The sequence below is a fragment of the Simochromis diagramma genome, unplaced genomic scaffold (assembly GCF_900408965.1).
Source record: "Simochromis diagramma unplaced genomic scaffold, fSimDia1.1 OVJJ01000159.1, whole genome shotgun sequence".
NCBI lineage: Eukaryota > Metazoa > Chordata > Actinopteri > Cichliformes > Cichlidae > Simochromis > Simochromis diagramma.
Genome location: NW_024387197.1, coordinates 820,462 through 931,902, shown reverse-complemented (window position 1 = coordinate 931,902; position 111,441 = coordinate 820,462). Strand labels below are relative to the sequence as shown.

The 111,441-nt window shown below is 40.8% G+C and overlaps 1 protein-coding gene across 4 annotated transcripts; it reads left to right on the top strand.

Moving 5' to 3' along the window:
* The first annotated feature begins 42,435 nt into the window (after positions 1-42,435).
* nsmfb (NMDA receptor synaptonuclear signaling and neuronal migration factor b) lies at positions 42,436-110,554 on the top strand. 4 transcript variants are annotated; one of them, XM_040050065.1, is made up of 16 exons: positions 42,436-43,189; positions 64,618-64,679; positions 68,636-69,400; positions 69,563-69,635; positions 70,735-70,740; positions 74,248-74,316; positions 77,256-77,308; positions 78,537-78,626; positions 79,180-79,307; positions 79,403-79,486; positions 82,123-82,156; positions 82,437-82,507; positions 83,231-83,310; positions 84,934-85,036; positions 98,648-98,723; positions 104,490-110,554. In XM_040050065.1, the coding sequence occupies exons 1-16, from the start codon at positions 43,119-43,121 to the stop codon at positions 104,585-104,587; spliced, it is 1,863 nt and encodes a 620-aa protein (XP_039905999.1). In that variant the 5' UTR covers positions 42,436-43,118; the 3' UTR covers positions 104,588-110,554. The 4 variants fall into 4 exon arrangements, with proteins under 4 accessions (XP_039905999.1, XP_039906001.1, XP_039906000.1 ...); XM_040050067.1 differs by lacking the exon at positions 78,537-78,626; XM_040050066.1 differs by lacking the exon at positions 74,248-74,316 and having other exon boundaries at positions 42,437-43,189.
* The last annotated feature ends 887 nt before the right edge of the window (positions 110,555-111,441 follow it).

Here is a 111,441-nt window from a genome sequence, read left to right as displayed (position 1 = left end):
CCCAACCCACAGATCTCTGGTATTTTTAGGATGTTCTTGTTTGGTAGGGCCCAACTATTGGCCCCAAATTATCTTAAAGACCTCATGGGTACCATATCATCCCATTAGAGCACTTTGCTTTTAGACAGCTGGGTTACTTGTTGCTCCTAGAGTATTTAAGTATTTAGTATTTGCTCACAGGGGGTCATATGATTGCTGGGGTTTTCTCTGTTTTCTTTGTTGTAAGGTCTTTAACTTACAATATAAATCGCCTTGAGGCAACTGTTGTTGTAATTTGGCACTATGTAAATTAAGTTGAATTCCCAGAGCTTCTTTTCTCATTACATCCGTCATACTCCACTAACAAAAAACAAAACAATCAAACAAAACAAGAAAAACACTACAATACTCCAAAAACATATTTGCGTACCTCCAGATTTTCTTTCTCTCTCTCTCTTTCGCTCTTTTTTAATTTAATTTTTTACGTATCTGTCACCCTTAAATGTTTTTTTTGTCTTTCTTTTTATGTATTTTTGTGCTGGCTTTGAGCAACTGTCTGAGAGCAACTTTTTAGCCCTGAAAACACCTAAATACAGCTTACAGTTAAACTGCTAAAAGTGACATGGGAGTAGTTTCCTGCTACTTTCGGCTGCTCCCTTATCACAAGGGGTCACCAATGAGAGCAGTGCCACATGTCTGATTTGGAAGATCCCCTTCCTGATGCAATCCCAAAGGCAAGTTGGGATGACCTAAGAGCAAGGGTCACCTTCCAACGTGACATGAGGCCTAAACACACACACCCGCCCTCTCACATCATCTATAATTGACTGAGACAGGACTCTCTTCCAGACACTAAACCAAGGAACAATGTACATTTCAAATTCCTTTAATTTTAAATATGTTTATATTGTCTATCCTGTAAAATAGTCAGATGTCTATTCATATTAATGTACAGAATTCACCTGCTTGCTGCTACTACTGCACATTCACCCAATGTATATACTACATATATATATATATATAATGTTCTCCCCCCCCCCAATTTTTGCACATGTCGAGGAGCGTGTCAGGTTACATTTCACTGTGTGTTATACTTCCATAACTATGCATGTGACAAATAAAGAACCTTGAACGTTGAATCTTGAAGTTGTCTTGTCTTGTTGCTGGAGTCTTGAAGAGTACCATCGCAAAGTTAAAAAAAAAAAAGGCAAAACCACTCATCACCCTTTAAGGGTAAGTATATGGGACCTTTAAAATATGATGATCATTTAGAGTATTATGTAGGATTAGGAAGAAGTAGGTATCTCTGAATTATGAACCGGCACTGCATGAAATAAAGAAATGTATTTCTAGATAGCGGTAGTGCAACGGGCATCAATCTGGATTACTGTGTCTGTCTTTTGACTTACATGGCAGGTATTAATGTAATGCCTGTGGCCATGTGGAAGCTTTGATAATGAAGGTGATATTTATTTAAAAGCATCTCTGTGGCGGCAGAACCACACAGGATGCTTGCGTCTGCGCTGAAGATTTATCAGTCTGGCATGGCGAGAAATGCATGTTAACAACATCCTCCTGTGGTGTGATATTTGTCCTAATTGATGTCTCCAACAATTTCTCCTGAGATGTTTTTATGATCGCTGTCTTCTTTCAGCTTCAGGCATCCTTTGAGTGTGTTGTTGTGGAGTGGCATATTTAACCCTTTAAGACCTATAGAACCAAGTTCGCCAGAGCTTATATTATATTTTTACATGTTGTGGTGCCATTTTTGGGAGCATTTCAAGTTGCTATACATCAATACAATCATTATAGCCCAGATTTTAATAATATGTCTGCATTAAGTGCATAGTAATTACATAAATTGCAAAAAAGTGCAATAAACTACAAAAAAAAAAATTAAATTGTTTTTCGATGTTTTTTTTAACATATATTTCTAGTTAGAGAAATTTAAGAGGTTTATCCCTCAAAACTGTAAATACAAAAATGTTGCACAAAATAGTTTCCCAACACAGGAAATTTATTTTGAGTGTCTTCATAGTTTTATTTTTGAAATACACCAATTTTTATATACTGCAGGTAAAACAAAAATAAATATTATAATGCAAATTTGCAAAAAAAAAAAAACAGCATATGCATCAAAATAAACTATTTCCAGCAGTGCAATTTGAGTCCTAAGCATCCCAGAAATGACACAGAAAGTCATAAAGTCAAAGATAACTTTTAAAAACACCAGTATAGGCTCATAAGGCCCTGATAGTAAAAAAAACTACATTTCCGCAAAATGACGTCACTTCCAGTTTCGGGCAGGACATGGAGGACATGCAATAGTTCGTGCTGATGGACGTAGGACGTGTTACAAACAGCTGATCGGATCGGTGTTTCTGGAATATTATGTTTTTGTTGCTGCAAGTGCTTTTTATGCAGTTTTTGCAAAGCTATATGTGGAAGGAAACTGTGACCTAGGACAACCTGGTGGCATAAGATGTAAGTACAACTCCTCCTGGTTTCATATGCAAAAAAAATTATTGCGCTAGCTTAGGTGGTTGCAGTGCTACCCAGATTTAAAAATAGTTATGCAAAACAGAGCGTGCCCGCTCCCACCGGCTTTAAAGGGTTAATATCTAATAGGTTTGCTGCACTTATCACTTATATTTTTTAATTAGCTGGAACAAAGAAAGTTTGAGAGAAATTGTGTCAAATTAAGTGTTCTATCATGTACTGCACCACCATGTTCACTGGCCCACATAGCAAAATTGGTATGGCCCGGATCAGGCCCACACAATGTGCTTACACATGGCCCACATACCGCAAAGAATGACGGCCCTTTAGTGGCCCACACATGGGCCAGCACAAGGCCAGTTGTATACACACTGGTGGTCCTGTGCTGGCCCATGTGTGGATTACCTCTGGCAAACCTGATCTGGGCCACCAAAGGGCCGTCAATCTTTGCGGTATGTAGGCCATCTGTAGGTGGTGTGCAGCCACGGGCCAGTTGTAGACACACTGCTGGCCCTGTGCTGGCCCAGAACAGTTTTACCTCTGGCCCCAGATGTCAGCCTAATGTATACCTTAATCAAGCCATGCAATAACAACATGTGCCAGAACATGCAAAACAGTGCAACAGTAACAATGCCGTTAACTCTGTTCAGACAGTGAATGGACTGATTCTTATATAGCGCTTTCCTACTCTCCCAGATTACTCAAAGTGCTCTATACAACATGCCACCCAATTTCACTTAACTGAGTGCATTCATACACATTCATACTCTTGACATGCAGACTGGAGGAGGCAGGGATCGAACCACTAACCTTCCGATCAGTTTGTAACCTGCTTTACCACCTGAGCTACAGCCTCCCGCTGGCAAAGATGAATAAACCCTCACTAGGTTTTGGATAAAGTGTACACTCACAAACCTGTCAAACCTGCATTTGAAACATTGGCTACTATAGCAGTATAGTATTGCAACATGGCATTTGGGTCTTCTAACTAAAATAAGAAAATAGGAACATAAATAGTGCCATTATTGCCAGACCTGGCACACATCTGGTTGACATACACTCTGCCAAAACACCAGTCAGTCAGAAGTGCCAACTTGATGCCAGATCGGGGCCAGACCTGTTTTCTGTGGGCCTGGGCCACATAAACCAAACCACAATCGAGCCAAATATGGCATGCCATCACATAGACAGTGCCATCTATGCCAGACCTGGCCCATATCTGGATGACATACTGTACGTCTTATCATGCCAGAAGTCAGCTAGCAGTGCCGACTTGATACCAGATCCGGGCCAGACCTGTGGGGGTTGGTTTTATAATGTGCTAACAAGATGGACTGATGAGAGCACAGCATCTGTTTGTTAAACAAGCTGAGGGAACAAATGCAGGCCAGGGACTGTGTTCAATGATTACAGAGTTAAAGCACAGGATGAGCTGCATTTGCAGAAAGATTTGGACCAAAATCAAACCATCTTAGTTGCTTTGTCTTATTAGACATTATGAGACAGCTCTATAGCAATACTTGTCCTAAATACGTGTTGCAAATATAGACTGTATATAAAAGATGCACAAACACACTGTTAGTTCACCCACTGATTTCTAGACTGATCATTTTGAAACTTTAACATTAGCATATTGGCGGCCCATGTTGAATGAGGAGTAACTTTGGAGTAGAGAGTGGTCAGATAACACTAGCATGGTTATCTATTTAAGTTCTCAGTCATCCAGGCCGTGGTAGCCTTGCATGCTCAGTTAGCAATCTGTATCCATAAAATGTACAGGAACAGGTAACATAACTATGTCCCTTTGATACAATTATGAAAACTGCAAAATGTCCAATAATGCCCAACCTGTTTTTGTACCAACTGGGTTATTTTAACATGGGAGGTTATAGGGATGGTCTTAGTTTTAGAAACAACCTCAAATGTCCATGATAAGACCAAAATGAACCAAGCAAGACAAATTAGCATAATTAGCCACAATCAGGAAAAAAGTGCAGATAGGGAAACATAGACGTGATGGGAGTTTATGTGATTTATAACGCATGCTTCTTTGGTGTTCTTTTTGGAGAGAAGATGAACAAACTTAAATTATACGTTTTCAGTAAGTTTTCAAAATGTATGAAATGGTTGAAGGTTCAAGTTAACATGGCGCCATAGACCTTCGTGTGTTCAGTGGACCAGACAGACAAATGGTGCCACTCCCAGGTGAATAAAGTTTTTACATTATGGTACAAACAAGACATGACTGTGATTGGTTAAAAAGTTGGGGAAGAGCCTTGGCTCTCCCTCATTTGGCACTTGGTTTGACTCCTGGCTCATCTTACATTCCAGTCCAGTTGGGCATTTCCCTGTGAAGAGAAAAAGGGGAAAAAAACTCCTCCCTACTTAGTCAAAGGAGCTTGCAAAGAAAAGTGTCTGGACTTCTTTAAGTTGCTTGAAGACGTTTCACCTCTCACCCGAGAAGCTTCTTCAGTTCTAAGGTCAAATGGTGGGGAGTCCTAGATTTAAACCCAGTGGGAATATCCCCCCACAGAGGGACAAAAAGACCCCCTGATGATCAGCCAGGGTTTCGGGTGAGCTCATTGTGAAACCTGGCCCCACCTTATCATGTGAATTCCTGAGGTCAGATGGCCCAGGATGTGAGTGGGCGTTTCACAATGAGCTCACCCGAAACCCTGGCTGATTGGGACCCACACCCATTTTCACACCTTGGCTCAGGCGATTAGAGGATCATCAGGGGGTTCTAAGCCATTTATCAACAACAGCACAAATAAAAGGAAACTGCATGAATCCAGTCTTGATGACTGTTATGTGACCCCATTAAAAAAGCCCTTTGATCCAAAGGCTTTGTCCCCTGACCTCGGGTGTTTTGTGGACTACTGCAGCACTCCTCTGAGACATTAATCAACATCAAATTCTGAACTGACAGATAAGACATAAGATGTGAGCTCTCAGCTGCCCTCAAAGGATGCAAAGTATGGGTCTTCCACAGATCATAGAGGAAAAAAAGAGACCAAAGCACAAAACTTGATGTGTGAGAGGATGCTCTTAAACCCCTCACCAACATTTGACTACAATGGACATCTTGTCATCCACATTGTATCCCTTTAAGATTTTTGGAAGATGAAGACAGCTACAGTACAAAAATCAAAGTTGCCAAATATTTCAAGATGGACTATTTCCCATTGCTGGACTCACTGTGAAAGATCTGGACCCCACACAGCATTCAGGTGACCACAAAAATGTTCCTTTGTGGTTTGGCACCATGATCTTTTCCTGACACTCAGCTTGCAGCTGACTCCATACTTCACACTCTCTCGTCTCAGGTCCCCGGAATCAGGAAAAGGAAGAAGACGTCGTTAGCACCTGCCCAATCAGCCTTCCTGGCAGAGCACCTTGGCTCCACTGCAACACCGCTCCGCTGCAGCGGAGCCAGAGACCACACCCCTGCCACAGATTTAGACCTCACAAGTTAACTGATAACTTGCCTTTCTATTTTCCGTTCATCCCACAGACTCTCCGGAGCTGAGGGAGGAGGGCGATGCATTCTATCTATCCTGCTAGGAGATCAAACAGAACAGGATTACACTGACTGACTCCCAGAAAAAGAAGAAACTCCTAAAGGAAAAGCAAGAGAGCTCTGAAGAGCATTGTAGTACACAGCAGGTATCGTTAAATAAAAAGGAAAGCAACAGGATGATGTAATTGCCACTGATTAGTTGGCAAAATGTCATATGACATTAGCCTGAAATGTTGGAGTGTTTCAAATCTGCAACTCATTCAGCTTTTAATGACAGAAAAGTCATCTTATCAAAATTCCAAATACTACACACAATGTTTCTGTTAGCAGTTCTATTGTGAAAGAATTGTTCAGTTGTTTTTCTTAAATAATCAAAAGAACCAGATTTTAAAATTCATGATCATTACCACAGAGTAGAGATTACGATAAATACAAACACTGTGATGTGTGTGTTTCACTACTCCCTCTCTCTTTTTTTTCTCCTTGCCTTTCCCTGTATTTACAGGTGCCCGGAAACTCCTGCTGGGAAGGTCTCTGCTGAAGTAGCTCACTGTATATACCGTAATACAGATTTAAAGCTGGTTGTGTCAACAAACAGGTACAATAGGAAAATATTTATGCATTTGTAGAGCAGTTTTAAAGTACAAAAAGTGCGTTTTCTATTGTGAAAGAATCAGCTGCTTTTGATAGAAAACCAGTGCAGTGCATAAAACTCTTACTTGACTTCATCACTGCCTAAATGACATGACAATAAACGTATTTTAAAATTACTTTTCTCTGTTTGTTCAATCAAGTATACTTTTTATGTATGGTTTTTACTTACCTTCACTTCAGCATTGTTACTTACACAGGATACTTTCACTTGTATCTACTTGTAAAATATTATATTGGTTCTATTGTAAGATATATACACATTTCTGCAAATACAAAATTGAAATAGTCTTCTATATGAATTTGCCCCAAAAAACCACAAGGTGGGAGCATCAGAAAACGGCTCAGCCACTTGAGGTAGATGAACATGTGTTACAATGTTTCTTTCATACTTGAATATAGCCATAATTTGTAAATTATGTCATATACAATGCAGTGAATTTATCAGAGAATGTATCTCTTTATTCATTTATTTAAGCTGGATAAAATAAAGTGGGATCAGCAGGCTCCATTTCCACAGGAAGCTGAGATGTGTGCAGTAAAGAGGCGTGTTCTCTGCTGCGGTCAACTGGGGAGCAGCCTCGGAGCTGGGGGAGCTGGGGGAAACCAACAGACTGACTACACTGATTAAGAAGGTTGGCTCTGTGACTGGCTGTAGACTCAACACATTTAAAGCTGTGATGTGGAGGAGGTCACTGAGCAAACTGTTACCCTTCATGGATAATTGTGACTATCCCATGCTTCACTTACTTGACAGGCAGCAGAGCAGTTTATACGGACAGACAAAAAATCCTCTATACCTCTTGCTGTTCCCCTCTGGCATGTTCTCTGTATTTAAAATTTTCATTGCCATTAAAAAATATACCATATTTATCTATCATTCTATGAGGCAGTGAGAGAGATGACACAGAGAGCAATGAGATTTAAAAAACAAAAAACTGTATATATATATATATATATATATATATATATATATATATATATATATATATATATATATATATATATATATATATATATATATATATATATAAGTATATTTAAAAAATCCCTGAATATAGAATAATAATTATAGTAAATGAAATGATGACTTGTTATGTCTACCCTTTAGGTAATTTGAGATAAGGTGTCTAAAATAGTATAGCCAGTAGGCTTAATTAAAGTTACAGTTAGAGCTTCGCATTCAGAAATAAACAGTTTAATCCAAAACCTGATAACATATAAACCCTTGGTCCTGGGATTTTAAAGTTTTGACATTATCTTTTTGTCTCTCAGCTTGTTGGTTGGAGCTAAGCTGCTAGGTTTTCTAAGCTGCATCTATAAACCATAGAGGTGCAGGGTAAAGCCAAAAGTGACGCTCTAACTTCTTGAACAGTGTGTGGCCATATTATTTGTCAGATAATACCATAAAAAATGCTCTAACATGCACCAACAGCACAAATCCTGTCAAGAGGTCTAGCTCAGTGACTCTAATTAGTGAAGTAAAGCCAAGGAGACGACTATCAGCTATAGCTTTAATTGACAGGTGTGCTGACAAACCTGTTAATTAAAGCATCCACTACCCAAACTGCAAGGCTTACCACTATCAAAATAGAGGAAAAATATATAAAGAAAATTACCTGCACACAGTTGTTACTCTAGCCTCAGAGAACAAAACAAGTTTTAGTAAAACAGCAATAAAGAGTGCGGTTTCAGTGCATGCACAGTCACATGCAGTTTCACACATAAACTGCAAGCAGCTATCCAGCACATTCAGTGTTAATAATAATAATAATAATAATGGATTGCATTTGTATAGCACTTTTCGGGACCCTCAAAGTGCTGTACAATTCCACTATTCATTCACTCTCACATTCACACACTGGTGGAGGCAGCTACAGTTGCAGCCACAGCTGCCCTGGGGCAGACTGACAGAAGCGAGGCTGCCATATCGCACCATCGGCCCCTCTGGCCAACATCAGTAGGCGGTAGGTGAAGTGTCTTGCCCAAGGACACAACAACCGAGACTGTCCGAGCCGGGGCTCGAACCGGCAACCTTCTAGTTACAAGACAAACTGCCAACTCTTTGAGCCTAACACCCTTTTAACTACAGGATGACACAAGAAAGCCAGATATGTAGCACTGCAGCTATCCACCCAACACACGCCACCTCCCCTTGGGAAATGAATGATATTCTATCTGGGCTAGTGGCCTGCATCATTCTGTTGGCAAATGGTGGTTTCACCTCTATCATCACACTCTTCTTCCTCCTCCAGGTTTCTCTGGGCTTCTGGGCCATCATATGTCATCTACAACGTAAAACAAAGCAGGTCACTCAGGTAAGTAGGTCATCGCACAGCTGAAGTTGCGAATCCCTCCGGCTTCAGCACATGGCTATGTACTGCGCATGTTGCTACTCTGCCAACTGCTCCCCAAAGACATCAGACATGTGGAGACAAGGCACGTTTCTCTGCTGGAGACTCAATGTGCCAAGTGACCTGCTCGTTTTCCACCCGCGTCAGCTCCTGCCTTAATTGAATAACAGGAATTCTATTTTTTCCTCTCTGTTTGTCTACTTTCTTTACAGCATAGTTTGTACTTGGTGGCAACAACAAACACATTCATTTTAGCTCTTTAGCTATGAACTGCAACCAGCGACATTAATCTTTCATGTATGGAGGAGTAGCTCTCGAGAAAGCTGCGTTCTCCCTGTTCTGAACAGCCTGTTTTTAATGTTCAAAATCTGTTTGTTTGCTTTTTTTTCTGGTCTGGTGCACTGGTAAGGTGCACATTTACCAATTACCTGCATGTCAGTGTATTAGCAAATATCTGTAAACTGTAGTACTTACATAGCAGAGAAATTTGGGCACAAGAATAGTTTTCACCACAAACAACTGCATCCCTATGGTTATGCCAGGTTGCCAACTCTTTTAATTTTAATGCTTTTGGTGTCTGAAACATTTAGTCTCAGAGCCACAGCATCCATCCATTGAAGTAGAGGGAGCCTCAACCAGGCCTGTGGTTTGATTCCGAGCTCTTTGCACGTCGAAGATACTTGGCAAGATACTGACCCCCTGAGTTACCACAATGTGGACATCACAGTGTGTGTGCATGTGAATGCTTAATAAAAAGTACTCAAGGTTTTGAATGTGCGTGTGAAAGAGATTTGAGTACTCAGTTACAGTAGAAAAGGACTGTTTAGGTCCTGGTCCATATTCTCACAGTGCTCAAGAAGTTCAAACAGCTTTTTTCAAAGAGATGAGTTTAGCATCAGCAGTAAGGCCCAGTATAAGGTCAGTAAGGATTATTTTGCACTGCTTTATGCAAAGCTAAGAATAAAGATATGAAGATATGCAAATGTGCAGAATGGGTTACATTTTAAGAACAAGTCCCCCTTCCCTAAAGAAATATACTCATATATGGAGAGAGAGAGACAGACAATTTTTCCAACCTTTCCTTTTTGAGATTGCACACCAGTTGAGCCAGAATAATTATACACATGCACCTGCTGCAGGTCTTCTTTTCTCTATGGCCTGCAATTAAATCCTGCTGAACAAGACTAAACACTCTGTGGTGATGCCTCTATGGACTCACATGGTTCTTTTTCTTTATGGAGGTGTGTAGCCAGTGGTGAGAGTTATCAGCTCGATAAGATAGATAACCTTATTAGTCCCACGTGGGAATTTGTTTGTCACAGCGGAAGTGGACAGTGCAAAGTTTGAGGCAAACATTAGAATACATAAGAATAAAACAGTACACACTGGACAAAATACATATAAGGAATAAATAAATAAATATACAATAAGATAAAATAGAATACAATACAATACTATTACACTGAGTAAAAATACAACGATGACAGAAGGATTATTGCATTGTATTTGTATATGTATGGGTGTGTGCTGATCGTTAAAGTCTTTTATGAGTCTGACAGCAGTGGGGAGGAAAGACCTGCGAATCTCTCCGTCCCACACGTGGGTGCCGCAGTCTCCCACTGAAGGAGCTGCTCAGTGCTGTCACAGTCTGCTGCATGGGGTGGGAGATGTTGTCCAACAGGGATGACAGCTTAGCCGCCGTTCTCCTGTCACTCACCACCTCCACTGGGTCCAGAGGGCATCCTAGAACAGAGCTGGCCCTTCGGATCACCCTGTTCAGTCTCTTCCTGTCCCCAGCAGAGATGCTGCCGCCCCAGCAGACCACGCCATAAAAGATAGCAGAAGCCACAACAGAGTCATAGAAGGTCTTCAGGAGTGGGCCCTCCACTCCAAACGACCTGAGTCTCCGCAGCAGGTACAGCCTGCTCTGCCCTTTCCTGTAGAGGGCGTCTGAGTTATGAGTCCAGTCCAGTCTATTGTTCAGATGAACACCAAGGTACCTGTAGCTGTCCACAGCCTCTATGTCCATACCTTGGATGTTCAGTGGTTGCAGTGGAGAATGCTTGTGCCTGCGGAAGTCTACCACCAGTTCCTTGGTTTTACTGGCGTTGATCTGGAGGTAGTTCAGCTGGCACCAGTCCACAAAGTCTTGGGTCAGTCCTCTGTACTCCTTGTCGTCCCCATCAGTGATGAGGCCGACTATTGCAGAGTCATCAGAGAACTTCTGCAGGAAGCACTGGGTGGAATTGTGGGAGAAGTCTGCAGTGTAGATGGTGAAGAGGAACGGAGCCAGAACCGTTCCCTGTGGGGCCCCCGTACTGCAGACGACCCTGTCCGACACACAGCCCTGAGTCCTCACATACTGTGGTCGGTCGGTGAGGTAGTCCAGGATCCAGGTAGTGAGGTGATGGTCCACTCCAGAGTTCACCAGCTTGTCCTTTAGAACCGTGGGAAGAATGGGAAGAATGGGAAGGAGAAGATGGGAAGAATAACATGGTCTTAACCACATGAACTAAATAAGGTTCCTGAGCATACACTTTGTTAACATATACACTGACCAGGACAGAGAAATAAATTGCAATCCACTCAGTTTGACAGATTAAACTGATTAATAGACTAGTACTGACTTCAATTGACATAACACCTAAATGTTTACCTCTTCTATATCCCCTTTTGTAATAACATTAGCATGTTTGAGCACTAGCTCACAATAAGAGTTGTATAGCATGGAATAGGCTAATATTTTTTTCAATATTTAAAACAAGATGTTCATAGAGCATTTTAAAAGCATTGTTTTTTCTAAAGAAATACACCAACTGTATAGTAAAAGGTTGTTTCTTGTACTGGTTAAGAATGTACTAGCTTATTCTATATTTATCTATTTTAGGATGCTATTAATGCTGAATGATAAATTGAATTTTCATTGATTTTGTTTTTTTATGCTCAATGTAGACACTGCAGATGACTACCTAATGTTACCAGTAAAGAAAGACAGAAAAAAGAAAGAAACATTTACATGTTTTTGTATGACAATGCATTCAATCTCAGCATTTAACCATTTATCAAATTAGCCCTGGATTCATTAAATTAATTCCAATTTCATAACACATAATAACAATTTCTATAATTTTTGATACACCTAAAACTGATTGCTTTATTGAATTTGTTTACTTGATCATATTTTTGGTTTAAAGTTCAAATTTTTGATAGTATCATTAAAAATTTAAAACTTAACTAACAGGTTCAGTACTAACTTGTAATAATGTTTACCTTATTCACACACTAAGCTTTGCAAGATATCATTCTAATGTTTACTAATAGTCATTAAACATGAAGTACAGCTAAAGCTGATGGGAATGACAATTTGTTCATTACAATAATGAACTGTGAAGAAACTGTGTGCTGGCTTGGAAATTAAGGTATTTCTGTCACTTATGAACCTAACATATTCCTCGATGCAAAGGTTATATATTTATGGTTATCTTGATTAATGCTTTGTTTACATGCTAAAGAGCTGCACGCTAATGGCCTAAATCTATTTAGCTGAGGCTATTAAAAATGTAGTTTATAAAGTTGTAACCAATTACTGTAAAGTGGCACTGCAATTAATTTACAATTAATGATTGCAAAAGATTAGAAGTGAGAAAATGTTTATATGTTGATAATTTACTGCTAGGTTTTGTTATGGAAATCCACTTAAAACCAGATCCAGTACTGTCAATTTCATAATTGTGATAGAGAATTGTTACCCTACATGAAGCTAAAACTCTAACAATGACCTAAAAAAAGCAAAGATAATATACTGCGAATCAGCAGTGGAATATTAAGTTCTGTTCTTTGTACAGGTTCCAGCTGGACAGTCCTGTTGGGAATGGATGGTAATTTGGCAGGATTTGCATAGTAATAGGGAACTCAATCTCTAGACCCAGGGACAGTTTAGCCAACTTATCACTTGACTGACAGCTGGAGGGAAAACAAGTAAATAGCACAAACTTTCCTTTGCTCAGTTTTGTGTCCCATGCTCTTGTGTGATGACTTTTGTTGTGCAGCTCAATCAGAGGAAATAATAAGGCTTTTTTAAAATCTGACAATATTTGGAACAGTGCTCATGTTTCATATCCAGGGGAAATGATAAGAGAGATAAAGTTGTTTCCACACGAATAAGCCTTCTACTATGTATAATTAATGTGAACAGTAAGTAAGAATGGCTGGAAGATAGGCATTCTGTTTGAAGTTGACCCAAATGTTATCACTTAAACAATTTGGGATTGTATCCTCTGACAGCCAGAACTGAACTGGATTTATTATTTAAAAAACATTTTTTGAGTCAGCGTGTATTTTGGGGTTCACAAGAAACCCAAAACACATGAGTTTCATCAACCTTTGCTGATGAAAATATCATCAGCAAAGGTGAGAGACAGCATAAATTGGTTACTATGAATTAGACAATAATTGCAGGCCAGGGATGAGCTGAAGTTTGCATGGGTAGGCAGGACTTTAACTAGTGTATGCTACGTACAAACTATTTCAAAAAATGTCTACAAGAAGGATCTTAACACTTTGGAGTCTAAGTCATAACCATGATGAACCTTAACCCTAACTCTACCCCCAGGTAATTGCAATTTGTTCTTTTTTTCTAATATTTTTTGCCAATCAAGGAATAAAACAACAATCATTCTAACTGACACATGTTAAAAACAATTTACATTTTTTCCAAAAATCTGTTGAGTACATCACTGCTTTCTGTATGCTGCTGCTAAATGGCCATCTCCATATATCTGCAGACTTTCCCATTGGTTGGTATTTATCTATAAATCTCTCCTTGGGCTGGTTCCCTCTTATCTGTGTGTTTATATGCGTAAAAGCTACCACCAGTATAGCCTTCACTCTCATAATGTTGAATGATTGTCCTGAGAACAGAATTGTCAAAAAATAAAATTATTTAATACTCTGCACCTGTTTCCTGGAATGATCTACAGAAGGAAATGAAATTGTCTTCTTATAGTTCAATGGGATTTAGGTGTCGAGCCTCACCAGATGTCCCTATTGCCAGTCTTGGCAGCCGGGGGTCAGTCCGCCAGGGCCTCCGCTCCTGGCCGCCACCCGGCACACAGGAGAAGGGAGCCGGAGATCGACAGACGGATTGGGGCTGCAGCTGCGGTAATGCAGACGCTGCACCGGTCCGTCGTGGTGAAGAGGGAGCTGAGTGTAAAAGCGAAGCTCTCAATTTACCGGTCGATCTACGTCCCTACCCTCACCTATGGCCACGAGCTGTGGGTAGTGACCGAAAGAACGAGATCGCGGATACAAGCGGCAGAAATCAAATCAAAATCAAATCAAATCACTTTTATTGTCACATCACATGTGCAGGCACACTGGCACAGCACATGCGAGTGAAATTCTTGTGTGCGAGCCCCACAAGCAACAGAGATGTGCAAACACAACCACACAAACGAGCAAAATACAAGAATGGCCGACCTGAAACTAATAAATATATGTACAATATAATAGTGTATGCATTTCTGGATGTGTATACTAAATATTTTCCTACGTGTGTGTATGTGTGTGTGTGTGTGTGTGTGTGTGTGTGTGTGTGTGTGTGTGTGTATACACATTTTTACAAATTAAATAGTAAAAAAAAAATGAGCTTCCTCCGAAGGGTGGCTGGCCTCTCCCTTAGAGATAGGGTGAGAAGTTCGGCTATCCGGGAGGGGCTCAGAGTAGAGCAGCTGCTGCTCCACATCGAAAGGAGCCAGCTAAGGTGGTTCGGGCATCTGACAAGGATGCCCCCTGGGCGCCTCCTGGGTGAGGTGTTCCAGGCATGTCCCACCGGGAGGAGGCCCCGGGGCAGACCCAGGACACGCTGGAGAGATTATATCTCTCGGCTGGCCTGGGAACGTCTTGGTGTTCCCCCGGATAAGCTGGAGGAGGTGGCTGGGGAGAGGGAGGTCTGGGCCTCTTTGCTTAGGCTGCTGCCCCCGCGACCCAGCCTCAGATAAAGCGGATGAGGATGGATGGATGGATGGCCTCACCAGATGCAGAATGCATGGAATGGGTTTCTACCATAGAAGTTCAGTCCATGATGTTCTCCATAGACTGTTCTTGAGCCAATCTGAAGGCAACATGATGTTTGCAGGTCTGTACCGACTGACTGCAGACACTTGGCGACCACTGCACACAGTGCCCCTCAGCACCTACTGACCCCGCTGTGTTAGTTTACATCCCCTACCACTTCATGGCTGACTTGTCATCATCCCCAACCCCTTCCACTTTATTATTATACCACTAACAGATGCCCGTGGAACACAATATACAAACAGAATAAACAAAAGACTTGGCTATATCTGCATTGTATTCATAACTAGCCTAGTGTACTCTACTGGACTCAAGTAAACAGATAAGGTGCTAAACACTTGCAGGTAAAACAAAGAAGAAAGAAATACAGGCTCCACTGTCTTCTAAATCTCTATCCTAAGCCACAGATGACATCCTGTGTTTCAATGCCCAGCCTCACCTATTCCTGTGTCAGAGCTGACCTCCCCTGTTCTGGTGTCTAAGGTGGCTTCACCTGTGCCTGTCACTGTGTTGTTCTCCCCTTTTCCTGTTCTATTCACCTGCCTCCCTGTCACATTGCCAGCCTCACAGTTTCTGTCACAATGCTGGTCCTCTCGGCTCCTGTCAATCTGCCACTCCAAACAGTTGAAAATGTAGGCCAGTATACCAGTAACACCTGGGTTAACCAAAGAAATGTTTCTAGGACCAGAGGTTTTCTTTTGGAAATATGCCATCAATATGTTCGGCCTCTTTGGGTTCTCACAGACTAGTTCCAGTATGTTGTGCGACCCAAAAAACAAGTTAGTTTAAATTTTGTTTCCATGTACAAGTACACATCTGTATATGGTGCTTTTGTAAAATATATTAAAAAAAAAACAATATGAAGATATGAGGCAGGCATAGTCTCCATTTGTATATGCTTGATCTGTCTTTTTTTATTTCATTCTGCAGTGTAGCTTGTTTCCTTTGATAGTCTGAATCATATTGCACAAATATTTTCATTGATTAAAAGAAGTGCAATATGGTAAATTACCCCCCCCCCCCATATGCAAAAAAAACAAAAAACAGTCTTTACATGCACAGGTAGACCACTTGTTGTTGTTTCTGGGTTTGCTAATGCTAATGCTGTGAAGAAGAAAAAAATGAGAACATCTTTTTTAAATCACTGCTATAAATAGCAGCTGCAGAGAACTGTGTATGTCTATTTTGGTTCAGTGATGCTTGCATGCTTAGTAGAGACGTTTGGGGATGGGGGTGGTGGGCCCTCTTGGTGTGAGTCATCGAGTCGTCAGACATCTAAAAAAAGCACACTGATCACAATCCTCATGACTGACGTCACCAAAGAGACCCAGTTTTCACATCAGGTGTAGAAAGTTCTGAATTGTTACTGCAGCAACACCTCGACTCACAAGTTCAATACTATTGCTAAATTTTATAGAAAGGCCTCAGCGTGAAAAAGCTTGAGGCTGTGTGATTAATGACTGCAAACAGCTGTTTATTCATGTGTCTGTCATACACATACTCACTAAATCAGAACATAAAGATTTTAATGTATGCTGGTGTGCTCTGTTCTGTCCATCTATTGAACCATCAGTACAACTGTAGGGGTTTTACGCCTTGTGGTGACAGTTGTTGTGATTTGGTTCTATATAAATAAAAACTGAACCGAACTGAATTGAATTGAATTGAATCTCACTCTGGGCTTAATCCTTTGTCTCATTTATGTCGCTTAGATTGATACACTAAATTAGCTCAAGAAGTAAAGTCCAAGGGGCAACCTCTGCAGCTGAAAACTTAAGCCAGAATTGCCAAAAACTGCAGTTCCTCAAAAGGCTCTAAAACGCCAACTTTAAAACTATATTTACAGCCTGGTTCAACAAACAGGTTTGACTTCTACGGATAGTTTTGACCTTTATGACAATTCTGCATGTTTTCTATCATCCAGCTGAATTAGGGGTGTGTTCATATTGAGTGACAGGTGTCCCAACACAGAAAGCTAGAGCCTACTGGTGCCTGAGAAGCCTCATCCACTACTTTAGTCGTTAAACTGGACATCTTCGCTATGTGTGCTTTTGGAGCATTTTGGATTCTGTTATTATCTGTTAACAACAATGCGACAACACTCCCCAGATCCCAATCTGATCCAGGATCTTTGAGACTTTCCAGTGAAAACGCTCCAATGAAGGCACATTCACAAAAGCCTCAACCACAGAACCTAAAGTCCCTGTTCCAGACTCTGCAGGATGCCCCTTAAGGTCCCAGGTATATGCTCCAACTTGTCAGAGTTGTTTTGGTGGAAGAAGGGGGAGCTACACAATCTCAGGGGTGAGTGGTTGTTGCTGACTGTATTATCTGCTTCACCATCTGGTTGCTATAAACCTTCATGGACTTGCAGTCCAGCTGCTTTTAGGCAAAAAGCTTTTTACTTTCTGATCTTCTTGTGTACTTGAAAAGTGGCGGCAATAAATTGATCACAAAAGTAGTTAGAAGTATGTGACTCTTCACAAAGACAGAGAGAGTGAGAAACTTTAACTACTGCCAAAAAAGAATATGTTCAATATGCCCAATGATCTTGAAAGAACAAGTTCTAATAATTGATTTAATATTATATAACACATTATCCGCAGGTGGGTGTTAAATATTAATCAGTTTATTAATCAGACTATTTAAATCACAGATAATAGACAGCTAAGGTGAATAACTTTACATACAGGCTGGATCTGGAACTGAGAAATATGGAGAATGTAGGTTCAAGGATATGCCATCCAAAGCATAAATTGCAACTCTTAACCTCTACGCCATTCTTGGCATGCTCTCAGCATTGCTAGACTAGTGATATATAAATGCATTAATACAGAACTTCCAAGGTTAGAATTTCCCTTTTAAATCAATGAAGGGCAAATAGATCTCTTGGCAAATAACATTACCGTAAGACTAAAGGCCGGTAATGATAAGAAGCTGCTCTGCTAATTCGGTATCCAATATTGTCAGGTGCACTTTTTCAGCTGCATTTTAACACTGGTCAGCAATACCATTTATATTCATAACTCAGGTGTTTGGGAAGACTGTCCTTGAATATTAATTTGTAATTTAGTCACGTGTCACAAGAGTGTGTTCCTATACATATAACTTGGACTAATAACACCAAAAAAAGGTTTTCAGGAAAATTGCACAAATCTTTGAATTATTTTACCTCCATACTGCAAAAGCCTGATTTAAAACAGCATTTCTTCCACAATGATATGTTGACCTGCATGTGACCTACTACACAAAACATTTGAAAATGTGAAATGAGGTTAGAAAATACGACGTGGACACTGTGAACCTTTGCTGTTTCTTTGTCTGCAACCCTGTAATTTTACAAATCTGCTAAGTGCATTCCCTGCCTCATAAAACATTTATAAAGCAGATTTGTAATACACTTTAATCTGGCATCAGTGTTTTACACCATGCAGTCTTCTTATTAGCTAGCTTTGACATCAAATTTATGAATCTATGTTGGAATGTATTTATATCTTTATACCATGGTCTGTTTGTCTGTCTGTCTGTCTGTCTGTCTGTCTATCTATCTATCTCAATTCATTATTGTCCCACAAGGGGAAATTAGTTTAGCAGCAGGATAAAAATAAACAGAACAATTCTATAAAATAATAATGACAATAATAGTGATAGAAAGTCCAAGGACAGTTATTTGCCATTAAGGAGACAAGATGCAGTAGGGATAAAAGAGACCTGAAGTCTTTTAGTCTTCCTCACAGGTACTCTAAAACGGCGGCCTGAAGGCAACAACTCAAACTCACTGTGAAATGGATGGTTCAAACAATTAATAATAGAATGAGCCTTTCTAAGCACATTTCTATTGTAGATGGCCAAAAGTCCATCTTGCCAGCGCCCTGAAATTTTTGCTAGCAGTTTTTACCAGAAGTCCCAACCAATTGTTATTCTTCAACGTCAGGTTACCAAACCAGGCAGTGATACAAAAAGACATCACAGATTCGATGAAACTTCTATAAAACAAAGACAACATCTCAGATGAGACATTAAAAGATCTAATTTTCCTTAAAAAGAACAGTCTTTGTTGAACTTTTTTAGTAGTGGCATCAGCATGAGATTCAAAACACAGTTTATGGTCAAGTACCACACCTAGATATGTATAACTCTGAACTATCCCAATATTGGCAGTTCTAATGATAGTAGGTGATGAGCTATAAGAGGACTTCCTAAAATCAATAATCATGTCTTTAGTTTTTGTCACATTAAGTGAAAGGAAGGACTCATCACACCAATTGACAAAATCATCTACAACCTGTCCATGGCTATCTATCTATCTATCTATCTATCTATCTATCTATCTATCTATCTATCTATCTATCTATCTATCTATCTATCTATCTATCTATCTATCTATCTATCTATCTGTCTGTCTGTCTGTCTGTCTGTCTGTCTGTCTGTCCGTCTGTCTGTCTACCTGTCTATAAAACCATATCATTAGGACATCCTGTTCTTCTTTCTTGTTTTTATCAGACGAATGGGTGAAATTTATGAAAAATGTCTGCATAATCCAACCACAACGGTGGTTCTCAAAAAATTGCCAAATTACTCTGAAAAATGCTGCTCTATATGGATCACACATTTGTTCACATATCTTTGTTTGTCTTATTTTCTGAGCTATCCTAAATATTGGTGCCTTGACACAGATGGGAAATGGCTGGCTTATGCTGATGTCTGGCAACCAGTTTTACTCTCCAGGGCTCTGTGCTGTATGAATTAACCAATTTGCACCCAGTGACAGATGAGGGGTCTAATTTGACAAACTTTTTTCATGAACCAAAGTAATGGACTAAGGAAGAGAGAAAGCTGAAGAATCAGCTAATGATTAAAAATGAAGCTATTTCACTCAAAATCACAAACATGAACCTCAGGGAGATCAGTGAGGGAAATCTGGAGTAGTTAGAAAGTAGGCAGAATCCAAATGTATTTTTTAGAAATCCATGGCAATCCTTTCACATTTTGCTGAGATATTTGAGTCTGGGTCAAAAGTGATGGTTTGAAAGACTGATATACATTGCCATCCCATGACTCTTGGATTATTCAACCCTCATATTGTACAAGCATAGAACCGTATTTATATTTGCATATTGCATATAGTTATGGCTGAATCAGGTGACACTGAATCCTCCCTTAGTTATGATACAATAGGTGTAGGCTGCTGGGGGATTCCCATGATGCATTGAGTATTTCCTTTTCAGTCACCTTTCTCACTCAACATGTGTTACAATAGACCTCTCTTCACTGAATCATCCTTCTTATTACCTCTGTCGCTCTTCCACAGCATGTCTTTATCCTGTCTTCCTTCTCTCACCCCAACTGTTCGCAGCAGATGGCCCCGCCCCTCCCTGAGCCTGGTTCTGCTGGAGGTTTCTTCCTGTTAAAAGCGAATTTTTCTTTCCCACTGTCACCAAAGTGCTTGCACATAGGGGGTCATATGACTGTTGGGTTTTTCTCTGTAAGTATCATTGTAGGGTCGCCTTTACTATATAAAGTGTCTTAATGCTGTATGAATAAAATTGAACTGAACTGAATATAGACTAAGATGCTCATTACTGAATGGATTACATTTCATTACATTGGTTTAGTTGGACGTGCTTTTAGAATCTTTAGTACCAAAAACATTTTTGTTAAGGTCTAGGTGCAGATCGAGAGAAGTTTTCTTTGGGTGGCATGAGGATGGCATAGAAATTGGATACAGACATTCTCAAGGAATTGAGAAAAGATTATCTCATCCTTATCTAAAAAAAAAAACAAACAATAACATTGATATGAATTTGTATTTTGAGTAACAAACAAACAAATTAACCCAATCACATAAGCTTGATGGTGGTAAAATTTTGGTTAAATCTATCTTTACGCAATCCTGGGTATCTTTTAGGCTGCAAATGTTCATGATTTGTTTGTATTATTATAAGATTAATGATTAAAACTATATGCACCCCATATAGTGTAAAAATATAGGTTTTTACTATAAAATTCTTCACAGTCCTAAATTCTGTGTAAGTACCAGTGACAGTATAAGGTCTTCACTCCCTCTGGTTAACATCCACATAAATGCAGTAATTCTGAGCGCTGAATTTAGATCTAGATTTAGTGCTCTTCACCCATCTTTTTCAATGCCTTGGCAGTTACATTGTAATAATGAGGTCAAAGTGATTGAGCATTGCCTGAGAACAGCAAGAGACTCAAAACTTTATAAAACATCAGTTAAAAGTGGAGACTGACTGTTGCACAGCATGAACTGGCTGTTGTATCCTTGCCTATAGGCAAACCACAGGTTCTGTACATACATTATGTGACTGCCGCGCTCCTTCTCCAAGGAAGGACCAGTGCTGCTGAGCACTGATGGGACTTTTCCCACGGTCAACATTTTTCTTAAACATGTTGATGGGACTTTTTCTTCCTATCGGGTGTCTTATTCATGTAATCTGTGTCACTGAGTTGGCACTCATCTTATAAGGAACACTGAAGACTGGAAACAAACACAGGTAACAGAACTAGAACATGGTCTACTGGCTGAAAATGGCTACTAGCTCACAAGCAGTGTGCAACTTCTTCCTAAGGGAACTCACATAGCCTGTAATATGCTAAGTGTGGTCTGATCAGCAAGCCACTTCTCCTGCCACAACTACAGTGGTTTACATACAGTCAGCCTGAAAACCAGCTCAGCTGGACTAAAACCAAGTGAGTCCTATGTGGTTTCACGAATGGCAGACTACAACAATGACAGCCCACTCTTTGGATTCTACACAATATTTATGCAGCATGGATTTCGAAGCCTGGTAGAAACCTCCTAGCACCCCCTGACTCTCTCAGTGATCGGCACCATGTGCTTAATAGGAAGCTCTGATATGATATGTTCAATAGTGAAGACACAGGATGCATTACATGTTTATGTGTCCATGTGTGTGTATGTGTCTGAAGTAGGCAATGAAAATGGCATCAGAATGCTGAGCTGTTCTCTAGCTATAGCACAAACACAAATTATCACTTGGTATTGAAATAACACAAAATTACTTTTTATTTCTGTAGAACATTAGACCCGTTCAAGAATGTGTCTCGAAATGTCCACCAAATCACCAAGCTTATGAGCCTGGGCACACCTAACGATGCATGCCAGAAAAACTGAAGAAACATCAAGCGCAAGCTCAGCATGAACACTCACATCAGTGCTTCTGGAATGGTAAGAAACACTTTCCCTACAGCCAAATCATTACCAAGAATCAGGTCAACCTAGCAACAGGCAGCTGATCCCGCACTGTGCTAGAAAAAATTATAACTGTGTGAAGTGGCAAATGCAAGACACTCATTTTTATTCCCCACACCATCAAATATGAGCCACAGCATGACTGGCTAGAAAAAAAAGCACTACATCATGTAGTTCCACATAATGTTTCACACCAGTATCTCTCAAAATAGTCATCGGAACATGAGTCCACCTCATTGCCAGACTGTGAAAAGAAACCCTGAAACACTTCATCTGTTTCTGCTTTATGTGACAGCAGAGTGACACTGAATTGGCCCTACATCAATTCAATTCAATTCAATTCAATTCAATTCAATTCAATTCAATTCAATTTTATTTATATAGCGCCAAATCACAACAAAAGTTGCCTCAAGGCGCTTCATAGATACAGAGAAAAACCCAACAATCATATGACCACCTATGAGCAAGCACTTTGGCGACAGTGGGAAGGAAAAACTCCCTTTTAACAGGAAGAAACCGCCGGCAGAACCAGGCTCAGGGAGGGGCGGGGCCATCTGCTGCGAACGGCTGGGGTGAGAGAAGGAAGACAGGATAAAAGACATGCTGTGGAAGAGAGACAGAGGTTAATAACAGATATGATTCAATGCAGAGAGGTCTATTAACACATAGTGAGTGAGAAAGGTGACTGGAAAGGAAAAACTCAATGCATCATGGGAATCCCCAGGCAGCCTACGTCTATTGCAGCATAACTAAGGGAGGATTCAGTGTCACCTGGTCCAGCCCTAACTATATGCTTTAGCAAAAAGGAAAGTTTTAAGCCTAATCTTAAAAGTAGAGATAGTGTCTGTCTCCTGAATCCAAACTGGAAGCTGGTTCCACAGAAGAGGGGCCTGAAAACTGAAGGCTCTCCCTCCCATTCTACTTTTAAATACTCTAGGAACAACAAATAGGCCTGCAGAGCGAGAGCGAAGTGCTCTAATAGGGTGATATGGTACTACAAGGTCATTAAAATAAGATGGGGCCTGATTATTTAAGACCTTGTATGTGAGGAGCAGGATTTTGAATTCAATTCTGGATTTAACAGGAAGCCAATGAAGGGAAGCCAAAACAGGAGAAATATGCTCTCTCTTTCTAGTCCCTGTCAGGACTCTTGCTGCAGCATTTTGGATTATCTGAAGGCTTTTCAGCGAGTTTTTAGGACATCCTGATAATAATGAATTACAGTAGTCCAGCCTGGAAGCAATAAATGCATGAACTAGTTTTTCAGCGTCACTCTGAGACAGGATATTTCTAATTTTAGAGATGTTGCGCAAATGGAAGAACGCAGTCTTACATATTTGTTTAATATGTGCGTTGAAGGACATGTCCTGGTCAAAAATGACTCCAAGGTTCCTCACAGCGTTACTGGAGGCCAAGGTAATGCCATCCAGGGTAAGAATCTGGTTAGATACCATATTTCTAAGCTTTTCAGGGCCGAGTACAATAACCTCAGTGTTATCTGAATTAAGAAGCAGAAAGTGGCCATCCAGGTCTTTATGTCTTTAAGACATTCCTGCAGTTTAACTAATTGGTGTGTGTTATCTGGCTTCATGGACAGATAGAGCTGGTCGTCATCTGCATAGCAGTGAAAATGTATGCTATGTCTTCTAATGATACTGCCTAAGGGAAGCATGTATAATGTAAACAGAATTGGTCCTAGCACTGAACCCTGTGGAACTCCATAATTAACCTCAGTGTGTGAAGAGGACTCTCCATTTACATGCACAAATTGGAGTCTATTAGATAGATATGATACAAACCACTGCAGTGCAGTACCTGTAATACCTACAGCATGTTCTAATCGCTCTAATAGGATATTATGGTCAACAGTATCGGATGCTGCACTGAGGTCTAGCAGGACAAGCACAGAGATGAGTCTACTGTCAGAGGCCATAAGAAGATCATTTGTAACCTTCACTAAAGCTGTTTCTGTGCTATGATGAACTCTGAAACCTGACTGAAACTCTTCAAATAAACCATTCCTCTGCAGATGATCTGTTAGCTGTTAGCTGTTTGACAACTACTCTTTCAAGGATGTTTGATATGAAAGGAAGGTTGGAGATTGGCCTATAATTAGCTAAGACTGCTGGGTCTAGAGATGGCTTTTTGAGTAAAGGTTTAACTACAGCTACCTTGAAGGCGCCGATTATTAGAGATAGGTTGATCATATTTAAGATCGAAGAGTTAATTAATGGCAGGACTTCTTTGAGCAGTTTTGTAGGAATGGGGTCTAAAAGACACGTTGATGGTTTGGAGGAAGTAATTATTGAAGTTAACTCAGAAAGATCAATTGGAGAAAAAGAGTAACTTAACATCAATGGTACTAAGAGTAGCTGTAGATAATATTACATCTGTGGGATGATTATTGGTAACTTTTTCTCTAATGATAAAAATTTTATTTGTGAAGAAGTTCATGGAGTCATTACTAGTTAACGTTAAAGGGATGGTTGGCTCAAAAGAGCTCTGACTTTTTGTTAGCCTGGCTACAGTGCTGAAGAGAAACCTGGGGTTGTTCTTATTTTCTTCAATCAGTGATGAATAGTAAAATGTTCTGGCTTTGCGGAGGGCTTTCTTATAAAGCAGCAAACTATTTCTCCAGGCTAAATGATGATCCTCTAAATTTGTGACACGCCATTTCCTCTCCAGATTACGAGTCATCTGCTTTAGGGTACGTGTTTGAGAATTATACCACGGAGTCAGGTACTTCTGATTAGAGACCTTAGTTTTCACTGGAGCTACAGTATCCAGAGTCGTACGCAGTGAGGAGGTGAAATTATTAACAAGATAATCGACCTTTGTTGGGGTAGCATTCAGGTAGCTGCTCTGCTCTGTGTTGGTACAGGGCATTGAAGATGATAACAGTGGGTGGATTATATTCTTAAACTTAGTTACAGCGCTTTCAGAAAGACATCTACTTTGATAAAGTCTACTCTCCACCACTGTGTAATCAATTATTGTAAATGTAAATGTTATCAGGAAATGATCAGACAGGAGAGGGTTTTCAGGAAACACTGTTTTTTTTTTGTTTGTTTGTTTGTTTTTGTTTTTTTCTCTCTTGTTTGTGTCCCGTTTGGATCTTTAGCCATCAGAATTGTTGTCTTAAGGCCAAGAAAGATGCCAAGCGGATTTATTTTACCAAGTGGATCATCATGGCCTTGCCATATTGGTCCATTTGATTGACCTTTATTATAATTATGAATTTATTTTATTTTCAGTTGCTACAAACGGGACAGACATGACTGGGGGATAGGACAGGGAGAAAGAATGAAAGAAAGAGAGGGAGAGAAAGAAAACCAAAGGGGAGAAGAGACTGTGAGAAGGGGGGGGGAAGAAAGAAAAACAAAACAAAACAAAACAAAACAAAACACCTGGGTCACCTGTATGGAGAAAAAAAAACAGAAGAGAAAGCAAACAACAAAGAGCAACATAATAAAAAAAACGGCACCATCACAATAAACTAGCTAGCAGTAGATATCAGTAGATACTAAATAATAAACGATATTGTGCAGCACGCAAGATAGACAGCGCACAATGTGCTTTGAGGCAGCAGCCAAGAAAGCTGTAGTCCGCGTCTGTGAGTACCCGTGTGTACACCTGTGTGCATACCTGTGTGGATCAGCATGCTTGCATTCCAAAGGTTTCTCCATGTAACGATCTGCTAGGGAGTGTGGGGAGCCACAGCCCCGTCCTCCAGGGTATGAAGCAGGTATGGAGGAGATCAAAACTCCAGACATCCAGAGGCCCCCAGAACACAAGAGACCATGGAAGACCAACAGAGGGGCAGCCGCGCCACTGTCCCAGTAAGAGCTGAGGAGAGTCCCAGATGAGGGCTCACTCAGCAGCCGCGGAGCAGAAGCCAGGGGGAGTTGCAGTGACGCGCCCGTGAGCTCCGCCGGCAGCCAGCTGTGCCTGAGTGACCGAGCCCCAGGCCGAGAGGCCGGGGGCACCCCACCTCCGAAGTGGCCCGAGCGAGCCCCAGGCTCCAGGCCCCGATAAGCGGCCGCCAAGGAGTGAGCCGGTGTGTACCCGGACGCCCACCCCCAGACACAAAGAACCACCAACGAACCGACACCTGAGGGAGTCCGCCACTGGCAGGGGAAGTGGTGGTGGGTGGAGATAGGCCTCCAAACCTTGGAGGGCCTGAGATGTCCCCAGAGAGGTGGCGTCTGATACCCAACCTGACATATAGACACAGACATACAGGCACACACAGATACAAACATCCATTCCCACCCTCATGCTCTCATATGCACTTACTCCACACTCAACCAACGTGGAGACAGACATAAAGAGACGCTGTACACACGATCACACTCCCCAAGCGTACTCTACGAACCGGGTCTAGGTACCCTTGCCCCTGGAGGGGGGAACTGCACCCAGACCCAGGTGGTGTTACCCTTTTCCCTGCGGTGGGGAGAGGCAGACCGCCCCGACTCCGCAGCAGCAGGGAGGCCCCACACTCCAGACCGCAGTCGGACGGCCAACTCCTCCTAGCCCCCCCGCTCCAACAGGCCGCAGAGAACGGGGGTGAGAGAAGACTCCAAACCTCCCTCCACCCGCTCATTGTAGTGTTGATGCATGTGTGTTCTAAGGTGCAATTAAAACCCAGGAGGGCATGGAGCTACCTGCCAGAGAGCAGCAGGTAAGCGCATAGTCCCTCCTGCTAGCCCTCAATGTCTACGTGTATTCAAAATTGAGAGGTGGGCAACGACGCCAGGGGTGAGGTGTATACCCTGATGGTAATTTGGACTCCGTGTATCGTGCCCACCCCCAAGATCCTATATGTATGTGTAATGAGAGTGTGAGTAATGTGAATGTCTAAGTTGTGGGATAAAATTGAGGCAGAGGCAGCCAGAAGGGGACGGGGGGGGGGGGGGGGGGGGTAGCCTCCTCTGCACCCTGGTGACATACCCCTACTCCAAGGCCCAGCATGTGTGGGTGGTTGGGGTGGAGCGGGAAGAGGGAGGCAGCTGGAGATGGGGAGGGAAGGAAGGGAGGGGCAGGTGACCCCTCCCTGGGGCCAGCTCCCCCGCTGACCCCAGTAGGCACTCCCATACTCCGTGACCCGCCAGGGAAAGGGGGCCCAGGCCCATCCAGACCGGGGCCCGGCGCAGCAGCGCCCCCCGGCCCCACAGAGCCCGGGACAGTCCACCCAACCCCACCACAGAGAAAACTGCACCCACCCCACCATCCACTCATCTTCCAGACTACATGAGACAATAGACGCCCAGGCTGAGATCTTCCTCCACCTCTCCTGTATCTCCCCCTCCTGCAGAGAGTTCCTGAGGAGAGGAAAGCTCCTGCAAGGTGTGACAATCTCCCCCACCAGTTGAAGAGCCCCCCAGGTGGCTCGACGCACCGGCGGCACCCTGCGCCAGGGATGGGCCCCCATGCACCCACCCGCCCACAACCCCGGCAACACACAAACCAGGACCCAAGGCCCCGAGGCCCGGAAACACTGTTAAATGTTCAGTTTCTATGCCATATGTTAAAACAAGATCTAGAGTGTGATTAAAGTGGTGGGTGGGTTCTTTTACATTTTGAGAGAAACCAATTGAGTCTAATAACAGATTAAATGCCATGTTGAGGCTGTCATTTTAGCATCTACATGGATGTTAAAATCACCCACAATAATTATTTTATCTGAGCTCAGAACTAAATTAGATATAAAGTCTGAGAAATCAGACAGAAACTCTGTGTAAGGCCCAGGTGGACGATAGATGACTAAGACTAGTTTCTGAGTTTCACAGCTGGGGTGGACAAGGCTAAGCATCAGGCTTTCAAATGAATTAAAAGTCTGTCTTGGTCTTTCATTGATTAATAGGCTGGTGTGAAAAATTGCTGCCACACCGCCCCCTCGGCCTGTGCTTCGAGATTTCTGGTAGTTAGAATGACTCGGGGGTGTTGATTCATTTAAACTAACATAATCATCCTGCTGCAACCAGGTTTCTGTAAGGCAGAGTAAATCGATTTGTTGGTCAATTATTAAGTCATGTACTAAAAAAGACTTGGAGGAGAGAGACCTAATATTTAATAATCCACATTTCACTGTTTTACTCTTTGGTTCAGATGTGGATACTGTATTGTTCTTTCTTTGTGATTGTTTATGTTTAAGTTGTTTGTTGCTGGTTTTTAGTTTGTTTTTTGTCTTTTTGGAAGCTGACACAGTCTCTATGGAGATGGGTTTTTGGGGGGGTAGCAGGAGGAGAGAAGCTGCAGAGAGGCGTGTAAGACTGCAACTCTGCTTCCTGGTCCCAACTCTGGATAGTCATATTTTGGGGGGTTTAATAAATTTGTCCATATTTCTAGAAATGAGAGCTGCTCCATCCAAAGTGGGCTGCTCCATCCATCAGGCAGACATGGGACAGAGGAAGACTGGTAAAAAAAAAAAGATATATTTCGAGGTTAGGTGATTCTGGATGAGCTTTCAAGTGTAGTAGAGAAATGTGATGCTTTGGGTGTATTGGTGTCTCCGGTTGTCTTTGCAGCTCATTGCAAAGATGAATGCAAATATGTGTTTGCATGAAGAAAATGTGATTACATTACTTGTATACTTGTAAGTCTTGCCAGGGCAATGATGTGGACATTGTAAAACCTCTGCAGTTTACCTAAGGCATGAGAGGGGAGGGATAGAGAAGAGCTGGTTTGGTGGCATGACAGTGGCATTACAGTGCCGGTAACAGACAAGAAATGACAACAGGAAAAAGGGGAAGAGACTTTTGACATTTATACCTCACTGACATTTGGATCCACCACAGGGATATACAATTATCCAAACTACACTAAACATGATCAGAGCTCACTGGTTGAGTAGCATCATCCATCTCTGTTTCAGTCTGAGCATGTGCTGTGCTTTCACGTTCATGAATGGCTCCCCCACAATTGTTCTCATTCCTCCTGCCTATATTTCATCATTTCCTCCAGTCCTATAGCTTACAGTGGCTGAGAAATGGCAGCAAACTATTGGAGAAATGGGAGCATCGGGTAAGTCCACGTCTCCAGTCAATTACAGGATCTTGGTTTAATTGTTTAAAGAGATAGAGAAGTGAGAAGATGGGAAAAGAAGCGGTGGGAATATATTTAAATAGGTGCTCATAATCTTCAAGTAGTTGACTCATGGAGATTGAATTGACTGCATATCCTTGAGCATTTGTAAGCAGCTTGAATATAAAAGCATCTTTAATGTGCCCCACATTGCACTGGGAGAGATGCTCACAGATGGCCTCTATAAAGCTTTGGTAACCAAAAATACAGGAAGTCAGATTCAAAAAGTAAGCAAGACTAGGAAGTCTATGACCATATTCATTCAAGAATAATTTGGAGTATAAAGTCCAAAATGGTTCCAGTGATAATAGGAGTGCCAACCCCCAGACTTGAAGAGTAGCTTCTAAAACATAATATTAAGGTTAGGGTAAGGTTGAGGTTATCACCGATAATAGCTTAAACTTCACACACACTTAAAAAGCACGCCACCTCTGAGGGTTCTTCTGCTGTGTCAGGGCTTGCTGTATGCTCATTTAGTATGAATGACCACAGAGATAATATTACCAGGCCCAGGCTGACAGGGTGGTGACTGCAAAGCAGCAAACAGAGTAACATTGAGACAACAGTTACTCATTCTAACTTATTGTACAGGGTGGGCCATTTATATGGATACACCGTAATAAAATAGGAATGGTTGGTGATATTAAAGTCCTGTTTGTGGCACATTAGTATATGTGAGGGGGCAAACTCCTCAAGATGGGTGGTGACCATGGTGGCAATTTAGAAGTCGGCCATCTTGGATACAACTTTTATTTTTTCAATAGGAAGAGGGCCATGTGACACATCAAACTTATTGGTAATGTCACAAGAAAAACAATGGTGTGCTTGGTTTCAACGTAACTTTATTCTTTCATGAGTTATTTACAAGTTTCTGACCACTTGTAAAATGTGTTCAATGTGCTGCCCATTGTGTTGGATTGTCAGTGCAACCCTCTTCTCCCACTCTTCACACACTGACAGCAACACCGCAGGAGAAATGCCAGCACAGGCATCCAGTATCCGTAGTTTCAGGTGCTGCACATCTCATATCTTCACACCATAGACAATTGCCTTCAGATGACCCCAAAGATAAAAGTCTAATGGGGTCAGATCGGGAGACCTTGGGGGCCATTCAACTGGCCCACGACGACCAATCCACTTTCCAGGAAATTGTTCATCTAGCAATGCTCGGACCTGGCACCCATAATGTGGTGGTGGTGCACCATCTTGCTGGAAAAACTCAGGGAACGTGCCAGCTTCAGTGCATAAAGAGGGAAACACATCATCGTCAAAGGAGCTTGCAAAGAAAAGCGTCTGGACTTCTTTAAGTTACTTGAAGACGTTTCACCTCTCATCCGAGAAGCTTCTTCAGTTCTAAGGTCAAATGGTGGAGAGTCCCAGATATAAACCTAGTGGGAGTATCCCCCCACAGGGGGACAAAAGGACCCCCTGATGATCCTCTAATCGCCTGAGCCAAGATGTGAAACTGGGTGTGGGTCCCAATCAGCCAGAGTTTCGGGTGAGTTCATTGTGAAACCTGGCCCCACCTTATCATGCGAATTCCTGAGATCAGATGGCCCAGGATGTGAGTGGGCGTTAAGGCGTCTGGGAAGGGATCTCAAAACTGGATTATAGATGGCAGACAGTTGGTGTCGTAAACCACCATATGGGTATATGGTGGTTTACGATATATGGGGCGACTGCCTCTCTCTCTCCCTCTCCTGCTGCTACTTCAACCAGTCTGAGCGACCCAGGATCCCTGAGCAGTTATGGACTTGTTATTGTGATATGTATTTGTAAGTCTATGCTTCTGTTCCGGTTTTCCACTTGTTGTATGTGTAGGCGTGTGTAGGTATGTGTGTATATATATGTGTGTGTGGATGCCAAGCACCTGCAGGCCTGATGGGCGTGGTCCTGCTAGAGGATTGGCCATGCCTGAAGCCCCACACAAACCTGCTGCTGATCAGGCTCGTCGGGGGAGCTATTTAGGAGACTGATGGAGCTCCCACCGACACGGGATCATTGCGTGAGACTTCACGTCAGTCTTAGCTCAGTTAAAGTCTGTGAGTGTATGACTACTGGAATACAGTGGCACTGAGGTCTGAAAAAGAGGTCTGAAAAAGGAAAAAACAGTCATTTATATTTGGTGGCACAGCTCTATTCTAAGACCTCCCTGATCTTTCATATGTGACGCGAAGCACAAAGCAATGACAACAGATATGACACTAATTTAGTGAACGGGCACAACTTGAACTCAAAGTGTTTTAATACCATGTCTCAGTCACCCATTCACACACACACAAACATTGGGTGAATGTATTTCTAATAACTTAGGATTCAGTATGTGGCCCAAGGATACTTTGAAATGCAGACTGGAGCAGCCTTCCAATTAGCAGATTACCTGCTCTACCTCCTGAGCCACATCCACCCATGTGCCCGCTGCAAAGTGTTTGCAGATATGCAGCAAAAGTCGGTGGTTACAGCTGTTTTAATAGCATGCATTGCATGAAATAACCAACTGGATATGCAGAAGGGTCTGCCACTGGCTCATCCAATTTAATTGCTCTACAAGACTGTGCTATCAAATATTAGAATATATCCCCCTTAATCCTGTGAGATTGAAGTGAACACTGCTATGACCTTAACCCCTGTGCCATCACAATAGCCTGGTGATGCTATTGTTTAACATGGGCCTGATCAGAAAACCTTACAGCCTAATATTTGCATTTCACCATGTCCCCTACTTTGTATGAATAATGTGCACTTTGTACCTATACTTAATCATTCATTTTTAATTCTTAAATGTTTCCTATACAGCTGTTTGTTGATATGAATTGGAAATCAAAAATAATTGCTTTCTAATTATTTCTAATTAGTAGATTTCCTGGAGTGGATAACTGATGCAGGACAAACAGTCTAATTGCTTTTAAATGAAGCAGCAGATCATAAGTAATTTCCACACAGACAATATTGAGCTAAAAGTATAGATCTATTAAACACGATGATTCATTTCTTATTCACTGCGGCACTGACTCTCTGAATTCTCTCGGTGGACTGAATTTGTTTTAGTGTGATATTTTATGCAGATTTATCGCCCACATGTGGTACTCAGAGGTCATATGAAGACAGTGATCAAACCTGGCTTCAGGCTGTCGATTTCCCCGTCAACTTAGGCTCCCAGGTAAGATTGCAGTGTTTAATGTCCCAAGACCTCCATAAAACTTCTCCCAGTCATTTGTAGAATTTCAGATGAGGATCTGCCAGCTGAAACTGAGCAGACCTTCAGGGAGGTTCACCCTCAGGTAACAGAATGCTTCTGGTTATGTGTTTTTTCCCCTCCCCTGTGCCTGTCAGTCTGCTGCCCTTCCCTTATTACTAGACGTGCACGTCGGTGATACAGAAAACATCAGTGCAGCTGATCAGACATGTCGTGCTGCTTTTCAACCTGGAAAGTGTACTCCACAGTTAATCATAATTGCCTCTCCTTATCATCACACCAGACAAAAAACAGCATCTACTTGTGTTAAAAGGTTTTAAACAACTGCAGGTTTCCTGCTAGCTTTGAGTGCATTGATGGTTCCTACTGATCTAAAGGTGTGCTTCATGTAGTGCAGCTTCTGCAAACTCTAGTATTTCAGATTCACAGACAGAAACCTCCAGTAACCTTGTGTGACTGTTGCCTCGGTTTTGTAGATGGGTGTGTGAGGCAAACACCAGCATAAAAATCAGTGGTTGATTAAAAATTCATACAGTCGATTTGTTAAAGCGCTCTGCTCACCACTGCCATATCAGCTTCACGTACTGCAGGAGGACATGAAAGTGAGAAAAGCAAAGAAGAGAGAGGAAGGCGGGATAACGAGGGACGAGAAAAGGGTGCAGTAAAGGATGACGGGACCGAAGGTTCTGTTCCCTCACACGCACACATCCAAGGTGATATGACAGTGCTTTATGAAATTTGAGCTTGCTATTTCCTCTTTCTGATGCTCTCCATTGAGCTTATTAAGATGACAAAAAGCATGGATAATTCAGTGATGTATTTAGTCTTCAAGCCAAACCAAACAGCACTCCTAACACTGTGCATCCAGGCTACTTGAAGTCTGGTCACACTGCTCGTTTTGTATACTCATCAGTCAGTATTATCTGTCACTACACTTTGTAGGGCTGGGAGTTTGGGTGATCTGTCTGACAGATGACAGCACTTTACTCAAACAAATCATGCCATTTATATTCACAGCTGCTCTCAAGGTAATCCAAACCCTTGACTTGCAAACAAGACGTTTCCAGCACTGGACTACCTAAGTTTCCACTTTAAAACACTTTAAATTTGTAGAAATTTATAGATAGTGACTTTAGGCACCAAAGAAATAAGTGCTTGTGTGTGTGTGTGTGTGTGTGTGTGTGTGTGTGTGTGTGTGTGTGTGTGTGTGTGTGTGTGTGTGTGTGTGTGTGTGTGTGTGTGTGTGAGTGAGTAGAGAAATTTGTAGCGATCACACCAAGATACCACTGGATCTATGCATGTAAGCTTTGCTAACCAGTAAGTGTCAGGTTTTGTTGTGCTATTGTGTTATTTTGTTGTATTAGCGCATTAAGCATTTGTGCATATTTAACCCCTTAATAAAGGCCAAAAAAAGGCCAAAAAGTTATTCAAGGTTAAGATTGAATAAGGTTCAGCATAAACCATTGTGGAATCAGTGGTGTTGGCAAGGAGCAATGAACAGCGACATGAAGCTGAAAATGGAACTTCCTGCAAATTGTTACATAGACACTAACTTTAAAAACAGTGCATTTTTTAAAAAGATCCAAAAATAAAAGCCTGTGATTTTGGCAAACATTCTAAATAGCTGTTGTAACATTTCAGCTTGAGAAAAAGGTTCATTAAGCAAAAAAGCTGATACTGTTCATGTGGGCGTAACGTGTTCAGTGGGAGAAATGTTTCGTCACTCATCCAAGTGACTTCTTCAGTCTTAGCTGACTGCAGGTTTCCCCAATCTTATAAACAGTACATTTGCATAATAACTGAAACTAGCACCACTGACAATGAACTGATTCAGAGATGGTCTTTCCCTTTTCACATAAATGGCTTTCTTGACTCTCTGCTCAAACCAGCGTTCCACCCTGTCCAGGACGTCTACATCCTCATCATCAACAGAGTGTCCAGTGTAGGTGTAAAAAGACTGCTGGCCTGACAAGTTAGCTCTTCTGTGTTATGCCATCCATTTAACCAGATCAAGAAACTGACCTCACAGCCCATTATCTGTCAGTGCTGCTAGTTTCAGTAATTGTGCAAATGTGCCGTTGGGGAAACCTGCAGTCAGTCTGAAGAAGTCACTCGTATGAGTGATGAAACGTTTCTCCTACTGAAAACGCTACATCCAGATGAACAGAATCAACTTTTTTGGGATTTCCTTACCTGGATGATATAGCATGCATCAAGACCTATTAAGCTACTATTAAGCTTAAATGTGCAAAGAAGATGAGACCACTTTGATGTCTGCAGCTCTCGACACTCAATGCATGTAATAACTCATGGAGCAATAAACACTCCTGTCAAGGCAAAAATATGTTTCACGGTTTGTCAGCAGTATGCACACTTAGCCCTGCAATATTAATTAGCCAACTGTTTTTTGTGTTTTTTACTTTCAGGTATTACATCAATTACATAGCACTATGTTGTCCTACACATCTGTCACATCAGCTTTTACACACAGATTAAACTTTAATACAGAGGAATACTTTGTAGCAAAGCAAACTATTCTTTACATGAACTCTGATTCCAGCTGAGCTGTCCAGGTTACTCTCCCAAGACATCACATATGTTGCAGAACATATTGCTGTCCATTGTGTTGTCTCACACAGGTTGTGAGATTGTTGTTTTTGGAGCGAGGTGCATGTGGAATGTTTGCACTTGTCCTGTATAAATCATTTTCAGATTTCACGTAACAAGCTGTGCCTGTTTTGCTAATAAATGACTTGCACCTTCATCACATCTGCTGTTTGTGACCCACTAATTTGTGCTGCTCCTGACTGAGTGTGTTGGCCATTATTGGTCATTATCTGCGTTCACAAATTAGGTCACTCAAAGCTTTCCCAACCCATCCACAATTGTGGCCTCACATTATTTGACCTGCCACTTAGTTTCAGAATTGTATTTTAATCTGGACAGGAACGATGCAGACTCACATTCACTTCCTGATTAAGTAGCAAGCCAGTAGTATTGATTCTTTATAGCACTTTTCACTGACAGGAGTTAAAAGTGCCCTAAAGGAGGAAAAGAAATGAAGAAGACAGGAGATGCTCGAATACCTTAGATCACTTTATCCTTCTTGTGTGAGTAGGTTGCTTTATTTGCTTTGACCTGACTCACAAGTCTAGTTTTGTACTACTGCCAGAACTGCCTTATGCTCATGTGTAAGGGTCCCATTATAACCACCCCATAGGTGGCTTTGCACTTGACATCATCACACAGCCATATCTATCAATGCTCGCCATTGAGGCATCGGCTCCCACTTCAGTATTCCACTGAACGGTCGTCACACAGACAAAACCTCCACATCAGCGCAGGTATTGGAGGAGAAGAATTAAAACTAAAAGCAAAGAGGTTTTTAATTACACTTTGTTCAAGTCTGATGTATTCAAACTGTTGTAACATCTCCCCCTGTACAATCTTTGAATCTCTGAGCTTCTGGACTGATATATCATTATACTGACACAACATTTATACTGACACAACATCTGGCTGTGGTGGCAGCAGCACAATGCACCAGGTTACAAAAATCAAAAGGTGCATGACCAGCAGACACAGCAGCCTGCGACAGCATGTATATTGTCAATTTGATGTCCATTTTGTCGTACGGTGCAGTGGACACTGTATAACAGGGCCTTCATAGTTCTAGCTCATCATCCCTTCAAGACTTACTTTCTGCCACTCCTTCTGCTGCTGTATCGTCTGGTAACCCACCAAGTCTTTTTACAATTGTCAGTGTTGGCAGTGGCATGCTATGATTTTAACAAAAAAGGCAAGCAGAGACAATAACAAATAAATGATCAGTCAATAATTTCAGTGGTAGGTTTATTTGAACAGTGAGAGACATAACATTAACCAAAAAAATTCAGAAAATGCATTTCAAAAAAGTTATAAATTCATTTCCACTTCATGAATGAAATAAATATTTGATACCTTTGCAAAACGTACTTGGTCTTGCACATGTCTTGTAGTTGGCCACAAGTTTTGCACACATCTCAGGGGAGATTTTGTCCCACCTGTCTTTGCAGATCCTCTCCAATCCCTAATGTGTCATGGCTGATGTTCAAACCTTCAGCTCCCTCCACAGATTTTCTATGGGATTAAAGTCTGGAGACTGACTAGGCCACTCCAAGACCTTAACATGCTCCTTCTTGAGCCAATCATTTGTTGCCTTGGTCGTGTGTTTTGGATAATTGCCATGCTAGAGTGCACTATCTGAGGGAAGGAGGTTCTCACCCAAGATCTGACGGTACATGGCCCCATCCATCCTCTCTTTGATGCAGTGCAGTTGTCCTGTCCCCTTGGCAGAAAAACACCACCAAAGCATAATGTTTCCTTCCCCATGGTTGACGGTGGGGATGGTGTTCTTGGAGTTATAGGCAGCATCATTGAGATGTTCAGTGGCAAACTTCAAACAGGCCTGTGTATGCGCTTTCTTGAGGAGGGGACATCACAGGCACTGAAGGATTTCAGTCCTTCACGGCATAGTGTGTTACCAACTGTTTTCTTGGTAACTATGGTCCCAGCTGGTTTGAGGTCACTGACACGTTCCTCCCAAGTAGTTCTGGGCTGGTTCTACACCATTTTTGTTATTATTGAAACTCCACGAGGTGAGATCTTGGGTGGAGTTTGGCAGTTATTTTATGGTTTTTCCATTTGCAAATAATCGCACCTACTGTTGTCACCTTCTCACCCAGCTGCTTGGTAATGGTCTTACAACCCATTCCAGCCTTGCCTAGGTCCACAATCTTGTCCCTGTCATCCTTGGAAAGCTCTTTAGTCATGGCTATAGTGCAGAGTTTGGAATCTGGAATGATGGATGATGGACAGCTTTTATACAGGTAACGAATTGAGAAGGCTCCCAATGTCAGCTTGACACCTGTATAAAATACACCTGGGAGCCAGAAGTCTTGCTGGGGATCAAATACTTATTTCATTCATGAAAATGCGAATTAATTTATAACTCTTTTGAAATGCATTTTTCTGTATTTTTTGGTTGTTGTTCTGTCTCTCACTGTTCGGATAAACCTACCACTAAAATTATAGACTGATCATTTCTTTGTTAGTGGGGGAACTTATAAAGTCAGCTTCAGTTCAAATCATTTTTTCCCTGACTGTATGTTTAAGGTTGAGCTCATTTACTTGAATATAAAGTATTTACTAAATTCATTATATGTCCTGTGAGGACAACATATCTATTAAAATTAATTGTGTGCAATCTGATAGTGTTGAGAGCCTTTACACTTCCCTTTTTTTTAGGCCAGACATGGGTATAGCTGCTTTCCCCTCTCCATTAACATCAACATTTTCCTTGCTTATGTACTAAAGGAGTTTTTAACAACTTTTTCATCCATGTTTTCTGTATCACACATTTTAAATAGCGTGTTTCTAAGCGATTTGAAGAAAAAGAACGAACATGTGTAGGTTCAGTCCAGACGGTTCTCATATTTCCTCTTTTTCCGAGGTCGTCATTTAGGAACGTGGTGGGTAGCCGAAAACGTAATATGGTGACAATTTGTCACCTAGCGTAAAATGTTACGCTTTGGGAGTGAGAACGGGTTGCACATATTGGCCAAGGTGGTTAGCAAGAGGAAACGTATCTGTTACGATGCCTACGATGACTTCATTTAAATCAACTTCATTTAATCATGACTTCATGTTCATGACAGTGACTTTCATGAACATGAAAACATAGATTATTGTTTTCATCACTATTTTACAAACTTCTGCATAATCGAGGTGGTCCAAAAGACATTTTTCCAGAAGTCTTGTGTTGTGTTTAATGCAAGTTGTGCATATGATTAAAAAATTGACAATTTATGTTTGCATTTAATGTATGAAATATGATTCAATAAACATGTCTGTGGTTGTTACAATAAAAAATATAACTTTTTTTACTCTGACTTTATGTTTTTTGTCTGATTTTAGATCAATTGTCTTAATACAGTATGTCAAAATGAAAACACAACTGTAAATTCAGACACGTGAGGTTGTGCTGAAAAGAATGATACCAAACAAGGCACAGTAAATAGTTTTTAAAGGTGAAATGTAGAGGTCAAATCAAAAGTAGGTAAAAATGGCCAATTATACCCTGGACTCCAGAGGGTTAAAATAAATTTTAAAGTAACGCAATAGTTACTTTTCAAGCAATTAATTACTTTTAGAATCTTGTAACTCAGTTACTAACTCAGTTACTTTTTTGAAGAAGTAACTAGTAACTATAATTAATTACTTTTTTCAAAGTAACTTGCCCAACACTGACGATGGTTAAGGACAAATGCAATCGCATGGCAGGATCCTGTAAACGGACCAAACTTCAGTCAGGGGAACAACTGAGATAATCCATCCACAATACAAGGTTAGTCATTAATATTCTGCTGCATGGGCTGGGCTGTAGTTATAGCGTAAGGTTTTAAAAACTGAGCTTTAAAACAAATAGTGATAATAAAAACACAGAGAGGGCGACAGTGATCAGTGACTGTTTTCAGGAGCTTGTTCAGATGAGATAGAACAAGATACAAAACAATAAAACATGTTAAAAACACAACAGCTTTAATAAATAAATAGTAGTTTGGACCCGGAAGCAGGGTTCATACGTCACCGCTTAAAGAATGGATTGTTTTATACAATAGTGGTTCCTATTAAACCAGAGGATTTGCCCCCTGTTGGCCATTGGAAAGAATATAGGTTCAACATACCCCAAGTGATGCAAAAGAAAGGGAACGCCCTGGACAAAGCACCACTGGGGGAAACAAAGAAAATAATCATTCTAACTAAAACTACTTTTAACTCAAAAAAAAAAAAAAAAAGAAGTCATCATTAACAGTGACACAATAATCCTCAGTGAAAACCCATGCAGGTTTCATGCTTTAAGATAACACTCACTACTACCCCTCTAGGCCATTTAGCATAAAGATCATGTTGTGTTAATTTTTTGGATGCATCAAAAAACAATGTTGCCGGTGCTATATTGAAGTTCCAATTGCCCAGCTATTACTCTGTGTGTTGAATTAAGAAATGTCCATGCAGGGGAAAAACAAAAACAAAACACTAGTCTGTTGTGCCCACACATTTCATTAGCAGTGACATTCAAATTTTTTTCCTTATATTAGAATCAGGGGCTTACAAATCCCTGCCCAAGCACTCAGGGTGATAATCCTAAGTGTTAGCCTTGAGCCCCAGAGTATCCACACTCCAAGTGGACAGAAATCTGAAAGGTCATGAGCATTATGTTACATATCTTACATGCTTTCATAAACACAATAGGGAGATGAATTGGCTTCTTCCACAATGGTTGAATATTGACATTGAATTGATTTTGTTTTCCCGGTAAGCAAAACATATTCTGCAAGACTCCCAGATCAATAGATACAATAGTGGTAGTGGAAATTGATTTTCTTCTGTTTTTCTGTTCTGCTGTTGTCTACTGTTAACCTAATCTAATCACCATCAGCAGCTTTTGATTATTTGCTTGGAGGTACCATCCAGTTGGTTAAATCTTCAGCTATTGCAATGTCCCAAAGTAGCTTAGCCATCATGTGAATGACCATAAAGTAAAATTAGTTGAGTCATTTTATAATACAAAATGCCACAATAAAGCACTGTTGTGGATAGCCCTTATTACAGAGTGCTGATTTAACACAAACCATGTTAATTTAAAACATTCATATTTCTTAATTGCATGTACTGGCCTGTTCCTCAAAAGTAGGGCAGTCAGTGCTGCCAGCAAAGGCCAGAGGAGATATATTGAGAGAACTTTCTATGTATTTTCGAGTTGCAGAGAAACCTCATTTCATATTGAATTTTATAGCAATGCACATTGCATTTTTGCTTCATGCTTTTGTGTATTTGCATATGTTCATTTACAAGGAACAAGCAAGAAAGCAGATAAAAAGAAAACAAGGGGCAAAAGGCAACTGTTTATCAGATTACAATAATTGAACTGATACATTTGTGGCTCTAATGACTAATCACTCTGATCATTTCTATCTCTGATTAATTAGCAGGAAAGTTTCATCAATAATTATAATTTAAATTCCAATGACTTGGTGATCCCATAACTTTTTCTTCATTAGGCCTAAATTTCGGTTACTATGATTCTTTGTACTATTGATTTTTTTTTACACCAAAGATCAATTCAGATCAACAAACAGAAAAACAACAACAAACAAACAAAAAACAGAATGATGGGAAGAGAAAAACATGCATCTGAAACAAACATGGTGGAGGTAATGTTATTGCATTGGTATGTCGAATGCGGTCACAAGTGTGTGACTGTTAATAGATATGTCAGGGTGAACTGTGAAGTGCACAGGGCTATACTCTGCTTAGATTCAGCCAAATGCTGAAATTCACAGTTAAAGACATAATGAGCCAAAGTACACTACAAAAGCAACCAGTGGGTTTGTGAAGGCAAAGAAATGGGATATCCTTCAATGGCCAATTCAGTCACATTATCTCCACCCAACAGATCGTGCTTTTCAATTTCTGCCTTCAGTTTTTCCTTCAGTAAGCACCACAAACAAGCAGCAAGTAACTGCTGCTGCAATAACGACCTAACAGATAATGCGAAAGTAAGAAATGTAGCACATGCTGATGTTACATGGGTTTGCAGCCACTGCCAGCAAACAATCTTCATCCAAGGATTAAAAACAATGCTTATGTTTTAAATTATGTTAGTTTGTCCAATTGTTTTTGTACCTCTGAGAGTGCAGAAAAATGGCTGTAAAGCCACTTTAATTAAAATTGAACATCTGCACTTAAATCGTGGACTTAAAATAGTGCATGAAAGCTAAACTGCAAAAATTGTGTCATTGTCCAAATACATAAGGACCTAGATAACTGTACTATCCTTTCATCAGCTGGAACATTTTCTCAACTGCTATTCCAATTCAGGGTCACTGAGGGGCTGAAGTCTATCCCACCTGAAATTTGGGGTACATCCTGAACATGTCACAGGACTCAGAGCAAAATTAAACATTATTATTTGTGAGAAGAGTAACAGATTTGTGCCATCTTTATCTTCTGCAAGAGCATTCAAACCTGTGACAACAAGTACATTTTTTTCCAACTGAACTAGCTGATAATTGAAGTGACTTGACTTAACCTCCTAGGACCTGGCAGCCACATATGTGGACATCACATTTTGGGTTATTTAGACCAAAATACTCAATTGTGCTCTACAGGGGTCTGATATCCACTTACGAGGACATATACTGCTACTGTTCTATCAAAATTTCTAATGAATATCCTCATATGTGGCCCTCATTTTTCTTAGAAACAAAAATCAGGTAAAAAAAAAAATCTGGTTATTCTTTGCTTTTACATTCACTGGGTCCCAATATGCCCAAATATCAAAGATAATTTTAAAATGCATGCCGTGGAAGAGTTCGGGTCTTAGGAGGTTAAAGGCTTTGCTAATGAAAAATAGGACATTACCACCCTTGCATTAGCAAAGTTTCTTGTACATTCTGTATGTTCTAGTTGAGTGACTCACACTCACTTGATGTTTGCAGACCTCTAAACAAACACCAAATAAAAGCAGAGTTTTGGGAGTGACAGATTGCTAACCCTCTTTTGAGGATCAGTACTAACAAGTGACCCACTAAACCACAGACACTTGGAACTGCTAGAGTTCAGACTGGGCCACATCCCACATAATGTACTAATGCAGTCTCCATTCTCAGATGCTTTTGCTTGTTAAGAGAACTATCAGAGTGAACAATAATTCCTAATAGCAGAAACGTGTATGGGAAATGGGATCAAAGTACAGCACACATATAAAACATTATAACTGCGCAGTATGCTGTCACACCAACCCAAATGTTACCAAATTTGAGTCGTTTTATGTAAAAGCTTTGCCACATCTCACTGATATGTCACCTCAGACAGAGAATTTTAAAAAGCCCCACTCACGATGTTGGAAACAAAGTAAAACACAAGAAGTATCTCAGCAGGTTTAAAATGTGATATTACTGTTTGCGCCCGTCTGTCCCCACAGTCTCTGAATGCCACACGCGTCGTTTGCAGATAATAAGCGGCGTGATTACTTGTGGGCTCGAGTGTCCACACCTCTTTTCATCTCACATACACCCGTGTAATGAAGCAGCGTGTTCTCCTCCTCTCGCTGCTGCCCACCCCGCACCTGTCCGCGCTGTGCGGCAGCCACGAGGGCTGCTCTTCCTTTTATGGTCTGGCTTCCTTTGTGGACACGTTAGTTGGATGAGGAGAGCAGAGCATAGCGCGGTGGTCCATATTCCCCGCATCTTCCAGTTGCGCTCCTGCGCTTTACGCAGAGTCCGCGGCTCCTCTGGAACACTCAGCTTTCTCTTTCTAAACACCGAGATGAACATGAGATGATTGAGCTCGTGGGCCGTGCGCACTGATGCTTCTCATTTTGCCGTTTCCTCGCGGTTTTTTCCTCTCCTGTCTGCATCCTTCGCCGACCAATCTGTGGAATGGTCTGCGTTTTCTCCCCTGGGTTGTTTCCACTTCAGCATGGGAACTGCGGTGTCCAAAAGGAAGAATCTGAGGAGTGATGCGATTTCTTCCGTGGCCGCAAAAGTTAGGTGAGTGCGCCCGGGGGAGCAGGGGATGTGAAGCGGAGGTCTGAGCGCTCTGAAGCCGACGGAGCACAGATGAGAAGACTCTGGCAGCCGTAGAAGTGATAGTTTGCAGATGACTGCACATTTCCCTAAACTAGTTTAAAGGGATAACGTTCACATGAGAATAATTACTGTAATTTTATATATTTATAATATATTAATGGATACACATAAATTAGGATATATTTCATGGTGTAAAAACAGCTCCTCCACTCTCTCTGGGCTGTTTTAGAGCTTTTAATTTAGCTGCTTTAATTTTGCTTTTCTTCTTCTTCTTCTTTTTCTTCTTCTTCTTATTAATGATATATATATATATATATATATATATATTTACTTTTTATGTGTCTTTTAAGTAAGTGTGACAGAATGAACCAATCTCTTCTTGTTTGTATTGGTTAGTGTACTTGTATTTCTACTGCCTTGCATAAGGTTCTTTGCTTTTTGATTCATGCATGCAACCTTATGATTAGCAGAAGTAGTGAATCCAAAGAATCAAATCAGGGTTGTTGTTTTTTTCAGGGTTTTTTTTTATCATTATTATTATATATGTTTATTTTTATGCTTTTATGTTTGCTGTCTGATGTAAGCCAAACTTTAATTTAAGGACATTTGTGTTATTTTAATTGTCCTGAAGCCCGTTGACAGATTGATGACCTGTCCAGGGTGTACTCTGATATATCCTCTAATTCTGACTCTAACACAGGTCATTAACACACTGGCATTATACGATACACACACAGTATAGCTGTGACATGTGAAAAGCTTTATTTATCCTCTTAACATCTACTAGCTTACTGGGGACCTATTAATGGAGGTTTGGAAAGTGGAAATCTCTCTGTGACTCACCACATTTCAGTTCACCAACTTAAAATGGTTTAAGGGTCAACAGTTGCAGCAAGTTACTCAGGGGCCCCTAAACTGTGTGTTGCACACAAGAAAAAGCACAGAAATCAAACCCCAAATGGGTCTATTAAAAAATGCTGACCTCAGATCAAAGGTGGTTAGGCTTAGGTGTATATACCTAGCATTTGGGTTTAGATTAGCCAGGCCCTCTGAGATCTAAGTCATCGTCAGCAAAACTCCCTAACCATAACTGTAACCCTGTGATTGGAATATGTCATTTGTGGTTTTATTACATTATTTCAAAGTCTTGGCAAACAGATAACAAAAAAATAAAAATAAAATAAAATAATTATTATAATCAATACACATCAAAATCTACTCATTACTGTAGGGTTATTGGGAGGATTAGCACCTGTGACTTAGAGCACCATGTTAGAGTTACAGTTTGACCCTCTTTAGGGTGAAACAAATTCACCTTTTGTCATTTTTTCATGTATAATTTTTGTACAAATGAGAATACTATTGAAATGTACGTGTAAGTATTACTTCAGGATTTTGCTTATGTTGCGGTAGATGGAGTGAGCACTTTTTTTTCTTAAGGACCCGCTTGGTTCATCTCACTCAGCTTGTGAGTAATTCTGATGACTTTTAGCTTTGAGTCATAACATTAAGGTCACGTCATGGGTGTCAGATCAGTGCGTTCTCAGTCCGAAGGACACAGGATGACCAGGCCTTATGGTAGGAGATTTTGTTGGTGTCACCCACTGATTAATTTCAGACACCAGGGTCGAATCAAGCACTTCGTCTCTCAGTGACCTATACGTGTATGTGCTTTTCTTCTTTAAGTGATCGCATGGTTGAACTGAAGCAAAGACAAACTGTTTCCTTTCCATCCACTTCCAAAGTCACCTCCATGCTCACTTTTGCACACATTGTCCAATTCTGTTTGTCCTCGTCTTCCTTTTTTCTATTTGTATGTTTATCTCCTTCCTCCTTCCTTCCTTGCTGCCTCACTCACTTTTTCACACCTCACGCTTTAACTCTCCATAAATCATGCTGATCGCAGCCGGTAGCTCAAGACCGTGTATGCAGACCACAGCCAAGGCTTGAACAGTATATGATATACCTCCTCTCTGTCAGTGGTTGTGAGCAGCACTCCAGTTGATGGGGAGTTTAATGGCACTCTGAGAACAATAGCACTTCCCCCTGAATCCCAACTGAGCCAGATTAGTAATGTCTCCAGTCTGCCAGATGATCTGAGTTTATCTGTTGTGCAGTGAATGAGCAGGGCAAAGCCATTTCACCTTTTCTACTTCCCTATCTTCGTCTTTCTGTGACTGTGAATAGCAAAAGCAAGGGGATTGTTCTAGAAGCATGTCTAATAGGCCCCTCTTCTTCTCTCTGACCTTAAAACATCTGTCTCCGTGTAATGTCACTCTGTCTCCTATTTTACTGTTCTGAGTAATACAGGCAAGGTTGAGTAGGAACGCACTGATCGGACCCAGTGGGAATAAATTTTTATTTTTATTTTTATTTTTTTGTGTCCCGTTTGGATCTTTAGCCATCAGAATTGTTGTCTTAAGGCCAAGAAAGATGCCAAGCGGATTTATTTTACCAAGTGGATCATCATGGCCTTGCCACATTGGTCCATTTGATTGACCTTTATTATAATTATGAATTTATTTTATTTTCGGTTGCTACAAACGGGACAGACATGACTGGGGGATAGGACAGGGAGAAAGAATGAAAGAAAGAGAGGGAGAGAAAGAAAACCAGAGGGGAGAAGAGACGGTGAGAAGGGGGGGAAGAAAGAAAAAAAAAAAAACCCCAAAAAAACCAAACAAACAAAACACCTGGATCACCTGTATGGAGAAAAAAAACAGAAGAGAAAGCAAACAACAAAGAGCAACATAATAAAAAAAAACAGCACCATCACAATAAACTAGCTAGCAGTAGATAACAGTAGATACTAAATAATAAACGATATTGTGCAGCACGCAAGATAGACAGCGCACAATGTGCTTTGAGGCAGCAGCCAAGAAAGGTGTAGTCCGCGTCTGTGAACACCCGTGTGTACACCTGTGTGCATACCTGTGTGGATCAGCATGCTTGTATTCCAAAGGTTTCTCCATGTAACGATCTGCTAGGGAGTGTGGGGAGCCATAGCCCCGTCCACCAGGGTATGAAGCAGGTATGGAGGAGATCCAGGCCCCAGATATCCAGAGTACAAGGACCCGAGGAGGACCACCAAAAGGGGGCGGGAACCGTGCCACCCTCCTGGGAAGAGCTGAGTAGAGCCCCAAAGGAGAGGTCACCCCGCAGCTACGGAGCAGAGACCAGAGGGGGTTGCAGTGGCGTGCCCGCGGGCTCTGCCGGCAGCCAGCTGTGCCAGAGAGGACCCAGTGGGAATAAATTAATAGAACAGTTTTTAACTTTGTCATCTGAAACTGACATTCACATCGCCTGTTTTCACAGTGATTCTTATTAATCACCAAATGGAACTAGAATAGAGTGGATGGCTAAAAGCTTGGTGGTTTATGAGCTGCTTTTCATCCAATGAAGAGGGATGAAATCTAATTCTGAAATTAGGTAAACTGTGAACAAAGATCTATGATTCATGTTCAAAGTGTGGGGCCTTAAAGTTAAAAGAAAATCCACATCGACTAAATTAATCTCACTTGTTAATTGTTTTAAAGCATAAATTATACACTAACATTTTCATATACATTCATTCAGATCAAAGTGTGATGTCATTAACGTTGAATCAATTCAAAGAAGAAGATTCAACAGAAGTCAGCTGATCTGAAGTCAGCAAGCTCCCTGTCCTGAGAAATCTGGGCTTATCATTTTGTTTGTTTTCCTGTCCTGTCGTTTTCTCACTCTTGGTTGGAATGAATCAGAACCGCCAAACAGGTTGACGAGCGCATGTGTGCTGTTTACTGACAACACCTTGCCGGATTTTTGGGGATATTCCTGATGATATTCAGTTTGGAGGATCTCACCGGGACGTTGTTTTATGGTTTATGAGGATCAGTCCTCCTGTTGTCAGTATTCATGACAGCACTGAATGTTGTCATTAACCAGAAATTAAACCATGGAACTAATTATTTCCATGCAGCCATGTTCCAGAATGCATCATACTTGTTTTGGCTGCATGTGTGGCCGCTTGCTGGAAGAACTGGGCTCATTAAGAAATAGGGAAGAAGAGTTTCCTTGCATAGAAATGCAGGAAAGAGAAAACAGACATGCATTCGAAAATTGGCTGATTCCGAGTGGACAGCCTCTTTTGCATTTTAGTTATCTCTTGCATTGTAATGCTGTCGTCTCTGCACTGGCTCTATTTTAATATGCTCAACAGATGTGCAGAAAAAGAAAGGTTAAAAAAGTCAATGAAAGTCTTCTAGGCTTTAGGCTTGCTGTCTTTTACTATGCATTTAATTGTGTGTTTTAATTACCACTTTTTAAGCAAAGTTAGAGGAAAATTAGTTGTCCTTTATGCACCCTATGCCTGAAGCACTTTAGTAATAGGCCAAACTGTCTCCCTGCCCTGTTTATGACAAACCTTTGTGGAGGAGTACGCCAAAACCGACCCGTCTGCTTTGATCAGCCACTTGATAGGAAAGATTACAAGGGCTTTAAAGCTAATGTTGTCTTTAATATTTCAAGAATGTCTGAGTCACTACTGAAAGGAATTGCACAGCACAACACTTTTCAGGCCTTAATAGTTTCCACTTTGGTGAAAATGTGATTTCATGGGCTCTTTCCCACAAGACTCTGTGACCAGCAGCCACCCTGTACTTATTGCTGCACAAATTCGCTCTAGCCACGGTCCAGTGTGGACGTTAGCTATAAAACATCTGGGCACCTCTGTAAAGCATAAACCTGTCACTGGAGGAAAACTATATATGAAACTTCCAAGGTCAAATATAACAGGGTTTTTAAACCAACAGTGTTAATAGAGTCTGTTTAGAATACTTAATATTGGTGTGGTGTGTTTGGGTGTATTACACAGCTCATCTTTAGATTTTAAATCATATGCAGAGAGGTGAGTGTTTCAGGTTATAGTGGATGTGTAAATGTAGCAACACAGACTCACCTTTTCAGGAGAGTCCACATATTTTGAAAGCTGTTCACAGCTTTGGGAAGTCTTGTTTGAAAAGCTTCATTTGAAATTGTTCGTCATCATAACGCACACTAGGTCCCAGGCACCCTGTTTAGGATTAGTGTTACTCGTCTGGCTTGGGTAATGTTTTGTTACCTCCACCAACGAGGTTATTCTTTCTGTCTGTAAATATGATAGGTTTAAAAGCTTTAAATAAATCTTGATAAAATATTGTAGTGTGTGGAGGGGGGTTTATGTTAATAATCCATTCAAATTTGGCTTACACCCACCACAGTCTTAAACGGCAACTCGAAGATTTATTGGTCGAAAATTGACAAAAAGCCTATAACTATTCTTACGACTGTGGCGTGTATTGTCGACATAGGTATAAAGATTTTAAATATCATGTTACATTTGACCTCTCCTTCAAGGTCAATAGATTGATCTGAATGTCAAAGTGACAATAACGCTGCATAGAGCTATTTAAAACTCTGTTTCTTACTGCCATTGTTTGTATTGGCAACATATAGACACATAGGGAATCATATCTGGGTATTGTAAATATCACATTAATTTGGACTTCAGACCTCGTCTTCAATGTCAAATAAGGTCCAACTTTCATAAAATGCTAAATTTAAAATACATGGCTGAATATAAAGTTACATACAAAACTTCCAATGTTCACAAGTGCTCAAGGTGTTGCCCTCTGGACACACAGCCTACGTCTATACAGTGGTCAAGCTCATCCCATAATTTTGTGAGCATGCCTGGTGTTACTGCTGTTCTTATGTTACCTACCATCAACCTCGTGAAACTCACAAACTAGGTCGCTGTATCAGTATGTGTTTCATTCAATCCTGGTAAACTAAACACTGCTCAGACACACACAGATTACCTCTTGGTTCGAACATGTTATGATGCTATCGCACTGGGGTTTTTTCCAGTCTTATGTTTTTTTAATGAAGAATTACCTGGTAATCTTCCTTTTGTCACCCTCTTTCAGCTTCAGTTTCAGTGGCAGCAAGCCTCAGATCATGATACTTATTTAATGATTATTACATTTTGATTTTATTGTGTCTTTCACAGTTGGGAAATGACAGAAAATGTTGGTTGAAGAATGATAAAGAATGATACGCAATAAAGTTGGATACAAAAAGGTTGAAGATTTAGGCCAACCAGGGACACCTTAACATTATTGAAGGCCTTGTGGCCATGAATGTTATGCTCACTGAGTAAAGTTATGTGCATATTGAGTCACTTTCCTCTGGTTTAAGTGCAGTGGGCCATTTTGTTTGAAGATGACAGAGCTGTCCCTGTCAGACAGTCACCTAACTAGGGGCTCATAAAACATAGAAATTAGAGCTCAAGTCTTACGAGACCCCGGTTGGTCTCATAACAGTAAGCCTTTGCATTAAGGAAAGGCCAAGTTTGACCTAGTTTTCTGCTCTCAGTATAACCCAATTGAGCTTTTGTGGGAGATACATTCACCTTTGTCCTGTTTTTGCTCAGGTGAAGTCTGTCTGTCTTTTTCGGCGAAAGATTAACAAGTTAACATAGCTGGACTAGCCATCGGACATTTGCAGGGTGGGCTGATGACTTATTTATTTATTTTTTTTGTAACGGCATGAACAATGAGAGGTGGTGGATTGGCCAGATGCTGGCCGATGTGTAAAAATAACTCAGTTGTTTGGTGGTGGCTATGGCGGAGCTTCCACAGAGGCAACAGGTGGATGAGGGAAGGGGAGGCAGGAGGAGGAGAGACCTGAGGCAGCCGCTGGTGAACTGAACTTCAGGTAAGAAGTCATGACCTGCAGTCTATCTGGGTCAGATATAAACCAAGTTTAGGTGGAGTTTATTTTCGTTGTGCTGACTTTTTACAGTCAGTTACAATAACTCGTACTGCGTGAGCTAGCATGACAGAGTTTCTATACAGCTGTTCGGTTGCTATGATGTTACTGATAGTGAACTTTATTTTATTCATAAGGTTAGTTAGTAGAGTTGCCAATGGCTCCTTAAAAAATGGAATGGGCCCTCATTCAGAGAAAATATTATGCGTTTTGTATTGAGTTGAGAAGAGACGCAGTTTGTCCCATACTTTAGCTAGAATGGAAAAAGACACAAAGCTGGAGTTATTCTGTCTTTACGCTGCACAGCTGCCTCTTCTCTTATCTCCCCCCCCCCTCTTCTGTTGCTACTTCAATCATGAAACTGATCAATGATCAGCTGATCGGCTTTTCTCTCTTGTTTATTTATCGCCCACTTTGCGCCAGAAACAGGAAACCAGCAGATGTCGCGCTAAACAACAGTAGCACAGCTTGATCAGCTGTTGTTAGAATTTATTTAATATTAATTTCTAGTATCAGCTGATGTTTGCTGGAGCCACAGCTGTAAAAGCTGCTGGTCATGATATCAGTTTGGATATGTGGTGAGAGGGAAACATGAGGATGAAACCAGGAGATGTCCTTACTGAATCATCAGAGCTGAACAGGTGATGGAGAAACAGGTTTACCTTTTAGGTGACATAAATGAGTTGAAGGGAAGTTATGAACTGTTTCTGAGAGACAAATAACACCAGGATCCTTTTCTAAGTAGCTGACAGCTGATAGCTGTGCAGGGGCGGATCTAGCAAAGTGTTGCCAGGGGGCCAGGTAGGGCATTAACAGGGAGAGGGGGGCACAAAGAAATGCTTTTCTTTCTTATTCTCATTTCAAATATTTAGCTTTTATTAAATAATTATCTGAATCTTGCGAACAAAGTGTTTATCTGACGTAAAATGTATAGAAATCATACATATACCAAAAAGACAGTGTACATCACTGTCACAACAACATTTGTTTTCATTCAAAGGCTTTATGGCTTTAATACCTGGTGGGCCGGTCTATAGTGAAAATGCCCAATTTTTTGTCCCAGTCCAGCCCTGCAGGTTAATACTGGCAGTGTCACCATGCCAGCTGACTGTATTTCATCATCAGCCAGTGTTGTTCTTTATACATCAATATTACCAAAGTTTACCATAAGGCAGCATATAAAGTATTTACTTGCTTTCAGGTTTTAGTCAAATGTTAGTCTTTTCATTTGTTTCCCCACTTTTTTCCTGTTTCAAAATCAAACACCAGTTTGTGAGAAGATTATCTTCTTTTTTTAATAGGCATTGATTTTGCATTGGCATTGGCTAATTTGCCAATTGTATGTTAAAAATGTTCGTATTTTAATATTCAAAAATGTTTTTGCCCAAAACATATGTGTACTACATGTCAGTAAAAATCCATCCATCCATCTTCATCCGCTTTATCCGGGGCCGGGTCGTGGGGGCAGCAGCCTAAGCAAAGAGGCCCAGACCTCCCTCTCCCCAGCCACCTCCTCCAGCTTATCCGGGGGAATACCAAGGCGTTCCCAGGCCAGCCGAAAGATATAATCTCTCCAGCGTGTCCTGGGTCTGCCCCGGGGCCTCCTCCCGGTGGGACATGCCTGGAACACCTCACCCAGGAGGCGCCCAGGGGGCATCCTTGTCAGATGCCCGAACCACCTCAGCTGGCTCCTTTCGATGTGGAGCAGCAGCTGCTCTACTCTGAGCCCCTCCCGGATGGCCGAACTTCTCACCCTATCTCTAAGGGAGAGGCCAGCCACCCTTCGGAGGAAGCTCATTTCTGCCGCTTGTATCCGCGATCTCGTTCTTTCGGTCACTACCCACAGCTCGTGGCCATAGGTGAGGGTAGGGACGTAGATCGACCGGTAAATTGAGAGCTTCGCTTTTACACTCAGCTCCCTCTTCACCACGACGGACCGGTGCAGCGTCTGCATTACTGCAGCTGCACCCCCAATCCGTCTGTCGATCTCCGGCTCCCTTCTCCCATCAGCGAACAAGACCATGAGATACTTGAACTCCTCCACTTGGGGCAGGAACTCATCCCCGACCCGGAGTGGGCACTCCACCCTTTTCCGGCTGAGAACCATGGCCTCAGATTTGGAGGTGCTGATCCTCATACCCGCTGCTTCACACTCGGCTGCGAACCGTTCCAGTGCGAGCTGGAGGCCCTCACCCGATGAAGCCAACAGAACCACATCATCTGCAAAAATCAGAGATGAGATTCGGAGGCCACCAAAGCGAAAGCCCTCCGCCACTTGGCTGCGCCTAGAAATCCTGTCCATAAAAATTATGAACAGGACCGGAGACAAAGGGCAGCCCTGGCGGAGCCCATCACCCACCGGGAACGAGTCCGACTTATTGCCGGCAATGTGAACCAAGCTCTTGCAACGGTTGTATAGGGATCGAATGGCCCGTAGCAATGGGCCAGACACCCCATACTCCCGCAACACCTCCCACAGGACACCCCGAGGGACACGGTCGAATGCCTTCTCCAAGTCCACAAAACACATGTAGACTGGTTGGGCAAACTCCCATGCACCCTCAAGTATCCTGGAGAGGATAAAGAGCTGGTCCAGTGTTCCGCGACCAGGACGAAAACCGCATTGTTCCTCCTGTATCCGAGGTTCGACTAGCGGACGAACTCTCCTTTCCAGCACCCTGGCATAGACTTTCCCAGGGAGGTTGAGGAGTGTGATCCCCCTGTAGTTGGAACACACCCTCCGGTCCCGCTTCTTAAAGATGGGGACCACCACCCTGGTCTGCCAGTCCACAGAAGTGGTGGAGGGGTTTGTGTGTCCCAGGGATCCCAGGGGCTATGTTGTCTGGGGGCTTTTGCCCCCTGGTAGGGTCTCCCATGGCAAATTGGCCCTGGGTGAGGGACCAGACAAAGAGCGATTCAGAAGACCCTTATGAAAAGGATACCGAGGGAACAGTTTACCCTGCCCGGGATAGGGTTACCGGGGCCCCGCCCTGGAGCCAGGCCCGGGGAGGGTGCCCGAGGGCGAGCGTCTGGTGGCCGGGCCTTAGTCCATGGGGCCCGGCCGGGCACAGCCCGAAGAGGAGACATGGGCCCATCCTCCCGCAGGCCCACCACCCGCAGGAGGCGCCATAGGGGTCGGGTGCATTGTGTGTCGGGTGGCGGCCAGGAGCGGAGGCCCTGGCGGACTGACCCCCGGCTGTAAAAATACTATGCAAATATTGATGTCCTTGACTGCTGAATAAACACTGACTGGTTATATCTCTTGTACTTTATCAACGCAGTATCTAAAAACTTTGCACCGTAGTGGTTAAAATCTCATTCTAATAAGAGTTAAAAGCGCATTCAGTTATTAGGTTTATAGGGTTATTGAATTATGGTTAACAGTTGGTAGAATTGTTTTTAACATTATCTGCCAATTACATCTGCCACCCTTCTCCAAATCTGTGCCCCTACCTGGCCCCCCCAACAAAAATTTTCTAGACACGCCACTGGGTCCAGCTGTAACCAAATGTTAAGTGTTTGAGTTCCTTTATCACTCAGCAGTTGCCAAGACTAGATAGTGAATCTGAACTAGGAAATAATTAAAAACAGAGCAGTGAACATTAATAAAAAAATGTTGTCATATTGAGATTAAATTTAGACAATTATAGCACATTAAAGTCAGGGATATTTAAATACTCTTTGTTTGGGGATGCTTAAGACTTGTATGTTTCATTCAAGTTTTTAAGACTGATAATTACAGTCCTGCCAGACTGTGTCATAATCATGCCGTTGGTCAAATATGTGGCAGAAAATAACATGCCTGTTTTCAAGGGGGGAAAAAACTCTGGGATAGGTCATGGATGATTGCTACTCACACTCTGTGTTGTAAATGGTCATTAAGTCTTCAGTAACCTTTGCTGACCTTCATCGGGTAGAAGGAATTGGAATATCAGTGAATCAGGGCCATACTCCACCCCACTCCACACTCTCCTGTTAATGGTTACTGAGCTATAATTGACCTTTAATTAAACAGAGCAGAGGTCAAACAGAAATGGATTATGAGCAGATGATGCAGGCTTCTTCAGTTTACTTCAGCACCAAGAATGTGAAACTATCCATAGTTTGTTTTAGAATGTTTGTGAATTGTGTTTGGGGGTTTTGGGAGCATCTTGAAAATCAAGTTGGTGACGAGGCTGGGGAGAATGGGATGGAAAGTGAGTTTTGAAAGCCACAAAACTCATAACCTGGCCAATCTCCAGAGAAATATATTATGGTCATTTAGTGCTTAAGGGCAATAAACCTCTTACCTGGTGCCCCTTTAATGAAAAACCAATAACTGCCCAGTAAGTCCTTGGAGCAACGGAAAAAAATTTCACCCCGTGTGAACCTGAGACTGCTCTGGTTAACCGTAGCATCCTGCCTTGTGTCTCTTTAGATTTTACACTTTACAATTTGTTTTTTTTTTCATGCCCTATTGTAAATCTCCTGGGAGATAGGGTAATTGCCTGACTCCTGGCCTTTGGAGTGCAGCAGAGCAAATGTCTCCTAATGAAGTCATCTGCCATTACCAGCCAGCCTTCATAGTGTGTGCTTTGCACAGACATGAGGCAAACACGGACACAGAGAAGTAACAGTGAACACAGGTCAAATTGGCATTGTATAAATTTAGAGTAGTGCCCACACTCTGCACCACTACTTTGTTTTGTTCTTTTCTCTGCTATCAATTTGAACAATCATTTAATTCATTTCTGTAATAAATTCATAAATCAATTTTAATTATACAGTACCAAATCACAACAACAGTGCCTCAAGGTGCTTTATATTGTAAGGTAGACCCTACAATACATACAAACAAAAACTCAACAAACATATGACTAGGGATGGGTACCGGTGTCCGGTGCCATGATGGCACCGGTTCTGACATAAACGGTAGTAACCAGACCGAAAAGCAGCGCACATTTCGGTGCTTTATTTCGGTGCGCTTTTTTCCTGAGCTGTGATATACTTCTAGCCAATCATTTTACGTTTCCAGGATAGTAGGCGGGGCCAGATACGTACGTTCTGTTAGAGCAGAGCTACAGATTAAAAATGTCCAAGGCGAAGCGGTCAAAAGTCTGGCTGTACTTCACAGCAAAATATGCAAACTCAGCAGCAACAAGTGCTTTAAGCTGATACTGTGATACTGTCAAAGGAGGTAACACCTCAAATCCGATGAAACACCTGGCGACGCATAGCGTTTTTTTTTTAAAAGCCCAGAAATGCGCCGTATTTGATAGCTTGTTGCGAGACCTCACACCGAGCGCATCTACTGCGGGTGGGTTGCCTGTTATGCGACATCCCCCAAAAACACGAAGAGGAGAGTCCTGGCCCCTAGCCCTGCCAGTGTAGCAGAAATGATGAGGATGATGATGCAGCAGCAGCCGTTCTTCTCTGCGTGAGTAGCTTAATGTTGTTCATGTGTAATTTACGTTGAGTAGGCTAACCACGTTATTACATTAATGCATGTAAGGTGAACTAGCAAACATCATCATAGTTACATGCGGCTGTCTTCTTGTTTGATGGCAGATACTCCCTTCACCCTGGCCAAAAAGGCTAAAATGACCAAAGAAAAAGTGGAAAACAGTTAAACATGAGAGGTTTTTGGACAAAGTTTGTGTTTTTTCCATTGTTTAAGCACTGCTTCCAGCCAAGAGTGATACCATATATGCCCCATAGCTGCAGAAAAGGCTAACATTGTTATCTTTTTACAAAAAAACAGCTGAACATGAGAGGTTTTTGGACCAATTTTGTGTTCTCCATTCTTTAAACACCGGTTTGAGCACCGGCACCGTTTCAAAAGTACCGATTTGGCACCGGTATCGGATAAAACCTAAACGATACCCATCCCTACATATGACCCCTTATGAGCAAGAACTGCTGTTTAATAGAGGACAATATGGAATAAATAACAATAAAACTTAAAAAGATGAATTTCCTCACAAAAATAAAGTCAGTAAACTAAACTCCCATTCATACATGAAGAAATTCGCTCGTTCATATTACTTTGTAGGTGATGTGAGGACATTCTAGGGCCTAGTTTCCTAGGCAACCCTTCAATCTATTTACCACCCTGTCATATGTCAATCAACTGTATCTTTTGTTCTTATTGGTAGGTATTTCAATTGACCACTTTGGGAAAACTACCCATTTCACACTGCAAGTGTTGCATAGTTCCTGAATGTCACTGACATTTTACAATGTTGCTGCTAATTGCTTCCTGTGTCAAAATTCTTACATCAAAACTGAACCAGTCTATTTTTTTTTACCTACCCATCTCCAGTTAGAGCTATAGTAGGGTTTGCATGCATGTAAGATTCACTCCCATTTTATAGAGTATGTGCCATATGCCGTATATGTGACATTTTAGTTTACACTGTTATGTATGTATGATTTAATCTTTCCTTGTTTTTGGAGTTACCTCAGTGGCAGCTGTTCCCAGTCCCTTGGTTGATGAGGTAAGATGTAGAAAGGGGCGGAGCAAGCCTATATGGAGACCTGCAAAATGGGTCATACCGCAGGAATTCGTTATGGTAGTTTCAGTTAGGTGTTTGTGTGTTTTACCCCTTTTTGTGCTTTTGTGGGCTGATCAGCCACTATTTAAGTTTCCCGTTTGTCTCATTTAGGTAGTTCAGTTTGTTTGAGTTAGTAGTATTTTTTGTTGTCAGCTTGTGAGTAGAGTTCTGGTACTTCAACCTCTTTTATGGGCCCAAGATTTAGATTTTTCTTTATAATTTAACCAAGTTTTTTGGGGGGGTTAAATAAAAACCTTTTTTTGGACTTTAACTTGTGCCTGACTTTCCTTCACTGCTTGTTCCATCACACCATGGGAGTAGCATCCTTTCTAGAGTACATGCAATCCCTATATATTAGCTGAGAAATTGATATGTAGTAGTTCCAACTTTTCCCAAACAGTTGATTCAGTTCATCTGGATGCAGCATTTCCAGTGGGAAGGTTTCTGACCATGATGCTTGAGCATGCATCAAGACATTTGCAACTTTTGTTTTCATCCATTTCAAGTACATCACTAAATGAACTGTAAATTTCCTAAGACATAATTATTTTTCACTTGTATTACAGCAGTGTACTATTGCTGTTCTGTTGTGATGAGATGCACTGAGGTAGAATAACTGAATTATTACGTTTTCTGAACTAAAACTGTTAAAGAGGCCAAAGAAGAGTTTTGATCAGTGGGGCTGTGATAACCTTCTCATCTGCTGAACATGTTGGAGCACCATCAGGTAACCCAGTGAAGCCTCCTGCTGCCTAAAACAGCATCAGACACTCATTTAATCATTTTTACCTCTGTGAGGATGAAAACTTTGCTGTTGTGGAGTTAAGGCATTCTGCCAAAAATCTAATTATTTTCCCTGTTACGACTTTTCAACAAGGTCCCAGCAGGACAGCAACGTGAAAACATGTTTAAGTGTGCCAACCGTCATCATTTTTATTTATTTAATGGACCACGTAGCTGAAGAATACGAAAGAGAAGAGGAGAGGTAGGATAAGCGATATAAAACTAAAAAAGGGCACAAAGAATAGAGCAGAAAAAAGGACAAGCAATGATAACAGTACTAAGAAGGCTGGGAGATATCTTTGCTTTATTCTATTATCTTGACTATTAATGGTCTTGTTTGTGAATTTCACCATCCTGCTATTTGATGTAAACACTTCCCCAGGCATCTGTAAGCTTTGCTATTTTTCATATGCATAGTCCTCCAATTCCTTCACAAAGAAGGAGGCCTAGAATATGACCAAATTCTAATATCAACTCCTTTCCAGATCATCTGTCTCCCGGCTGTCCCCTACCCCCACTCCTTTTTTAATAGTCTTTCTTTACATATTATGCCTCTGTTCTTCATTACACTTCCCACCCTCATCCCAACTTTCTATTTTGGTTTTATAAATACATTTACAGCTTGTTGGCTCTTTTCAAGCCACAGTGAGAGGATTAATACTATGATGTATAATTCACAAGCTAGAAATCTCTGACACATTATTATAACTGTTGTTTCAGAGACCTCTGGAGTTATAAAAAGTATCTATTGCCAACATAAAGCTTCTCTGGTAATCACTTTGGCCTGAGGGGTGTGTGCTAATGTAATACATTAGTGTGTTTCTTTGTCTGAATCTTCCTTATTAACACCCGACTACAGAAAGACAGATTCTAAAGATATGGCTTAAATTCAGCTAAAAACATTAATTTTGACACCAGTTAAACTCTCGATAAAAATGTTAATTAAAAGATTATTATAGTTTAATAATAAATGTGTAACTGTTAATATGGATATTAGCAGCCATAGTATAAGATATTGTCTGTAAACCACTAGTTTCACCAGTTTTCATTGTCCAGTGATGTTTCAAAAATCTTTTCATGTGTGTTGTAAGCCTTGAGTTGGTTAAAAAAAAAAAAAAAAGGAAAATCAAAAACCGGCAAACTTACAAATTTGTGTTCAGACTTCTATTTTTTAATGGTGAAGGAACAACTTATCCCAGAATGCATTGCAAATCCCAGACAAACTTGCATTCCCCAAGTCATCTGATGTTTGTGGGAATGTTTGCGTAAACCTTAACATGGTAGGAGTGACCAATCAAATCCCTCGCTGTTTCACTTGGTGCAGTAGTTATTTTCAATGAGTAAAACCTTTTTTGTTGTTGTTGATACAGACACCTAAAGACTTGTGGTTTCTGCAAGAGTGCATACCATTGTTTTTTTCAGTTTGAATAGTTCCAATATTATCGCTCATAGCAAAATCCATATAGCAAATATAAATGGGGTTTTTACTTCTTACTCCTGGAACCTCTATGGAGTCTACTTGCTGGTTAACTTCTATATTATTCAGTTCAGATGAGTTCAGTTTTATTTATAGAGTGACAGATTTCAACAACAGTTGCCTCTATTTTACGAGATCGTAAAATAATATAGAGAAAACCCCAACAATCATATGACCCCTTATGGCAGTCCATTATTATCATTTTAAATTATATTTAAATTTGCTAAATAGCTAACAAATACTGGACTGGGACAATAGTTAGCTGACAAAATTTCTCACCTAACTATGTGTCAGTGATTCACAACTTTTTGGTGAAGTGGTTTATATTCCAACATAGGCCATTAAAAGTAAAAGTTATTTATATTCTATGACTGTAAATGATATTTCATGATATTTCATGACTTCAACAAACTGTTCCTTCTCTCTTTGACCTTTGACCTTGACTTTGTAATACGTGAATGTGCTTGTGATTCCTGTGGGAAACACTGCAGTACAATTTTCATGATCAGTATAATCATGACAGTGAATTCTAATTGTTTATACCAATCTCAGCTTGAATGAACTTCTGTGCACTGCTGACAGACAGTGCTGACCTTTGAGAGCCAGATAGCTAAAACTGGGGGGAGCATGTATACGTTATTAGCTGTGGCTACTTTTCCTTTTATTTTCTCTTTGAACATGTACTATTTCAAAACGATGTGGCTTTCACAGTTAGCTTAACAGATTAACAAAGAGGGTAAGGTGCTCAGAGAGGTTTATCTGCTCTTTAACTTTAAATTTCAAAATTAGCCTTTCGAACAATGACATGTTGATGTTTTTGAGGCAAAATGTGTGAAGTGTCAGCCAATGCATGGGGCCAGTATGATAGCTCAAACGAATGGATGTGATACCTAACAGAAAGCTGTCATCGCTTCATCTTTTAGCCCTAGAGGTTACTACATGTACCAAATCTGCTTGAAGAAGACATTTGGCAAAGATACACTGTCTTCACACTTAAGAAGATAATTTCAAATTGTAGGTAATGACCAAAAAAATAAAAGAAGGTAGATTATGACAAAGATGGAGAGCAACATGTTTAAAGCACCTAACTTGCATTCCCCAAGTCATCTGATGTTTGTGGGAATGTTTGCGTAAACCTTAACATGGTAGGAGTGACCAATCAAATCCCTCGCTGTTTCACTTGGTGCAGTAGTTATTTTCAATGAGTAAAACCTTTTTTGTTGTTGTTGATACAGACACCTAAAGACTTGTGGTTTCTGCAAGAGTGCATACCATTGTTTTTTTCAGTTTGAATAGTTCCAATATTATCGCTCATAGCAAAATCCATATAGCAAATATAAATGGGGTTTTTACTTCTTACTCCTGGAACCTCTATGGAGTCTACTTGCTGGTTAACTTCTATATTATTCAGTTCAGATGAGTTCAGTTTTATTTATAGAGTGACAGATTTCAACAACAGTTGCCTCTATTTTACGAGATCGTAAAATAATATAGAGAAAACCCCAACAATCATATGACCCCTTATGGCAGTCCATTATTATCATTTTAAATTATATTTAAATTTGCTAAATAGCTAACAAATACTGGACTGGGACAATAGTTAGCTGACAAAATTTCTCACCTAACTATGTGTCAGTGATTCACAACTTTTTGGTGAAGTGGTTTATATTCCAACATAGGCCATTAAAAGTAAAAGTTATTTATATTCTATGACTGTAAATGATATTTCATGATATTTCATGACTTCAACAAACTGTTCCTTCTCTCTTTGACCTTTGACCTTGACTTTGTAATACGTGAATGTGCTTGTGATTCCTGTGGGAAACACTGCAGTACAATTTTCATGATCAGTATAATCATGACAGTGAATTCTAATTGTTTATACCAATCTCAGCTTGAATGAACTTCTGTGCACTGCTGACAGACAGTGCTGACCTTTGAGAGCCAGATAGCTAAAACTGGGGGGAGCATGTATACGTTATTAGCTGTGGCTACTTTTCCTTTTATTTTCTCTTTGAACATGTACTATTTCAAAACGATGTGGCTTTCACAGTTAGCTTAACAGATTAACAAAGAGGGTAAGGTGCTCAGAGAGGTTTATCTGCTCTTTAACTTTAAATTTCAAAATTAGCCTTTCGAACAATGACATGTTGATGTTTTTGAGGCAAAATGTGTGAAGTGTCAGCCAATGCATGGGGCCAGTATGATAGCTCAAACGAATGGATGTGATACCTAACAGAAAGCTGTCATCGCTTCATCTTTTAGCCCTAGAGGTTACTACATGTACCAAATCTGCTTGAAGAAGACATTTGGCAAAGATACACTGTCTTCACACTTAAGAAGATAATTTCAAATTGTAGGTAATGACCAAAAAAATAAAAGAAGGTAGATTATGACAAAGATGGAGAGCAACATGTTTAAAGCACCTAACTTAACCTTATACTTTAGCAACCAGTGTCAAAACGGATGATTCCGTAAAAGCTAATGGTGATAACTACAATAAGCTGTGCTTCTAAAATTCCTGCATGTGTTAGCTTGGGGCACTGTGCTAGTTTGTCCTCTGTAAACCCTGTTGTGTTTTCACATCCTCCTTCTCTCAGCACAGCATATGGCATTTTTATTGGGGGGAGTGCACACAGTCAAGCAGATAGATCACAGATGATTGCATTTTCTTCCTCGTGCCGTCCTTTGCCTTCTCCTCCTTCTCTATATCAGCCAGGGTTGGAGGGGGTTTTCACGAGGAGCACTGCACGTGCCGCCTCATATTTAATTACTTAGGCATGTAGGCTAAAGCAACACAACAATTCCATTTCACTGCAGCCCCCTGAGATTTTATCCCTGTGTACAAAGCATGTTGCATGTGTGTGTGTTGCGTACCCTATTTATTTCTCTGCCTGCTGTTCCACATGGAGACTCTGAGCATGGGAGACCTGGTGTGTGTATCTGTGTTTGCAGATGGCAGGAATGCCAGGTCGGAGTGAGTGGGAGGAGAGTGATTATAGGCTGTGTTGCTTCTTTATAGGTGTGTTTGGGGGTAGCCTATATCTTTTATAAGATTGTTATCATATTGTATTTGTATGTGGGTGTTTTACATTATAGAACAACTGCTGATCTTACTGTGTATGCACCAACTAAGAGTCTCACTTGCTTGCAGGATATTATGATTAAAACATATAGCTGAAGTGAAGACTTTTTCTTCTTCTTCTTTTTAAATTGACCATAGCAATAGCTCAGGTAGACCATTAAATCTAGCTCAGTTGCAATACTGGCAGATCAAGTCATCTTCGTTCAAGCATGCATCACCTGATGCCTCAGTTGATTGTCTTCTATCCAGCTGGCAAATCTCTAATGTGTAATCACACATTACAGAGCATCTGCAAACCACTCTGCAACCCACCTCTACCCCAATGCTTCCTCCCTGTATCTGACATAATCAATGTAGGATTTGTTGTTGTGGATGTTTTATTGTAGAAAGATACAGACCTCTCCCTGACTCTTTCCTTTTTCTTTTTTTTCCCCGTCTTCTAAAGATATAAAATGTCAATACAAAAATATAACATTATAATCTGTAATTTCACAGTCCACACAAATTTTTGGTATCATTTAAGTAGTCATTTGTCTAAAAAGACAAATGATGTTGCTTTACATTTGTAAAGCACAAATAGTGAAAAAATATGCAAAGCTGAAAATAAAGGTGCTGTATTCTTTTTTTTAAAAAAATATTATATCACATAAAATACTTTGATGAACCTACTCCTTCCTGCTGTGTTAGACTAAATCAGTCCTTTGGGTTGTCTTCGTTGCCTGCTCTGTTCTGTGATGGGTTTTGCTCTTCATGCCTTTTACGTTCCATTATTGCACACTGAAGGGTGGGAAAGTCTCAGTAAAGAGTTATACCACCGTATATAAATTACTGCAGGTGGAACTAGCAATCTTCTCTTGGCAATAGAGTTGTTAACGCTAATGTATTTTCAGTTTAAACTATGAATAATTGTGTGACTTATCCTCAAACAAAGGAATTTCAGGCCAAACAGGTTAATACATACCATATAGTGAAGCATTGTGCTGGTGTACTGTGGAGACGTTTTTTGGCTGTGGGAACTGGAGCTGAATGTAAGCAATGTACGGAGACATCCTTGATGATAATCTGCTTCAGAGCACCAAAAGGACGACGACCCTAAACACACAGCCAAGATAACAAAGTAGTGGTTTCGGGAAAACTCTGTCAATGTCCTTGAGTCGCTTCAGCCAGACCCAGAGTGGAACCCAACTGAACATCTATGGAGAAATCTGAAAATGGCTGTGCACTGACCCTCCCCATCCAAGTTGATGAAGCTTGAGAGGTTCTGCAAAGAAGAATGGGAAAAACTGCCCGAAAATGGATGTGCCTAGTTTGTAGCATCCTACAGAAAGGCTTGAGGCTGTAATTGCTGTCAAAGTACTTCGATAAAGTACTGAGCAACGACTGAATGCTTCTATGCATTAGCATTCATATTACACATTTCAGCCCACTTTTTTATCGTCATTATGGGGTTTTGTGTGTAGATTTTAAAATGAAAAATGAATGTAACTGTTTTTGAATAAGGCTGTAACCATGGCAAAATGTGTGACATGATGCACTGCATATCCTTGTGTACAATATACCCTACATACAGAAAGTATGCTGGCAAGATGGTGGCTCAGTGGTTTGCACAGCAAAAGACACCTGAGGTTAAACACTGGCCAAGACCCTTTCAATGTGAAGTTTACATGTTGTCCCTATGCTTGCACAGATTTCCTTGAGGATTTGTGATCTCTCCCATCATTAAAAAAAACATGCCGTATAAAGGTGTCCTTGACCGTATAGGTGGCATTGGTCCCTGGGTCCTGCATGTTTCCCACAGCTAATTCTGAGGATGTGTTAAATACAGAGAGTGAATTTCCCTGTGGGGATTAATAAAGGATAAGTTAATTTATACAGTACAAAGGTTGACTGACCCCATTATTTGCTAGAATAAGAGTTTCTTTTCTTTTCTTTTTTAATTAGCAAGGCATGAAGGCCTTTTGAATCATAGATATGGTTAGTGAGCTAATTGCACTCAATCAAGACTGTTCCTCATTTCAGAGGTAGTAGATTGAACTGCTGTGACTTTTTCTCTTCTGCAGACCCACCCACACTCAGCTATATATGTATTGTATACCGTGCCAGTTTCTCAATGTTCCTGCCATATGGATGTTTTATGCCATACACATGATTGAATTTATTTCCTGTTTTTCTGGATGGCAAAAGCAACGACACCGTCCTCTGTGTAGGGCAGGGGAGATGGATAATCTTTGTCATGATAGAAAACTAGAGCAAATTTATGAATTTGTAGTTACTTACATGAATCAATCATATTGATATATAAGACATATTGAGCCACTGACCACCGAAAGGATATGAAAGCAATTAAAATGGTTATTAAAATTGGAAAATCTTCATATAAATATCAGTTCATTTCCATTTCAATATTTTAGTAAGCTATAAAAATATGTAATAGAAAGCTTTCATTCTTTTTCCCTTCCCGACTCTAGCCAAGATCAGCCTGTAACTGTGTTGAGTGATGGCAGATAGCGAGTATGGATTCAGGACATTAACAACTCCTCTCACAGAGTGCTGTGGTGATGTAACCTACTTGCAGTGAAGAGGGCCTTAGAGAGAAAAAGCTCAGACAGCCTGTTTAGGTGGAGAGAATCCTGTGAAATGTTTGTGAGTCACTTTGCTATGTTTGACAGCAACAGTTGTGCAAAATAGCTCAGAGTGAAGTCTTGCACTTGTGTCTCTACAGAGCAGCCAGAGCATTTGGAGAATACCTGTCCAATACCAATCCAGAGAACCGCAACGGAGCAGGTAGGTGGCACACTTAGTAGTCCTACAACAATACTATATCAGTATTATAGCAATATAGTATTTAGTCGGAAATATCAGTTTCTCCGGCTTCACACGTATTTCCTACTCCCAAAAATACCTTAAAATATTTCTGTGTGAAATATTGGCCTGTGACATGTTGGATAATCAGTTATTAAAATATTTTTAAAATGCTGATGTTTATGTAATAAACGCTCAGCTTCAGGGTGCAGTCACACCACAACAGCAATGTTTCACAGGTTATCACCAAAACCATAAGTATTTGATCACCCTAAAATCAGCTGCAGCGAACTATACTGTCACCTGGTAAGTGCTGAAAAATTGGAATTGGAAATTGGGCAAGTGTAAGGCTCTGAACAATTTTGACAGGGGCCAACCTGTGAGAGCAGGGTGACTGGTTCAGAAAATCTCCAAAACAGCACGTATTGTGGGTGGTTCCCAGAATGCAGTGGTTAAAGCTTACCAGAAGTGGCTGCAGACCATGTGGACAAGTTCAAGGCATCAGTGTTCCTTGATGGCAGTGGCTTCTTGAAGGACATGTATGGTATGGTATAAGGAACTTGACAGAGAACTGACTCCAGATTGCTCTATCCTGCTGCTCGATTCTGTTGTGAATCCTGATACTACAGGACACCATCCAAGGTCTTCTAAAGTCCATACCTCAACAATTCTAAGCAGGTTATCTTAATGTTGCAGATTACTGATATATCTGCAAGTTCTTCCCCCCTGCTGTTGGCAAGTGCTGTTCATAGAGGATTATCATATTGTAGGGTTTTTACTTTAACATGTAAAGCACTGTAAGATGACTGCTTTTGTAAACTGATTATGAAAAAACAAAACTGAATTGGTAATGTAATTGAGGATTTATATTTTCAGTAGTAATTTATATTTGTTAGCATGCTCTTTTTAGTGCAAACATGTGGAATACATAAAGTAGCAGAAAACATGACAATTGAGATGGGGCTGAAGTTAGGTGCAAAGTGGCCTGCAGATACGCAGCATCTGTGGGCAGGCTAAAACAGGATTGTGTGCTTGCCAATTGGGAAGGGTCTGGAAGGGTATCAAGCGAGCTATCAGATGCACTGAGACCAGCTTACCTACTGGGATTGTGGTTGAGCCTAACTTAGTAACCTACTCAGTCTAATTCTATGCTAAGTTTAATTATATCCTGGAAAAGCTGTTGTGACTAACTAGCACTTCCCTTTCCCCTACCTTTGCAATATCGCTTTTCTGTGTATGATTTCAACTTTATAAAAGGGAATCTTACAAATCTGTTTGCTTTCCACTCAGTTTTTCTTCAGTATAACTTAGTAAGTAAAGTAAAGTAAAATTTTATTTATAAAGCGCCTTTCAAGATAAAAATCAAAAAGTGCTTCACAGAAGCTAAAACCTAAAAATAAAAATCAACCAAAAGCAAGTTTAAAAAGATGAGTCTTTAGCTGTTTTTTAAAAGCGACCACAGAGTCCACAGATCTCAGGCTCAAAGGGAGGGAGTTCCACAATCTGGGGGCCACAGTTACAAAAGCTTTGTCGCCTTTTGTTTTCAGCCTCATGTGTAGGATAACCAGCAAGCCCTAGTCACATTACCTCAGGGACCTGCTGGTAATGTATGGATGTAAAAGTTCACTTATATATGTTGGTGTTTGTCAGAGCCCTGAAAGTCAAGGTCAAACCCTTAAAGTGGATTCTGAATTTATCGGGGAGCCAGTGCAGCTGAATCAGCAGGGGTGTGACATGGGAGTACTTGGAGGACTTGGTCAGAAGCTTTGCAGCAGCGTTCTGAACAACTTGCAGATGCTCCAAAGAGGCTTTACATAAACAACGAAACAAAGAATTACAATAATCCAGGCGAGATGAAACAAATGCATGAATGACAATTTCTAATTTGGAGCGCGATACAATGGGACTCAGCTTAGCAATGTTTCTCAAGTGATAAAAACAGGAGCGAACCAGAGATTTTACATGGGCATCCAAAGTCAGAGCTGAGTCAATAGTAACACCAAGGTTCCTGATAGACGGTTTGGCAAATGTAGCAAGTGGACCCAAGTTTTCCATAACACTAGGTACAAAATGTTTAGGAGCACAAACAAGGACTTCAGTCTTCTCCTCATTTAGTTGAAGAAAGTTTCCAGCCATCCAACCTCTAATGGAGTCTATGCACTTATGCAAAATCTGTAGCTTGGAAACATCATGGGGCTTAAAGGAGATATATAACTGAATATCATCTGCATAGCAGTGATACGAAATGTCCTTAAAAGTGCTCAATAAGTGTTGAAGAGGAAGTAAATACAGCAAGAACAATAAAGGCCCCAAAACTGAACCTTGTGGCACACCATAGGCAAGAAAAGTAGAAGAGGAACTGTACTTAAAGGTAGCTACAGAAAAGTATCGTTCATGCAAATAGGATTCAAACCAGTCCAAAGCAGCCCCTGATATACCCACCCAGTGTCTCAGCCTATCTAGCAGAATATGATTGTCCACAGTATCAAAGGCGGAGGTCAGGTCCAACATCAACAGAACGGAGCATTCTCCTGCATCACATCTCATCAAAATGTCGTTGGAGACTCTAAGAAGTGTAGTTTCAGTAGAGTGAGCTCTACGAAAGCCAGATTGGAATTTATCCAGAATGCTGTATTCTAGAACAGCTATAAGCTTTTCTAAAATCTTAGCAATGAACGGTAATTTTGAAATCGGTCTGTAGCTACTAAGAAGAGAAGCATCAAGCTTAGGTTTTTTAACAGTGGGTGAATGACAGCATTCTTACAATAAACAGGGACCTGACCAGAAACCAGTGAGGTATTGATAATTGTGAGCACACAGGGACCAATAGACTGAAAGACATTTTTAAATAAAAATCCAGGTAAAATATCAAGAGAGCAGGAGGACGCTTTCATCGAATTAACTAACTTGAACAGCTCTGGTAAGGACACAGGTAAAAATCTTCCTAAAATTACAGGCCTAGCTTGAGTTGGAGCAGACAAGAGAGACACAGAAGGAGAGATGTTGTTCCTCACGTTACTGACATTTTCAACGAAGAAAGAAAGAAATTTTTCACAATCTTCATTTGATGAATTTGGGACAGCAGGTGGAGCAGGAGCAACAATATCACTAATGGTGTTGAATAGTACCTTGGGGTTACCTCTGCTCTTAGACACTAAGTCTGAGAAATAGGCAGCCCTCGCATCTCGAAGTGAAGTGTTAAAAGGGACTAAAAGGTCCTTTAAATGAAGGAGATGGACATGCAAACGCGTTTTCCTCCATAAACGCTCAACCTTACGGCAGCAACGCTTTGAGAGGCGAATGCTGTCATTTATCCAGGGAGACAACTTTGAAACCGGAGCTAGTCTTGTTTAGACAGGACAAACGTTGTCTAAAATAGAAAGACAATGATTATTAAAAAGATTTGTTAAAAAAATGAACATCGTTATAAGGAGATAAAACTAAATTAAAGGCATCGGAAAATTAGCACTATACCCATACTTATTTATCCACAGGACACACAAAATGAAAAACTAGCAAGTCCCATCAGATTACACTTGCTTTCAAGCCTGCAGCATTGCAACCATTTATACAGTGAGAAGAACTATTCATCCTTCATGATCCTACAGGACAACTGGGCTTCTTGGACTGTACCGGCTCATCCATTTCTGAATCTTTCATCTTTCCGCCATTTGTTTTTTTTCTATCACTATGCCACCTCTCTATTTTCCTCATGTGCTCACAAAAGCTTTGCAGCTAGTAAATGTTTACCACTCTGCTACCAGAGCTACAAATCCCAAAGATACACAAGCAAGCTCCCTGTTAACTCTATTTACATAGAAAGCATTTATCTGATGTCCGTTTATGAAAGCTATATAGAAAACAGACAGCATGATTTATCTCTCACTTGCTATGTTTTCTTGTTAATTTTGCTTCATCCCCTTTCTCTTTATCCCCAGATCATCTACTGTCTGAAACTTTCTCTGGCCAGGACTCTCCAGACGTCAGTCACTTGCATAACAACAATCTGCCACCACAGAGCCGTTGTTTATCCATAGCTAAACCCGCCCAGTCCAGCCAGTCTAATCCCAGCACTAACCCACAGTCTCAATCTCAAGTCAACACTCTCCAGGCTCAAGCATCACTTGGCCCCTCCAAACGGCGACTCTCTGCCGAACGCAGTCTTTCCATAGAGGACCCACCTGCTGCCAGGGGTTCACAGGGGCCTGTTGCTGTGAAGCCAGCCAGGGTGTACACAATCACCAGGGAAGGCGGGATGACCCTCGGGGGCCGTGGCAGTGAGGAGAGCCTGGAGTTGGAGGTGCTGAAGGGCTCCCGGGAGCAGCCTCTCTCACAGAGCACTTCTGCTGCCAGTCATGGCCTATCCTGCACCAGCCAACCAACCGCCTCAGCTGCCCGTGGCAGCCATCACCGTAGCAGCCATCACCGCAGTAACCAACATCATGCCCAGCAGCATCACGGAGGCCCAACGTCATCATCGCAGCCGCTGCAGAGCTCAGGTAGCGCTGGCAACATTCGTGATTGGGGAATGAGGAGAGGTGGGTCGCGGGATGACTACACCCCAGACTGCGTTGCCTGCATTCGGGCTCCATGCCAAAGTCAGCGCTCCCTGGACCTAGATACCTCACCCCGAGATGGAGGGAAGCAACACAAAAAACTGGAGAGAATGTACAGCGAGGACAGAGCATCTACAGATGACAGGGGTATAAAACTAAATGTGAAGGTTTAAACGAATAAACAAACTGAGCCTGAATTTAAACACGTTCTCACCATATTTTTATTCACCTCCACTGCTATTTGTAAGGCCTGTGTTTGAATGTAATGCTCACTGACACACACCTTCCTTTTCTTATTTGTGTTTGCAGAGGACAATCCTAACAGCTGGTTCCCCAAAGAGAATATGTTCAGCTTTCAGACAGCCACCACCACCATGCAGGCGTGAGTATGGCATGGAAATCCACCTTCACTCCCACTCTGTGCATCACAGCATCTCGCTGCCATGTTGGCAGGATACGGCCCCAGTCTTTTCCTTCCAAGAGACAAATGTAACATTCTAATACAAAGTCTTAATGAGCTTTCACACATTTCTGCTCGTTGGTTTTATTAATATAGGAAGCCACTTTGACATTTTTTTTAGAAATAAGCAGTTGCCCATAGAAAAACTGGATGTTTTAGATCTGTACTGGTAGAAGCACAGTTTAGTAATTTTAACAACATGGTCCAACAAGTGTCCCAGTAAACAATGATACCAGCTGAATGGAACGCACCTGTTTCCAGTGTTGTGCATAGTACTTGTTCCTCTAAACTTAGCAGCCAAGAGTCTTTGAAATCAACACATTTAGAAAGCTGGAAATGTGTTGGTCTAGATCGTGTACGTGCCTTAACCAAGACACACATACACGCGCACACACAACTCCGTTCCAGTCTTGCTGACAGGTTAATTATCACCTATCACCCTGACCTTATAATTATGACTCTCAAACAGACAAAGCGCACCCACCATGATCTTTTTTTCCCTTCTTCTCTCCCACACTCGCTCTTTGCTACCCATATGTCTCACCTTCCTTTTCCCATCTGTTTCCGACTGCCTGTGTCCGTATTAGAGTCAAACTGATATATGGGTCTGACTCTCGCTTTTGATTTAAATGGCAGGCTGAATGATGGATATATCACAGTTTAATTGACTACACATTATTGACTAAGTGTTTGGTTATAGCCAGTCCTTGAGAACCAACTGGTGAGATATTTTGGTACACTTTAGATGTACATACATGTACATATTTCATCAGTCATCATCTCCTCTTCCTCACTTCTTTCAATGTGCATGTCATATTTGAATCCCAGTCCCTACTCACTTATTTATAGGTAGGATTCTTCCATTTTGTCTCTCCTGAAAATGAGAACTGGAACATAAATCTCACTCCAAAATTTGGGTATGTGGAGTATTTGGCTGGCCCTATTGCTAACTTCTCTTTCATTTTTGTCTCCTCTTCTTCCTCTCCACACTGTGTGGCGGCCTTCCAAACCACGACTGTAGAATATCGTGAGTAAATCTTTCAAACGCCCCCACTGTTCTTCCTTGTTGCTTTTTCTTTTTTTCTTGCTATGCCAGTTAGGTAACTCGCATTGAACTCTGTTCCTCATGTGGCTTTGTGCTAGTCAGTCTACTGTGTCCTTATTCCCCCAACCTCGGTGTCTGCTGGATGGGATGTCAATATGCGGATGTAAGATTAAAGGCAAGGAAGGTTTGGTAGGAATGAAAAGTAGGTCATGCCAAGCATTATTTAAATAGCAACAATTCTTTGTTGAAATGAACTCCTTTGATATATTTCTGATAAAGACAGTGTAGCAGTGGTGACTTGACTACCAAAGTTATGTCTGAAAACTAAAACCATGAACTCAAAGCTGTTTTCTTGTGCATAAGTCTATAGATAAATCTTAGTAATGCTGTTTAACCCTCTGAGGTCTGAGTCGTACAGCAGCCCTGAAAGGTCAAATGCATAGCAACTTAAGAAAACAATGGCAAATAGAAAAAAGCTGAATAAAACACATAAGAAAAAGGAAAAACACAACATAAGCTCACAAAAAAATAGCTCACAAAACACAGCGGAGGCTTTTTTGGGGAGACAATACTATAGAAAACTTGCAGAGATAAGTTAGCTATAGCTAACTAGCTATAAGCAGTGAACAGCTAATAGCAGACATGTTTTTACAGTGTTTTATAAATCATGTGATTAAATCACACGTCACCTGCCTCTTTTGTCCCTCACAACACCAATGAAACCTTTGTTTCATTCTTGTATGTCTCAGTGCAGTCCTTTGCACATTTTGCTTCCTGTCCCTTCCATAGCTATACTGTCACATTCATATCTCCACGAAAACACTTTGGTTGTTTTATAAGATTTTATTTTATTTTACTCTATGAAACTACACCTGCCTCCTGCTAAAAGATAGTGTAAACTGTATTTTAGCAGGCTGTCAGCTTTTAAATATTATGATGATGGTTTCAGAGTAAGAACCAGATTATAATGTGTGGTTTCAAAGAGGTTAAGGTGAGAACAGTTCGGTGACCCAGCTTGAGGCTTCAAAAATGGGAATTCAAAAACAAGAAGGGTTGGTGGCAACGTCCAGCTAGTCTAAGAGTGGGCATTTGATTTTCCCAAGGGGTCACAATTAGGATCTACTTGTAACATCTACTATTACCATTAGTGGTTTATAAAGGGATAACATTTCCAATAAAATTGCTATTGAGCAGAATTGGACTGAATATTCGGCCCTCCGTAGCAGTCCCAGTTTCTCATTTCTCTTTGGGAAAATTATTTTCCTGGCCCCAGCAATCTATGGTCACATCACTATGTTCTGCAAAAACAGTTGTCTAGTCAGTATCTAACACCATTACTTACATACAGAGGATGTGACTGTGAATCACTTATCTTTAAAGGAATTTAAAGGAATTTAATAAAGGGACATGAGCGTTTTCATACATTATGTGTTTGAACAAGCAGTAATCTAAACTGCAATGTGACCAATCAACGACCAGGTGATAATTTTAGTCTTTTTTTTTAATAAGGTTGATCACACATGTGATATCCGTTCTTGCTGGTGTCAAAAGTAGACTGTATGGCTTTACTGTAAAGAAAGATAAACAAGAGTCTCTAAGGCTTTTTGGTTGCTAATGATTCCATCTATTAAGGTAAACTGGGAACTCCTATTAAACTTAGATTACTGGACTTGGTTGATCAAATTCTGGAAACAACATTTTTCCCAAGTTTCTTGGTAAACTTTTAAGGTGACCATGCATCATGTGAGACATGATGAAATTCTAGTTACCTAGATCACACACTTTTTCAAATGTTTGCTAACTCTCATTTGCAACTACCAATCTAGCTGTCAGCAGACATAAAGCCGCCCCCAGTACTGCTTAAGTTTCAATACTTTAATATCTTCAGATCTTTAGTATTATAACTTATCTTCTCATATTTAATTCTCTAAGGTCTAAGTCACCATCATCAGCAAATAACCCAAACCTTAACTCAGAATATGTAGGTCACTTTTGCTTTTAGTGTTTTCACCTTTGATGGCTTAGACTTCACAGGCTTAAGCTTATGTAAACCACTGTTTGAAACTATAAAACTGCATGTGCCTACTGCCAAAGACAGCGAAAAATCTGTTTTTCTTCTTCTCTCTCTGCTGGCTGCTTGATAAATTTGGCAGAAAATTTAAAGGATTGCTTTATCTCACAATAGAGGAAGTAGGCTGTCAGCTTTTAAATATACTGGTGATAGCAGATGGTGGAAGGAGGGACAGGCTGAAGGAAACATCTCTTCCAAACTGTTTGTTTTTGCAGTGAGAAGGAACAAAACGTGAGTGAATTCACGAGGGGAAAAAATTCCGCAATAGCAATGCAGAGAGCTTTTGGATAATAATCAGACTCCAGTGAATTCAGCCTCATGTTTTGTCATCCCAGGGCTCATCAGCTGCCTGCCTGTCTGTCTGTCCGTTGGTGAAAACCAGACCGTAGGACCGGACTTTGTTTTTGACATACGCTGTCACAGATGATTCTCATTATGTCTGACGCCCTGTCAGAACCATTACTGTCCCTACTGGGAAAGGCACCTCGGTGTAGGCATACTGTTACACACTTGGCAGAATGGTTAATAATGTGTTGCAAAATTTGTGGTGCAGAAATATTTCTCAGTACATCAAAATGTGAAACAGAGGATGTCACATCTCAGCACTGGTCTGATAATCCATTTCTGAAGTTTAACTGGGTTCTCTTTCAACCTCCTACAAGTAAGGGAACACAATGAGTTTCTGTGCTATCAGGAAATAGCTAGTCTTTCCTAGAGGCTTTTCATAAAGATGAGATAAATTGGTCAGAAGACAGCCAGGCCAACAAGTTCTAAAAGTCTTGATTAGGCCTGACCTTTTGAGACCTACACAAAATAATACGACCCCACCAACCAAGAAAAAAACAATACATCCCATAATGGCTGTTGAAGCTGCACAAAAAGAATTTAACATTCATATTTAAATGAATATAAAGTCGTCTTTTGTTCCCTCAGTGTCTTTTCCTACATTGTGGTTGTAGTTTGTGAGTGTGTGTGCGTGAGTGTACATGCAATTATCCTCAATGTCCTCTGCCTTTGGTGGATTAGATGTCCCTGTGCTGCTAATTTTAACTACTCACCAAAGCTAACTAAACTCTCACTAACCCTACTGGACTTCAAACCCCTCACCTTTGACACCTTTAGTGTCTTCCCATACCACCCTAACGAAACTTTATGCCCGAACCCAACTAGACCCTATGGGCTTTTTAGTTTCCTTTTGTTACTGTGTGGCATTTTAGTTAGCTTTGTTTATAACAAACATCAACTTAAAAGCTGCATTAATTTCTAAGCTCACCAGATATAGCAAGTAATAGTAGAGTTTTTTAGCCCTTGGGTCAGATTGGGTTCAGACAAAAAAATCCTTGGTTGCTGTCAGGCGCAGCTAAAACGAAAACCTATATTTCCAAACAAAACAACTTAATGCTTTGACGTCCCGGCAGGGCTTTCCGAGGCATTGCTGAGAGAAAGAGACGGAAAAGAGAGCAGGAGGCAGCCACCATGATGGAGAGGTACCGTGCCCTGTCCTGTCCTGTGTGGTGCTGTTATAGTTACCCTATTACCCAACAAAGAAAACAACTTCTTGAACAGAAATGCCTTTTATCCGATTTTAAAATAATTTTTTTCGTGGTCTTTTCAACCTCGTTTCTATTTATATTTCAAGTGTTGTAGACCAGGGGCCGGCAACCCTGGGCACTCATGCTGGCACGCGAAGGGTTAACTGATGGCACAACATGCACAGAGAAGATGCATTAAAAACTAAATATCTATTACCAGTGCATATCACAAATTAGCTATAGAAATATGGCCTTGAAGCAAGCGAAAAAAAGATAATTTTATGATCTTGTATTCGCCAAATCGTCTTTTATGACGGGGGTTTTTTTCAACAGAAAGATAGTACTGTATGTGTTCTTTTCCTTGAGAGTGTTATTTGCCAAGTATGATCCCCAGATAAGAGAACTGGCAAAATACAAAGCAGGGGGGGATCACATTAACATGTATATCCCTGTAATAACAAGCATGTCTTATTGGCCCAGTTTATTTTTTCTTATCATTGTTATGAGGAGAGCATAAATAGCATTTGCATTTTCTGTTGTATAGTTTCTTTGCTGTTCTTGTTATGGATAAAAAGTGTTTTTTGAGTAACTGTTGCTATGCAGCGTTATTAAATTTATCGTTAATACAATGGTTATTATGGCACATTGACTTCACTGGACATGACCTGAACTATGGTGCATGCATTCTGTGATAGCAGAACTTCATTGAGAAGTTTTTGGTATGACCACACAATTTTCATTTACCAGCTGAACTGTCCTAATTGCACAACTTGTAAGTTCATTCACTTCCTCACGATGAAATGAACATTTTTCTTTTGTTTTTCAACAAACTGGAGGACAACTACTCTCTATTGCACAGTCACATTTACAAAGGAACATGATCAGACTTCTATGGCGTGACCTAAAAAGAACTCTGAAAAAAGTTCCGAGTTGCAAGAGAAGATGACCTTGATGTGAGGTCAGCCACGTAAAAAGAAAATTAAAATATCTCCTAATAATGATGAACATCTAATCATGCTTTTTGTATTAATGTACCTGTTACTCTAATCTAGACCATCTGAATCTTGATAGGGTGATGTTTCACCATAGACTATGTCTAACCAGCGCACAGTAAACCCAGCACTCAAGTGTTTTTCTTGTTACCATATTCTGCTCCGACTGTTTGCTGGTGAACATTCACTTTGTGTATTTTGACTCTCTGCATGAGGAACTCACCGTGCCTTCCAATCCCTACCTACGGGGCAATCACATGGCTCGTAAAAGCATTCTCCGGCGTACATGTGTGTGTGTGTGTGTGTGTGTCGTGAATCGTGGAGGCTGTGGGTGGCAGGTTTAATAAATGTTCCTCACTGAACACTGAAGTGTAAAAACGGGTCTGTCAATATACTGCTGCAGCTCTGCACTCTGTGGCTGGCAGTCAAAGCCAATGAATTGATCAATATTTGGCAACGGGCCTCACATCCACCAAGGCTGAGACATTCCATATGCTGTATGAGCTTGTGTGTGTGTGTGTGTGTGTGTGTGCGTGTGTGTGTGTGTGTGTGTGTGTGTGTGTGTGCGTGTGTGTGCAGTGTGTGTGTGTGTGTGTGTGTGTGCGCGTGCGTGCATACCGAGCTGTGTCACATAGAGTGCAATGCTTTTAATAGAAAGGTACATCTCAGTTAGTTTCAAAAATTAAATTATTCATGGTTGAATGAGGATAATTTTGCAAAGTGTTTTGTAAGGTCACAGCAGGAAAGCGAAGGTTAGGGGCGATTTATTTGCAGAAATATGAATTCACACATACATATACTGGCAGGAATTTGACTTTATTATCTTGGTGTGCAGGTGGTAGATTTAAAAAGCTAGTTGTCACACAGTATGAAAATACAACTCTGACTGACGGATGGGTCCCCCTCTCCTCTGAGTCATCTCTCTATTTTAGGCGCTGCCTTCACCATTCCTGCAATCAACACTGACATGTCAGGGGTGTTTTTGGATTGCCTCCAACTGTGCTCTGGATTCAAATATCTTTAAATGGTGCATGTAGGGATGTGAGCTTTGCATTTTGCTTTTGCACGTTTCTTTTTGCTATTTAGCCATGATGAAACTAGAAAATTATGTTGGTAGTTTTTTGCTATGTTACCCCTGCATCAGATTGATGACCTGTCCGGGGTGCACCCAGTGTTGTGCAGTGCCACCAAAAACAGATACTATATGGGGCAGACAACCTTTAATAGAGGTGGGGCTTATTATAAATAATTAGCTATAGGGTTGCGACCCATTCTCATCAGTTTCCGTGAACCTTATCACAGTACCATGTGCCTCAACTACATAGAGCAGAAGAGTCCACACACTGATTTACCCGTTCATCCTATTTTTGATGTGATTTTTGCAGAAAGCTAGATAGGCAACCTTAGCTACCCAACAGCAAGGAAGACAAAATAGACACATAAAACAAAATAGAATCTATGGCTTAACCTCTAGGAAGTAGAAGCAAACCAATGCCACAAACAAAACCACAAAGTTATCTTTTGAGAATATGGTTAAGTTTAGGCAACAGCCTCTGGTCCTCTATTCCCGATTAACATCCACTTTTTTGTTGTTGGGGATTTTTTTTTAATGATTTTCTATTTGAGTGGCTAAAACAGGTGACAATTCTATGAAATGTTTTGATGTTAAGCACCCCACTTCCTAACCCTAGATGAATTTCAGTCCATATGCACAAAACACCCACTGGATATTTAGATGTGATCACTGGTAATTTATCAGTAGCCTGACCCTAATCAAGATGCCCCATCATCTTCTGCTCTGTTCTTCTCTATGTATGTTTTTAAGTTTGAAGCATTTTCTCTCTTATTTTTTTTATATTCTTGATATGCTTCGTCTCCTTCTTTTTTTCTCTAAATTGATAGAAATTTTCGCAAGCACCTTCGGATGGTGGGCAGTCGCAGGATGAAGGCCCAGAGTGAGTCTTTGCATTTGTTTCTGTTGGCATGTGTGTGCATTGTCAAAACACTACCATGCATTCATGCTCTCAAGTGTGTACCATGACATCACAGTGGATGTTCATTTGATGTTTTTCATGCTTTATGCACGTAGCATCAGTAGTGTGGACGTGTGTATATATTTTGTTAGAGTATACTAAACATTATTCCTTAAACTGCTAATTGATGGTAATTTTATCACTATGCGGTGTTTAGACGGTCTTTGTATTTGTTCATTATTGTGAGACTTGTGCCATTTGTATGATATTGATTGTGCACTATATTGAACTGAAAGGCAATTTCTGTTTAACAAGACAGAATCCCAGCTAGTTTATGTGTGGTGTTTGTTTAGCTGTGCAGTTCTGAGTATGTGCTATTTTTGAAATATCTGATATGGGTTTTTTTTTTTTTTTTCTTTTTTAATGTGTAAAGTATTTCCTCTAAATATATTCACATTGTTATTTGACATTAAGGGAAAAAAGCGTCCTTGGTTTGAGCTCCCACCAGGCTAATCTCAAGACTCTGATGATGAGATTTTATACATTTTTATTACAAATGGTTTAAATATTTACAAAATACAAACATAAAGCAAAACAAAACAAAATACAGCTGTAATGCTTTAATAATTTAAAGATACTTGTGTTTTGGGTATGTTCATAGAAAATCTGTGAAATAAATGCTAAAAAACAGTTAATAATCGTTTTGTATCTGATGAAGGTCAGTTGCACTGAAACAGCACGATTCAGTGAAATGGTGTTAAGTAAGAAAGTGTGTGGTGGAGGTTATATTTCTTTTTAACCCTTTTCTACCACATCTATCAGGTGTGCAGAGAGTCTGAACTACTTAAAAATACTGATAAAAGAAATCAATATGTATTAAATTGTATATAACGATGTCTATAAATTAAAAGTGCATTACTGCAATTTCGTTTAAACAACTTTTTCAATTTTAATGACTTTTTTATCTTGGAATCATTAAGACAACAGAAAAACTGAAAAATGATCAACCATTTGCTAATACAATGTAAACTCTTACTGTTCTGTTAATATGAAGCAACATGACCTGATATCCAACAGGGACAATGGAATTGACTGACTCACAAGCTAGGTCAATAAGACAGAGCTCTTGATTACTGGGTTTGATTATCCTTTGGAGACTGTATATATGTGTGCGTGTGAGTCACTCTCTGCCTCCCCCCAACTTCATCAGCCTTCGTCGATCGTCGAGCCAAGAGCTTCAGCCGCTCGTGGAGTGACCCCACCCCCGTCAAGCCTGAGTCACTGCATGAATCCAGAGACAGTGAGTCCATGCTCTCTTAGTTACTCACAAGCAAACACACGGTATACAATATATACCTTAGGCCTTTCTTAAACTTGGCTTCTTACACATGTATGTATAAACACCTACAGGTAAGCACACAGACAACTGCACTCAAGCATAATAAGGCTGCACACACATTAAAACAAGAACAAACACAGATTGACAGATGCCCTGTCACGCAAACATGCTGTCTCTTTTTATTTTATATTGCCATTTTTAAAGTATGCTTTATTCTGCGTACCACTACTCAACTGTTACCATCCATCCGCACAGCTCTACTCATCCTTCGGCCTGTCGTCCATCTGCCTGTTGTTTTGTGTTGTATCTGTCTGTATCTGGCTGGGCAGATAAGGAGCCTGTTATTGTGTCCTTTTGTGTCGTGTGCCGTTTGTTTTTAACTCCTCCATTTCTCCCCTCTGTGCTGGGAAAAGAAAATAACAGGTGCAGCGTTTTCAAATGGAGCACCCCGCTCTACTAATCTTGTTTGTGTATTATCCTTTCATCTCGCCCTTTGTTCCCATGTGTGAACCAGGTGGCGAGCTTCAGACCTCCTCAGGGACGCTGGATGAAGGGCAGGACGAGGATGCCGACTGGGAGGAGGAGAGGGAAATGGAAAGAGTGGCCTGCGACGGAGAAGACTTTATCCCTCCTAAAATCATGGTGAAGTTCCTGGCAATTAAATTAACATATAGATTAATGAAGTTTGAATATATGTGCAATCAAAGTCTATCTGCATGCTTTTCTTCTCTCCATAGCTGATATCTTCCAAGGTCCCAAAGGCTGAATATGTTCCCAACATCATTCGTAGGGACGACCCCTCCATCATCCCTATCCTTTATGTGAGTATCTGCTAGTGAGTTTCCACTACATATAGATTTTGATTGACTGGTAGATTTTTATTTGGTGTTGTTTCTTGATGAGATGCCACAGGAGCTGATGGATAAGTGTTAAGATTCACTTTTTTTGAATCTGTCCCTGGCAGGTTGTTGGGTTTTTAAAGCAAGCTAGCCAACATAAATTTGGCTGAAATACAAATGGTTGGAGCCTTTAAATAAGTGTTTTAACTTCTCTGTGCAATCTGTGCTGAGAGTGGTCTGTTTAGTAAAACCATTTCATCTTTTTCGAATACGCTGCATGCAACAGTGATCTGTTAGTACCATTAGATGAAGTCAGGTGACAACATTACTAGAATTCTGTGGGTACCTTGAAAATCTGTATTAAATTTCATACAAATCCATTTGTGGATAAAACTGACATTTTAGTCAATTTAGAAACTTTAATGACTTTTTTAAAACTTCCAGTAGCTTCTAGTTTGCAAGTTAAAAGCAAAGATCAAATGGAAGCTCAGTAAATGATTCGTTCAGTCAAGTGCTCAGAGTTCATTTTTGTTCGAGTGTAGAAAAGCACCGTCAATCATCCACTTGAAGTGACATGTCTCCTCAGCAAAATACAGACTCATCACAGCCTGGCTTTGAGGTTCTGCTAAGTGGCACCATGTTTTTTGTCTGCTCAGATGAAAATATAAAGGCACTCCTTTGCTGTGTACCAGCTGGCATTTTCCAGTAAAGAGAATTATACGACGGAAAGTGCAGCGTTGTTTCAAGTACTGCCAAAATACAAATTTCTTCTTTTTTTGGTTCTAAATGACAGTTCATTATAGAACCATGGTTTCCCGACATTTCTAGCAACACTAAAGAGTCCATTTGGTTTTCTGTTTTCTGCTGAAACATCTCGGTGACTGCTGGTCAGGTTGCTGTGGAATTTTCCATGAAAATTTATGTTCCTATCTCGGTAAATTTCAATATGTTGGCTTTTCCTTTTTTAGCAATATCAAGTCATTTTATTTTGTCCACTGTTCTGGTTTATTAACTTATTTATTACGTTATCCATATGCCCCAAACAACTAGAGCTAATTAGCAAATATTCATATGCTACTTGTTCATTTTTTTCTCCTAGCATTTAACACTAAGAATACAGAACATATCCAAACTAGCAAAGCAAAGAGGGAGACTGGGGATAAATGGACCATGTTCAGTACCACCATTGCTAAAACTGGTGCACTGAGTTGCAGCTCCAAGTTGCTTGTCGCAGTGGTGGTCACCGCAGGTGAAGGGAGCCTTCATTCTGAAGAAGGAGTCCCTCGCTTTGTTAGCCTGTGCAACTTTGGAGCCAGCTGATAAGTACTGACAGGCCACGTGGCTCGGGCAGCAAAAACTGCTGTGGGAGCTGCTTCAGGAGTATGGTGTGTCTGGCCTGTATCTGGTGTGTTGCTACAAGCCATTCAATCCTTATACAGCTGTTGCACAGCTTGGTCTGCTTAGCTGGCAATTAGTTGAATTCATTCCTGGTGGTGTTGGACTTCACCAGGGTTGTCCTGTGTCATCTATGCTGTTCGTTATTTTTATGGATAGAATTTCTGCAGGTTGCCAAGTGGCGGAAGGTGGTCTCAAAATGTCAACGCTGCTCTTTAAAGATGATGAGGTTTGGTTGGCTTCATCAGGTGGTGGCCTCCAGCTCAGACTGGAGAATCTTGAGTGTAAAGCGACAAGAATGAGAATTCTGAGGCCATGGCCCTTAGCCGGAAAAGGGTGGAGCGTCCACTCTGGGTCAGGTACGAGTTACTGTCCCAAGTGGATGAGTTTAAGTATCTTGTGCCGGTCCATTGTAATGAAGAGAGAGAGCAAGGATAAAAGTGAAGCTCTTGGTTTACTAGTCGATCTACGTCCTTACCCTCATCTATGGTCACAACATTTGGGTGGTGACCATAGATGAGGGTCACCACCCTTTCTCCGAAGGGTGGCTAGCCTCTCCCTTAGATATAGGGTGAGGGGTTTGGCCAACCAGTAGGGGCTCAGAGTAGAGCCGTTACTCCTCCTCATCAAAAGGAGCCAGTTGAGATGGTTCGGGGATCTTGGGTGGGTGCCTCTTGGGTGAGGTGTTCTGGGCATGTCCCACCAGGAGGAGGCCCCGGGGCAGACCCAGGACACACTGGAGAGATTATATCTCTCAGCTGGCCTGGGAACGCCTTGTTGTTCCCTCGGACAAGCTGGAGGAAGTGGCCAGGGAGAGGAAGGCCTGGTCTTCTCATCTTGGGCTCTTGCCCCTGCGACCCGGGTGGATAGATATTAGCAAAGATACAGCAACAGCTAACTAATCAGAAACAAATCTCACTCAGTGGTTTGAAAAGATAGAAGAAGTTAGCCTAAAATATCATCATTAACTTATATTATTGTGTACTGTAAGTTTGATTGGTATTTTTATCATTAACAACTTATTATTCTCCAGGTTTACTGTTTGGTGGGGTCCTTACCTGAGGAACTTTTGCACTGCTGTACAGAATAGAGACTCTATTAGGTGTAAAAGTGTATCATGTTGTAATCTGTTAGAGTCAGCACTCAGAAAAAAGCTTGTTGTTCTTTTAGATTCAGTTTTTGAATGAATAATTTCGTGTGTTTTTTTTTCATTTTATTTAAAGGACCATGAACATGCCACATTTGATGACATTCTGGGTGAGTGCAATACTTGTTTGTTTTTGTTTTTATTTTAGACCTCAAGTGAAAATTACTCTGCGTAAATGTGGACAGGATGAGGGTGGAATAAGTTTCATCTTGCTGGAGTGCACAGATGACTCATTGTTTTTCCACTCCCCTGTGTGTGTGTGTGTGTGTGTGTGTGTGTGTGTGTGTGTGTGTGTGTGTGTGTGTGTGTGTCTCAAGGGACAGCCAATTTGTGTGTGTCACCATTATGGCTGAGTGGGAAAAGTGACACCTCTCTTTCTCTCTCACCCAGAGGAGATCGAGAAGAAGCTGACTGCCTACAGGAAAGGCTGTAAAATCTGGAACATGCTCATTTTCTGCCAGGTGAGTGAAAACGAAGACAGAGTATGAAAATATTTTGACATCATTGTGTCACATGTCCCTTTAAAATAGCATTCTATTAAGTCACAATAGTCCTCTAACCACTAATTACAAACTGACTGATAAGTGATATCCCTGAATGAAATTATTAGTGTGTGTATTCTCTTCATCACATCAATTAATAGTGGTTATATAGTACTGTCCAGACAGGATTTTAATGCACATAATTAAGCCTTTTCAGATTTTTTTTTTGGTATCAGAATTCCAACAAGATTTTCAAATACAGGTAATACTAGGAAGCTGAGGGATAGCACCACAGTCTGCCACTTGTCAATTTTTTTTCTTTGTTTTTTTTAAGGACATTGAACACTATGGTGAGATATTCAATGTTTTTATGTCTTTGTATTGTTGTTGCAACAGTACTATTTTATGTCAGTTGACCAGTGGTATCTTTGACATTTTTCAAAGATTTATCTAAAAAAAAAAACAAATGATTTGTTTTTGCAAAAAGGCTGCTAACTTTGAATAATCTTCAGAAAACCTGGAGAGCCTGTCTTCTAGAACAATTTTTAAAGCCTGTTTGCTTTGAAGATAAGTATGAAGAAATGAGGAGCTGCTCAAGACATTTTCACAGTTTTGTGTATGCAATGGAATAACCCCATCAGTTTTCAAGTCTACAGCGTACGGTACAACGTTGTCTATCATAACACAGACACCTTTCTGCAGGGAGGTCCGGGACATTTATACCTGCTGAAGAATAAAGTGGCAACCTTTGCCAAGGTGGAGAAAGAAGAAGATATGATCCAGTAAGTCTCGCCTGAGGGAAGGATATATGTTTTTTTGTAAAGTACGGGTGAAGAAACAAACAGTGAGTTTATGAAAAGAAATGGAAAAAAGAGACAGAATTCACTCCAGTGCATTAATATTAATTTTACATTCGTAGCAAAAGAGTAAAGTTATAGGTTATAACTTATAGGTCATAAGTCAAGCGTTTATTGTTCATCATAACATAACATAAAGAATTTTTTTTACATTTTGTACATGGTTTAATTTAAATGGGTTCTGCTCCTCTCATTGTGAATATAATTAATACAGCGTGTGGAAATGTCCACAGCAAAACCAAGAGGAAAATTCTTCAAAGGATAATGTGGTTAAAGTCGCAACTGCCAAATTCAAATGAACACAAAAACAACAGAAGATCTGTGTCAGCTTAGATCAGTACAGTCTGATTCGCAAAGAGGGATGCTCATAGTCAAGACTGCGGTCCTTGCTGTGGTCTGAAAATATTCATTTCAAATGGCATTTGAAATTTGAACTTGAAAGAAATTAGTCTGATTTGCATCTGCTGTTACAAACTTAATCATTACTTGGAGTATTGAACCATCAAGAGGCCTGGGACCAGAAAATATTGGAACAGACATCAATAAAAATAAAATATATAAAGTGCATTAGAGTTATTCCAGGCCACATGCAGTTTGCATTAATAGTGGTTTAATGAAACAAATTAACTTTTCATTCTCACTTTTCTTTTTAATTTGCCCACACACACACCAGTATATTTTCATGTGTGAGCTGAGATTCTGCATGTAGCCCTGATCTCTATTGGACTTTGAAGGGTTTTTTTGTTTTTGTTTTGTTTTTTTGCAGTTACAAGATAACAAGGCAGGCAAATACGACTGAAACAGGAACAAACGTTTTGTCCTTAGATTGAGTATTTTAGCTATCTGTTATCTAACTTTTAAATATTTAAGACTGTTATTTAAATATATGATGACTGTTTTTCATGTAAACCCACTTTGAAAACCTTAACCATAGGCAGACACCTCAACTTCTTGCTTCTTCGTTTGAGCAGGGTCCTTCAGCTTTGCAGTAATCTGTTTTAGATAGTATTATGCAAAAGAAAGTTTAAGTAGTCTTAATGTGCACCACGGTTGACTACTGTGGAGGTGACTGTCTTTAAAGGTATGGGGTCTGATAGGGTGTAATACATGCATTCTTGAGTGCACTTGTAGTTTTAAGCTTTTAGCTTAACCTTAAAACCACCCAAGTGGGTGGAATCCCAATTTGGTGACATTGTCATTAACATTGTACTACCAAAATACGGTACCTAAAGCACCATAATATTTGGTCTTTATAAGGGAAGTCTAGTTTGAGTCTGTGTTATGCTGAGAGCTGGTCAGCTTACTGATTACAGGTTTTTATTTGTAACACAGGTCTAGTCAGTGTTGCTCACTATTGACAGACCATAAGCATCAAATCTGCATTATAATAGAAAAAATCACACAGGCTATTGAAAGCAAAATAAAAAGAGTTACTTCTTAATCTGCAAGCTAATCTGTTTAAACACTGGCAATAAATAGTATTTTATCGTAACCTTAACCCTTACCTATGCTGATTGTCGTCACCTCTCACCTCTCCTGTGTGACCAGGTTCTGGCGGCGACTCAGCAGGCTGATGAGCAAGCTGAACCCAGAGCCCAACCTCATCCACATTATGGGCTGCTATGTGCTGGGAAGTGCTAATGGAGAAAAGGTAGCTGTCTTTGCTTGTATCCTCGAGAACAAGTAAGAACCCCATAGTCCGCTACTCAGTGCAAAAGTGGACCAAAACTGTCTGCATGCATATGCAGCATGCTTAGTTGATACCACAGATATGCACGCACACGCACTCCCAGCCAGATACTGTCTATAGGCACATGCAGAGAAATTATTTTTTTTGTTTTCTTACTTCTTGATTTCACAGCTTCTCACAATGTCTAATGAGGTCACTGCAGGAAAGTTTTTGCACATGAACGGCAAATAGGAATTTTAGATGCAAAGGAATAAATTCCAACTTTACCATCACCCCCCAGCTTGCTCATCCAGATCTCATTCTACTACACAGCATAAATGTGTGTGTGCGTGTGAGAGAGAGAGTGCGTGCTTGGTGGGGTAAAGAAAGCATACACAGCACTTTGGAATGACAGGAAAATAAAATCTTTTGACACCTACTTAATTACAGTGCACACTCTACACTGATACACTTTTTTCACATCAGTACCTAAACATTGACCTGCCCCACAGAGACAGGCAGACACTTACCATATGCAAATACAATCGCATGGAGCATATGCACATGAAACGTGCTCACATACTAAAATATTCAGCAAACCCATCTCCACATGCTGATTACTGTGGCATTTGCTTACTGCATTACTGTATTCTTTTGCCCCATGGTAGTAAAAACTCATAAAGGCAATTGTTTCCTCACTTCACAAATATGAGCTGAAATGAACACTTACCTTAAATGATCTTAAATCTAGTGTTCAAAAACTGTGTGAAACTGTGAAGGGAGTGGAACCAAGTAACTGCAGAAATTATAAAACTTATTATGGTGGCATATTATGGTGAAATTTATAAATAATTTCAAGTGCATTAAGACAATACACATATTGATGAATGATGATATTTTGTACATATTGCAAAAACAAAATGGACTTTTTACTTAAGCTTAATCATAACTTAATTAAAAACTAAATGGCAGCTTTATAGCAGTGACTCTGTGACACTGATGTTATTGCATATGACATTTGAAGGAGGTTACAGCTTCTCTATCTCTCCCCTGAGATATTTTGTATAGCATGCAGCTATTTTTCAACTCTTCAGTAAAATCATGAGTGACAAATGAGCCACTTGATTATGGTACTTCAACATTTCTTTTGTAAATCTGTTTCCATTTCACTGTGTCACACAGCCAAGAAGTTGAAAACCATACAGCTTTTTAAAATTTAAATTCCTACTTGTATTATTCTTGTATTATTCTCTAACAACGAGAAACAACACCGAGAAGTATCTTTGTGCAAGGAGGATAATGATGAGCACTGCAAGAGCTACAAAGTGACCTCCAGCATGCCACTGGTGTGAATGCCTCTGACCAAACAGTCAGAAACAGACTTTATGAGGGTGGTCTAAGAATCCAACATCCTTTAGTGAGTCCTGTGCTCACTGCCTGGCACCATGAAGCCCGTGTGAAAGTGAGGAGGAGCCGGGAAAACGTTATGCCAGTAATGACATCATTCAGCATGACCAATATGGTAGTGGGTCAGTGACGGCCTGTAGAGGCATATCCACAGAGGGATGCACAGATCTCTGCAGGCAACAGCACCAACTGCTATTAGGTATCGGATCATACCTAATGGCAGGTAGGACCCATTGTCAGACCCTGCTGTAGTACAGTGGGTCCTGGGTTCCTCCTGGTACGTGACTGCCCGGCCTCATGTGGCAATAGTATGCAAGCAATTTCTGGAGGATGAAGGAATTAATTCCACTGACTGACCATGCTCACCTGATATAAATCCAACAGAACACCTATGGAACATTTTGTTTCTGTCCATCCGATGCTGCCAGGTTGCACTTTAGATTGTCCATGAGCTCAGTGATGCTCTTGTCCACATCTGGATGGAGATCCCTCAGGACACAAAATGGGGGTCCTACAAACTACCATTTTGAGTTGCTGCAGTGAAATGTAAGCAATTTCTCACTTTGATTTTTGGGGTGTCTTTGAGTTCAGCTCTCTGTAGGTTGACCATTTTATTTTCTATCGAGCGATGTGGCATCCTTTCAACCCATTTAACACATTTCCCAGTCCATATCGGTGTTTCTATCCAGCATGATGTTTTCCCCTTTGAGATCTGATGTGTTTTCTAAGTTTCAACAGTGTCGACATTTTGAGCCTCAGAGTCTTGAATCATAAAGTGAAACCATCGTGAGTGGAGTTCTGTGAGCCTGCGAGCCATTAATCTCCATCCACTCTTGATTTATTTTATGGAAATCACAACAACATGTTAGCGCTAATTGGAAAGTAATGCATAATGCTTCAAAATGCAGCTTCTGACATATTTATTGGAATCATTGTTTAATTGTGTGTTGGATGTGTACCTTCTAGAACACCCAGCAGCGTACTATAACACTCCCTCTGACATTTGGCTTCTCATTCACGGTGATTCAGTTCAAAGACAAAGAGGGTGGGCTTGGCGTGCGGTGGCAAGGAAGGGCTTATTCGCTGCATTTAACAATTTTCCCCCTGCTGCTGCCTGTGTGTGCTCCTACAGGCTCAGCTGGAGAGCCACTATTAATAGACTGACTGACGGAGCTGAGCTGAGAAGATGCTCCACCCCACTCATCAGTCCTTATAGCTCTACTATTCTGTTATCAGCCATCTTATTTAAGGGCTTCCAAAGCCAATCCGTAGAGATCGTATTAATTCTCCTCCTTCAGGAAGATTTTAAAGAGTTAGATTTTACTTGAAATTCTGTTTTCATGTTACTTAACAGCTTACAAACCATACACAATGTCAGACAAATTATGTCATCACTTTACAACACCATACTTTAACTTAGAATTATAGAAAGAAAGCCAATCAGCTATGGCGAGTACATACATTGCAAGTGATAGGACAGCAAACAATAGTGTGCTAAAGAAGACATTATTTTTACTAATGGGCGATCACAGTATGGATCGATCTGCATGTTTGACAGAGTTTGGCCTCCATGACACAATTATCCCATTAATCCAGGCCTGGGAGTAGTACTAAGAATATACTAGGATAGTTTGTGTCTCCTCCCAGTCTCAAATTGGGGATTTGAGACTGGGAAATGAGTTAACCACTAAACCAGGGTGCCACTACATAAGCAATAGTACATGAAATTGCTTTTTTTTTCACAACATAAGCCTGACCCACATAGTATTAAAGGGATTTTTTTTTTTCAGTTCAAACTGACCTTACCAAGCATCAATATGAAATGGGTTTATGGTGATGACTGGTTGCCAAAACAGACCTGACCCAGTGAGGTATAGACTCAACTGAAACACAACAAACATTAGCTACATTTAAAAAAAAAAAAGCCTGTTTTATATGTTTTCCAAAATAGGGTTAGAGTTAGGATTAATCCAACTCAATAAAAACAGGAGTTTTAGAACCATGAAATACTACGTAACTGCTGTTTTGTCACAAACCGTATGTTTTTAAAAATTTTAATTTGTCTAACTATGTTAAACAAACAAAAAAACACATATTTACATGTGGTAGACTGGTTCTTACATAACAAATTTCTTCAACATTCAACATACAGACTGAAGTAGCCAGGGCTCGACCCACCAGCCTTCCCATTAGTAGATGACCTGCTCTTTCTCCTGATCTACAGCTCCACCAATGAGAAAATGTCAAGCTCTGGATTTTGAAGATTGCCAAGTGTCAGATTTTGCTAAAATTTATTTTTATAACGAAACATTATTTTGTAGAAGCATGCTAGGTTGACATATTAAGATATAATTTAGTGTTAAGTCCTACCTTGATTGTGTTTTTATTACCATCTGATGTTCTGAAACCATATGGTGTTTCTACATTTAAAATTTAGCTCTGGAGCTGATGTGCTCCATATAACTCATGGGCTCACTAAGATCACATCTATATATATTTTACAATTTCGATTTCCCTTCATGTCAACTAATTTATACATGATATTCATACAGTTTTTGTTTTGCGTGATCAGTATCTAATTTTCATTATGTTCATTAAAGATATCTTGTGTCACTGTCTTTTGTAGCAAATGGAACAATAATCCTGACATGACTTAATATGGACAATCTTTCAGCTACACCCATTTTAATTTGGTTATCCACTCTTTACGTGTGGAGTAAGGCAGCGGTCCCCAACCCCCGGGCCTCGGACCGGTACCGGTCCGTGAGTCGTTTGGTACCGGGCTGCGAAAGTTGAGGCTCAGGTGTTAAATGTATGGTTTTCAGGGTTTTTATCGGTTTTCAGCGTTATTTTGTCATCGTTTTTATCGTTAACTCAGTTTTCCTGGGTCTTTTCATGTGTGTTATGAATAAATCTTCTTTTTTTCGGTACCGGTACTAGTATTATTTTGTTGTATTTATCCGCGACACCTTAAAGGCCGGTCCATGAAAATATTGTCGGGCATAAACCGGTCTGTGGCACAAAAAAGGTTGGAGACCGCTGGAGTAAGGTATGGAAGAGAAGAGGGGGTCTGGCTGTGTTTTAATTGATCGATGGTGTAATTCTGGGTGCTTAACTGTAAAAGGGAAGCAGGTAGGAAGTAAGTCCTCTGAAGTAAGGACAATGAGCTTCTAGCTGTTAGCATGAGGGCATATTATCTACCGTGGGAGTTTACACATGTTACCGTTATAACGGTGTGTGTCCTCTCCTGTTATCCAAACTGTTACCAGCGGATTTCAAACACAGTATCTTCAGGCCCTTTTTCTGATCTCTGGGGATTTTAATCATCTCTCCCTGTCCTCTACTCTGCCCACCTTCACCCAATATGTAACCTGCCAAACCAGAGACAATAAAACACTAGACTTATTGTATGCCAACATCAGCTCATCACCTCTCCCTCCTCTGGGGCAATCACAACCTGATTCATCTCCAGCCTGTGTATAAACGCCTTGTACACAGAGAATCAGCTGTGTTGCGCACAGTGAAGAGTCTGAGGAGACTGAAGCTCTGAGGTACTGCTTCAGTTCTACTGTGTGGGAAGAGCTCTGTGCTCATCACAGAGAGGATATTGACAGCATAACAGACTAAATCACACAGGGGCATAACACTGTGCCCCTCTTGAAGTTACAGTGTTTTTCCGATAACAAGCCCTGAATTAACCCTGAAATCAACGCTTTCCTTAAGCAGAAGAAGAGAGACTTTAGGTCAGGAAATAAGGAGGAGCTGGGACCTGTGCTGAAGGAGCTGAGAAGGTGGACGACCAACTGCAGTAGAGCAACATCAGTGTAGTTTGGAAGAGGCTGAAAACAATTTCAAATCACAAACCAAACTCCCAGGCTCTAGGAGATTTAGGGTGGGTGAATGATCTGAAGAACTGGTTCAGCTCATTCACCCACCCACAGACACTTACCCCTCAGACCCAATCATCTCTACTGCAAACCTCCCATCTTCAACGAGTGCCTGCTTTTCTTCCCATGACTATACACCTCTTAGCCATCACCCAGCCCCTCTGCTTCAGAATACTCCATCCCATAGCCCACCTCCCCCACCACCATCCTATCCCTTTCAACACAGGTGGGGAACGAGCAGCAAAATATCAGGGTGCTGTGCAGACCAACTGTATGGTACATGTTCAACATGAGCCTGAATCTGGGTAAAGTACCACAGCTGTGGACAACCTTCTGTGTGGTACCAGTGATGAGGACCACACAGCCAAAGGACCTCAGCAGCTATAGGCCGGTAGCACTCAGCTCGCATCTGATGAAGACCCTCGAGAGGCTGTTCCTCAAACATCTTAGTCCCCTGGTGAGGTCTTTTTTGGATCCATTGTAGTTCGCCTACCAGCCTACCATTGGAGTGGATGATGCCATATCATCTACCTCCTGCACCAAGGTCTGACCCACCTGGAGACGCGTGGAAGCACTGTGAAGATAATGTTCTTTAATTTCTCCAGTGCTTTTAACATCATTCAGCCTGGACATTTGAGGGACAAGCTAGAGCTGTCAGGAGTGGACCTCCATCTGTCACAGTGGATGCTGGACTACCTCACTGGCTGCCCACAGTATGTGAGGTCAAAGGGCTGGCCCTGCAGGGAACTGTGCTGGCATTGTTACTGTTCACCCTCTACACTGCAGACTTCTCCATCAACTATCCAGGCTGCCATCTACACTACAAAAGTCCTCTGATAATCCTGCCATAGTTGGCCTCATTACAGGTGAGGATGACTCAGAGTGCAGACAGTGGATTCAGGACTTTGTGGACTGGTGCCAGCGGAACCATTTCCTGATCAATGCAGGGAAAACCAAGGAGCTGGCAATGGATTTACGCAGGTGCAGAGCCACCACACCAACACCAGTGAACAGTGCCCTTTCGTACTGTACAGCCTCTTATTTCTTTTGTATGAATCTGTCACTTTGCTGCTGCAACATTTGAATTTACCAAAATGAGGGATGATAAGGGATATTTCTATTAAATTTTCTATTCTATTCTTTCTACTTGCACAAAGTATGTGATTCAACCAGTATGTGGGCTACTTGTGCTTGTGCTGTTGTTGGTTCTTCAGCCTTGCTGGGGAGAAGAGCAAAGGTATAACATACAAAGAGCTGAAGTGAAACAAAGTGGTAAAAAACAATGAAAAGTGTTCACTGCAACTTCTGGCTGTATGTTTCATGCTTTGTTTTTGAAGGTTTTCTCCCGTTCTCTGTGAACTCTGCTGTTCACGAGGAGTGGGATACCTTCCTTCCCAATTTGACAGACACATAGGTCCTCTACTCCTAATGTGTATGCAGACAGACACATTTGCTGAACCATAAATTACGATTCAGTCTGCACCATTTCTCAGATCTGCTCCTTTGGCCTGAAGCCCACCTAATTTGGCTGCTCTGCTCTGGGTTTCACTCCTTTATTTGTTTGCATTAGTACTCCACACTCTTGGCTCTCAGACTTTCAGAATTTCTACAATCATCTACAACATCATCATTGGTCTCTAATCAGTATACTGTGTTGCATTATTACCAGACAGACCTATCACTGTTCTTGAGTTTTTCATCACAAACTTTTAACACAACTTCATCTCAGCTTGGATAGTAGTTTGTAACTGGTCTGTCAAATGAAGTCGTATTATACAGTTTTATAGACTTATTGATCTTATAGTAATTGAGACTATAAGCAAGATTTAACAGCGTCGTACAAGCAAATTATTTAGTCATGGACTGTTTAGCATTTCCTGTTTACCAAACATGCATGTCTCTGGACTGTGGAAAGAAGCAACAATACTTGGATTAAAACCAAAGAGACTTCACAGAGAAACATCCCATCAACCACAGGATTTGAACCAGTAAACTTCTTGTTGTAAGACATTGTTTCACCATACCAAAACAGTGTCTTGATAATTTTTTCAATGTATTTTCTTTTTGCTGGTCAAAAGAAACAAAACAAAACAATTATTGTAATATTGAAGTATCAAGTGGTACCAGAATCAAGATGCACAAATCCACATATAGAGATATGATACAGCAGTTATGTCTGTCTTTCATCCAACGGAAATCTTTGTGCACACTACTCGACTTGAGAGTACACATATGCTGCCCCATTTCAGGACCTGTCATCTATCAAATCCCACTATGAAAGTTTTTCAGGGGCTTCTCAGTTACTGCCAGCAGAAGCTGCGGCATTCTCCAAAACAAGCTCAAACAGCAAATGTCTTTGAGGGTTGTGGGAGGTAGTGAAAATCCTGTGGTGAATTCACTGTGGACTAGTCTTATTTAGGCTGGTAGCACAGGCTTTGCCAGCGACACCTTTGTAGGCTACAGCTTCTGAAGACTGTCACAACTGAAACAGGACACAGCTGGGTATACTGTAGATCCTTTGGGCGACACGGTGGTAGAATAGTTTATAAAAAAAAAAAAAACACCCAGCACGCCCCTGCGGGCGGTTTTATCCTTCAAGCTCGGGTCCTCTACCAGAGGCCTGGGAGCTTGAGGGTCCTGCGCAGTATCTTAGCTGTTCCCAGGACTGCGCTCTTCTGAACAGAGATCTCCGATGTTATTCCCGGGATCTGCTGGAGCCACTCGCCTAGCTTGGGAGTCACCGCACCTAGTGCTCCGATTACCACGGGGACCACCGTTACCTTCACCCTCCACACCCTCTCGAGCTCTTCTCTGAGCCCTTGGTATTTCTCCAGCTTCTCGTGTTCCTTCCGAATGTTGGAACACTGAGCTACTAGTTGTTTCGCTGTCATTGTGGATGTTGGGTATCGAAGAATCCATAGGTCCCTCATCCTATTCATGTAGCCCCTTCCGCCGGGAAGGGGCTATATATACACACACACACACATATATGTATAGATATATATATATTAGGGGTGCAACAATATTCGCATCGATATTGAACCGTTCGATACAGTGCTTTCGGTTCGGTACGCATATGTATCGAACAATACAACATTTGTAATTTATTTTATCAATTTTCCTTCTGACGATGCTGTCTGTGTTGAGCGCTCAGTGAATCTGTGTTCGACTACTCCGCCTAGGCTGCACTGTCGAGCGCAGATCCACTGAGCGCTCAACACAGACAGCATAGTCAGAAGGAAGAGAGCAGGGCAAGCTAGCGAGACAGAAGTTAAGCTCTACTTGCAACATTCAGATCTGGCGTTTGGAATTATTTTGGTTTTCATGTGATGTATGACCCTGAAGGTAAGCGAGTCATGGACTAAAGTAAAACAGTATGTTGGATGTGCCATGCAATGCTCAATTACATGGGTGGGAACTAGTGTGTTAGCGCAGTTAGCTCGTTAACGTGTTTGCCGTCTAGCCCCATGCACGGGGCGATCGGCAGTAGCTCGTTAACGGAGATTTGCCGTGTTGTGGCGTTAAGGTCATTTCAACGAGATTAACCTGAAAGCACTAGTGGGAACACAACGAATATGACTGCACATTTACAGCGACATCATCCTAGTGCAAAGACAAGTGGAAGCAGACAAAAAAAGCAAGCATGCTACTAACTTTAGCCGAGTCATTTAGACAGCTGTTAGCACATGATTCTCCTTATGCTGCTGAGAATATAGCCCAGAAGAAGCGGATAGTATAGCTTTTATTTTGGAAAGAGCCATTTCTCTGTAATAAACTCTCTTTTCCAAAGATGAGTGATTCCTCAATCAGATACAGGGCTCGCAATATCGCTAGCCCGACGTCCCGGAGCTAGCGATTTTTCCAGTCGGGCTACCAAAATCTATCTCTTCCCTGCCCGTCGGGCTATTGTAGGAAAAATATATGTCAATGCTTTTGCATTCTTTCAGAAATGTAGCTGGGTAATTATGTCATTGGCATCGGTGAGCCACTGTCAATATGTGACATATTGAAGTCGCGTTTGAATTTGCGCTTGTTTTTTTGCTTTCACTTTGCAATCGTGCGAACTGTGTATAGAGAGCGACAGCACTGATCTGTGAGTGATGATAATTTGTGCACCAATTCCTCTGACATCGTCTTATTAATCGTTAGCTTACTATGCAAACATGACAAGTGAAATCTCCCGCAGCAAGCTTAAACATGTGAGAGGTTGATCGCGCAGAGAATCGCTGAGCTTATGTGAGTGAGCGTGTAAAAGCATTTCAGTTCTGCTGAGCCAAATAAGAAAGGTCAGGGTGAAGAAGTGACAGCCAAAGAAAAGCTTACCACAAAACGGAGAAGTTATGACAAATCAGACTATAAGGCAAAAAGAAAGTGCAGCTTTATGGTTTCATGGACAAAAGAATTTCTGTGGCTGCAATATGATGAGCTAAATAACCAGGGCTGCACATAAGCGGTCCGCAGGTGCGCATTCGCTGTCAAAATAAAAAACACGCACAAGGGTTAGGGTTAAATTTAAAAACTGTACTTTTGAGTTAAAATATATATTTATAATTTTAATAAATGACAAATTAAAAATGCATGAACATTTTTTTGTATTGAAAAAATATCGAACCGTGACACCAAAGTATCGAACCGAACCGAACCGTGAATTTTGTGTATCGTTGCACCCCTAATATATATATATATATATTAGGGGTGCACCCCTAATATATATATATATATTAGGGGTGCAATGAGGGTTAAGTTTTTAAATTTAACCCTAACCCTTGTGCGTGTTTTTTATTTTGACAGCGAATGCGCACCTGCGGACCGCTTATGTGCAGCCCTGGTTATTTAGCTCGTCATATTGCAGCCACAGAAATTATTTTGTCCATGAAACCATAAAGCTGCACTTTCTTTTTGCCTTATAGTCTGATTTGTCATAACTTCTCCGTTTTGTGGTAAGCTTTTCTTTGGCTGTCACTTCTTCACCCTGACCTGTCTTATTTGGCTCAGCAGAACTAAAATATATATCCTGCTGGTTTTACACACGCACTCACATAAGCTCAGCGATTCTCTGCGCGATCAACCTCTCACATGTTTAAGCTTGCTGCGGGAGATTTCACTTGTCATGTTTGCATAGTAAGCTAACGATTAATAAGATGATGTCAGAGGAATTGGTGCACAAATGATCATCACTCACAGATCAGTGCTGTCGCTCTCTATACACAGTTCGCACGATTGCAAAGTGAAAGCAAAAAAACAAGCGCAAATTCAAACGCGATTTCAATATGTCACATATTGACAGTGGCTCACCGATGCCAATGACATAATTACCCAGCTACATTTCTGAAAGAATGCAAAAGCATTGACATATATTTTTCCTTCCTACAATAGCCCGACGGGCAGGGAAGAGATAGATTTTGGTAGCCCGACTGAAAAAATCGCTAGCTCCAGGACATCGGGCTAGCAATATTGCAAGCCCTGTATCTGATTGAGGAATCACTCATCTTTGGAAAAGAGAGTTTATTACAGAGAAATGGCTCTTTCCAAAATAAAAGCTATACTATCCGCTTCTTCTGGGCTATATTCTCAGCAGCATAAGGAGAATCATGTGCTAACAGCTGTCTAAATGACTCGGCTAAAGTTAGTAGCATGCTTGTTGTTTTGTCTTTGCACTAGGATGATGTCGGCATAAATGTGCAGTCATATTCGTTGTGTTCCCACTAGTGCTTTCAGGTTGATCTCGTTGAAATGACCTTAACGCCACAACACGGCAAATCTCCGTTAACGAGCTACCGCCGATCGCCCCGTGCATGGGGCTAGACGGCCAACACGTTAACGAGCTAACTGCGCTAACACACTAGTTCACACCAATGTAATTGAGCATTGCATGGCACATCCAACATACTGTTTTACTTTAGTCCATGACTCGCTTACCTTCAGGGTCATACGTCACATGAAAACCAAAATAATTCCAAACGCCAGATCTGAATGAGAGTGGGGGAGGTCCATGTTGCAAGGAGAGCTTAACTTCTGTCTTGCTAGCTTGCCCTGCGCTCTTCCTTCTGACTATGCTGTCTGTGTTGAGCGCTCAGTGGATCTGCGCTCGACAGTGCAGCCTAGGCGGAGTAGTCGAACGCAGATTCACTGAGCGCTCAACACAGACAGCATCGTCAGAAGGAAAGTTGATAAAATAAATTACAAATGTTGTATTGTTCGATACATATGCCTACCGAACCGAAAGCACTGTATCGAACGGTTCAATATCGATACGAATATCGTTGCACCCCTAATATATATATATATATATATCATTGCACTAACCTGCACTCTAAAGAGCATCTTTTCTCTCTTCAGTCTTGTACTTTAAGGCTACATGTGATCAAATAGGCCCTGAAACTCGTTGAATGTGTGAACTTCTGGCTCCACCTTCATTAGAGCGCTGCAATAAATTCAGCATTCACTGGTCACTTGTCATGCAACACTGTAAATAAGCTTCTTTAAATTGATACATACATAAAAACACAGAAAACCTTAATATGACAACATCCACAATATTTTAGAACATCTAGAAGCTTTCATACTGAAAATCAACGACTTTCTAGATGTGCCCACTATGGTCCTTGTGGCTTTGTCCTAAACATACTTGCTTGGTCTTTAGATTCCTTGTCTTTTTTATAGTACTTAGAATAGAATAGAATAGAATAGAATAGAATAGAATAGAATAATCTTTTAATTGTCCCACAAGGGGAAATTTGGTTGTAACAGCAGCCAAAAAGACACATATACAAACAAACAGTACACAGGACACGGAACAGAAACATACACAATTTCTCTTACATATTTACATTAAGGACAGTGGTTACTATATACAGAGAGTACTGTACAGTTATTAAATTAAATAAAAATAACTACAGATAAGAGGCAAAGCAGGTTGTAGTGCGAATCGGTTAATTAACTTATTGCAGTTACAGCGCAGATGTAAACATCTTGGGAGCAGTTCTGATTGTACAGTCTGACAGCTGCAGGGAGGAAGGACCTGCGGAAACGCTCCTTCATGCATCTAGGATGCAGCAGTCTGTCACTGAAGGACCTCTGCAGTTCAGCAACATTTACATGCATGGTTAGTATCTTTGATTGTATTCATAGTAGGCACAGGTTATTCCCACTCCAGTAAGGAGAGATCATTTATAATCTAGCTGCTCATCAGACTACAATGAAACTACACAGAAGAGCTGAGTCCAACAATAGTAAGAAGTAGGGCATGACCCACTGATGTTGACTTGGATAAGAATCTCTGTCTGGTTAGAATAATGTTGAGATTGACACGAGGTGGGTCACATAAATGAGTCTGGAAGGTAGGATGACACAAGTACTGAGATGTAAAGCAAGTGGAATAGAGACTAACTCGAGAAAATGACTGGGCCTAAGTAATGACGACTGTATTGAGTTTGACATTGTGGGAAAGCAGGAGTGTTGTGAAGAACAGAATGGAAGAATTAGTGATTACAGATCTTTCCTATTAACCTTACACATGAGCTTTTTTCTATCACACACATCATGGTGATGCATTAAAAACTGAAAACAAGCACATTATACTTGAGTAGTGCTTATTTAAGCTGCACAGTACTTTAGTTAATTGACTCAAAAGGAAGAAAATGGCAACTAATAAAAAATTCAAAATACATAATTTCATTAAAAAAAATATAAACAAATTAATTTGATAACTGTCTGTGTAGGTTCTCAGTCATTCAGGTCATGGTGATCTTAGGAGCTTGGAAAGAAAAATCATCTGGACGTTTCACCTCTCATCCAAGAAGCTTCTATAGTTTTAAAACCAATTGATGGCAAGTCCCAGGTATTTAAGTCCTACTGGGAGTTTTCCCTTATCAGGGTTGTTGACCCACTATTGATCATGTACCACATCACATGAGCCAAGGTATGAAAAAGTCTGTGGGTCACTATCAGCAGAGGTTTGGGGTGAAACCATTGTGAGACCTTGCCCCACCCTATCATGTGACTTAGTTAAGTCACATGATAGGCTTGTACCAAAAGGTCTGGCTCAGCATTCAAAAGCAGCTACAGTGAGTTTAAGTGGGTTTGTCTTCACTACAGCTACTGTGCTGCAAGTGGCACATTGACCTTTTTTGCATACACCCGGCTGAACAGAAGTGCTGCAGGGTCTGCTCCAGCTCTCTGCACACAGTGCTATCTACCGCATTACCACTGCTTTGTTTGTTTTCATCTCACAATGCTGGTGGCATTTGGAACAGAGCGTTCTCTCTGTCTCTAACTCTTTCTCCTTTCTTCCCTGCAGCTTATTCAGACTCTGAAGAGGTTGATGAGACCCACCTCCGTTGAATTTAAGTCTCCACTAGAGCTGTCGGCACAGGGTGAGAGTAAAACATGCTCATCTGTAAACGGTTTGATTTAAGCTCTGGTAATAACGTTTTGCTGCAGATAACCCACTGATTCGACCTATGATGCAGAACCACAACGTGCACACACACTAAAAAAACACATGTACAGTGTTTGTATTGATTTAATGCTACCATCCTCAGTGGTAGTCTTTCTGAATGTTAATAGTGGGTATTAGTCAATGCCAGGAAGCTGCTTAGCTATAAAGAAAGCTTGTTAGGGAATATGAGCAAACAAAGACTTGCGAACTCTTCTGAGCTTTTAACAGATACCTCATCAATCATTTCCCTGACATCTATGGATGCCACGCTAATTATTTTCCTATTAAAACATAATTATCCCAGCTGTGCTTTTTCCCATCCTCCGCTGACCCACCACACTCTGCTCCATCACCACTTTTGTCTCTTTTTCTCCACATACATAGAAAATGCAGCTATGTGATAAAGCATGAAGCACTTGCTGTCGAAAGAAAACAATTTACAAGATAATCCAGCAAGCCAGAGATCATCTCTGGAACCTGATGACGGCCAGAAGATGAAACTTGGCATCCACGTTAGAGTTTATTATACACATTTTAAGGTCAACGTATGCAGTGTAGATTGCATTCTGCATATTGAATAGTTGGCTAAGTGCACATATATTGCCTTGAGCACAGTGAAGCACTCATGCTTTCTAGGTCATTGATGAAAAAATATGAATTCCATAAATGGTAAATGGCCTGTATTTGCATAGCACTTTACTTAGTCCCAATGGACCCCAAAGCGCTTTACACTACATTCAGTCATCCAACCATTCACACACTGGTGATGGCAAGCTACTTTGTAGCCACAGCTGCCCTGGGGCACACTGACAGAGGCGAGGCTGCCGGACACTGGCGCCACCGGGCCCTCTAACCACCACCAGTAGGCAACAGGTGAAGTGTCTTGCCCAGGACACAACAACCGAGACTGTGAGAGCCAGGGCGCAAACTGGCAACCTTCAAGACGAACTGCTATCTCTTGAGCCACGATCGCCCCATAAAATAAAAACATGAATATAAAATCCCTGTATATGAGGGGAGCGATTTTATCCTCTGAGAAAAGAACGTCTTATCCATTTTACTTTCAAGAGGTCAACAGCAACTAGAGGCAACTGGTGACTCAAAAAATGGAAGAGAGGAAGAAAACCAACCTGCGGCACCATGTTCCTTACAATAGCTGCTTAAGCTTTACTTTTTGTGACTAGTAGACAGTATATAGTCAGCTTTGGTCCTTGTTATGTCGTTTGTTTGTTTATTCCAACCAGTCATTTTATGTAATATATTGATCTCCCACTGTTTCTCATAAAAAACCTCATTGCACTCAGCTTTCACTTTCTATGAGCCATCAAATGTTGGGGGTAGAGTTTGGGTTAAGTTCGTGTCCAACCCTTTTATATAATTTTCACCTATTTGGATTACCCATATAATAAGGTTTATGACAAATAGACTGTAATGTAAAAGCAATGTATCGATCTTTCACTGAAAGGTAACGTCTAGTTTCTGAAAAACTGCCTTTTAGCATGTGATTAAATAAAAACCCAACCCTAAAGCTACTCCTAACCTTAGACTGTTTGCTAGTGACCTGGTGGATGTTAAAAGGCTGAAATATGAATGCATTCCCTTTAACTTCAAAGCACTGTTCAACTGAAAGAAAAATCAAAGTATTTAACCACATAGTCAGACCTGCAAGCAGCCAATCCAGTTCTGTGACTTACAGTGGGGCAAAAAAGTATTTAGTCAGCCACCGATTGTGCAAGTTCCCCCACTTAAAATGATGACAGAGGTCAGTAATTTGCACCAGAGGTACACTTCAACTGTGAGAGACAGAATGTGAAAAAAAAAATCCATGAATTCACATGGTAGGATTTGTGAAGAATTTATTCGTAAATCAGGGTGGAAAATAAGTATTTGGTCAATAACAAAAATACAACTCAATACTTTGTAACATAACCTTTGTTGGCAATAACAGAGGTCAAACGTTTACTATAGGTCTTTACCAGGTTTGCACACACAGTAGCTGGTATTTTGGCCCATTCCTCCATGCAGATCTTCTCGAGAGCAGTGATGTTTTGGGGCTGTCGCCGAGCAACACGGACTTTCAACTCCCGCCACAGATTTTCTATGGGGTTGAGGTCTGGAGACTGGCTAGGCCACTCCAGGACTTTCAAATGCTTCTTACGGAGCCACTCCTTTGTTGCCCGGGCGGTGTGTTTTGGATCATTGTCATGTTGGAAGACCCAGCCTCGTTTCATCTTCAAAGTTCTCACTGATGGAAGGAGGTTTTGGCTCAAAATCTCACGATACATGGCCCCATTCATTCTGTCCTTAACACGGATCAGTCGTCCTGTCCCCTTGGCAGAAAAACAGCCCCATAGCATGATGTTTCCACCCCCATGCTTCACAGTAGGTATGGTGTTCTTGGGATGCAACTCAGTATTCTTCTTCCTCCAAACACGACAAGTTGAGTTTATACCAAAAAGTTCTACTTTGGTTTCATCTGACCACATGACATTCTCCCAATCCTCTGCTGTATCATCCATGTGCTCTCTGGCAAACTTCAGACGGGCCTGGACATGCACTGGCTTCAGCAGCGGAACACGTCTGGCACTGCGGGATTTGATTCCCTGCCGTTGTAGTGTGTTACTGATGGTGACCTTTGTTACTTTGGTCCCAGCTCTCTGCAGGTCATTCACCAGGTCCCCCCGTGTGGTTCTGGGATCTTTGCTCACCGTTCTCATGATCATTTTGACCCCACGGGATGAGATCTTGCGTGGAGCCCCAGATCGAGGGAGATTATCAGTGGTCTTGTATGTCTTCCATTTTCTGATGATTGCTCCCACAGTTAATTTTCTCACACCAAGCTGCTTGCCTATTGTAGATTCACTCTTCCCAGTCTGGTGCAGGTCTACAATACTTTTCCTGGTGTCCTTCGAAAGCTCTTTGGTCTTGGCCATGGCGGAGTTTGGAGTCTGACTGTTTGAGGCTGTGGACAGGTGTCTTTTATACAGATGATGAGTTCAAACAGGTGCCATTCATACAGGTAACGAGTGGGGGACAGAAAAGCTTCTTACAGAAGACGTTACAGGTCTGTGAGAGCCAGAGATTTTCCTTGTTTGAGGTGACCAAATACTTATTTTCCACCCTAATTTACAAATAAATTCTTTACAAATCCTACCATGTGAATTCATGGATTTTTTTTTCACATTCTGTCTCTCACAGTTGAAATGTACCTCTGGTGCAAATTACTGACCTCTGTCATCATTTTAAGTGGGGGAACTTGCACAATCGGTGGCTGACTAAATACTTTTTTGCCCCACTGTATCTCCAAGTGCAGATAAGAGAATTCAACATGCTGAGTGCACTATCGACATTTCAAAGGCTCATTTAAATTTTTGATTTTGCACCATGTAAAAAATGCCTCCTCCTCATCAATGCTTCATCTTTCTAACAATAACAGCAGCAACAGCAGTGAGAGTCACGACATCAGCCTGAGCTGCTGTTGTTAGCTTTGCCAGTCAAACACACATACACACTCCCAACAGCTGCTGAGACCAAAAAAGCATGTTTCTTAAGTGATGTGGAAACTCTTCAGTTTTACAAAGTCTGACATCAAACACCAACTTATCCTGTGTAAAGTTGTTAAACCTCAGTTTGAACTAACAGTAGCAGCACAACACATCTGTTCCAACATCTAAGACTACAGTACCAGTGAAATGACAGCAACGTGTTTCATACCTTTTCATTTCCCCTCTGGTCTGATTTTTTTTTTTTTTACATTTTCTAAATAATAATTAATATTTTTTCTAGCTGGACTTGAAACTGATATTTCCGTAAGCATTAAAATAGTCCTTCAACTCCATTTGGTTGTAATATTACTGGAACAGTGACAGATTATACCACCACACACAGCCAGTGGCCCCAACTCTGACCCATATTTTGCTTCTTCCATAATCACAGTGATTTCAGCTAATTACATGGCGTGTCCGTTGTTCATACTTTCACATTCATTAGGCATGTTTTCATCTACCTTTATGTGCACAACACTGTGTGGATAATCTGAGCGTGAGATGAATCACCTTTTTGAACAAATTTTGGGAAAAAACATTCATCCTATTATGAAAGTTTACCTCAGATTCCATATATGTTAAACTGGCGGTGGCACTCCGTTGCAAAGTGAGTTGAAGATCCAATGCAGCCATGTGCAGGTTAATCTCAACAAGAAATTTAGACTGGGATTGGATTCTGACTGGATGAGCCATCAGCTGATGTGTGCTTATGCTGAGAGTTGCCTGAATTGCTACTAAATATCTAGACCTACAAAAACTAACATCCAAATTCAGTCATCATAAATTTCACTAATTTCATGTAGGTCTTTCTCTGACCTGTCAAAGCATGGATACAGGACATCTGTAGGGGTTCTGTGGTATCTGGCACTGGGACTTTGGTAGCAGATGCTCTGCATCCTGGGGGTTGCATGTTGACGCTTGGTGTGGCACATTCTATAGATGCCTGATTGGTTTGGGATGTGGGGAGTTTGCCATGCTCCCTGAACCTTCTAAACCTTTGAAAAAAAGTTCTAAATAGTTTTTCATCAACTCTCTGGGTGAAGAGGGGAAGTTAGCTACTGCTAGGGTGTGTCTGATATGCCCGTTGGTGTTGTTTCTGCATCATCATAATAATGTTGGTCCAGGATCAACATTGCAATTGATCAGTCATTTGTTTGCAATATGGGGGAAAAAAGAACACATGCCCTGTTTATATAAAACTTTCTTCTGGAACACATTTCAGGTGTTTTCTTCATTCATTTATACAGTATAGTAAATATTTAGATTTAGATTGCTCATGATGTTTGCTAGTGACAGTTTTTAATAGGATTAGCTAATTTCATTCCTAATGCTAACCAATTGCTCAGGCCACGTCAGTGGTCAGTTGCATTGTTGATCCTGGACCAAAGTTATTATGACGACGGGGACATTAGATTGTGCACTGCCCCTCAAGCCTTTGTTGGCATTCAAAAGGTGGAGGGTGGGGGTGGTGACTCAGTCTGCAGTAGTGTTTAGGTGGGTGGTATGCTTCAAAGAAACATGGTTTCAGTCACACCAATAAAGATGAGACTGAGCCAAATATTGAAAGCTGAAAGCACGCAACCCATATATTTTCTACATATACAAACACAATGTAACTCATCTTCAGTTATATGGTATGGAATTACTGTCACACAAGCCTAAAGCTTGCCTTATATTCAGGCCAGTATGGCCAAGATAAATGTGAGTCAGGTAAAACCACCCAGCAAATGATGCCTCCAAAACATTTTTAAGAGTTAAGAGTAATTTGCTATTTACACACTCTGCATTTTCTAAGCATGCTTAATCTCTCTTTGGATGGATGCCAACAGCTGCACAGGTCAGGCCAGATAAACTGAAACACCTGAACACAAATGCACTCTTCGTGATGTGCTCATTATTTGAGGTGAATGACCTGCAGTGTGCACAAAAACACTTATGTAGTCCCCAGAGTAACAAATAATGTAGCAGGCAAAGGATGATGTAACATACCTGAATTGTAGGGGTGATGCTGGATGAGTTCGGGTGATTTTGCCAGTATAGTGTGTGTGTGTGTGTGTGTGTGTGTGTGTGTGTGTGTGTGTGTGTGTGTGTGTGTGTGTGTGTGTGTGTCCGTGTGTTTCTAACCAAGGCTTCTTTTTGTTTTCCTCTGGCTGCAGGCAAAGAGATGATCGAAATGTATTTTGACTTCCGCTTGTTTCGCCTGTGGAAAAGCCGCCAGCACTCCAAGCTACTGGACTACGACGACCTCTTGTGACACCACCAAGTTTTCTGTTGGCTTGTCGGCCAGTTATTGCGAATCTGAGCCTACCTTTGTATGGTGTCAAGGCATTTGGTTGAAGTGGGGGGGCTCCTCTCCTCTCCAGAGAGGTTCCTAGACCGGCTCTGTGTGCGCAGCTAGAAGCTGGAGCAGCAGTGGAGGCAGCAGCAGTTGGGTCTGTTTTTGTAAGCCCTTCTGAAGCGACGGGGTGTGGCCCTGTAGATTCAGCCGGCGGTGTGCTTTCTCACCTGCACCTATTTTCACTTTCTGCCTCTGCCTAACCCTAGAAAAGAGAAAGAAGGGGGACAAGAGTGAGTTGGAGAAGCAAGTGACTCATCATCCTAGCCTAAATGTGTCAGAAACGCCAACTACACTTAGATTTCTGAGTTCAGAGAGACTATTAGATACAAGAGTGACAGTGGAGAATCTCTGTCTGAGATTTGAGGATGTTTTTTTCTTGTCCCACCTTTAGCCAACCTATCTACTCTTGTTAGGAGGCTTATAAGTATGGATTTATAAGCTATTTACAAAGGAATTAGAGCTTATATGTAAATAAACAAGTGCTTGCTAGAGCATTAGAGAATACATTTTCAGCATCTCTCACCATGCTGTCATGTGATAATCTGGACATGTGATTAGTCTTATTAAGAATTAGAGTTGTCTATTTACTGCAGTCTTTTTTTAAACCTTCATATAAATGTAATAGTGTTTCTTACAGACTGTTGTAATAACTCAGGTCAAATTCTTTTGTTTTCTACTAAGAATTGTACTCACCTGTACAACATACTGTAGATCAGAATCAAAGGCCTTCATACTCCACACAGAGTCATCTTCAGTGGAACATCAGGGATGAGCGGAGCTTTTCTCCATTTTCATCTCGCCTTTTGAGTCAGCTGTAGCCAAACAGACAGATGCATCCATGCATATTTTTCATAACATTACAGCATTATGTTTTAGCCCACTGAGCCACTGCTAGCTGATTTTTCTTGAGCTATTGGTTTGTGGGTTCAAAGCCTTTTGCAGTGTTTGTATTGCACATGTGCATTCAAACCCTTCTTGCATAGCTAGCCTCTAAAGAGGTTTCAGTTGGAGGCTGACATCAGACTCTTTACAGTGAGTGTAATATAGTGCATATTTAGTTCATTCCAACAGTTTTTCACATTTTTGGAGAACTTTCATTCTTTATTTAGCTTGGACATCCAGTGGAGTGGTAGGGGCGATGCGATCCTTTGACTTATTTTTGTTTCCCCTCACCACCAGCTTGTTGTTTCCATCTCAACATACTCTTAATCTTAATCATATAACAGCAACAATGTGTCCCAAACGCTGTCTTTGCCATGCTTATTTCCAGCATTACAGTCCACTGTAAAATGTTTTGCTGTAGCAAGATTTTAAAGATGCACAGGTGTGATTTTGTGTTTTGCTGCCCTACAGTTGGGGCGTTTCAGTCAGACTGACAAATGGTTCAAGCTGAAGCAGCAGAGGCTGAGATAGCTTCATCTTCATTCTTCTTGTTCCATTCGCAAGATCCTACATTTCCCACAATGCAACATGACTGCTTTTTTTCTTGAGCTCCTCTTGGAATGACAAATGTCTGAATTCTAAATTTAAACTTTGTGTGACACAAAGTTTTGTGGTACTGTTTTTTCTTTTCTTTCTTTCAAAAAATGTGTCATCCAAGCTAAATGACATCATCTGTAGGAATATTAAGCTCCACTCAGGGGCTTAGTGTTGTGTAGATCAACAAATACAATAATGCCATATAGCTGATCATTGCACACTTAGTTTACAATAATAATAAAAGTTTTGGGGAACTGTGCTGTTTAGAAATACATGTACTGGTATTGAATATGAGTATTGAATATGAGTAAAAATGGACAGGATGAGTGATATTTACATTGTCTCATCTCAAACTTGTGCTGATGTGGTCATGTCCTCTGTTATATAATAACTTTTTCCTCCCTTCTGCACCCTCAGACCAAAGCACTCTTTCTTATCCGCAGCGCAAGCTGAGAAAAAGCGCTTTGTTTCTTGTTTCTTCTGTGCAGTTTGCTCGCAGAATGAAAATTAGTGTTTGGATTTGGGATGAGTTGTGATATTTTTAAAGTAACACAAGGTGTGTTGTTCATGATATGTTTACTAGTCTCTTATACTGTGTCCTGTCTGCATTGTAAACATAGTTCACTGCTTATTTTTCCACAAATTCCAAGCTTTGTTGCAGCTTCTTGGGCCATCCATGTCAGCTGACCTGGAATTAGTTTTCATGAAGCAGTCTTGATAGGTAGAAATTACAAAAGACCTCTGAAATCTATTTTATTTACTACATTTAACTACCAAACAGCTTAAAATATGTCCCTCTTATTTAACTGTTATTGTGAGAGTTTTTGTGTTCATGGGACCGAAATCTCAAATTTAGAATAGTGGGTCATAATTATGAGTGGTATTGTATAAGCTGCAGAGATAAGGTCTCTTACATGTTTGATTGAATGCAATCTTCTTCCACATATACCTGTTAACATGACATTTGCTATGTTTGCTGTGTCTTAAATCACATACTTCTATATTTAAACTCATTAATTTGAGTTCGACATTGTGTTCAATATCAAGTACTGCTCCACAAAGTGCTGCTTGAGTACCTAGAAATGTGGAACATTTCTCAAGCTCAAGGGTCACTGTTAGCTAGCAGATAGACTGCTAGCTAACTGGTAGTCCTTCCATAAGAGATTTTTATTTATTTATTTTTTGTTAAGGGTAGATTTTTTTTTCTTCAGGCACTGAAACTAGCTTTGTTAAATTGTTTTGCGTATTGCAAATGCCATTAATGGTGAGTGCATGACTGGTCAGCTCTGATTTGAAACAAGCCTACCTGGTAAATCCATTTACTAAACAAGTAGCTATATAGTGTACATAAAGCACTAAATGAAAAAGTATTTGAATTGAGACACACTGTACTTAAACAGGCAGGGATACAATGCTGCTACATACTCTTTTATTCCACAAAGCATGTATCACCCAATCTCTGTCACAAGCATTGTGATAATTTGGTGTAATCAAAGGAAAAACTAATACCTTTCTAGTTCCATGGCTGCTCCTGGTTTGCACCATTAAGTCATGCAGCATACTGTCTCACATGGCATCTGGGTCTTCGAATTACCTCAAATGCAGAGAGAACCAGGGATTTATTTGTTAGGGAATATTTAATGGTATTTTCTCTACTGCTACCTTTTTAATTTTCATAAATGTTATGCTCAGTAGAAAATATTGTACATTTTCATTGTACAGTTTGTGTTTTCTTTTTTTGTTTGGTGTTGGTGGATTACGTGTAAGGACTTCATTATACTTTCCATGTGAGTGAGTCTATTAGGCTCAGGTTGGGTCTAAATGATTTTGTCATGAGACAGTGAGCCAGTCTATGCAGATGTCTGCATGGCTGGCTCTTTTTTGACTGTGGACACTGGAGATTTTACATTACTGGACAACAACCAGATGGCAGACTTCAAGGGGACGTGAAAGAATTACGACAGGGATGACTTCTTGGCCCTCATGTCTCCTGTACATGTCTGAAACATAGTATAATCAATGCTTGGAACAACCCATCTAGGGCTGGACTCAGCGGTAGGGTTTGCGTTAATGTCCACCCTGTTTGATAGAATTTTCTTATTTGGAATATTCAAATGGAAAAGCTTTAAACAGAAAAAAATGTGCCTAAAACAATACCCAACCCTAAACCACCCCCAGGTGTGTCAGCGAAGATATGATGTTTATTAAGAGGTCAGTTTTAAGTGACCTCTAGTTTGAGTCCTTAACTGCAACTTATTAGAAGCTGCGCCAGGTTGTTAACATTAATGCACAATATTGAGTGCTGAGTGTGTTAGTGCTGTGGAAATGTGCATTATGCTAAACTGGTCATCTGTTCTAGAACAGGTAATCCCTCTCCTCCTTTGTTATTCAATCAGCCTTTGATTGTGTTTGCTGATCAAACCGCCAACTGTTACTTCAAACAGGAGGCGGCTGTTCAGTATTTAAATTGTAGTAGTATTTTACAGCCGTCGTGTACAGTCTGGCTAGTTTTGCCTGTTCACCTTGTTTACATTAACGTCAAAGTTAGTTGAGGTTGGTGTAAGTTAGTGTAACTCTCAGGCAATTATACAACTTTCAATGTTTCTTTTCCCTTTGTTCAGGCTTTATGAGCGTTTTGGACTAATCATGTGAGGTCGTGCCTGTCCTTTGTGCCCAGTGATCTCTTTGCTTAAAGGTGGTTCTGATCTTAAAAATCGTTGTACATTCATGACTTTCCTTCATGAAGATATGTATTTGTTTAAAGATCAAATACTTTCCCAGTTTGTATTCTGTAGCAGTAATCAGTGTAAGAATATTTCTGTATTGGTATTTCAATTTGTATATTTGTATGTACAAGAGCATTGTTGGAGGTACTGTACGAGATACCTTTGGATTTTAATGACTGTCTTACAATTCTGTGGACAGAAACAGACACTGCAGTGCGTGCAGTGTGCTCGCTGCTCGGCTTCTTTAAATTCTGCAGCAATTTAGCGCAGCCCCAGTTCTGCTCATACGACCCTCTTCTTTCTCCTCTGCTGCGAGTTTAAATAAAGGCCAAAGCCCAGAGCGTAATTACACACCTCTGTTCAACACTTGTAACCACATCTTAAGTCGAGGTGTTTAATCGTGCTCTTATACTAAAAACTGGCACAAGTTTGATGGATTTCTAATGAGTTTTCTGATAACAAAGACAACAGAGACTTTACTGGAGATTCATTATCTGCTGTCAAGCCCACAACATTTTCCCCATGGCTCTGATCCGATAAAACACTTAGCTCTCCTGCTGGAACATAACGCATCAGTGCTAACATTGAGGAAGAGCCCAAGCAGTGTAAAACAACTCGCAGGCTTTGTAGACTAGAGCGGTTTTGAGTCACACTGAAGCATTTCATTCCCATGGCAAAGTCAGGTAATGTGGGACATCAGAGATAATAGATCAGATCTTTGAATATTACCAGTGAAACACCAAACAGAATTTTACAATGCTGCTACAAAAATCTTTTACATGAAACAATTAGGCTGATTGGTTTGAACTTACTAAGACGAGTTGAGCAAAGTTTTTTTTTTTTTAAAAGATCATTGTTCCAAAAACTTGCACTGTACTGAAAAATGATAGTTATAGTATATTATGTCATTTTGAGAAATATTCAAATAATAACCTTTGCTTTGAGGATAATTGCTTTAAGAAGCAGAGTGACTCTTCCATTAAGTAAATTGGGTCAAAAAGGTTAGACTACATGAGTTTGCTGCTTGCCAGAATCGCAGGTTAGACATTTCTGGCATTTTTAGTGCTTAAAAATATGAAAGTTTACGCAGTGACTACATATCAACCACAGTTATCTTGAACTGGCCATTGTTACATACACAGACTACGAAAACTCCAGTATCACAGAATCACACAATGAAAGTCAATAATTATGCTTTGTGATTGGAGTAGTAATTGCCTTTAATTTTTTATGAAATGAAGGCGTAATCAATTTTCTTTCTCAGTTGTCCCCGTTTACTTTTGTTTGTCCCTATCATTTAAATATGATCAGCAAGTGGAGAAACCCCTAACCAAGGTCACATGAAATACTTCTGAAGATAATACTTTATCTAATGGGAGAAATTTTGTTTCCAAATATCTAAAATCACTGAGAGAAGCTTCAGTGTCAGGTATCTATAGGCTACTGGGTTTGTTACTACAGTATCCTCCCAATTCAGAAACAAAGCATACATTATTTCATTAACAATGTTATTGATCAGCAATATTGACCAGTGTCGCTTTAAGATAAAAAGTAAACACCTGTACATATTGGCAGTGGAGAAAGCAGGAAACATCATATTTTTTAAAGGAGTTGAGCAGCGACTGCCTTGGTAAACTTCGGTTTGGGAAGCTTTGACAAAACTCTGGCATTAAAACATGACTCATGTCTGGGATGTTAAGCCTCTTCTAATAAGGTCAGGTATTCATATACGTGCAGATGTATTTCAGGGGGAAATGACCACACGCAGTTTGACTTCTCGTGATGGTTCACCGAAGCAGCCATTTCCATTTCTTGAGAGGATAATTACATACATCAAGAGTTTGAGCTTTGCCTCCTCTCTTGTTATTTTCCACGTGAAACTGTGTGTCATATTGACAATTGCAAAGATCGCTCAAATTATTATTAAGCATTGTTGTGCCCTCCCTCCTGCTTTGTTCCAGTTTCAGTGAAGATTTCCAAGGCTCAGTTGGGAATGAGTGTGATGAGGATGATGAATTGACGCTGCTTTGATTGCCCTGACATCTCCAGTTGGGCTGTGATTGTATTTCTGGAAGTTTTGAAAATAATATGTCTATGTAATGTCTGTGTCATTTTGGATCAACTTCTAAATAATTTAACTGAGCATTACATTTTGGAATAGATTTTTTAGTCCAACACAGTAGAGTGTGAGATTTATAAATGTTACAGTGAGCTTCATCCATGTATATGGATAGAGAAAATCTTAAAGGTATGATAGCAATTAACATTACTGCATATAGTGATTTTGATACTAGCATAAGTTAAAACTATTATCTGGGTAGCTTTCCTGAGCTTTGGGGTTTCTTCCTTAGAATAGACATTAGAGAATGCTTCTTATTTAAAGGGCAATGTGTTGTATCTGAACTAATAGCAAGGAAATGTTTTTGCATTGCACAATGTTGGTAATAACCTGTGAGAAAAAGTATTGTTTCTACAGCATTTCCTCCCCCAAGTAAACTATAGTTAAACACAGCTTGTGTCTTTGTCTTATCATTGATTCAGTGGTGTCATTTTGGCCCCCAGGAA

Excerpts from the sequence above, each read along its gene's own strand:
- nsmfb (XM_040050065.1), top strand. The coding sequence starts at position 43,119 with ATGGGAACTGCGGTGTCCAAAAGGAAGAATCTGAGGAGTGATGCGATT. Across the intron at positions 82,157-82,436 it reads CACATTTGATGACATTCTGG|AGGAGATCGAGAAGAAGCTG; the intron begins GTGAGTGCAATA and ends TCTCTCACCCAG. Across the intron at positions 98,724-104,489 it reads ACTAGAGCTGTCGGCACAGG|GCAAAGAGATGATCGAAATG; the intron begins GTGAGAGTAAAA and ends CTCTGGCTGCAG.